Source organism: Hemitrygon akajei, chromosome 6, assembly GCF_048418815.1.
Source record: "Hemitrygon akajei chromosome 6, sHemAka1.3, whole genome shotgun sequence".
Taxonomy (NCBI): Eukaryota; Metazoa; Chordata; class Chondrichthyes; order Myliobatiformes; family Dasyatidae; genus Hemitrygon; species Hemitrygon akajei.
Window position 1 is genome coordinate 171799935 of NC_133129.1, and position 135665 is coordinate 171935599.

The following is a 135665-nucleotide window of genomic DNA, read 5'->3' on the forward strand; positions in this document are numbered from 1 at the left end:
CTTTCTTATGTATGTTATCTGCATCCTGTGCTGTGTAAGACTGTCTGTATTGTGTTTTGCACCTTGTCCCCGGAAGAACACTAGTTTGTTTGGCTGTATTCATGTATGGTTCAATAACGATTAAATTTGAACTAATAAACCAATTCTGAAAAAACAATTTATGTTATATGAAATTTCCATGGTAAACTGGTTTATGAAATACCAGATCAGCAGAATTGAGAATAAGGGCAAATATTTTCAATGGATTATTTGGTTGAAGCATCTCACCAATTTAATTAATATAAAGAAAATGGAATCCACAGCCTTCCATGGCTCATCTTCAAGTGAGCTACAAATTACTTTGATAATACCTTGGGAAGAATGGATTGAGGAGGCGTTGGAATGTAAGAAAGCCAAATACCAGGAGCGGGTAGAGCAGTGCCAGAGACTGGTGGAGGGCACGATGTGAGCCTATAGAGGTGGGATGTAGAGATTTTGCTGGCTGCTCGCTCTGCAGAACCTACTCTCTCCCTGGCATAATGGGGCTGCAAAGAAAAGATCCATTAGGGCCTTCGCAGAGTTTCCAGATGGCTGTGGATCAAGAGGTGTGACACAAGCCCAGCACCAATCAACCCTGGCCAGCGGGGTGTCTGACGTTAAAAGATCCAAAACACTCCAAGACAAGTTCGGGCATCTTCCCTGATGAAGATGGCAGAGTTTGTTATCAAAACGTTGGTTAAATTCGATAGCTGTACACTGCTGGAAATGTGACAAGAGAATATTCAAGAATTATATGACAATATATGCTACTGCAACAGATAATACAAGTGGTCCATGATACATCACCTTTTACATATTTTCACTGTAGCACCACTCATTCTTCAAGACAGGTGTCCTCAATTTATGAAGCTTTTTCCCCTATTATAAACAATCCTTCACATGTGGGGGCATGGAATAATCATACAGCTGTTAATAGTTATCAGTAATATTAATTATAATAAACAAGCACAAATTCCAACCTATTTATAGTCAAGATTGTTTAATGTCATTTACAGTACACAAGTATAAAGAATCAGAATCAGATTTAATGTCACCGGCATATGTCATGAAATTTGTTGTCTTTGCAGCACCTGTACACAATAATAGAGAAATAAAATTATGAATTACAGTAACACACACAAAATGCTGGTGGAACACAGCAGGCCAGGCAGCATCTATAGGGAGAAGCGCTGTCAACGTTTCGGGCTGAGAGCCTTCGTCACATTTTGTGTGTGTTGTTTGAATTTCCAGCATCTGCAGATTTCCTTGTGTTTGCTCTATGAATTACAGTGTGTGTGTGTGTGTATTTTTTAAATATATAGTGAAAAACTAAAAACAAAAGTAGTGAGGTAGTGTTCATGGGTTCAATGACCATTTAGAAATTGGATGGCAGAGGGAAGAAGCTGTTCCTGAATCATTGAGTGTGCCCGCAATCTTCTGTATCTCCTGCCTGATGGAAACAATAAGAATCGGGCATGTCCCAGGTGATGGGATCCTTAATGATGGGCGCCACCTTTTTAAGACATCACTCTTTGAAGATGTCCTGGATACGATGGAGGCTAGTCACATGATGGAGCTGACTGAGTTTACAACTTTCTACAGTTTACTTTGATTCTATGCATCAGCTCCCTCCATACCAGACGATGATGCAGCCAGTTAGAATGCTCTCCACAGTACATTTGTTGAAATTTTCGAATGTTTTTGGTGACATACTAAATCTCCTCAAACTACTAATTGTAGCCTCCATGCCCCCAGGTTGGGCCCCCATTCGCCTAGGGTGCTCAGCTTACACATACAAGATAGCATAACAATTCTCCATTGGTTATTTTCTCCCTTATCGGTAGTCATAACCCAAACATACCAGACACAGAAACCCATTACAGCGTTACAGAGAAGCCATTTCATTATAACAATACAGAGAAGCCATTCTGTTAGCCTGAACAGTTAATACCACTGTTACTGGGACTGAGAGTCCTGCCTAATGAAATAGAGCCAAGTCATGCATTCTTTGTAGCTGTATCAATATGTTGGGCCCAGAATAGATTCTTGGAGATATTGACACCCAGGAACTTGAAATTGCTCACTCTTTCCACTTCTGACCCCTCCATGAGGACTGGTGTGTTTTCCCTCATTTTACCCTTTCTGAAGTCCACAATCAGTTCTTTGGTTTTACTGATGTTGAGTGCAAGGTTGTTGCTGCAACACCACTCAATTAGCTGATGTATTTCACTCCTGTATGCCCTCTCGTCACCATCTAAAATTCTGCCAACAGTAGTTGTGCTGTCAGCAAATTTATAGGTGGCATCTGAGCTGTGCCATGCCACACAGTCGTGGGTGTCGAGAGAGTAGAGCAGTGGCCAAAGGACAATTCCCTGAGATGCGCTAGTGTTGATCGTCAGCGAGGTGGAGATGTTTTTTCCGATCCGCACAAACTGGTCGGCTGGTTAAGAAGTTGAGGGTCCAGTTGCAGAGGGAGAATGGTGTAATTGTTACTCTGTATCTGGCAGCACAAAAAGATAAAGAACACAATAATAAAAAACATATCAAATATAAATACATAAAATAGCTTAGATACAAAGATTGTATTTTCATAAATTGATGCTGATCACAGGAGTGACATGATAAAGTAGTGGTGTTGTAAGAGACTCCAGTCCATCTTCAGTAATACTATATATGATTAGCTGCAGTTGAAATCAGAGATGCATTTGGGTCAGCCACACTACTTACATGCAACGATATGAATTCGGTGCAGGTGTTGTCTGCACAGACTCTCAGAACTGCTCAATTATTCAATAAATTCACTGATCTTATTGCAACCTCAGTTCTGCATTCCTGTAACCTTACACCTCCCTAATTATCAAAAGGCAGCTTCAAAGAAGATTTTGCTTCACCTGCTTTCGGGGAAGTGAGTTCTGAGGACCAGCAATCCACTGAGATAAAAGAAATCACTTCACCTCTATACTTAAGGGATGAGCTCTTGGCAGTGAACCCTATTTGAGATTCTCAAAGAGGATGTATCCAAGTCAAGTCATTGAGATTATTGTCATATGCAGACATACAGTGAGGTACAGGTACAAGGAAAAATTTGCTTGCAGCAGCCTCACAGGCACATAGGTACAGACAACACACAGAATATATACATAAATTATACATACCTGTCAAGAACACCAGAATCTTGTACGTTTCGCCTGGTAAGAGCTCTTGGTAAGTACAGGGTTTTACTGAACGCTGGAAATGTCTCAGAGGGACGTGTGCACTAATTACGGTTCGATTCCGTATTTTCTCAATTTCTTGCATAATGCAGGCACTGCGCTGCACTGTTAGGTTGTACTAAAGTTGCCACAGTATCCTTTCAAAACGTTGTTATTCTTTTCTGGATGCTGTCCTCAACCAATTCTAGACTGGTTAGCTCATTGCTTTGTTGTGGTTATAATCATAAAACACAGGCTACCATGTATAGAACTTGAGGTTTTGGAGAGAGAACATATGATAAGAATGTAATTCAGTCACAGTCTTTTCAAAATTATTGCCTGCCTCTAGGTCATGCCTGATTATTTTCAAGCAAGCAAGTTTATAGTGTTCATCCTTCTTACTTGCACACAAGCAGGCTTTGTGCTTCAAATTTCAACTTTACATTATCATCAAATTGATTTATTTTTCATAAGTGTGTTATCTGTTTAGGGAAATAATTTCTCTGTAAAACCTGCCACTTGATTAACCCTCAGAATCAAACATCGCCACAATTGATGAAACCTTTTCTTCTGCATTGAAATGCCTTCACCACTGGAAAAATTTTAGATTGGATTTTAATCAGAAAATCAAACTCTCAAAGACCATTTTTATTACATTCTATTATCTATCTTCAGCTCATTCTTAACATCTCTCTTAGTCTTAACAATCAATTCACATTCTTAAAAGTTTGTTTTTGCTTCTAAAATTCCATCAGCTCCTAAAACCTTTACACAGTCAATTTTATAACAAGTTCAATGCATTAGCTTAAGTTCAAGTTTATTGTCATTTAAACATATACAGGTGAACAACACAATACATATAACTGAAAGCAATATTACCACAACACATAGTAATATTACTACAAACAAATTAACAAATGATAAAATCTATTGCAGAAGATTGACATTTGGCATAAGGTGTATTTATGAAACAAGTTAAAAAGTAAATAGTATAATGCTACTGGAAACACACACAAAATGCTGAAGAAATTCAGTAGGTCAGCAGCAGCTATGGAAATGAATAAAGAGTCAAAGTTCAAAGTAAAATTTATTATAAGAGTACATACATTACATGTTACCACATACAATCCTGAGGTTCTTTTTCTACAGGCATACTTAGCAAATCTATATAACTGTGAACAGGATCTGTAAACATCAGGAACTGTAAACAAACTGTGCAAATGCAGATAATAAATGATTTGGACTGAGACTGGAAATGAAGGGGGAAGACAACAGAATAAAAAGGTGGGGGAAGGGAAGGAGGATAGCTAGATGGTGATAGGTGAAGCCAAGTGAGTAGGAAAGGGCTGGAGAAGAAGGAATCTGATAGAGGAGTGTGGACCACAGGAGAAAGGGGAATGGGGGGTGGGGGGAAACGAGGTGATAAGCAGATGAGAAATCAAAATTCAGGCCATCAGGTTGGAGGCTGCCCAAACAGAATATAAGGTGTTGCTCCTCCACCTTGAGGGTGGTCTCACCTTGGCACAAGAGGAGGTAATGTCCCACATGACAGAATGGGAAGAGGAATCTGATTTTAAATGTTTGGCCACCGGGAATTTCTGCTTTTGGCAGATGGATCGGAAGTGCTTGTCAAAGCAGTCCCCCAATTTATGATGGGTCTCACCAAAGTAGAGATGAAGGAAGTTGCAGAGGATGATTTGTTGGATGCAGAGTCTGATAGGATGGTAGGTAAGAGTATGAGGAACTTTTGTCACCATTAAGGTGGTGGGAAGATGGAGTGAGTGTGGATATTTGGGAAATGAAGGAGATTTGGGTGAGGGCAGCATTAATCGAGAAAGAAGGGAAACCCCATTCTTTGAAGAAGGAGGACATCTCTGATCTCCACGAAAGGAAGACTGCATCCTGGGAACAGATGTAGTGGAGACAAAGGAACTGAGAAAAAGGAATAGCATTTTTACAGGAGGCGGGGTTGGACGAGGTATAGTCAAGATAATCATGGGAATTAGTAGGTTCATAAAAGATGTCGGTCTACCGTTTGTCTCCAGAGATAGAACAGATCGAGAAAAGGGAGCGAGGTGTCATAAATGGACCAAGTGAATTTAAGTGAATTTAAGGCAGCATGGAAGTTTGAGGCAAAGTTGATTAAATTGACGAGTTCAGCATGGGTGCACGAAGCATCGTCAATGAGGCGGAGGAAGAGTTGGGGAGCATTACTGGTGAAGGCTCGGAACATGGAGTATTCTACACAGCCAATGAAGAAGGAGGCATAGCCTGGGCCCATGGCTACACCTTGAGTTTGGAGAAATTGGGAGGAGCCAAGGAAAAATTGTTGAGAGTGAGGACCAATTTTGGTTCTGCCAGATGGAGGAGGGGAACTGGTTAGTTCTTTATTAAGAAAAAAACTGAGAGCTATGAGGCCTTCGTGATGGAGAACAAACTGTATAGGGATTGAACATCCATGGTGAAAATGAGGTGGTCAGGGGCAGGGAATTGAAAGTTACTGAGGAGATCGAGAGTACGAGAAGTGTCATGGATGTAGGTGGGAAGGGATTGAACCCAGGGGGATAGAATGGAATCAAGGTATGAGGACACAAGTTCAGTGAAACAGGAACAGGCAGGAGACAATAGGCCTACCCAGACAGTCAGGTTTATGGATCTTGTGTAGGAGGTAGAAGCAAGTAGTGTGGGGTAAGGGAACTATGAGTTTGGTGGCAGTTTTCCAGAGTTGATGAGGTCATTGATGGTTTTGGAGACAGTTTTCTGATGGTCCAGAGTGGGGTTTTCTTCAAGGGGTAGGTATGAGGAGGTGACTTAAGAATTGCCGCCTGGCCTCAGCTATGTAGAGGTCAGTCCGCCACATTACAACAGCACCCCTTTTGTGTGTGTGTGGGAATGCTACTGATGCTTCTTAAGTGATGAGACCTGGGTGGCAGGAGGGAGTTCAGTAGTCTCACGGCCTGGGGGAAGAAGCTGTTTCCCATTCATGTGTCATGTACATTATATCTGATAATAAAATGACTGTATTTCTATCTGTCTGTGACCATAAGAATCTATTAAAGTCATGAATTTGCTTGAACCAACATTGATGAATTGTGGACCAGAAACACAAGAGATTCTTTTGGTACATTGGCCTTTATAAATCAAAATCAAAGTATTGAGTATAAGAATTGGAATGTAATGGTGAGGTTGTATAAGACATTGGTGAGACCGAATTTGGAGTATTGTTTGCAGTTTTGGTCACCTAATTACAGGAAGTATATTAATAATGTTGAAAGAGTGCAGAGAAGGTTTACAAGGATGTTGCCAGGACTTGAGAAACTGAGTTACAGAGAAAGGTTGAATAGGTTAGGACTTTATTCCCTGGAGCATAGGAGAATGAGGGGTGATTTGATAGAGGTGTATAAAATTACGTTGGGTATAGATAGAGTGAATGCAAGCAGGCTTTTTCCACTGAGGCCAGGGGAAAAAAAAACAGAGGTCATAAGTTAAGGGTGAAGGGGGAAAGTTTAAAGGGAACATGGGGGCGGGCTTCTTCACGCAGAGAGTGGTGGGAGTGTGGAATGAGCTGCCAGATGAAGTGGTGAATGCGGGCTCAACTTTAACATTTAAGAAAATGTTGGACAGGTATATGAATGAGAGGGGTTTGGAGGGATATGGCCCAGGTGCGGGTCAGTGGGACTAGGCAGAAAAATGGTTCGGCACAGCCAAGAAGGGCCAAAAGGCCTGTTTCTGTGCTGCAATATTCTGTGGTTCTTCAGATGCGAGAAATCCAGAGCAACATACACAAAATGCTAGAGAAATTAAGCAAGTCAAACAGTGTCTATGGAAGGGACTAAACAGTCGAGGTTTTGAGCCAAGACCCTTCTCCAATTCCTCCAGTATTTTGCGTGTGTTGAACTGTGGACCAGGATATGCTGATGTATTTTGTTGTATATGTTTGATGGCAACATAACCTCAATGACTTATATCACAAGCATATGACATTTAACAATCCAGTGGATAAAAGCATTACCTAGTGGATACTGAACCACATTGGAGATTTTTGTGAGAACTTCTGAATCTCTGAGCTATGGAAGTTTTGATGCAAACACGAAGGGAAACTTCACTCAGAGGCTCATGAGAGTGTGAAATGAGCTGCCAATTCAAGTGGTGCATGCGAGCTCAATTTCAACATTCAAGAGAAGTTTGGATAGGTACATGGATGGGAGGGTTATAGGGGGCTATGGTCCCCGAGCAGGTCAATGCGAGTAGTCAGTTTCAATGATTTGCATGGCCTAGATGGGCCAAAGGGCTTGTTTCTGTGCTGTACTTTTCTATGCCTCTATGACTTATCCATAAGAGGAAAAAATGTGTGTAAGAAATTCAAATGCTGAAGTAAAAATCTATTTGGCTCTCTGCTTGTGTCACATGAATGACAATTTCAATAGATAGGGAATTAACAGAACTGATTCTGTGGCATCAGGAACCGATGGACAAATGGTTCATTGACAAAAATTCTATTATAAGGGTCTGTTACACAGTTTTGGTTTTCCTATTCATTACTTATTTGGCATGTCATGGAAATATTAGGATTAGGGAGGTTCATTTATATGTAGCTTACAGAATAGTTTGTCATTATCTTAAACCTATACATTTTTCTAAGCAATGCAAAAGAAAAATATTATAATTTAGCATACTATGAATTATTTAACATCTGAAGAAAACATACTTGAAATGACTTCCTTCAAATTATCTTGGGAATAATATTAAATTACATTCAAAAATCAATGAGAGATTGGCATGGTTTTATTAAGCGCAATGCAATCTGGGGCAAATCATATTTCTGACATATTGTTATTCTGTTCGTTTTTTTTTTGCAGTCACTTTGGCCCATATGCGATGAACTAATTTCTTAGATCTTGTTTTATTAACCCCCAAAAATGAATTACAACAAATAATTAAACATTATCCAAAACCTATTAAATTGTGCACATACAAAGACTCTTAAAAAAAATGTCCACATTTATAAAGCACTTTAAAGGGAGGTATTGACTTGATACAAGGAAACTTGGAGTTGTTGTGGAAAAGGAGAGTAAAGAAATTTTAAGTTCTTGATTTCAGTATGCAATTTGGTGGGAGAGCAATAATAGAAAAAGACAAGCACACCTTCACAGAAGAACGCGATAGTTTGTAATAGAACCTTACATAATTCATGAGTTTACCAAAAGGTTTCCCTGCTTACAACATACAACCCCAAGATTTATTTTCCAGCAGATTTATTCAGCAAATCTACGGAACTAACTGCAAACAGGATCAATGAAAGAGCAAGAGCATAGAAGACAACAAACTGCAAATGCAAATATAAAAGCAACCCTGGTGATCTGTTGATTTGCTTTTCTCCTATCACTGTGAGAAAAGTCCTGATTTGTCTTGAAATATATTGGGGGAAAAAAATCGGTTAAGACCGTGAATGTCAGTTCAAAACAGTGATATTTAGCAAGTATGGAATTAACTATATTCGGATATCAGACAAGCATAAGATTGTGGACACATACAATGTCCCATCACAACCTCCCCACTCAATTAGAAAATAGATTTTGATATACCATTGTACAATTCATGAAGAATATTTTTAACACCTCTGGCTTTGGAACCAGCTGCAAAGTAAGGTAGTCATCTTCTGGGAAAAGAAAAGCATGAATAGCAAAAGGTGGAAGAGAAAAAAAAATCATCAAGCCAACTTTGTATACAAGACATTAAAGCAAAATATTTCTTGTTTGTAATAATGTCAGTGTGTGTATGCATCAAATAAAAACCTTAGCTGAATTGGCAGCAACCCATTTTTCTAAATTGTTTGATGTAATCCCTTATAAATCTGCTGATGCCAAATGTTGTATGTGTGGAATGTTTTTTTCTAAAAAGGCCAGCTGATTGATATCACTTCGCAGTTTGCTGAAGCTGGCTGTGTGCAAATTAGTGCTATTTTCCTATATTTCAACAGTGAGAATACTTCAAAACTCATTCATTACATGTAAGAATTTTGGAATGTTCTTAAAGAAATACGAGAAGTGCCATATAATTGCAAGTCTTTCTTTCTCTAAATATGGACAATCAAGATCACCAATATCTCAGCCCTGGCAACCCAAAAAGCAACTGGATCTGGAATTGAATTCTTTTCCACATGTACAGGTTTAAAGCTGCAAGAACCTTCCAGCCATTGGGGTGTAATTCTCATTAGTATATAAATATACATAAAATCTACATATCAAATTTAAGACAATATTCACAACAACTGAGTTAGTTTCATACTATATGTTAAATGTTAGTATAGCTATAATTTGCTCGAGATCAAGATAATGATGAAAAGTGGAGACTCTTTGCATGTAGCTCCAATGGGAATCATCAAATATTCCCATTTTTGGATACAAAAGCAGAAATCCACAGTCACAGCCATCCTCAGTACTTCAGTAAGCAAATCTAGTGATGTCGGAGGACCCTGGATGGCAGACTCAGGCCACGAGCACAGTTCGCCTTTGAAGAAAATGAAAGGGGGAATGACACACTGGCTTACAGTTATGTCTGAAATGCAGAGGCCTTTCAACTATCCTGCTGGCAAATACAGGCTCTGGAAAATAAAAGTGAAGACCTGACATCAAGATTGCAGTACCAAAGGGACATCCGGCAATGCTATGTACTTTGCTTCACAGAAACATGGCTCATTTTCACCCAATGGCTTCACCATTGACCCCAAAGACAGGACAGTCAAGTCTTTTAAAGGCAGGCGAGGTGGAGGATGCTTTATGATTAAAGCATCATGGTACACAGATGTGGCAGCTCAGTCTCAATCATGCGTACACAACCCGGATCATCAAGCAGTCAAATGTCCATTTTATCTGCCAAGGAGTTTCTTGCCATCACCTCAGTAGCAGCATACATTCAGCGTCAGGCTGGCACTGAAATAGCTGAGCACTGTGATCAGTAGTCATGAGACAGCTCACCTGCATGCCTTTCCTATCATTGTGGGGGATTTCAATCAGGCCAGCTTGAGAAAGGTTCTGAAAAACCACCACCAACACATCACCTGTGGAACCAGAGGAGCCAACACACCTGACCACTGTCATATCATCATCAAGAACACTTACTATGCCATCCCATGCTCACACTTTGGAAAGTCCTGGCTGCATATAGGCTACTGCTAATGTATAGTCAGAGGCTAAAGACCACAGCACCGTTGGTGAGGACCAAGAAGTTATGGTCAAGGGAGGTGGAGAAACACTTTCTGGACTGCTTTGACCAGTGGACTGGACAATACTCAGGAACTGATCTTTGAATCTGGATAAATAGATCACTGTTGTCACTGACTTCATCAAGATCTGTGTAAATGAATGTGTAACTTCAAGAACAGACCAGCCATGCTCAAACCAAAAGCCATGGAGGATCCAGGAGATTTGTCATCTTCTGATGGTTAGATCTGTGGCATTCCAGTGATCCAGCGCTATACAAATCCAGCTATGACCTATGGAAGGCTAAGAACAAAAAAAGCAATTCCAATTGAAGCTAGAGACAGAATCAGATGCACATCAGTTCTGGTAGGGTTTACATACCATTGCTTCCTCTAAGAGGAAGCCAAACATCATTAATGGCTATGATGCTTTACTCCCAGATGAGCTCAACTCCTTTTATGCACCTTTGAAAGGCTGTCCAGAAACACAGCAGAGGCTTGATCCAAACACAGAGCAGCAGGGACAATTTAGCGGTGATTAAAAACTTTAATAATAAACTGCAAAATAACAAGCCACAACGGGCCACAAGACAAGAGAGAACAGGTACTTAACACAAGAAGGCCACAAGGTAACTGTGGCCAGGAACAACTCGTGCATATGAGTGAACAAGAATTGTGGATGAAAGCTGGGTTTAAATGGGCTGCAGGTGACTCCTAATAGCTGGGTGGAGACTGGGAGGATCCTGCATATGCAGATCTGACAAAGGGAGAATAAAACTAAAACTATCTAAATCCCTGCAGCATCTGGTAACACTGTGATCTGTCTGCAAGGCCAATGTCAGAACATCTTTCAAAAGTGCAAAGCCTTGTCGGTGTTCCTGTTGGGCATTGAAAGCCTGTGTTAACCAATTGGTAGGAGGGTTCAAGACATTCAGTCTCTCAATGCTGCAGTAGCAGGATCCCACCTGCTTCAAAAGGACAACAATTATTCCACTGCCCAAGAAGAGTAGGGTGAGCTTCCTCAATGACTACTGCCTAGTTGCACTCACATACACTGCAAAGAAATGCGTTGAGAAGTTGGTCATGGCCAGAATTAACTCCTGCCTAAGCCAGGACCTGTGAAGGAATTAAAGGGGTTAAAGAGTAACTTTGATGTTCCTGACACACCAGAGGATGCAGCGTTAATTATACACTGTTTTCTGAACATGCTAGACATTGTTCATGAAATTACAAGACCAAGGTTTAAATAAAGAACCGCCCGATGAGACAAAGTCCTTACGCAGGTTCTTAGAAGTAAACGGGAACTATCCATGCTAAGAAGGTTCTTAGAACAATGATTCGCTAAATGACCTTATAGGTACCTTATGTTACTGTTGCTGGGCAAGTAAAGAAGAAATTGCATAATCGTTTAACAAGCGTACGCGACTACATGTGTATAAAAGAGCCATGCTGGTACAAGTAATTGGAGACCCCTATGCAGATTCCAAGAGAGTGCTGAAGGAAGGTTCTCCCTAGTAGCGAGCTACTAATAAAAAAGCTGTTGCTCTATCTTCCGTAGTACTGTGTGTTCTTGCATCGGGTAACAGATAATAATTAGAAGTAAGGTTTATCACCTGGACCCATTGCAATTTGCCTCTTGGTACAATAGGTCTAAAGCGGAAGCAGTCTCACTGGCTCTCCACTTGGCCTCGGATCACCTGGACAATAGTAATACCTACATCAGGCTGCTATTTGATGCTTACAGCTCAGTGTTCAATACTATCATATCCTCATTTCAAATCAACAAGTTCCAAATCCTGGGACTCTGTATATCTCCCTGAAACTGTATCCTTGACTGCCTCACCAAGAGACCGCAGTCAATGTGGATCAGAAATAACATCTCCCCCTTGCAGTCAATCAACACTAGTGCACCTCAAGGATGTATGCTTAGTCCACTGCTCTGCTCTCCCTACACCCAAGACTGTGTGGCTAGGGATAGTTCAAATGCCACCTATGAATTTGCTGATGACACAACTATTGTTGGCAGGATTTCAGATGGTGACAAGGAGGCATACAGGAGCTAGATAGATCAACTGGTTACATTATGTTGCAACAATAACCTTTCACTCAAAGTCACTAAGACCAAGGAATTGATTGTGGACTTCAGGAAGGGAAAGTCAAATGAATACACTCCATTATCAAAAAATCAGCAGTGGAAAGGGTGAGCAGTTTCACGTTCCTGTGTGTCGGTGTCTCTGAAGGTCTATCCTGGGTCAAGAAAACACAACAGGGTATATATTTCATTAGGAGTTTGAGGAGACTTGATATGTCACCAAAACTTCTTGTAAATCTCTACAGGTGTACCATGGAGAGCATTATATGGAGGAGCCACTGCAGAGGATTGGAAAAAGCTGCAGAAAGTTGTAAATTCAGCCAGCTGCATCATGGCCACTAGCCTCCCCATCATCAAGGACAGGTGATGCCTCAAGAAGGCGGCATCAATCATTAAGGACCCCACCACCCAGCATATGCTCTCTTCTCATTGCTACAATTGAGGAGGTACAGGAGTCTGCAGACACACACTCAACATTTCAGGAACAGCTTCTTCCTCTCTACCATCAAATTTCTGAATTGGCATTGAATCCATGAACACTACTATTTTGTTTTTGCTCTCTCTTTTCATTACTTAATTTAATTTGATTTAGATATTTATTACTATATAAATTTTTGTACGAGGCGTGATTGATAAGTTTGTGGCCTAAGATAGAAGGAGTCAATTTTAGAAAACCTAGCACATTTATTTTTCAACATCGTCCCCTCCTACATTTACACACTTAGTCCAGCAGTCGTGGAGCATACGGATCTTGGACCTCCAGAAAGCGTCCACAGTAGGGGTGATTGATAAGTTTGTGGCCTAAGGTAGAAGGGGATGAGTTATTAACTTCAAACTTTCTGCATAATCACTCAAAGAGTTGACATGCATGTGCATGTAACAAGAGCTGTATGACTCATCTCCTTCTACCTTAGGCCACGAACTGATCAATCACCCCTCATAAAAAATCTATAAATTATAGTAACTAGGTACAACATGGGAGATGTTTTTCTGTACTGCTGAAACTTATTTATCTTGTAAATAACTCAAAATTAGTACTTAAGTTATTCTCCGATCATAATGATAGAGATCTAGAAGGCTAGCAGGAAGGAGCTTAAGAATGAAATTAGGAGAGCCAGAAGGGGCCATGAGAAGGTCTTGACAGGCAGGATTAAGGAAAACCCCAAGGCATTCTACAAGTACGTGAAGAGCAAGAGGATAAGACGTGACAGAATAGGACCAAAAGAGTGTGACAGTGGAAAAGTGTGTATGGAACTGAAGGAGGTAGCAGAGGTACTTAATAAGTACTTAAGGATCTTGGCAATTGTAGGGATGACTTACAGCAGACCGAAAAGCTTGAGCAAATAGATATTAAGAAAGAGGATGTGCTGGAGCTTTTGGAAAGCATCAAGTTGGACAAGTCACTGGGACCAGGTGAGATGTACCCCAGGCTACAATGGGAGGCAAGGGAGGAGATTGCTGAGCCTCTGGTGATGATTTTTGCATCATCAATGGGGACGGGAGAGGTTCCGGAGGATTGGAGGGTTGCAGATGTTGTTTCCTTATTCAAGAAAGGGAGTAGAGATAGCCCAGGAAATTATAGACCAGTGAGTCTTACTTCAGTAGTTGGTAAATTGATGGAAAAGATCCTGAGAGGCAGGATTTATGAACATTTGGAGAGGCATAATATGAGTAGGAATAATCAGCATGGCTTTGTGAAAGGCAGGTCATGCCTTACAAGCCTGATTGAATTCTTTGAGGATGTGACTAAACACGTCGATGAAGGTAGAGCAGTAGATGTAGTGTATATGGATTTCAGCAAGGCATTTGATAAGGTACCCCATGCAAGGTTTATTGAGAAAGTAAGGAGACATGGGATCCAAGGGGACCTTGTTTTGTGGATCCAGAACTGGCTTGCCCACAGAAAGCAAAGAGTGGTTGTAGACGGGTCATATTCTGCACGGAGGTTGGTCACCAATGGTGTGCCTCAAGGATATGTTCTGGGACTCCTTCTCTTTGTGATTTTTATAAATGACCTGGATGAGGAAGTGGAGGGATGGGTTAGTAAATCTGCTGATGACACAAAGGTTGGGGGTGTTGTGGGCAGTGAGAGGTTCCAGCGGGACATTGATAGGATGCAAAACTAGGCTGAGAACTGGCAGTTGGAGTTCAACCCAGATAAGTGTGAAGTGGCTCATTTTGGTAGGTCAAATATGATGACAGAATATAGTATTAATGGTAAGACTCTTGGCAGTGTGGAGGATCAGAGAGATCTTGGGGTCTGAGTCCATAGGACACTCAAAGCTGCTATGCAGGTTGACTCTGTGGTTAAGAAGGCATATGGTGTCATCAAACATGGGATTGAGATTAGGAGCCGAGAGGTGATGTTGCAGCTATGTAGGACCCTGGTCAGACCCCACTTGGAGTACTGTGCTCATTTCTGGTCATCTCACTACAGGAAGGATGTGGAAACCATAGAAAGGGTGCAGAGGAGATTTACAAGGATGTTGCCTGGATTGGGGAGCATGCCTTTTGAGAATAGATTGAGTGAACTCGGCCTTTTCTCCTTGGAGCGATGGAGGATGAGAAGTGACCTGATAGAGGTGTAGAAGATGATGAGAGGCATTGATCATGTTGATAGAGGCTCTTTCCAGGGCTGAAATGGCTAACATGAGAGGACACAGTTTTAAGGTGCTTGGAAGTAGGTAATGATTTGGGGTAAGTTTTTTATGCAGAGAGTGGTGAGTGCATGGAATGGGCTGCCAGCGATGGTGGTGGAGGCAGAAACGATAGGGTCTTTTAAGAGACTCCTGGATAGGCACATGGAGCTTAGAACAATAGAGGGCTATACGTAACCCTAGGTAATTTCTAAATGTTCTGCACAACCGAAGGGCCTGTATTGTGCTGTAGGGTTTCTAATCAAATCTTTCTGATCTTGGCAATCCATTTGCAACTGTTTTGTCACTATATGAGAAGACATCATCAGGGCATTCTTCACTTGTAGTGTGTACTCCAAGTGCTTTGCCTTTATGTACTTATCAATTAATTGATTGGTCATCATTATGGAAACTAATTTGTGACATAGGGAAGGGGTCTCATCGCTGAATGTTTGCGTGGTGAACTCTGTGCGTTGTCTGGAATTTCTGTCTGCATTGACTTATAAATGGGTTTGAGGTCTACATGTCTGTTTATAAAACTGCTTGTAGAAAACCGTGCTTCTATGAATTCTCTATCACGTCGCCTGTTTGCTCGTGCCATGACTTTCGCTGATGCCCAGTCGAATTTATGCCCCTCTCAAGCTTCATGGATAGAGACTAGGGAGAGTTGGTCATGCCACTTAACAGCCAGTCGATGTTCATGGATCCTTGTGGATAGTTTTCTCCCAGATTGGCCCATGTAATATTTGCTGCAGTCCCCACATTGGATTTTGAAGACCACATGGATGTTGTCCAATAGCTTGGTTTTACCTTTCAAATGCCAGTCAACTCCCCTTTGATTTATTTTTGCTATTAACCTACCATAGGGATAATTTACAGTGGCTATTTACCCTTACCAATAGATCTTTGGGATGTGACAGTGAATTGAAGCATCTGGAAGAAACCAACGCTATCATGGAAAAAATATCCAAACTCCACATAGAAATCAACCAAAGACAAGTTTAAACCATCTATTGCAGGAGTTCCCAACCTGGGGTCCAGGGACCCAATGCTTAATGTCTATGGCATTAACTAGGGTGGGAACCCTTGATCTGTGGGATGTTTTTGTGAGTCTCTTTCCACAAACATCCACCCTCAGATTTGCACTTAAAAACACAAAATTGACATGATGTTAAGTTTTGACATGTTGGCATTCTTCCCTTTCATTCTCAATCCGAGCTAGTTTACTTTTATTTCCTCCCTTCAAGGAACATTGGCACACTTTCTTGCCCCTCAGGTGATGTAAATTCTCATTTCCTCTTCATCTTCACACTGGCAACCTTCTTCCCTCCCTTGCCAATACAATTCTCATTTCCTAGTTTGTGTTTCCAAGTGTGGGTAGCTACTGCAAACCAGAATTAGTTTATTATCACTGACATATATAGTGAAATTTGTTGCTTTGTGTCAGAAGAACAGTGAAAAATATAAAAATAAATATGTCACAAAAATAAATAAATAAACAAATAAACAACAAGAGATTCTGCAGTTGCTTGAAATCCAGAGCAACACGCACAAAATGCTGGAAGAACTCAGCAGGTCAGGCAGTATCTATGGAAATGAATAGAGTCAATATTTTGGGCCAAGACCTTTCATCAGGACTGGAATGGAAGGTGGAAGAAGCCAGGAAAAGGTGGATGGGGAAGGGGGGGGGGGAAAGAATAGCAAGATAATGTTTCATGAGTTCAGAAATCTACTGACAGAGGGAAAAAAGCTGTTTCCAAAATGTTGAGTCCGAGTCTTCAGGCTCCTGTACCTCCTCCTCGAAGGTATGTCCCAAATGGTGCAGGACATTAATGATGGATGCTACCTTCTTGAACCATTGCCTTTTGAAGATGTCCTTCATGGTGAGGAGGGTTTTGCCTAAGATGAAGCTAGCTGAGTCCACAACCCTCAGCAGTCTCTTGTGATCCTACAGATTAGAACTTCCATAACAGATGGTGATGTTCATACAGTATCATACTTACACTAAACACTTGCAGAAACTAGTCCCTTACTGTGCGTAAGAATTCTAACATTTGGAATGAAAATTCCAAAATTAACTGGGAGCCCAAAAATGGAAAAGAAGAAGAGCTCACATTTCTGTAACAGTGCAAGCTCTTCTGAGTTTGGCCTTAAAATTGATTTTCAGGTGGAGTTAAAGAAGTCAATCAGCATCCACCTCACTTTAGTCTGGAAATGCTGGGTGCTGACACTTCATTCTCAAAAATAGGTGGATTTCCCAAATAATGTTCTTTAAGCAAAAAAGTAATAAAATGATTAAGCCCCCTGACCAAAAAGCAGTAAATTATAATTAAAATCAAAACTAGCGTCCAAGAGCAAATGCAGGAAAAAGATGTGTTTTGTTTGGCCCATTGTAGGCTTTTAATGGGCAAAACACAAAGCAGTGTGAGGTTAGTCCAAAGGAAAAATTGGGGTCATGACCTTTCAAACTGTGTGCTGCGGTATGTTCCAAAGAGAGAGCGCAACCAACAATAGCGAGATCAGTTATGGCCATCAATCTTCTGATTGTTATTAAGTATTTGAGAGCCTGTCAGTGTCCACATTGAACAGATAGAGATATAAAACAATATTCTTTACCAATATTTACAGATGTCAACATCCAATGTGGTTTTCTTGTGTATATTGGATAATGGATGCAATAAGTGAATTAAAAGGCAGTTATCCACCTTAGAGGATCATAGGGCACGGAGAATTCAAGCCAGAACTGTTAATAATTATCTAAGCCTGGGGGTTAAAATTACAGTCTTCCATTTAATTTATGTTCACCTGTTAACATTCATAGCAGATGCTGGTTTGAGATACCTAAATATCGTTCCTATTATTGCAGCTGTTTGCTTCTTTAATGCAATTCTTTATTATTTATTGGTCGCTTATTGTTGCGACCACCTATCTCTCGCTGTTACAGATAAGGTTTCTGTGGGGTGGTGGCCTACTGCTCGATGCTACCAGTTAGATGTCTGTGAGTGACCGCCTATCACTCGATGTTGCCGGTTAAGATGTCCGTGTGTGATGGCCTATCTCCCTTGCTGCTCTGCCTCTGCATTCGAGTGGTCTCCCTCTCTCTTGAGGCTGCTAGAGGATTTATGGATTGGACTGGGTTCTTTTTTGGTTTTATGTCTTTTGTATTCTGTGTTTTCACCAGTTATTTCTGGTTGCCATCTGAGCAATGTAATTTTGGCACGATTTGTAATTTTTTTTTGAATGGGAATGGGGCTTGATGTTGTTCTTTGAACAACTTCCATGGTTGTCTTTGTTTTGTGGCTATCTGGAGAAGACAGATCTCAGAGTTGTATACTGCATACATACTTTGATAATAAATGAAACTTTTGAACCTCGAAGATACTGCGCAGAACAGCCCCTTCCTGCCTTTTGAGCCATGCCACCCCAGCAACTCCCAACGTAACCCTAGCCAAAACACAGGAAAATTTACAATGAATAATTAACCTACCACTGCCACATCTTTGGACTGTGGGTGGAAACCAGAGCACCTGGAGGGAATAGGCAGCAGCAGGAATTGAGCCCAGACTGCTGGTATCTCAAAGCGTTATGCTAACCATTGCATTACTGTGTCACCCCTCCCTATTATGTCACTATCACATGAAAACTGAGGGAATGATTTTAAATTAAGTGTGTTGTTGGTTTGGATCTCCTTGGCTCTTCTGTAAATAAAACAGCTAATGGGATTCTGAGCCATAATGATGCATCAAGTCGCGGTAGCCTGAGTCAGCTCAGCTTACGCCAGCCATAATCTTTGCTCCTTTAAACTGAGCCTGTGAACCAGATGAGTAGATGGAGAGTAATAATGTTAGCTTTTACTTGTTGTTCATTAATACCTGAGAGATTCTCAGTGTATGCAGAACCAACGTTTGTCAAAGCAGACTGCACATGGTGTTTGAAGAATACAAGGAAGAGAAAACAGTCATAGATCCTGATGGCTAATAGCAAACAAGAAAGTGAAACCACATGAAAGGAGGGTCAACTTGTCTGCAAGGCATCTACTGTCAGTCTTGACACATGCAGTCTAAATTCACACATGCATGGTTCTTCAGGTGGAATGTTGAGACTATCACCCAGCATGAATCACTGCCCTAGAGCAAGGAGCAGAGAAAACAATATGATCCAAACAGCAAAGTACATTTTTATCAACTGACCAGGCCTGTTTTATACTCTCCCCTACCCCCAAGTTCTCTCAGATACAATTCTAATCGCAATTACAATAATGTCAAGGATAAACTTTATACTCGCCATATACATTTACATGTATTAGGAATTTGCTATGGTGTGTTGGCACCACATGCACAAAAAACAACATTCAACAATTATAAAGACAAAAGTATTTCATAAAAGTAAGATAGAGGGCATGGAATAAACTGTGCATAAATATCTAAATACCAGCATGTATTTACAATGTAAACAGCATTATAAAAAGTGGTTCAAACAGTTTACACTGCAGTGACTGGGATAACAGATAGATATCACTGTTTAAAAAAATTAATAAACTAAAGACTGCAGGTGTATGATGACAAATGTTGCGGCACATTAGTTGATCAGTCTGTCATGGAGCAAAGGGCTGCAGATTTTCCATGTAGTAAATCCCTGATTTCAGCTTGGGTTACCTTGGAGAAGGTGCTTCCATTAAGACAGAAAACTTGGGCAGATTTTCATGCTGTAATGCAATTTTTAAATTCAATGAGAGTGGTCAGGAAGCATTAATTTTCTTTGCCCAGTTAGAGCAAATGCATCAAAAAGCTGATGTAGAAGAAAATGCAGGTTAAATATCAAATCAAATCAAATTAATTAACATTCAAACCATACATGGATACAGTCAAACATCCCTCTGGGGCCTAGGTGCATAACATACATAAAAATAGCAAGAGAAAAAAAAACACACACACACATATTGTTACGATGGAGAACACATGTACAGTCCAAGACCCTGAGTGACATGCAAATTGATGGTACAGCTCCTAGTAATTCAGCCTGTCATTCCACCAGTCGAACACTGGAGGGCAGCATTGACAGGAGAGGCCATTCCCCAACCGAGTATAGGTGCCACACTCCACAGCCTCTGATGTCTCCTCACCTGGACTGCAGCAGCAGGCAAGCCCACAGCTTGAGACCTAGTTCTTACTACTACTGAGGCGACTCTGCTGCCACGTCGCCTGTCTACCCACCGAACATGGGGAACAGACCCATGGCATTTTACATTATCAATGTCCAACAGGGTTTGCAGGCGCAAGAGAAACATCCAAGATAGTGTCATGGTTACACTGCATGCTGCTTTCATGCACCAGCTAACGCCTTTAAGTAGCAGGTAGCAACACTACACTCAGGTCAGCTCCTCTGAAACCTCTCCAGCCCACTCATCGGTTTCTCCTTCTCCAGTCCCAACTGCTGACTTCTCATTCTTCAGCCTGACTGCCAGTTCCCCCTTCTCCAACCCAACCACCAGCTTTCCCTTCTCTGATCCTACCACCAGCTTCTCTTTCTCCAACCCAACCACTGGCTTCTCCTTCTCCGACCCATCCGTCAACTCCTTTGACACCATAGTCGGCTGCTCCAAATAACAAGCAGATCACTGATGCAGTAGATTTGTTGGAACCGTAGTTCTTGGAGTCTTACAATAATAACAAATACGTTTAAAAAAGAAAAATTGTCAAAACTAGAAGCAGCCATCCTTTTTATATTTAAATATAAAACTCACTGTTTTAAAATTAATTTGTTAGAAAATAGCTAAAGGTATTTTTCCTTTAATGGTCTTAATATTTTGACAAAGTACTTGGCTTATAAATATTGAGTTGGGGATTTGAGTTCTTGCTGAAATTAATACTTGAGATCACCTCCACTCATTTTCAGATTTTGGCCAAGTTACTGTAGTGGATCATTGCCCAACAGCAAAGTGTCCATCTCTGGAGAAGAACAATCCAGCGAAGTATTACCAGCTTCACTCAACAAACCTTCAATCTGCCTACCACACAAACATTTTTTTTTGCAGAGAACATGTTATCTGATTGGCAAGTGCAGATGAAATGATCTTTAAAAAAATGTGCTCTAAAAATGTATTTTCAATTTATATACAACATACTTAATGCAGCAAAAGCCAGAAGTTATGGGAGTTCCAATTCAAACAAATCATTCCTCTCTCTTTGTAGTTTATCCATCACAGGCGGTCTTTTTCAAATCATCTGTCAGATATTTCCCCACAAGCCATTGGAATGAGTGTGCCATTATTTGGCTAACTTCTGATCACATATTTTCTCTGATTTCTGATGCACATAGGCCTGGCATGGCCATGCAAAAGGAAAAAAGTTGTCTACCAGTCCTTTGATTGCACACAGTTAATATCAATAAATTCACTACATACTTCCAAAGAGGGAAAATATAAATAGCTGGAAAATGTTGCTCTGTACAAACTACATTCCATTTCCCACAGAGTGTAAGAAAGTGGTTATTTAAAGAAAAAGATTAGCTTTATTTCTCATATGTACATCGAAATACGTGAAATGTATTTGTGTCAATGACTAACACAATCTGAGGATGTGCGTGGGGCACCCTGCAAGTATCACAATGCTTCCAGCGCCAACATCACATGCTCACTAGCTGACTAACCCTAACCCACACATTTTTTGGAATGTGTGATGAAACCAAAGCACCCAGAGGAAAGCCCACAAGGAGAACATACAAAGTCCTTTCAGACAGCAATAGGAATTGATCCACAATCTTACAACTGGTGCTGTAATAATGTTATGATAACCACTTCAGTACCATGTCACCTTTTTAAAAAAAGTGAAGATGTGTCAGGTTTAAGGATTGCAGGTTTGCCCACAAAATAATACCAATAATCTGTTGTATTCCACAGGATTTATTTCAAAATGTTTACTTTGTTTGTGTCAAACTGTTCATTCAGATTTTGGGGGATTATTATGTTCATCTTTATAAAGTAATCTGGAGAAGCAGGTTATTTGTCCAGTTTTATCTCATTTAAAATTAGTCGGAGACTGCTGCTCTCTGATCAGTCAGACTTAACAATACTTTAAAACCTGAATGGTCTGAGAAAGAGAGAATGGTCTGAGACAAGCATGACCATAAATAAGATCCTCTTGTTTGGTGCTTCCTAACACTACTTGCTTTACAACCTGTTTCATACGTGCCTGTGACACATGTTAAGTCTTTGACATCTCCAAAGTAGACTACCCACTTTTGATCAGCCAACAGCTTATTGCAATGTTCTGCACACCACAACTAAAATATATATGGTTTTTGCATAACCTTATTCCCTCTGATTATTTTGGCTTCATTTTCATCAGTGGTGGAATTTAATCCACATCCTTGTCCATACAGAATCTTAAAGTCTTCACTAATTTTTTATTTTCCTTTCCCATACTCTTCGGTCCTCTGCTTCATGCCTTTTTGCATTGCCCTTCTCCTCGCCTCACCATTGTTGGCAGAACTATTAATTTCTTTGGCCAAATTGGAACATTCTGCACTTTACTGTTTCATTCTCCATCTCCCCTTGGAAAACCATATCTAATCTTATCTTTTCAAACAGACTTTAAGTCACCTCTTCTGGCCTGTTCTAACTAGAGGCTTATTTATATTATACCTGTCTTATTATCTACTTTCTTCTTTTGTTTTAATTAATCTCTTAGGGTACCAGGAGACATACTTTATTTCACGACAAATGTACCACGTAACTAAAAGCTCTAGCTGTTATAGCTGGACTGCACGGGAATACTCAATCTATCAAATCAAATTATTAAATAGATCAGATTATTTTTCATTAATGCAATAGCATTTATTCAATTAAAAATACCCTTTTAAAATACTATTATAAATGGAAATTGTATTTGTTTTCTGATAAGGAACCTCTGTAAGTGATATCAGTATTTGTAAAGATTTTGTGGTGATAACATTGCCTGTGTATATAATTAAATTCTGCCACCATCTGGTAGTGTTCTGAAATGCAGAACAAATAGATTTAAAACACAGGAGATTCTGCAGATCATAAACACGAGAAAGTCTCCAGATGCTGGAAATCCAAAGCAACACACACAAAATGCTGGAGGAACTCAGCGGGTCAGGTGGAAAATTATAAACAGCTGATGTTTCAGGGTAAGACCCTTCTTCAGAACTGAAAGGGAACGGGGAGGATGCCGGGATTAAAAAAAGGTGGGAAGAGAGGTGAGAGGCTCGCTGGAAGGTGATAAGTGAAGCCAGATGGATGGGAAAGGTAAAGGGCTGGAGAAGGAATCTGATAGGAGGGAGAGAGGACCATACGAGAAAGGGAAGGAGGAAGGGACCCAAGGAGAAGTGATGGGCAGGTAAGAAGAGGTGAAAGCCCAGAGTGGGGAATAGTAAAAGAGAGGAGGGGGGAGTGTAATTTTCTTACTGGAAAGAGAAACAGATATTCATGCCATCAATTGTAACTACCTGGACAGAATGTAAGGTGTTGCTCCTCCAACCTGACCATGGCCTCATCATGACAGAAAAGGAGGCTATGGACCAACATGTCAGAACAGCAATGGGAATGGCAATTAAAATGTTTGGCCACTGGAAAATACCATTGCTGGAAATCCAGAGTAATACACACAAAATGCTGGAGGAACTTGACGGGTCAAGCAGCATGAATGGAAAGATCAAGAAAGGACTTGATGAAGAGTCTCCTCTTCATTCCTTTCCATAGATACTGCCTGACCTGCTGAGTTCCTCCAGCATTTTGTGTGTGCTACTCAAGATTTAAATAATCCGTTGTAAAAGTAACCTTCTAAAGTTATCTTTGAAATATACTTGTAGTAGGTATGTCTGCACCGTTTGACAGCGCACCAGAAAAATTTCAAATCCACTGCAAACACAATGATTGTGAGGGAAGGGAGTAGGAGGGCAGGGTTGACAGGTGTGAGGGGGGAGCTGGGAAGCGAGGGGAAGTGTGTGATGGAGGATTAGCAATTGTGTTCAGTTCCGTTCACTTCATTATAGGAAGGATGTGAAACCTTTAGAGAGTGGGCAGAGGAGATTGCCAGGATGTTGTCTGGATTAGAAAGCCTGTCTTATGAAAATAGGTTGAATGAGCTAGAGCTTTGCTCTTTGTAGAGGAAGAGGATGAGAGGTGACTTGATAGAGGTGTACAAGATGTTAAGAGGCATAAATTGAGTGGTCAGCCAGAGACTCTTTCCCAGGGTGGAAATAGCTAATAACAGGGGATAACTTTAAGGTGTTGGGAAGGAAGTATAGGGGGAATGTTAGAGGTAGTTTTTCACACAGAGTGGTGGGTTCCTGGTACACGCTGACAGAATGACGATAGAGACAGATACATTAGGGATGTTTAAGAAACTTTTAGAAAGGCAATGAAAAAAAATGAAGGACTATGTGGGAGTGCTCTTGAAGTAGCTTAAAGGGCCAGCACAACATCATGGGCTGAAGGGCCCGTAGTGTGCTGTACTGTTCTATGTGCAGAAACAAAGTGAGCTGGCAAGTGGTTACTAAAGGCCTTATCCTTGTCGTATGGTTCACCAACAGACATTCAGCTTACTTCTCTCAGAACTAGGACACACACAGTGATTGTCACAATCAGATGTTGGGTGATCAGTTGCCTTTTGTAGGAAGATCTGCAGATGCTCGAAATAAAAAACAAAAATAAAAAGTGCTGAAAATATCCAGCAGATCAGCTCATATCTGTAAGAGGAGAAACAGGGTTAAGGTTCCAAGTCAGAGATGCTTCGACAGGCACGGTAGTGTAGGGTTAGTTTAACACTATTACCACCAGCAATCCAGGTTCAGATCCTACCGTTGTCTATAAGTTTGTATGTTCTCCCCAAGACTGTGAGGGTTTCCTCCTGGTGCTCCTCTTTCCTCCTACATGCCAAAGGGTTAGTAGGTTAATTGTTCACATGAGTGTAATCTGTGGAGTGGGCTTGTTGAGCTGGAAGGGTCTGATACTATGCAGTATCTCTAAACAAAATAAAGAACAAAAAGGAGACAAAAGCTTGTAAAAGGAGTTTGGAAGAAAGATCAACACACAAAATGCTGGAGAAACTTAGTAGGTTAGGCAGCATCTAAGGAGGATAATGAAAAATCAATGTTTCAGGTAAACCCTTCATCAGAGTTTGTTCAAGGTGTAAGAGCAAAATTAGGCCATTTTGGCACATCGAGTCTGCTTCATCATTTCACTGTGGCTGATCCATCTCCCTCTCAGCCCCAATCTCCTGCATTCTTCCCATATCTCTTCATGCCCTGACTAATCAAGAATCTATCAATCTCTGCCTTACATATACCCAATGACTTGGCCTCCACAGCCACCTGTGTCAATGAATTCCACAGATTCACCACTCTCTGGCAAAAGAAATTCCTTCTCATCTCCATTCTAAAAGGACTCCCCTCTATTGTGAGGCTCTGTCCTCTGGTTTTAGACTCTCCCCCATAGGAAACATCCTCTCCACATCTATTGAGGCCTTTCAACTTTCAATAGGTCTCAATGAGAACTCCCCCTCATTCTCCTGAATTCCAGTGAGGACAGGCCCAGAGCCGTCAAGTGGTCCTCATATGATAAGCTTTCAATCCTGAAATCATTTTTGTAAAACTCTTTGAACCCTCTCCAATGTCAGCACATCCTTTCTTAGTTAAAGAGCCCAAAACTGCTCACAATGCTCCAAATGAGGCCTAACCAATGCCGTATAAAGCCTCAACATTACATCCTTGCTTTTAAATTCTAATCCTCCTGAAATGAATGTTAACATTTCATTTGCCTTCCTCACCACTGACTCAAGCTGCACATTAACCTTCAGGGAATCCTGCATGAGAACTCCCAAGTCCCTTTGCACCTCCGATTTTTTAATTTTCTCTCCATTTAGAAAATAATTTATGCTTTTATTTCTTTTACTAAAGTGCACAGCCATACACTTCCCAACACTGTATTTTATCTGCCACTTCTTTTCCCCATTCTCCTAATCTGTCTAAGTCCTTCCGTGGCCTCCCTGCTTCCTCAGCACTACCTGCTTCTCCATCTATCTTCCTATCATCCGCAAACTTGGCCATAAAGCCATCAATTCTGTCATCCAAATCATTGACATATAACATAAAAAGAAGTAATGTTTCTTCTATAGGCGCTGCCTGACATGCAGAGTCCTCCTAGCATTGTGATTGTGTTGATCCAGATTTGTGTGTGGAGGAGGGGTTAGGATAAAATTGGAGTGACCATGGATTTTTGCTGTACACGAGGTTATCTGATCATTATATGGATGGGAGCAATTACATAGACAAATGAATGTGGACTAAGGATTGTGTGAGTTGTGAAAGTCAGAGCAGTGGGTCATGCACAGCAGGACAGGCTGGGCATATCCTCCACTTCCAGAGAGGCAAAAGAGGAAGAAACCAAAAGAATGGGGGAAAAAACAAGTTGGGTTAATAGGCAATCAAGGAGTCAAGTTGCAGAGTTAAATATACAGTCCAGAAAGAGTTAACATGACCAAATGTGGCATGAGGAGCAGTTCCTCAAGTTGTATTGGGCCTCAGTGTGACAAATACAGGATGCAATAGGCTGAGAGCTCAGTATTGGAGTGCAATGGAGAATTAAAGTGGCGAACAATGGAAACTCAGTTCTTCCTGCCAAATGAATCCACAGAGCAATCACCCTATCTGTGCCTGGTTGCTTCAGCATAGAGGAGACCACATTCTGAACACCAAATGCACAACACTAGAGTGGAGGAAACGCCACTTTAATTCCCTGACTGTGAGCGTCTTCTCTCATATTTTCAGTTCTAACAAAGGGTTGTGAATCTGAAACATTGACCCTCTTTCTCTTCCCACAAATTTAGACTGACCTACTTATAATCAGCCAAAATGTATTATTACATTTATTTCCACCATTACATTAACAGGCAGAATTAACTCAGGTTCACCTCAGTCCTGGTTTTCAATAATTATGGTGTACCATTCTCAATAAACACATGACAATCTTAGAATCAGCCCAAAATCCAGGTGTGTTTTTTATATAATTCAAAGGGAATGCTCGACCATCAATGTGAAATTGATGTGGAACTAAGTAAAGGTACAAGTTTCTGGGATAATTATGATGTTGCTTCATTACTTTTTCGTTGCTCCTTCAGGATCAAAGTTATCCACTCTGGTTTTGGAGACTGATGGTTGAAGAGTAATAACTGTTGGAAAAAGGCATAGAAGCACTATCATCTCCAGGTGCCCCGATAAGTGGCACACTACCTTGGAACTTTCTACCCAACATCAAAGATTACCTTCACCATAAGATTACAGTGGCTCATGGGGGACACACAGCAAAACTTTCTCAAGTACTGTGAAGAATAACAATAACATTCTGTGCTTCAATGCCTTTTTCCTTCTGGATGGTAAATGTCACAGGTTTGAAGGTACTGTTAGCAAAGATAGAACATATTACAGAAAATGTCTGCTCATGGTGAAGTGAATGATGCTTTGGATAGTTGGTGGGCTGCTTTGTCCCAAATGGTGTTGGGCATCTTAAATGATGTTGGAGCTGCAGTCCTTCGCAAATGGAGAATATTCCATCACATCCTGCTGAGACCTTGTTAAAAAAAACTTTGGGTATCATGTGATAACCAGCTTCCACAGAATAACCAGTTTCTGACCTGCCTGTTCAGCCATCATATTTATGAGGCTGCTCCAGTTGAGATTCTGGTCAAAGGTGACTCCCAGGATGTTTGAAGTTAAGGAGCTCAGCAAAAGTAATATGTTCAAATATCACAGGTAGGTGATTAGAATATTCAAGAAGGCAGCCAATCATCAGCCTTGCTGGGCAAGTAAGAATGGATGATGATTATAAACATACATTTCCTTCTATGCATTGAGAACAAATAAAACAAAATAATTTGGCATTCTCATCATCCAAGATCTGTCTTGATGTTTGTTTTTAATTTTGCAAAATTCTCCAAAGGTGAAAAGGATTTTGTATTGTGCTGATAATAAAATAGTAGTGTCCACAGCTTTACCAGCAAGATGAACATAATGATTACAAGACATAAAGAAAACCTACAAATTCTGTTTCCTTCCTTATATTTGTTCTCCACCTTGATTTGTTTTTTTCTGTAAATATGAACAAATTTCATTTCTCTTAGAGATACAGCCAAACAAGCCCATGCCGCCCAATTCAAAGTTCAATGTACATTTATTATCAAAGTATGTATACATTATACAATCTTGAGATTTGTCTCCTGACAGGCAGTCACAAAATAAGAAACACAAAAGAACCCAGTTAAAGAAACAAACACCCATTGTGTGTAGAGAGAAAAAACAAATCTTGTAAGCAATAAAAGTAAGCAAATAGCATTTAGAACAATTACACCCTTATAAAACAATTAACCTACTAACTAGTTACGTCTTTGGAATGTGGGAGGAAACTGGAGCACCTGAAGGAAGGGTCATGGGGAGAATGTACAAACTCAGTGGTGGAATAGAACCCTGCTCCCTGGCACTGCAATAGAGTTATACTAACTGCTAATTGTCACCCAATTTGTGGATATTTATCTCTGAGCAGCAAGCCCATTTCTTCAGCAAGGTCATTTAGTCTTAGAAAATTAAATCTACCTGTAAGAAAACATTATGCAAAATTACCATCTGAGAAGGAAAATGGAATAAATTATTTGACATTTCGTACTGAATGTAATTAGTTTTCTCTGGCAGTAGATAATAGATGGTGGTCAAAGGAGTTTTGAGGATAATGTAGAGCTAAAGATTTACATAATTTGAGAGTCCATGAAATGCTATGCACACTCCTCCACTGAGAGTTCTTACATTGTCACTGTTGTGGAAAAGGAATAAATTCAGCCAACTTTCCTACTTGCAGTTTTTTTTAAAAATCGCCTTCAGTATATAGACGTTGTTGCCAAGGCTTGGTTCATGATCCATCCCTTGTTGCCACTGAAATGTACAGGTAGTTGGGAGCCAACTACATTGTTGAGTCTGAAGTACCAGAGACAGCAGATGTCCTGGTGGGATTCAGACTCAGGACTTTGAATCAAAGAACCAGTAACTTTACCACTACTCCATTGTCATCCTATTACTGTTCAATATTATAGTTTCAATATTTGCATATTGACCAAACATATTAGATTCAAATTCAGATTCCTTTATCACCTGCACATCAAAAACATATAGTGAAAGGCATTGTTTCCGTTAACAACCAACACCCCTAACAAAGCGCTGGGGGCAGCCTGCAAGTGTCACCACACATTCTGGTGCCCACAATATTCAACACAACACTGAACAATAACAGCAACAGAACAAAACAAGACAACAGCACAACAAGCCTCTCCCCCCTCCCCTCCCCCCCCCCACAACCCCACACACAGTTATGCCTCCAAATCCAGGACATCCAACATACACACTGCCAAGACATGCAAGTAAAGCAAAGTGTCTTCTGAGCAAAATAGTGACCTATTAATATACTGCATTACATTGTGGTATAGAGATAAGTCCAGGAAGTCTGAAATGCTTTATTTGCAAGCTGGGGAAATTCCAAATTATAGTTTATCAAATGCTTGCTGTGCAGCTACTAAGGAAGCACTTCAGCTTTTCACTGCCACTCTATAAGGTATTCAGGGTGATTTAAGGAGCTGTATAATTGGAGATATTGTATTCCTAAATGTGACTCTAGTGTCTGTGCAAATGTATGTGTAAACAGAAATTGCTGGCCAGCTAAGTGGTGGTGAGAAGTCAGTATTATCACCATTAACCTGTGCTGGTAGTGGAAGCAATGTTACCCTGCTGTATTGTACAGGAGGAATAGTAAAGTCAATAGTGTGAATCTAGATGAGGCCATCTCTAAGGGATCTTGGAACAACATTAATATTTATTGTCTGTATTTCTCTGCCTGCAAGCTGCCTTTACAGGCTGTGCATTATTTTATCATCAACTGAAAATTGAACTGATTAATTTTTAATCTTTGGAAAAATTGAATTGCATGTGTTCACATTTGTATCATTTTGGAAGTCAATATTAGCTCTACTGATGTAACTTGAATAATCTCAAATATACCAGAGATTTCTGCTGCACTTGCTTATCACCTGGTACATATCATTTTCAGATAACACTGGATAAATGAGCGATAACTGCAATTCGGGGGTGCATTCTATTGATGGAATAGAACTGCATTTATAGATTTGAATAAGTCAACATCAGATACCTTGGAACAGCCAAGTACTGTGCAGGCAGCTGAGCAATGCAATTGTTTGGACTGCTTCCTGATTCAAATTCTATAATTTAATTTAGGTTCATGCTGTAACTCACAAAGAGTTCCATCTTATTATTAGTTCCTTTCTTCCCTTTAACTCTTTCCTTTGTTTAACATAATTTCCTTCTCTCTTCCCTATTCCATCATCCTGCCATCAATCAGTAACCACACTGACATGGCTTAAACATATTTCACTTAACGACAAAGATTGCAAGTTTTCTGAAGTATTTCATTTAGCAATTACACATATCCTGAGCCAATCAATGTAAATTATGAAGCCCAGTACTGGTCGTCATGCACTTGCGACAATCTGTACCATTCAGTTATTTTGGAGATGCCAGCAGAGCAGATTCAGTAGCATCAGCAGGTGGGTTGTAAATATTCAGATCAGGTTCATTTATTTATCACACATACATCAAAACATACAGTGAAATGCGTCGTTTGCATTTACAGCCAACACAAACAAAGGCTGGAGGCAGCCCACAAGTGTCACCACACATTCCGGCACCAATATAGCATGCCCACTATGCTTGACAGAACACAGAACACAACCAGCAACTAAGCAAACCCTTTTCCTCCCTCCCACCCACATCTTTGAACAGAGGCATGTTTCAGTCACACATACCTCACTGAGCAAGACGATACACACTATGTTGCATATCAGGGTCTCATCCCAAATCATCATGCTGATAAAGGGTCTTGGCCCGAAACATCAACTGTTTATTCCTCTCCATTGATGCTGCCTGACCCACTGAGTTCTTCCAGCATTTTGTATGTATTTCTCTGGATGTCAAGCATCTACAGAATCTCTTGTGTTTATGATTTGCCACTCAGAATAAGATGCTTATCTCATTTTGGTGTCATCTGCAAACATGATGAATTTGCATTAAGCTTTTGCAGATATATGTTGATAAATATTGGGTCAATAACTCATCCCAAACAAGTTTGTTGTATGAAATGGTATTAAGGCAACTTAATTTAATTATTAATGTGAATCCATCAAACACATGTAAACCAATTGGCTTGAAATCAATAAAGTGTTTCATGACCCAACGGCAAAAGAATGAACTTCTGGGTCCTTTGCTTTAATTATTTCCTTTTAGATTTATTTATCCCAAATATTTTATTTTAATTGTGCATTAATGCAACTCTGTTTGATGCTTCTTCTTTTAGATACCTCAGCTATGGCCACTACCATCTCAAAGAACGAGAACAGCAGATACCTGAGAACACCACCACTTAGAAATCCTCCTCCAAGTCACTCACCATCCTGACTTGGAAACATATCACTGTCCCTTCATGGTCACCGGGTCAAAATCATGGAATTCCATCCCTAACAGCACTGTGGGTGTACCTACACCTCAGGGACTACAGCAGTTCAAGAAGGTAGCTCATCACCACTTTCTCAAGTGCAACTAGGGATGACCAATAAATGCTGACTTAGCTGGTGATGCCCATAACCTGTCCATGAATAAATAAGAAAAATCGATATTCATCTTAGTGACTTTACAATTCTTCATGCATCCAGCAACCTAATTCCAAAGCAAGTACGGGATAGTTGTGGCTTTACTAACGTCTGTGGGGCAGCATGGTAGTGTAGTGGTTAGCACAACAATTTACAGTACCACTGACCCGGGCTCCATTCCTGGCATTGTCTATAAGGAAGTTTTATGTTCTCCTCATGGAATGAGTGAGTTTGCTTGGACAATCTAAAGACATACTGGTTAGTAGGTTAATTGGTCATTATGAATTGTCCTGTAATTAGGTTAGGGTTGTTGGGAGGTGTGGCTCAAAGGACCAGAAGGGCTTTAAATAAAATGAAGCTGTTCAAGATGGCTTGGCCACAAATGTTGCAGTCTAATTTCTCATTCCATTACTTTACCAGCTGCTTGTCCAATTTAAACCTAACACACCACAATCTCAATGTCCTGTTAGAGACAGGAGGGAGTTTCAAACCCTACATCTAATATATCGAAACTGCATTTCTTCAATTTTGTTGGCTTGACAATTTTTGTCACCTCAATGTTCTCATAATTTCATAGAAAATTGTGTTAACGTAATAAATATTCCTGTTTCTCACCTATGAATCAATGGCTTGGTAGCTTCAACTTCCACTTATCTCCTAGTTTAAAATTAGCAGTCAGCCCCAATAACTTCACTTAAGCCCAAACTGTATATTGGAAGTTGCACTTGCTGGGTTGAGGTGGGAAAGTAGTTCATTGCTTTGCTTCTTCACTGGGAGACATCAAAATCTACCTCTTTAATCTCACTTTTGATTACTTCACACAATTCCTCTAATTCCCATTTGTTTTCCCCCTACCCCCACTAAACTTAGTGAAGCATTTGAGAATGTTTTACCTTGTTGAAAATGTCTAAGGAACACACACAAAATGCTGGAGGAATTCAGCATTTCAGACAGCATCTATGGAAAGGAATAAAGAGCCATATTTCAGGCCGAGACCTTTCATCAGGAAGGACTGTATTGGATTTTGATGTTTTTGATCCAAGGTTCTTTCGGAAGTCAAATGATTGCTTCACAAACATTTTAATAAGTGTTAAGAAAACAAAGGAATTGTAAATGGACTGTAGCAGGAATCTAAACAAAGAAGAGAGGACAGGAAAAGATGCCAGGACAATATGCTCAGCCCTTCTTATACCACAGATAAAAGACATTCCATTCAAATTTGTAGATAAGAGTTAACCAATCAGATAGACCCTATTCAAATAATGCAATAACAAATAAGCTTACAGAATCATACAAAGAATTGTAGCCATTAAGGAGCACACTGAACAATTGCACATACCTACTGTGACCTCTAGGAAGCATACTATGTAGTTATATGTATATAGCTATTTTTATAAAATAAAAACAGGCAAAAATTGTTAAACTGCAAAGAAAATTACATTTTTACAATCTATTCCAACAAGGAAGAGGAGAGTGGATCATGAGAGAAGGAGAAGGAGGAGTGACATCCAGAGGAAAGCGAGAAGAAGAGAAAAGAGGGGAGCTAGAACAGGGAGTGGAAGAGAAGAGAAGGGGGAAGAGGAGAAAATTTACCAGAAGTTAGAGAAATCAATGATCGTGCTGTCAGATTGGAGATGAGCCATTAGGTATACAGGTATGTGGTGCTGCTCCTCCAACCTCAGAGTGGGCTCATCATAGTAGTAGAGGAGGGTGTAGACTCACATGTCAGAATGGGAACGGGGATTGGAATTAAAATTCCAATTGTTGTGGATGGAGCAAAGATGCTCTGCAAAGTGGTCCCCCAATCTATTTTGGGTCTCACTGCTGTAGAGGAGGCCATATTGAGAGCTCTGCCATCAGAAGATGAGCCCAACAGACTCGGAGACAAAGTGTTGTCTCATCTGGAAGGACTATCTGGGGCCCTGAATGAAGGTGAGGGAGAAGATAAATGGGCAAGTGTAGTACTTCTTCTGCTTACAGGGATGTGACAGGATGGACATCAGTGGGAAAGGACAAATGGACAAGGGAATCACAAAGAGAGCAAACACATTTTGGCCCAACTAAGTGACTTAAAAAGATATAAAAAGACAAATTACAATTTAACTGAGTAACAAATTATATATTTCTATGAAATACAGAACAGATTAAAACACTGCCAATGCCTTTACAGTACTGTAAAACTGTGTTCCTAATAGTTATCAAAGAAAGAATTCATGCAATGTACACCCCAATGTATAGAGTGTCCAGGGAGGGGGTGGCACCTCTGGTGAAAGGAGCTAATCATGTGCATTCTAGGGCAGTTCACTCACCTTTGGTCCCCGCTGGACACTCAGCTCTCACCTGTGGCACCAAATACCTGTTTGTATGTGACAGTGGCCACACCCTGGTATACTGCTTTGCCAGGGAGGCTAAACGAGGTGAGGGTAGCCAGTGAGCCTCATACCCCAGAAAGATAGGACCATGCCTGTCCTAGCAAGTGGGTGGATGAGATCAACAATGAGATCCATCGACCAAGATGGTAGTTCTGCAATGCTTTGTGGAGAGCAAAGGTCATGATAAGGCACAGAAGAAGTCATGGTTATCCTCTGCAACCAGGGAAGACCGCAATTTGTGATGAGCCTGAGTTTAAAGATCGGGAGAGGGGAACTGTCCCAGTGTAGTGGCTTTTCCACTTTAAACACTCTTTTCGCACAGGTTTCACTGTCATTGTTGAATGACAGAAAATCAACACACTGCTGTTTAGATGGACTGCCATCATACAATGCTTTTGATGATTACATCCTTCAAATCTTCATTTTCATTCTAACATTCAAGATGATACCTTCAAATTCCTTATAGTTCCTAAATTGTTGAAGTAGTGAAATCATTTTCACTCTTAACTGTTTCTATCATCTCCAAGCCTGAAAGCTTGAAACCTCAAAATTGTCCTACTGCTTATTTCTTGCCAACCATCAGTGACAAAATTCACTGTCTTTTAAACACAAGTACACACAACTGAGGCTATTTAAAAACTGTTTGCTGTAAGCACTATGTAGTGCCTAATGCCTACACAGGTTCACACAATGGACACTATTTAGAAATTGTTCAGCAACATCCTCCTGTTCCAATTAGGCAGCATTGTGTCTCAATTAAACAAAGGGAATCCTGGCTATTTTCTCAACTAGTTTGTTCTTTAAGAGTTGTCCAAAATAAGTGGCTGCCCAATTAATTAATGGACCAATTAACCAGAAGCCATTGTATTTGAATTCAAATTAAAGAGAATGTTCAAAGATTTCTAAATGCCTCTAGAAGATGCTGTTTACACTAATCAATAGCCACAAACATAGCTCTGAAAACCTAATAGTTGAAGTGTTGGAATTTGGTTGGACTCAGATCTGGAAAACAAGAAGAAAATCTTTGCATGTGGTTCCTGCCCTTAATACATATCGTTAGTGGTGCTTCCTCTCAACGTGTGAACAGCTACTGGTCTTTCTGACACACTTCCCGCTTGGCTCACAAGAGATTCTGCAGATGCAGGAAATCCAGAGCAGCATGCGTAAAATGCTGGAAGAACTCAGCAGAGCAGGGTAGCATCTATGGAGGGAAATAAGCTGTTGATTTTTTCAACCCAAAGCACTGAGCAGAACTGAAATATTCCTTTTGATTTTGTGTTTTTCACTTGGTTTTTTTTTTGTTCCTGTTTGTGCATGGGGTGAAGGTTGATGTTTTTTTCTTTGAATGTGTTCCCTGGTTCTTCTTTGTTTCGTGGCTGTCTGTGGAGAAGAAGAATCTCAGGGTTGAATACTGCATACATACTTTGATAATAAATGTACTTTGACTGGTTGTTCCCTCCACAGATGGTGCTTGACCTGCTGAGTTCCTCCAGCATTTTGTGTGTGTTGTTTCCATCTTGGCAGATTTACCTCCCTTTGCCTGCCTAGACTCCATATGCCTTAATGCTTCTAGTTGGTAAAAGTTACTCAACTACAATTATTAATTGATCTCGTAAATTCTGTGTTTTTGGAAAGAGTTAAAATCTTTGATTGCTTTTTACAATTGTTAATATTCCCAGATATTCCTATTTTAGGGAGCAGAGAAAACCAGCTTTATGTTTAGCAATGTCAACTGTTAATTCTTTTCCATATATTTGACCTACAGAGTTCTTCCTGCATTTGGAATTTTTGTTCCACTGGATTTCCAGCATCTGCAGAATTCCTTGTGTTGATGTTATCTGCTTCATCACCTGATATTTAAAGAGAAAATTAATTTGTACTGAACTGAAGGTTTAAGTAAAGAAAGGCATTCATTGTTATTGCTCCTTCTACAGCACCAGGATACCCAATGCCTGTACAAACAGTGATATATTTTTGCATTGTAAGTTTAAATTCCCATTAAAGGAGCTGCACCATATGTTCTGAATTATATTGAGAGATAAAAGTTAAATAACAAGGACTGGTTACATAAATTTTACTTGTAATCCTTTGAGTATAGAAGATTAGGAAAAGAGGCAACTAAAAATAATAAAAGTTTTAACAGTGTACAAAAAGAAAAACATTTTATTTTGGTGAGTAGATAATCTTATAAGGAAAAGGGGGCCACTGAAGAGTGAAATAAGGAAGTAATTTTTTTACGCAGGGGATCATATAAATTTGTAACTTTCTCTTCAGGATTCAACAGCTTGGTCAGTGATGCCTCTACCAAGCCACGCATGATAGTTGATGTTGAATTCTCTATCCAGAGTATATACTACACCTTTGAACAGAGAATATAGAACAGTACTAGCCTTTTGGCCCAGCATGTTGTACTGATACACAGTATATAAACATACTCAGAATCAGATTCAGGTTTTATGTGGTGTGAAATTTGTTGTTGTGCAGCAGTAGAATAGTGCAATACATAAAAATACAAATTATTATCATTAGGAATATGTATAAATAATTAAATAAATAGTGCAAAAAGAGAGCAAAAGCAGTGAGCATCACACACAAAACGCTGGAGGAATTCAGCAGGTTAGGCAGCATCCATGGAAATAAATAAACAGTCGATGTTTCAGACCAAAACCCCTCATCAGGTCTGGAAAGGAAGGGGGAAGAAGCCAGAATAAAAAGATGGGGAGAGCAGAAGGAGTACAATCTAGAAGATGATAGGTGAAGCCAGGTAGGTGGGGGAAGGGGAGGGAGTAAGAAGCAAGGAGATCAGCGGAAAAGGTAAAGGGCTGCAGAAGAAGGAATCTGACAGGAGAGGAGACTGGATCTTGGGAGAGAGTAGTAAAGAAGGAGAGGAAACCAGGAGGTGATAGCTAGATTGGGAGAAAAGAAGAGGTAAGAATGAGGAATTGAAGAAGGGGGGGGGGGGGGGAATTACCAAAACTTGGAGAAGTCAATGTTCATGCCATCAGGTTGGAGGCTACCCAGACAGAATATGTGTTGCTCTTCCAACCACAGAGTGGCTTCACAGTGAAGTATTTTTCCATGATCTATGATCAATCCAACCCTTCCCTCCTACAGAGCCCATAATCCTCCATTTTTCTTACATCCATGTGCCAATCTAAGAGTCTTTGAAATGTCCCTATAGTATCAATATCTACGACCACCCCTGGCAGTTAGTTCCAGACCTCCACTACTCTTCTGCTGCCCCATCCTCAGGCTGTGTTGGTCATTGATGCATATGATACATTTCACTGTATTTTCAATATACGTGTGAAAAGTAAAGCGGATCTTTTCTTTATCTACAAAGCAATGATGACCACTTAATGCTTAAAAAATACGAGATTTTGGGAAGACCCCATAATGTTAATCTGTACATAATGCACCGAAGGACACTCGGAAGTATTAAAGAATCGAGTGTCCAAAGAGTCCTAAAGAAAGCACAGGTAGATAAGATGGTTCATAAATCATGTGGGATACTTGTCTTCATTAACATAAGAGATTTTGCAGATGCTAGAAATCCAGAATAACACACAGAAACTGCAGGAGGAACTCAGTAGGTTATGCAGCATCTAGGAAAAGGCACAAAGAGTCGACATTTCAGATCAAGACCTTTCATCATACTTGCCTTCATTAACCAGGCACTGAATATAATAACAGAGATTATCATGCAAAATATAAAATGTTAAGGAGTGCTGAGTAATGCTGGTAGCTGCACTGTGAGAAAGGTGTGTGATTGCACTGGAGAGAGTGCAGAGGAGATTCACAAGGATGTTGCTGGGAATGGAGCATATTTAGCTATCAGGAGAGAATGGATTTGTTGGCTTTGGAAGCTGAGCAGGGACCTGATAGAGTTATACATAATTAAAAGGGACATGGAAAGGGTAGAGAGTGAGAAACCTTTCCCTTTAGCAGAAGTTTTGAGAAAACAGAGGATATAGGTGTAATGGTAGGGATTTTAAAGGGAATTTGAGGATTTTTAAAACTTTCAGCAAAAATCTGGAATATATTGTCTGAGGGAATAGTGAAGGCCTGCAGTCTCACTATTTCCTACGAAGTACTTAGATAAACCCTTGAAATCCTGTGGCATAGAATATTACTATTGGGTGACTGTGAATATATACAGGACTGATAAGACTCAGTGGGATGAAGGGCCTGTTTCCATTCGGTATAATTATTTCGCTTAATTCTACAGCTACTAGAAGACCCTGTCACGCTACGCATGCTTGTCATCCCAAGTGCTAACATCGCTCTTTCAGAGTTAATTAGTATAGAACCGAATGAAAGTTAAAATTGATATCCAGGAGTCGGTTTTTGGTTGCATAAATATTGTCCATTAAACTTTACAATGAACGAATCCAGATCTGTTTAAAGTTAGCTATATTCTCAATTAATATCTATTTTATCTGTGAAAATTGCACTGCCGTGATTATGGTTTATTCACTTCTATTAAAATACTCAGCTGATTGATACTTGAGTAATACTTTCAATCCTTTTTGAATCGTTTAATTATAGATTATCATTCTCTTTTCTTCAAACATATAAGGGGTTTGATAAGTGCTCCTTCTTTATTTCAATTCAGAAAATTGTTTCCCATTCTCTTTGTGATGCCTGTATACATAAGGTGTTAACCAAAACGATAGCAAAATAAACGTATCACATCTGCTTTTCTAATGACTTAAACAGGCTACTTTGAACAAGATTCTTCTAACAGCATAGCGCCATCCTTTTGTTTCAATTTCAATTTGGCGCCGAAGATAGCAAGTTCACAAAACGCTAATACTTTAGTTTTAAAATGCTGCCGTCTGTTCTACATCCAATATTTTCTCTTAGGAAAACGATGTTTTCCGGACATTCATCTGCCATGGAAGTGATTTGTCAGCATTCACCAGTAACATGTTACTTGAGCAATCTCGAATGAAAATGTTGGAACATATAACCGTCCGAAACGATACGTGAGGAAGTCATTGTAGCAGGTATCGATACAAGTAAAACAAATCTGCAATTAATATTTAAAATAAATACACACACCACAAAGTGTAAATGACAAGTAATTGCAAACGGGAGATGTTGCAGCTAACATGATTTTTAAACTGCAGGCTATTTTTGCGCGCTCTTTCCCCCGCCAATTTTACATTCCTGTCTGAAAGTTGTCTACGCTTTGGGATTGGGCAGAGAGAGTTATTGCACGTATTATGATTGGCTGAGAAGTTTTGGAAGGGGAGGGGCCATACCGGGGCGGGATTCCATCAATGGCAGCGGCGGTACAAAGAACAAATTTTCACTTTTCTCCTGGGCTGCAAATGAAGGAAGCTAAGCAATTTACTGATTTTTTTTCATTCTTGAAGAGGGAAAACATCTTACAGGTCTGTGTAATGAGAAAAGAAGTTATAACCGTTCAATGGAACTACTTCAAGTAATTTTGTTATCCCACACGCCAGTGAGTGATTAAATGGAAAAGACTCTTCGGGTAAGGTTTTTGTAAAATTAAAAGAAACCTCAACTTTGCTTAATGTTTTGGGGTAAGGTGTTTATTAAGAGGTAAATTGTTTTCTCTGCGTATATGGAAGACGTTAAATACCGGTGCAAACACCGATTGTTGATATGATCTCAATGAGGGATCTGTTGTGGCGCCGAAAATCAACGCTGCAGCTTTGATCGATACAGCTGCTGTTTCAATTTAAAAGATTGTCAAACACGATTATATTAGCAACTAAACTCTTAAGCAATGAGGGGAGAGAGGCGTGAAGTGAGTTGCTGGGGGGGGGTTAGGGGACAATACGTCAGACTGAGCAACCTGTTAACTACTTGGGGACGAGAAACTGGCGGGTTACTGGAGGGCGAGGGGTGTGAAGTTAGCTGACGTTGGCACAGGTTCCACAGATTAGCAGCGTTATATTTACTCGCAGTGGGTGATGGCTATACCCTGCATTCGGGGACAGTCCGAGCTATTATATTCTCGTCCTATATTCAAAGAAGAAACAATGTCAGGACGATCTCATCCCCGCGTAGCGTCCTCTTGCCCACTTCCAGCAGAGATTTCTCATTCACTGGGGACACGGTGCTCTTGGAGGCGGACTGGGTGCTTCTGCTTTAGTTCTCATTTTTCTCAATACTTAGAGATACGAAGAAGGTTTTGTTTCCCCCAAACCTTTTTGCGCATCTTTTTCCCTCGCCATAGCACCAAATGTCCCCCTACTTCCCTTTCCCAACAGAGTTAGACTCTCCTCTCTCCCAATCTTACTCTAGGGGTCAGATCCCGCCCCTCCAACGCTTCCTCCTGGGTTAGAACTTCCTCTATCCGCGTCTGATCTTCAGGGGTCACAACTGCCCTATACTTCTTCCCCCAGGGTCAGGCTCACTTAGATCTTCCTTCCGCACCTCCAGCCTCCATTACTCCCCGCCCCCTCCACTTGACAAGTCAGACCTTGACCCCGTCCCCACCTCCCTCAGTTATTTACCCCAGTCCCGCCCCTCTGCCCCTAGCTCCGCCCCTGTACCCCAAACCCCGCCCATCTGCTCACAAGAGCCGCCCCTCTTGCCCTCACGCCCCTCCCCGAGCCCGCGGGATCCGGATTCAAACCCCGTTCTGCGCGGGCTCGTGTCCTCGAATGCCCAGTGGGAAAACCCGAAAACCGCCGCTTGCTCTGACATATCGACGCCTGACATTGTTTAGCCTTCTGTAATCGAGGAAAAATAAACAACAACTACCTCCGCGACCTGGGACGGGCCAGAGGTGGGCGCCTCACCGACAATCAACCTTCCCTTACCTCTGCCTCTCTCTCTCTCTGCGTTTTATAGATCACTAAGAGAACCTACAGGTCGATCTGTTGTTCCTTGCAGTTAAATTCTACTCAGGCTGTTTAACTCCGCCGCCGTAAAACCTTCTGACAACCGCGCGCGGGATCTTTTCGTTTACGCGCCAATTTCAAAAAGCCGCATTCTTTCCCTCCCTTCCTCTAGGAGCCAACCGAACTTGCTGGTTGACGCGAAGTCCCGGCTCCTCCTCTCGCTGATAGGCCGGGACCGCCTACTGTTTGGGCCGTATCTCCGGGTAACGGAGCTCCGATTGGCCCCGCCGGCTGCCTGTCAGTTGAGGAACTTGTCCGCCAGTGAGGAGATGCTCGCTGGGCTTTCGCGTTAGGGCTTTGATATCGATGTCTAGACATCTTCATGTGCTCTTCTCCTTCCGTATTTTGTTGCATAAATACATTTAGCTTTTAAAGGTTGATCCCCTAGTTGATCAACAACAGCCACACTAACTGATGCAATCCATTGCTGTTTCTTGGAGCTTGATGTGCGTGATTTTAACTGGAAGATTTTCCAACAGTCTAGAGTATTTCAAAAGTACCCAACTGTAAAAAGCTTTGGGCGTACTGAAGTCTTCTCAAGAACTATTTTTATCCTCGTATATGTTATGCATTCTTTGAAAATATCTGTTGTTTTTTCTTAGTTATGTAATTTTATTGTTCCACTTATTTGTTATTATTTAAACCCACTATTTTGTTTTGAAATAGATATAGTTCATATCCATGCTCTACATAATAGGAGTTTGCTTTCCCAATTCTATGTCCATTTTTGATTTTCAGGTAAGCAAGAAGACAAGCTTTTGTTTAAAGGTGAAAACATGAGTGAAAGCTTGAATAGGGCTGACAGAAATGGAAAATCTGAAGCTGATATAGATGTTAACCGAAAGGTGGGTTTCTCTATATTGGCTTATTTCCTAGTTACAAAGACTTATGATATTGTGGGGACTTCTTTCACTTCAGGTACCTTCTGACACAGAGCTGATGATCTGATGAGGCAAGGGTTACAGTGCCAGATGGAAGAACTGCTGATGTCTTTCTGTCTCTGATCTTAGCTGGTCAGACAAGAACAAGGTTGAATCTGGGGGGCAGGGAAGCATAGTGGTGTGAAGCAAGAGGTGCTGCTGCCTCAAAGCACCAATAACTCCAGTTCAATTTTACCTCTTATTCTATCTTTGTTGAGTTTGCACATTCTCTCTGTGATACAGTGGAGCTTCGTCTAGATCCACTGGTTTTACTTACTACTGTAAATTGCCCCTAGGTGCAGGTGAATGGGGTGAATCGCAGAGAAGTTGAAAGGATAGTAAAATGGGAGTGGTGCAGTGTTCCCTCTAATGTGTACACGTACACACATCTTTTGCTACTAGCACACAAAGGAATTTAAACACAAAAGGTTGTAACCTTCAACTACATTGGCATATTAAGTATATTTCATGATTGTACACAGTCATATTTCCTTTTTTTGGTTTCTGACATGGACAGTGTTGACAATGTGGAATTTGCAATGATTTGTCTTGCAGATTTTAGAAATGGCTTATTTTACTGTTTTTATTGAAGAAATTATTCCGTGCACAGATGTTGTTGTCACTGGGCAAAAAAATTGCACAGTACAAGGTTTCTGTGCACACTGGTCATAAATTAGAGGGAACATTGGTGTAAAAGGTGTAAATGTGTCCTTGATAGTGAACACAGACTTTGTGTACTTACTCTTCTGCTTCGTGATCAATGACTCTAATAAAGATTCAAGGGTGAACATGCCGTGTGTTTGGTTTTCTTTTTTAAAAAGTGCTGTCTTCAAAGCTGTAACAAAACTTTAACTCTTCTTTAAAAACCTTTTACACCAATGTTCCCTCTAATTTATGACCAGTGTGCACAGAAACAGTGTGCAATTTTTTTTGCCCAGTGACAACAACATCTGTGCACGGAATAATTTCTTCAATAAAAACAGTAAAATAAGCCATTTCTAAAATCTGCAAGACAAATCATTGCAAATTCCACATTGTCAGTTAAGTATGATGGGCTGAAATTGATGCAATGTTTGGAAACAACAAATGTTTCTGTATTTTGTCTTTTTTTTTCTCTTTCAAAATAGGAAAATAAGTTTTTAGAACCGCATAAAAAAACAACAAAAACACCATTGAAGCAGCAATCCTCTACCTCACATTCAGTATTAGGAGCAATCAGGTCAGAATTGAATACCATGACAACTCCAACAAAACTTCAGGACACCACTGTTGGAGAGCCATGGACTCCTACTGCGAATCTGAAAATGTTAATCAGTGCTGCTAGTCCAGAGATCAGGAACAGAGAAAAGAAGAGGGAATTGCTTGTGGATGAAGACCATACTTCCGAGGCAGTTGAGAATTTACAGGTACCATAACTTCAAAAATTCAAAAAAACAGAAATTATCAACATCTCTTAATGTGAAGAAAGTAAGGCAAATGTATTGTGAATTTCAGAATCAATTATCTGGGGAAGAATTTCATCCGAGTCGTAAAGAGAAGAGTCTGGGTTTGTTGTGCTACAGATTCTTGGCACGGTATCCTGACTATCCAAATCCTGCAGTGAACAATGATATTTGCTTGGATGAAGTAGCAGCAGAGCTGAGTGAGTTCACACACATTATAAAATGCAAATATGTAGCAAGGAGATAGAGTATGATGTTGGAGGGGGGGAGTGTTTTGATTAGAAAAAAATCTTTGAAATATTGCCCAAAGTTGATGATCTCTAGAGATAATTAAATTATGAAATTCTATGCCTTTGGTGTTTACACATAGTTTATTGGAGAATTAACTCCATGAACGTACTATTTTATCCAAATTTCTTACCTTTTCCACACAATTAATTTCAATTAAGTATAGTAATAGAGGGGATTGTGCATCTTTGTAAAAATATTGACAAATACAAGTTCAGATGCAGAGGAGAAAATTAAGTTAAACTATAAGAGTATAATTTATGAAACAACTTATTTTTAATGCAACACACACAAAATGCTGGGAACTCAGCAGGTCAGGCAGCATCCACAGAAATGAACAAACAGCCGATGTTTCAGGCTGAGACACTTCTTCATTAGAATGATTAAAATACTGTTTAAATCATCTGGAAATGATATACAGGTACCTATTCTACTAATGGAAATTTGTGTCTCCCTGCAATAGATGTTGAACGTCGACGTATCTATGATATTGTGAATGTTCTAGAAAGCTTACATATGGTGAGTCGCCTTGCCAAGAATCGATATACGTGGCATGGCCGTCATAATCTCACTCACACACTAGGAACATTGAAAAATGTTGGTGAAGATCAAAAATATGCAGAACAAATGTTGCACATTAAGAAGAAAGGATTTGAACTGCATGAGACATATGTAAAAGAGCCACTACGTGAACAAAATTCTGCTAACAAAGGTGAAGTGAAGCCCAAGGAGATGTACTTTGTGGAACTCCCTGGAATGGAATTTCGAGCAGGTATTTATGTCTTCAGGTTTATTGATCTTATTTTAATGCACAAACAGCATTACCTCTGCTATTGCAGAACCCATTGAAATTGTGTATTGCCTCGATTTTCTGTGCCAGTCTTGTAGAGTAACTTACATTCTACAAAAATAAAATGCTTTATTTATATAATACAGAGTAGCCCCTTCAAGCCACACCACCCCAACAACCTCCGGACAACCTGATTAATCCTAGCCAAATCACAGGTCAATTTCCAACCTACCTGGTACGTCTTTGGACTGTGAGTGAGATTATGACGGCCATGCCATTTGTACCGGTTCTTGGCAAGATGACTCCCTCACTCCACAGGGAGGACGTACAGAGTCTCCGTACATAACAGCACCAGAATTGAATTCTGAACTCTTGAACACCCCGAGATGTGACAATGTTGCACTAACCATTACACTACTGTGACACCCCAATACAGCAGCGTTAAATGCTGTAACAAACCAAAGCCATTGGTCCCTTCTTTCCATTGTTCTGGAAACAAGTTACATTCCTACAGTTGCTGTCTCTTTTCAGATATATATTTGGTAATCTTTCTTTGCCATATGTGAATTGGTCATTCCTTAATTTCATACTGGTTTAGACCATAAGACAGAAGAGCAGAATTATGCTCATCATGTCTGCTCCACCAGCATTCCATCATGGCTGATTAATTATCTCTCAACCCCATTCTCCTGCCTTCTTCCCATAACCTTTGATGCCCTCACTAATCAAGAACCTATCAACCTCCACTTTAAAAATACCCAATACTTGGCCACCACAGCTGTCTGCGGCAATGAATTCCACAGATTCAGTACCATCTGACCAAAGAAATTCCTCCTCATCTGTTCTAAAGGCACTTACTTCTATTCTGAGGTTGTGCCCTCTCATTCTAGATTCATCTACCCCCCCCCCCCCCCCCCCACTGTAGGAAACACCTTTTCCACATCTGCTCCATCAAGGCTTTTATGTGGCATCGTTAGCAATATTTCAAATGAAGATTATTTTTATACTTCTAATGAAGAGTTATGTTGGAGTTTCCACTAGCAAGGGAGTGAGTAACCATAGAACACATAGTTTAAGATGATTGGGCAAAAGAGAGATAAGAATTTTTGTAATATAACGAACTGGATCTGGAATGCTTTCCTGAGATGATGGGAAAACCTGATGCAACAGTAATGTTCAAAAGTGTATTAGATAGAGCAAGGTTACAAAGAGCAGCAGTAATTGGATAACTCTCATAGACACAGTGCCCTTCACTCTTGTCTGATGATACTTTGCATTATAATTAAATTAGATACCAGTCAATTGGGATACACCAAAACCAGTACATTTTGGCCCAATTAAGTGGCTGCCCCAAAGTTTCATGGAAATAATTACAAAGATATAAAAAAGACAAACTATCATTAAACTGAGTAACATTATGTACTTAAAATGCAATACAGAACAAATTAGAAAACTACCAATATGGTATTATAAAACTATCAGTTCCATAGCTATCAATGAAGGAATTCATCCAGTGTACCTGTAAGCTGCTTCATTCTTTTGATTGACTGTGAAATGACCTAGTGTAGATATTGGACTGCCTTCCTACAATACTTCTGACAATTGATTCCTACAAATTGTCATTTTCATTGCAACATTCAAGGTTATTGTTGATGTCTTCAAATTTCTCATAGTTCCTAACTTGCTGAAGTAGTGAAATTGTTTCATTTTTATAATTTTCTGGCATCTTCAAGACTGAAAACTTGAAACTGCAGTGAGCCAAACAGTTCTGAATTGTCGTACTGCTTATTTCTCACTAACAATCAGTAACAAAATTCACTGCTTTTTGGAGATAAACACACACAACTGATGATGTTTAAAAACTTTGCTCGAAAAGTGGGATAGTGTCTAATGACCATACAAGTGCATGTGTCCCAATTAACCAGCATTATGTTCCAAATAAGCAGCTGCCCCAATTAACTGATGGCCCAATTAATTGGAGTCCACTGTATATGAAGAGCTTTATGATATAGTATCAATGATTAGAAACATTTCTGGTTGGTTACTGTGATTCAGAAATAAAGCAGCAAATCATATTTGTAGAATAATAGACATTTATTTGAATTAAGTTCTTATCAATTTTGCAATTAAGATATAATTTCTTCATCTACAGCCTCAGTGAATGGGCGGAAGGATAAATCCCTGAGAGTAATGAGTCAGAAATTTGTCATGTTATTCCTGGTATCAAAGCCACGAGTGGTTAGCCTTGACACTGCTGCTAAAATCCTAATTGGTGATGACCAGAAGGTGGATTTGGATCATAGCAAATTTAAGAGTAAGTGTATTAATGATTTGATAGAATATCTAATCACAATAACAAATGATCGAATGCTAACTATACAGTCCTATTTAAAAGTATAAATTCTTCACTTTTTATTTCCATGTTTAAAATTACAGGAAATATGTAGAACCAAAACAGATAACTCAGTCTTAACTATTTCATACTGGTATATATCTCTCATATACCTCCTCCTCTGTTAGCTAACAGCAAAGCCTTTAATACGTACTTACCTGATTTTCTTTTCAATGCAAGACCTGAAACCACATGTATAATTATGAGTATTGTATGTCATTATGATTATTGGGCTACTGATTTTTGATTATTGATCTATGTGATGGTTGTTACTTTTTAAAGTTACTGGATGAGAGAAAAATGTATGGCGTTTGAGAGAAGATAAGTCCAAGTGGAGTTTATTCTCATTTGCAAAAATGCATGTATGCAGAGGTGCAATGAAAAACTTACAGCATCATCAGAAGCACTTAGTGTCTAATACACAACATAACAAGAAAAACATAAATGAAATAAATTATATACAATTTTTATAAGAAAGAACACAATTGGAATAAAAAAGCAAAGTCCAGTGCAAAGTGGTCATAATATTGCTAAACTAGTGTTAGGGTTTTGCTGGTTCGTTCAAGAACTGAATGCTTGAACAGAAGCAGATATTCTTGAATTTGGTTGTGTGGGACTTCAAGCTTCTAGGGATCTTTGATGATAGATGTTGCCTTCTTGAGGCATTGCCTTCTATAGAAACTACCAATGATGAGGGATATGTCTGTGATGTATTGGGATAAGTTCACTACTCTGTAGCTTCCTGTGCATTTGAATTGCCATACAGATGCAAACAGACTGGATACTTCCAATAGTTCTTCTGTAGAAGTTTTGTAGATTGTTCAATGACAAGCCAAACCTAGGTGGCACAGTAGCGTAGCACAGTCATAGACTGGGGTTCACTTCTTGCAAGAAGTTGTATGTTCTCCCCGTGACTGTGTGGGTTTCCTTCGGGTGTTCCGGTTTCTTCCCACATTCTAAAGACATAGGGTTAGGGTTAGCAAGTTATGGGAGTGCCACGTTCAAACTGTTGGCCATTGACGCAAAACATTGCATTTCATTGTGTATTTTGATGCTACATGTGACAAATAAAGCTAATCTCTTTAACTCCTAAGAAAATAAAGATCCTGATGCACTTTCCCTATTAGAATTTATTTGAATTTGTTTAAATCTTAGATCCATCCCACAACATGGAGTAAAAATCTTTGTGTTATGACTCTGTTGCTATGTACAGACATGTAAATTTAAAAGTGCAATGAGTTGCAGAAAGAAGCTGTACCGTAGCCTGTTGGTCCTGGTTTTAATGCTACAGTAGGGTCTGCCAGATGAAAGCAGCTGAAACAGGTTGTGGTTGGGGCAACTGGTGTCCCCAATGATCTTCCAGGCCTTCTTTCTGGACCTGCTACTACAAATGTCCTCAATGGAGGAAAGTTCACATCCACAAATATGCTGGGCTGGCATACCACTCTTTGCAGTGCCCAGTGATCAAGGTTGGTGCTGTTCCCATACCAGGTGGCGATACAGCCAGTCAGTATGCTCTCAGTTGTGCCCCTGTAGAAGATCTTGAGGATTTGGGTGCCCATGCTAAACTCCTTCAGTCACCTGAAATGGAAGAGACGCTGTTGTGCTTTGTTTTCCTCAAAGCCAGTGTGTACAGTCCAGGTGAGATCATCAGTGATGTGTATACTGAGGAACTTGAAACTACTCACCCTCTCAACTGATTGCATCAAGGAGAGATAATCTGATATGCTAATTTCCAGGAATTTAAAGCGACTCTCCACTGAGAATTCCCCCCAGTGAAGACTGGGACATGTTCACCCACCTTCCCATTCCATAAGACCATAAGATTTAGGAGCAGAAGTAGGCCATTCGGCCCATCGAGTCTGCTCCACCATTCAATCATGGGCTGATCCACTTCATCCAGTCAACCCACTCCCCTGCTTTCGCTGCATACCCTTTGATGCCCTGGCTAATCAAGAATCTATCTATCTCTGCCTTAAATACACCCAGTGACTTGGCCTCCACAGCCGCTTGTGGCAACAAATTCCACAGATTTACCACTGTCTGACTAAAGTAATTTCTCAGCATCTCAGTTCCAAAAGGACGTCCTTCAGTCCTGAAGTCGTGCCCTTTTGTCCTAGAATCCTATGGCATGGGAAATAACTTTGCCATATCTAATCTGTTCAGGCCTTTCTCCCTCCTCATTCTCCTGAACTCCAGGGAATACAGCCTAAGAACTGCCAGACGTTCCTCATACGGTAACCCTCTCATTCCTGGAATCATTCTCGTGAATCTTCTCTGAACCCTCTCCAATGTCAGTATATCCTTTCTAAAATAAGGAGCCCAAAACCGCACACAGTTCTCCAAGTGTGGTCTCATGAGTGCCTTATAGAGCCTCAACATCATATCCTGGCTCTTGTATTCTATACCTCTAGAAATGAATGCCAACATTGCATTCGCCTTCTTCACAACCCACTCAACCTGCAGGTTAACCTTTAGGGTTTCTTGCACAAGGACTCCCAAGTCTCTTTGTATCTCTGCATTTTGAATTCTCTCCCCTGCCTGTTTATTTCTTTCACCAAAGTGCATGACATTACACTTTACAACATTATATTTCATTTGCCACTTCTTTGTCCATTCCCCTAAATTATCTAAGTCTCTCTGCAGGATCTCTGTTTCCTCAACACTACCTGCTCCTCTACCTATCTTTGTATCGTCGGCAAATTTAGCCACAAATCCCTTAATACCGTAGTCCAGATCATTGACATACATTCCTGGGGTCAACAATAATTTCTTTAGTTTTGCTGATTTTGAGCAAGAGCTTGTTTTTCGTGGCTCCTCTCAACCAGGTGACCGATCTTGCTCCAGTAATCAGACTCATTGGCACCTATGATTTGTCCAACACCAGTAGTGTTATCAGCAAACCTGAAGACAGCTTTGGAGCTGTGCTTAGCTGCACAGTCATGTTAGTTTAGAGAGTAAAACAGGCAACTCAGCACACAGCATTGAGGTACCCCTGATGTGATGGTCAGTAAGATTCACTGAATGAGGTTTACCAATAAGTTTCAGTATTCAGTTGCACAGGGAGGTACAGAGGCTCAGGTATTGAAGCTTGATGATGAGTTTAGATGAGATGATAGTGTTGAATGCAAAGCTGTAGTCGATGAGCAACGGCCTGATGTACAAGTTTCTGTTTTCCTGATGGTCCAGAGCAGAGTGAAGAGCTAGAGAAATTGCATCTTCTGTTGACTAGTTGTGAGAAAAGGCAAATTGGAGTAAGTGCAGGTCATCTCGAAAACAGGAGTTGATTGACATCATAACCAACCTTTCAAAGCACTTTGTTAATATTGATTGATGTAAATGCCACTGATGGTAATCATTGAAGCAGATCACCGTGCTCAAAGCATATGAATATTTTTTTGCAAATCAGTATTTTCCTTGGCATAGGTCCACCTTCATAACCAATGGAATATCAGCCACTGTTTACTGACATGGTTTTTAAAATGAGACCATGTCAGCTTTCCAAGTACCACACTTTCATCCCCAAGGCCTTGCAATGCATTAATGCTGCTTAACTGATTGCTTTTTTCCCCATTCATTGTTTGAATTGATTTGTTTGTTTGTTCTGTTGAATCTGATTTAAACTAATTCACCACATACTTTATATTTAACAACACCACATTGTTGCTCACCACAATGTGAGATAAATCGTTAACTTATTGTTTTGTTTTTTTAGACCAAATCACAATGACAGAGTGTATATACTTCATAGACCAGAAACCATGATTATCTATTCAATGCTTTGTGATCACATCTCTTATTAATGTGTGTTGGTCTTTGTTGGTGTTTGTTCTAAGATCTTTGAAATAAACTCTTACTTAATATGGGGAGGTAACTATTGAATTCTTTGTATCAGTTAGGTGCTGTGGATAAAAGCAATAAATATAATTAATATCAGGATTACATCCTTGAAACATTTAGGAATTTTTGAAAATAACAGTTTCACCATGTGACAATGTCTTTACCTCACAGCTAAAATAAGGCGACTCTACGATATAGCCAATGTTCTCACCAGCCTTGAACTTATAAAGAAAGTGCACGTAACGGAGGTGAGAGGACGGAAGCCAGCTTTTAAATGGATAGGACCAGAGGCATTTCCGGATGTAAATGGTACACAATTATTTTGATTTTAAAAATGTATTTTTCTTGTTCTTAAAATTTTAGATAATTTCTGAGTAAGAGTTGATTTCACAATTAAGGAATGCGCCTTTGATTAAAAATGAAACTGTTGTCTTTGCAGATGTGAAGCCTATTACACTGACTACCTCAATTGTAAATAATACTCCATCACCTAAGATTTCAAAAGAAACACTTGTCAAAAATCTTTTCCCTGCCTCTACCACCAAGCAAAGTTTCACTCGACATGCATCTTTAAACCACTTGATGCCAAACATTGGGAACGATCAGAGGAGAATCAGCTCTGCACCAAGTAGCCCAGTTGGGAAAGCATGTGGTATATATTTCTACTAATTTTAATTTGTAACTGTACAGCAACTTATTTTTAAATTCCTAAAATTACATTAAGTCAGCAATTTTGTTACTACCTGCTCTACTTCTTTGCTAAAAATCATTACAGTGGTTTCCAGTTAACTGTAACTCTGCGATTATTTTGGCCCAATTAAGCAGCTGTCCCAATTAGCCAAAGTTTCATGGAAATAGTTAAAAAGTTATTTTTTAAAAAAAGGCAAACTACTGTTTCACCGAGCAACAAATTACATATTTAAATAAAATTCAGAACAAATTAGAACACTATCAATACTACCACAGTACTATAAAACTATATATTAGTTCTGCAGGGACACAAGCAAGGGCCTGATCAACCCTTGCTGGGTCACCTGGGTGAGAGTGTCTGATGTTGAAAGACCCAAAATACCCAATGACTCCAGGTTACATCACTGGTGATGTGCTCTAGCACATCCTAGGATGTATCTCAGCACCTAATTGTTATTGAGAGAAGAATTCATCCAATAAATGGTGCATCTTCTATATATGGATGTCAAGATTTCTGAGGACCTAACCTAGTTCCAACATATCAATGTAGTTATAAAGAAGGCAAGACAGTGGCTATACTTCATTTGGAGTTTGAAGACATTCGGCATGTCAATGAATACCTCAAAAACTTCTATAGATGTACCATTCTGACAAGTTTCATCGCTGTCTGGTATGGGTGTTCTGGGGGGTGGGGGGGGGGGGCTACTGTACAAGACCAAAAGAAGCGGCAGAGGGTTGTAAATTTATTCGGCTCCATCCTGGCTACTAGCCTACAAAGTACCCAGGACATCTTCAGGGAGCAGTGTCTCAGAAATGCTGTGTCCATTATTAAGGACCTCCAGCACCCAGGGCATGCCCTTTTCTCACTGTTACCATCAGTTAAGAGATACAGAAGCCTGAAGGCACACACCCAACAATTCAGGAACAGCTTCTTCCCCTCTGCCATCCTAAATGGACATTGAACCTTTGGACACTATCGCACTTTTTTGAATACAGAGTATTTCTGTCTTTTGCATATTTTTAATCTATTCAATATACAAATACGGTAATTGATTTACTTATTTTTATTTGTATTTATTTACTTATTTATTTCTCTCTTCTATATGACGTATTGCATTGAAATGCTGCCGCTAAGTTAACAAATTTCATGTCACATGCCGGTGATAATAAACCTGATTCTGATTCTGAGCTTTCTTTTGATTGACTGTAAATGAACAAAATCAGTGCTGACACCTAATACAGATAATAGACTACTTTCATACAGTGCTTTTGAAGATTACATCCTCTAACTCCTCATTTTCATTGTAACATTCAAGATGATACCTTCAAATTCTTCTTAGTTCCTAACTTGCTGAAGTAGTGAAATCATTTCATTTTCACTCCCAGCCATTTCTGGTATCTCCAAGCCTGAAACTGCAGTGAGCAAAACAGTTCAGAATTGCTTACTGCTTAATCAGTGAAAAAATCACTGCTTTTTAAAGATAAACGCATGCAAGTGATGCTATTTAAAAACTGTTTGCTTTAAGCACGGTATAGCGTTTAATGGCCACATGTGACTGACATTCATTAGAAAGTTGTCAATAGATCTGTGCCAATTAAGTGGCATAGTATCCCAAATAAATCCCCGCTATTTTCTCGATTAGTTTTTGTTCTTTTAAGAGTTGTCTCAAATAAGCAGCTGCCCTAATTAACCAATAGCCCAATTAACCAGAATCCACTATGTTTTAGAATGACTAACAAAGACCAAAATTAAAAGCAGATAATTTCATGAAAAGGCCTGCACCTCAATCACTTGTTAGCTGGTACTATATTTGTTTCTTTTTTTTTTTGTATACTGACAATTGTTTTGATGATTCCACCTTGGTTTGCTTTTATGAAAATAGTGGAGGTAAATGTGGATAGAAGATTCTTGTTTCAGGTTTTTTGTACTTTTTGAGAAAACCATTTTAGCAGTTCAAATCATTTTTTTGCAATTCAATTAATGGAGAGACGTCCATGAGAAATAACAGGACAGGTTTATCTTTCCATGTCTGAAGTCAATTACTGAGCAAAAATATTGGTTACTGATATTCAGATGCGTATTACTTTTTCAAGCATCGGTATTTTACTGTTATGCAATGTTAATGGTGTTTTCTTTAACAGCATGGAAGAATAATTTATTTTGGCAGCAGCCTTTCTGGTGCTGTAATGGGTCACTTTCTTGTTACATAAAATATAATTCCGACAACAAGTTTATTGCTTATTGCAATGGTACTGTACTTTAATAGAATTTACAGAATGTTGAAGATTTTATTTCCCTTCCATAAAGGTGATTGGGATAAACCTGGATTATATCCCAGTAAAATGGACCAACTTGCAACAATCTGTAAACTTCAGTTGGAGGCACAATCCAAGTAAGTGTCAAAAATTCATTCAATATCTCCCAAATAGATTTTGAAATTTTACATAGAAATAACATTTTGCTCCATTGTAAATATCTTAAAATTAATGTGTAATCAAATTTGATTTAAAATTTGGACATTTTACAAACACTAAATCAATGTGTTTTTAACTTAGTCTACAAGAATAATTGGAACAATATATTCATTGTCACTGAAGGTGGTATTTATTTGGTAGTATACAAAATGAAATATGGTCACTTTTTTAAACTGTTCTGAATTAAGTTTTTTATTTTTCATTCCCCTCAGGAAGAATGACAGTAAACTCACAACCTCGCCATCAGAAACCTCTTCCTCACAAGAGCGCTCAAAACTTGATAAGTTCCCTGGACTTGTAGAACAAACTCAACGTACTGGAGTTAATTCGGTACTCCCTCAGGTTAAATCCACATTTCAGCCTCTTGGAGTCTATCCTTTGGTTCACAGACAGTATTCCTCTGTTTTACCAGTGGTGTTACCTCAATGCCACTCTGGTGGATCTTATACAATTTATTTGCAACCTGCACAACCAAGGAACCTGACTGCACCCTCTTCTGGCTCCGCAGTACCATCTATATCCCTTGCCACTGAGAAACACATTTCGAGTCCAAATAATTCAAAGTCAAGAATCCACGCCAGTAAAAGGACTGCTGAGATGTATGCTGATGCATCAGGTACAGGTTACAAGGACCAAAGTAGAAAAGTGGCCAAATGTGATACTCTCCCTGACCAGTGTCTGAAACAGCCTTCCAAGCATGACCTTAGTGAAGTTTGGAATTCCAAAAATTTCAAGGAAGCAGTCAAGAAAGAGAGCCAGCCAGAGAAGGAAACTGTTTCATTGAGGGTAAATTAGTGCAAGTCTCATAAATATCATTGTCTCTAATGGTATATAATCAGAAAATACAGGGTTACTCAGAAGGTCAGATGCTAAAGAGAGAAATAGGATTAATGGTCAGGTCAATGACTCTTGATCAGAATTAGAAAAAAAATGAGAAAACAAGCTTGAATTAAGTTGCAGAGGGAGCACAATGTAAGCCATAAAGGGAATGCCTGTGATCAGCTGAAGACCAAGGTTGTTCAGTTGACACAATTACTTTCAACATTTCTCAGTCCACAGATTTTTCCTGACCTCCTGAGAATGCCCAATGTTTACTGTTTATATTTCAAACGTCCAGCACCTGATGTTTTTTTTTCCTGCTGTTCAACAATTCTAATGTACTGTTGTGGCGTCCTGGAGCTATTGAAAGTAATGTTAATCATTTAACTGGTGATTGATTTTGTAGATAGTATTAAGGCATGCAAAATAGTCTCAAAATATACTGGGTTTCCTGATTGTTTTATGTTACTAGTTGCAAACATGCCTAAGTGAACCTTGGCAAACTCCATGTTAACATGATAGTTTGCCAAGGTTTGTGAATAATAGCAATTTTGGTGTGGTGTCACAACTATTATTCATAAGGTCACTGCAACAGAGACCAGTGATTTTGTTTTTCTTCTTACTCTCTTCCCACCTCCTCCATGATTATGAACCAGAGAAATTCATTTAGCTATTAATTTTTCTATTGGAAATAATCAACTAATGCATTTTAATGGCTGAAACCATCCTTCAAATAAGAACTAGTTTCCATGGTCTTTTAATTTAATTTGTTTTAGTCTGTTACTGTTAAACCCAGTCTGATTTGATAAGATAACAACTTCCTTCTGCCTACCATGAAGCAAAGATACACTGTTTGTGAGTAGTAGTGTTGATTGTCTCAGTGGTGTTATTTTGAAGGGTTGAGCTGTTTCTATGAGCTGGAGCTGTTTTCCATGATACTGCATTCCAGATAAAGGGGCTAGATTGAATCATCAGTAGAAAGGTTGCCTGCACTCTGGTTAAATCCATCCTTTACCCCTAAGACACAATTTCATTATTCCAGCGACTTATTTCCTTCCTACTTATTAAATCTCCGTGCTTGGCAGAGTGAATCCTTTAAATGCAGACTGTAGAAGACAAAGACTGCAGGTGTCAGTAGTTAGAGAATTAAATTGCCACACATACATAAACCTTGCTCTCCAGAAACTGGGTGATACCAGAAAATAGTATCATATTCCTACAATTGTGCGATGGTTTTATTTTACAACAAATGTATCTTAGATTGATTGCAAAGCCAGAATCTTGGATTGCTTTTTTTGCAGATTCCTATCATATTAAATTACGTTTGATATGTTATTACTCAATTTGATCTCTCCAGACAAAATTACTCTATAGAAGTTGAACTAACCTGTGTAATATTAGTTATACAGTGCAGAAGCAGGCTCTTGAACCTACCAATTCTTTAAAAATTTGTGGTCACTTTATTTGGTACACTTGTCCACCTGTTCATTAATGCAAATATCTAATCAGTCAATCATGTAGCAGCAACTCATAAAAGCACGTAGATGTAGTCAAGAGACATGGTTATGAATGGGTATAGCTGCAAGGCAACAGAGGTTTGAGATCAGAGTTTTCCTTCTAGATGAGCTGCCAACAACGACTGACAAGCCCCATCTGCCCAAAGTGACCCACCTTTGCCTCTTCTGTCAATAGAAAGGTTCCACTGAGCTTAGTAGCTAAGCAATGCGTGGAGGCCTGGACGTGGACTTGGTTGTCAGAGGCACACACCATTGGGAGCATTTAATAGGTAGTGAGAACTCATCTCCACTCCCACCCCCACCCCCACCTTGCTATAATATAACAACCTTCAGGAACCCATCACTGGACAAGGCATACCTAATAAAGTGGCTACTAAGTGTATATTCTTCCAATTCCTACATCCCCACCCCCCAAGCTCCTTGACATTTACCCTAAGCCTATGCTTCTAGTTTCAAAGGCTAATTGGCAAGTTGGCTTGATGATGAACACAGAGGGTTTTGTTGAGGGTTGTTTTTATGATTGGAAGCCTATGATCATAGGTATATGGGTGTAAGTAGTGGAACCTTTGTGTTTATTATTTACATAAATGATTTGGATACGATTGTAGGAGGTATGATTAGGTTCACGTTTGAAATGAAAATTGCCGAGGAAGAGACTTGAATGACAGGAAGATGTTGATCATTTGGTAAAAATGAGAGCAATAACAGATGAAATGTAATTCTAGTAAGTGCAAGATGATACAACTTGGGTATTTGGGATGATGCAATGAGTGGTCGGCCCCTATTCCTATACTGAAGAATAAATGGACCTTGGTCCAGCATCAAGGATTCCTAAACACACGTAAATAAGGCAATGAAGAGGGCTTGCAGAACACTGAAAACTGGAGAGGGTCTCAGATGCTGCCTGACCTACTGAGTTTTTTGTGTGGTTTACTCACAGAATACTGGCCTTCATTAGCCAGGACATAGATTATAAGAGCAAAAAAGTATTGTATAGTTACTTGTACCACACCTAGCGTTCAGTGTCCATTTCTGGTCACAGAGAGGGTGTGTTTGTACTGGAGAAAGTGCAGAGGGGTTCAAGAAGTTGCCTGGAATGAAACCTCAAACAAGAGAAAATCTGAAGATGCTGGAAATCCGAGCAACACACCAAGTGCTCGAGGAACTCAGCAGGCCAGGCATGAAATGAAACCTGTCAGTTTTGAGGAGAAACTGGATTGGCTGCTTTTTATATTTCTAGAATGGAGGAGACTGAAGGGGGACTTGGTAAGGCGTACAATATTGTGAGGGCCATAGATTTTTCACAATGACAGCTGTTAAAAACTGGAGGGCATGATTTGAGTAAAAGAAAATAACCCAGATGGGATCTGAGGACAAATTATTTTTCAGCAGAGGATAGTAGGAATCTGAAATGCAGTACCTGAATGAGGAGTTGAAGTGGGCTTTCTTAAGATTTAAGAAAGATCTAAAAGAGCACTTGAATTGGCTACAAACCAAGAACAGGTAAATAGGCTTAGTATATATGGGCAATTAATGGTCGGCATGGACATGGTTGGCTAAAGGATCTGTTTCTGTGTTGTTTAACACTCAACCCTGATGCCTATATTCTGCATTTAATCTACTTGCTCAGTTTATAATTTTGGTTGTGATTGGATTTATACAAAAATTGTTACAGGTGACTTTTACAAATTACTCAGAAGTTTGTATAATAACCTAACAGGTGCATTATTGACAAATGATCAGTTCATGTCCTTCTGTTATGTAGTGCAGTAAAAGTAGATGTTTGTCTCAAAGAATACTTCATTCTGAGATCAACAGCCTAACAAATGAGCCTCATTGGGAGCAGACTGCTAAAGTGCTAGAAAATTTGTTAGAAGTCTGTCTTTGAAATATCTTTTAAAGAACATGATGTGTAAAGATCCTGTTTTTTTGACTATATACATTTGTCACGTCCTATGTATACATGTCAAAGAAACTATGAAGTTTTGTTTTATTTCAGATTATGCTAAGTTTATATTTTGAAGTTGTCTTTGATATTTAAATTTAGCTTGCCTCCTTATGCAATTGGCACTTTGAGATGATCAATACTCTTAATATTTATTTGTCATGCTGCATGAATCTTCTTATCTGAAATGATCGGTGGAAATACTTGTACTGAAGAATGGTCCAATTTAAAATGGCATTAGTGCCTGTTATACAGCACTGTTTATGATATATTTCATAACCAAGTACATTAGCAACCTGTTAACCAACCGACAGTCATGTTAATTCTCCTTCCTGTTCCTCCTCTGAACTATCAGACCACTATAATGACTTCCAATGTAAGTTTGGGAAACAAAACAAAATCACCTTAAAGAAATGAATTCGGTAATTTTAGGTAACTTGCTTTCTCTGTTTATATTTAAACTGGTATGCTCTGAAAATGAGAAAAATTATCATTTTTCTTGAAGGGCCAATCACCAAATAAAGATCAGCTTTTTGAGGTTCATCAAGCAAGGCTGAAGGCCCGTAGAGCCTTGATGACAACTCGGCCTTCCCCTAGGGCCCTACATCTTGACCCAGAGTTCATCAACGCCCCTGAAGATAAGAGTCTTGGTTCAGAGAAACTAGAACACAGTGTTGAATGTTTTCTTGAGAATGAAGAGAAGTGTGGGATTGTTTTGTCAGAAGGACAAGCTGCCATGGTCAAAAATGTTCCAGTGGCATTTGCATTTCCTGCCCATCTTTGTTCAGTCCCTGAGGTAAGATCTGAGTTTTATAAACTGATAAATATGATTAACAAAACTAGCCATGAGCCTGAAGCTGAAATCACTTTTCCACTTCTCAGATTAGTTCTAGCATCAAAAGAATCCGTTCCTTTCCACACGGTTTGAATTTTCATTGGTCATGATTGTCATAGTTTATTTTGTTTTATTTGCCTTAGACTTTAATGCCATCAGGATATCTCATCCCATTGCCACAGCAATCATCTTGTAGTAACTCAAGTGATAGATCTCCTGAAATGAAAGACAATTCCGTGTCCTCGCCTGAGCAACAGCTTTATCATTCGCCATTATCAGGTAGCCACAGAAAATCACAGTTCTTAAATCTGCTGTAACTTAATGTTCCTTTGTCAGAAAAGCTCCTGTGGCCATCTTCCTAACTTTCAAATTTCATCTAAATTATGAGATCCTGAATGCATTTTACCTTTCAGGTCTCATAATTCTATCAGATTTTTTTTGTTTCAGATCTTTCCTGTTTTGATTATCATCTTTCACTAAAACCGGTTTAAATTTTACTTCACAATTTCTCTTCACTTGAACAGCTGCTTTGTGCCAATTCTTTGATACTCTGTCTGAAGACAAATATGCATGGTATTGTGCAGAAGTTGCTGATTCCAGCAATTTTGATATCTTTCAGATAAAATTATGTTACATGGACTAAGGGGAAAGTATTAGTTGCATTCTATTACTGCTGCTTATGCAATTTTTGTCATTATTTGGTTAAAGTCTTGAATACTTAACAATGGTTTTTTTAAAAAAGTATTTATTCTAGCGTTGTCAATAAGCATTTAAAATGCTCTTATTCTCCCCCCTTAGGCATTACACCAATGACAACTTCGGATTTTTCCCCTGCCAATTTACCTGCCACTCACATCACCCCTTTGAAATTGCCTTGTCCAATGGCTGTTCCATCTTCAGTTGCCTCCCTTCCTGTTGTGAGCCAAGCCAACGCATCATCTTTCACTTCTTCAAGTCATCATTTTCCTAGTCACAGTCCCAGCCCAGGAATTCTGAATTTCACACTGCAGAATCTTGGTTTAATCAATCCAGGAATGCAGTTTTCGGTGAATCAAGGACCTTCAATGACAACTGCTTCCCCAGAACAAGCTGGTTCTCTCACAGCGCACACAAATCTTCAACATGGAAAGATGATCTTTGTTAAGCCAGTATCTCCTCATCACCAGTCTGTAGCACTGATCGGTCTACCACAGGTGAGTTGCTGTTCAAATGCTCAAAGCCACAGCTAACATTTAAAGTTTCTTTTGATTCAAGTAGTAGCATGCCTAAACACTAACATCTTAAAGAATTCAATATTGAAATAACATTTTATTGGTAAATAATTCTTCAATTTATTATCTGATCTAACTTGATTGTCAGCATTGGTAATATTTCTCAATTGTGTGATTCAGAAAGGGGTTTGGAATGGAATCTGAAATTCCTGTTACTAGTCTTTTGGGAATGTTTGCATGTAAGACATAAGACTTCCATCAGTTCTTAACACCGGGCCTTGTTCCTTATTCAAGTAGCTTATTCATAATTGGAATTAGGCCCCAGTGTGAAGAATGGCTAGTTCATACCAGCTTTCACAGAACTGAACACAGTACAATAACAAATCCAGAACATATTTCCTACCCCTTCCCCTCTTTTGGATGAAAGTGAGCATACTTCTGTGAGCCCTGATAAATAGACTCAAAAGTTCACAACAGCATTCTAACTGCTCCTTCACTCTTGGTGGTCACGGACCAGAGATTCCCAAGAATCAAGACTTAAAGAATCAGTGCAGATATTGTATTTTATTCAACGATATTTTCCTCTGTAAATTTGGTAATCTCTTCCTGTGAAAGAGCTTGGATTAGAGTGTCTGCTTTGGGGGTTTGGTGTCCAATATTGGAACATTGTGGCAAGTTAGTTGGGAACTGACTGACTAAGTTGGGCTCTGATTTTGGGAATGCAGCTTGGGAGAGGAAACGGACGTTGGTTTGCTTCCCATGAATTTGGAAGATTTTGTGGAAACAGTTTTGGAGGGCTCATTCTAATACCTTGAGGTGCCTGCTTTAATTATCCAGGTCTTAGAAGCATATACAAAAGTAATTCACTTTTGCTCATTTCCTAGCTCAAACCAAGACCTAACACTATGCTTGCTGACTCTTTGTCATCTACATTCCTCTGTAACCTCTTTCTCTTCTGTAACTGAGTTATTTCAATATCTGGCTCACAAGTACCTAAGGTTAAATATTCCTCCACTGGCAGTTGTGCTTCCAAGGCCTGGAATTCTGGTATCTTGCACTTTTTTCCTCTTTTCAGACGTGAATCATATTTTGAATAATCCTTTAATTAACTGCACAAATATCTCCTAATGTGGGCTGGCTTCTTTTTTTTTGTTTGTTAACACTTTTTGAAAAGGGCTTTGTATGTTTTTGTTACACGTAACGTGCAATATTAATGGTAGTAGGTTCACTTCTAACAGCTGGCTCTCAAGATGTGAGAAGTTGGGACTAAACAATCTGTTCAGCTTATTCAAAATACACTGTACAAGTCTTGCTGAAGAAAATAGTTGAATCTTGAGAAAGTAATACAAAATGTTCAATTCTCAGTTTTCAAAAATGAGTCAGTTTATTAGTATTGTTTTCAAAGTGTGAAACTTGTACTTGGTAATATAAATGCCAGAGATTCTGCCTCTGAGTTTTAAATTAATTTTATTTTGAGTAGATGCAGCATCCCAAAGGTATATTCTGTTTCGATGAAATGAGTTTGACATTTCCTCAGTGATATTGATTATCAGTTTGAAATTTGCATGTTTATCAACATGCATACATAAAAGTACTGCAAATTTCTGATCTATTCTTGAGAATGCATGTTTGTTTTATTAAATACCAAAAAAACTGCGATGTCAGATTTTATTTTAAAAGGTATCCTTAGTTAAGACAATATACCAGCTTGGTAGATTTCTGTGCATCAGCTCCATTTAAAACATTGTCAAATATGTTTTAATAGAGAGGCAGTTGTAATTTAATTTATTTATTTGGAGGTGCTGCACAGAACAGACCCTTCTGGCTCAATGAGCCGTACAGCAGAACAACCTACCTATTTAACCCTGGCCTAATCAGAGGACAATTTACAATGACAAATTAACCAACTAACTAGTGTGTTTTTGGAACGTGGGTGGAAACCGGAGCATTTGGAAGAATCTCCCACGTTCATGGGGAGGAATGCACAAACTCCTTATAGACAGCATCCGAACTGAACTCTGATGCCCCAAGCTGTAATAGCATTGTGCTACCTTCTATTCTACTGTGGCGCTAATAAAGCAATTCTAAGCTGTTTTATGAAACAATTAAAACTTAACAGTCAACTCTCTCTTAATTCTACAGCCCAATATGCCAGCTACAGCTGAGGATGCTCAGTCTATCAGTAGGGAGAATTTCTTCCGTACGCCAGGACGTCCATCATCTTCCATCCTGTCATCAGTATCTACTGTTATGTCCAACGGCAATGGCAATTGTCCTCAAGGAACTGTGCACCTTCCTCAACGAAAGCTCAAAGTCTGCACTGAAGAATTTCAATGACTTTGAAATGGTCTGTTTATTATAAAAATTAATGCATTACTAGGCTAAGAACAAATCTCAGTCGATTCTAAATGTGTAACACGTAATTTGCGTTAAGTGCATTTTTTGTTAACTGGCAGTGCATATTGCTCTAAAGAATTGTATTTGAAAAGTTTACATTGTACCAATGTGACTGTTAACAATAGACAAGAGTTAACTAAACCATGATCTTCTGCCTCAGCAGAATAAAACCAGTATGAAATCATATTCATAGAAAGTAATGTGTTTAAACATAGCAAAAATTACAAGTAATATTCACTTTGCACACAAGACATGAAACATATTGGGATGAATTCTATCCTACCTAGAAGTTGGTTTATTATGTTGGTGTATGAGTGGTATAACCATTTGCACACTTGAACTTGTGGATTCCATGAATATCTTCCAAAGGGAATAACATACTTGTCATAGATGAATATGTAGTATTGAATCTCCTCCTCCATTGAGAACACTAGCTGGTAATAGTTACTTCACAACTTGGTCTGTTGGAAATCAAGATGAAACTAAACATCCGATTGGAGGTGGAAAATGGTATGGCTATACTTGACAAACATGATAATCCATTGGAAAAAAAATACAAGTACTGTAACTTGTACATAATGCTATATTTATATTACATTAAAGCATTAATTTTAAATGGAATTTAATTTCAAATTGGTATACTTATTCAATTGTCTCTTGTAAAACCAGCCTGCACAGGTACTGTGAACTGTAGAAAGTCGTAGGTTTGTTATGATTTTTTTTGGCGCTATTAATAATTAAATCTTAAAAATGTGGAAAGTGATCTTTGTGTTAGTTCAATCAAGATTCTGTCTTAATTATTTCAATTTTATTTATATTCTTCTGCTGTTCTCTACTGTGACTGGTTCAAAAATAAATCTGTACTTTTTTTAATAACTTCTACACAACAAGTTGTTCTTACTGGTTGCCTAATTAATAAGCAAAGCTATGTGGCAAATATTTACCTTTCTTGAGACTACAGTTCAATGTGACTATTATCACATGGCAAATTGAAACTCAAAGCAAACCTGAGTTTTTAAAGAATTGATTCAATAACTCAATATGATAGTAAATAGAGCTAAATTCATTTATAAGTCATCCTTCATATTGCAAGCTCACTCATTATCTAGAAAGGTTCTTGTAGTTTCTTTCTCACATAGAAATCACAAATAGACATTCCCTCTGAATGCAGCAGAATTATTAAGGGATTGGACAAGATAGAGGCAGGAAATATGTTCCAGATGCTGGGAGAGTCCAGTACCAGAGGGCATGGTTTGAGAATAAGGGGTAGGTCATTTAGGACAGAGTTAAGGAAAAACTTCTCCCAGAGAGTTGTGGGGGTCTAGAATGCACTGCCTTGGAAGGTAGTGGAGGCCAATTCTCTGGATGCTTTCAAGAAGGAGCTAGGTAGGTATCTTATGGATAGGGGAATCAAGGGGTATGGGGACAAGGCAGGAACCGGGTATTGATAGTAGATGATCAGCCATGATCTCAGAATGGCGGTGCAGGCTCAAAGGGCCGAATGGTCTACTTCTGCACCTATTGTCTAATTGATCAAGCCCTGTTTTCGAGAATAGACAGGGTAACAAATTTACAGGTTCTTAACTCCAACTGCATGAGCTATAACTTGTATATATACTGCATGACCTAATATCCTCTGCACCTTTTCTATAGTTTCCACATTCTTCCTGTAGTGAGGTGATCACAACTGAGCACAGTACTCCAAGTGGGGTCTGACCAAGGTCCTATATAGCTGCAACGTTACCTCAGCTCCTAAGCTCAAACCCATGGTTGATGAAGACCAATGCACCATATGCCTTCTTAACCACAGAGTCAAACTGCGCAGCAGCTTTGAGTGTCTTATGGACTAGGACCCCAAGATCCCTCTGATCCTTCACACTGCCAAGAGTCTTAACATTATTATATTCTACCATCATATTTGACCTACCAAAATGAGCCACCTCACACTTATTTGGGTTGAACTCCATCTGCCACTTCTCAGCCCAGTTTTGAATCCTATCAATGTTCCAATATAACCTCTGACAGCCCTCCCCACTATCCACAATGCCCCCAACCTTTGTTTCATCAGTATATTTACTAACCGACCCCTCCACTTCCTCATCCAGGTCATTTATAAGAATCACAATGAGTAGGGGTCCCAGAACAGATTCCTGAGGCACTTCACTGGTCACCAACCTCCATGCAGAATATGACCTATATACAACCACTCTGCCTTCTGTGGGCAAGCCAATTCTGGATATATATATATCTAGTGATGATTGCATTTTTAAAAATTGATCATTTGAAGTATTTCATAGGAGAGGCCAGGACCACACTGGAGCTAGTTAGCTTACAGGGGCTGAAAAATCTTGTTTAGAAATTATGGATTTAGAGTAGTTGCTAGAAAGGGAAGAAAATAGTTTACTTTTCAGTTCATACAAAGATCAGGACATTGAGAATTTCTTGTCCATGAACAGAGTAGCTTATGCCATTGAAGAAGGCTGTTGAAAGTCTGGAAGTGGAGAGGGTCAATTACTTTAAGTTCCTTGAAATATCAAAGGGTCCGTCCTGGGACCAGCATGTAAGTGTCATTACAAGGAAGACACAACAGCAGCTCTACTTAGAACTTTGTGTAGATTTGGCATGTCATCTAAAACTGACAAACTTATATAGATGCGCAGAGTATCAAAATAGGTCTCATCACAATCTGGTATAGAAACGCTAAAGCTCAGGAACAGAAAAGTCTGCAGAACGAGGTGGATGCAGCACAGTTCATCACCGCCAAAGCCTTTCCCCACCGAGCGCATCTGCAAGGAGCACTACCACAAGAAAGTAGCATTCATCTTCAAGGACCGCTACCATCCAGGCCACGCTCTCTTCTCTCTGCTGCCATTGGGAAGGAGGTAAAGGAGACTTAGGTCCCACGCCACCAGGTTCAGGAACAGTTATTACCTTGCAATCATCACGTTCCTGAACCATGTGGATAACTTCGCTCACCTCAATTCTGAACTGATTCAAGGACTTGTTCTCAGGATTATTTTTCCTTTTATTTGTACAATATGTCTTCTTTTGCACATTACTTGCTGGTCAACCTTTGTTTATGTAAAAGATTTTCATAAATCTTATTCAATTTCTTTATTTTCATGGAAATGCTTGCAAGAGGATGAATCTCAATATAGTATATGGTTACATGTAAATACTTTGATAATAACTTCATTTCAAAGGTTCATTTTATTGTCTAAGTATGCATGTATGATATAACTGATACTTTACTACAGATAGCCATTAAGTACAGAAAGACGATGAAAGAAAAAACATCAACTCCCTCCAACCAGCATGAAAAAGAAAAACAAAATTTGCAGACCCCAAAATTCCTCCCTTGCCCGCTGCAAAAAAACAGCCACAATAACAATCAATAGTCCCCTACACATAACAATCCCTGACACCCTCACTCGCAGAAAAGAACAGGGACAGTAGCACCAAACCCCCAACCAACCCCACTACACACAAAATTTAACAGATCACAGACCCACCAATCATCCACAAGAAATATAACACTGAAAAACTGAAGGAAACCAATATAAAATACAGTCCAATAATCAGATAAGTCTCAGAATATAGGAAATGACTTATCCTCTGCATATGAGAGCAGCCGCACAAACTTGGTTCTTCTGTAAAGAGTGGCCTCCAACCTAGAGCTGAATGTACCTACACAGCTGCTGACTGTCTCTGTTGAGAGCCATTGCTGACCCCCTCTGTATTCACCTCAATGCTTCAGTCTTCCTCACCACTTTGAGATGGAGTCATTTACGACCCCGTGCCTCGTTTCTGTATTTTCCATGAGTCAGCTTGTGTTCTTGGACCTCCTCACCATCCATCCCCCCCACCCCCCGCCCCAATCTCTGATCTCCACGAGGCAGCTCTCCGGACACAGCACAGCACAGGATCCTTCGATTGAGTTCCAAACTGTACATCACATTCTCCAACAGTTTCCGTGATACAAGCAAGACAAAAAGAACATGCAGAAGGCATAGGAAATGAAACAATTGGAAAGATTTATAGCTGGAAGATGTCACCTGTTTGCTGGCGCCATCTTGACTGGAAGGTCAGAGCCTTTGACCTTGACTGATTTGGAGTCATACTTTGGCCAGATTAGCAAGGATGGAATACTTCCTTCTCTGAAGGATGACAGCATTTCAGATCAGATTTTGATACTGGGTGATGATACTGCAAGCATATTTTTAAATCTGTGTGCACTGTGAATCTGGTGAGATTCAAATTTGTGTCTCCGGATCAATAGTGCAGGCATCTGGAACACGTCCAATAAACTGAACAGAACAATACAGAAATGGGCCTCTTAGCTCATGGAATCAATGCTAAGTATTAAGCATATTATATTTATAGTAAGCACTCATTTATACTAATCCCATTTTATTCACCATGTTCCAATTAACTTCCCCAAATTCTACCATCCTCCTGTGCACCACGGGCAAATTACATTGGCCAGCCTACCCAATAACTTGCATTTCTCTGAGATGTGGGAGCAAACCAGAGCAGATAGAGAAAATCCATTTAGTCAGAAGGGAACATGCAATTTCCATGTAGACAGCATCGGAGATCGGGATTGACCCTGGCTTTCTGGAACTATGGGGAAGTAGCTCTACTAACTGCATCACTATGCACACCTTGTGACAGCTGAAGCTATTCTGAATGAGTAAGAAAGGAATACCTCAGGTTGCAGTATCTAACAGCGTCATGGTGTTACATGTTAATCTCTCCCAGCTTGTCCCATTTAACTAAGAAGTATAAAATGAGATACAACTCTCAAACATGTTGATTGATTAAGAGCATTTAACTAAAAGAAAAATTTCCTGGAAGCCAAATGATTCATTGCTCTGGTAAACGACTTTGGGAAATAAAACTACCCTTGAAATAAAAGGCATGGTGTTCACTGGCTAAAGACACAACTTGAAAGCAACAGAAGGAACTTAATCTATTTTCTGGTGGATTCGAACACCTGTTTGATACTAATATGTCATTACTGGTGTAATACAATTGCTCAATTAGATATTAAGTGATTCTTTGACCCAAAGAACCCATGGATTCATTTCGATCAAATGAACTGAAAACACAACTATGTGATTTTGCTGCCCTACCAGAAGCCATTTTCTTAGGTAAAACTAAAGAATATCAAAAGTGTATAGAGAAGTTTATACAACAGTCTCTTGTGTCATATATTAGTTCTTTATCTTTGCATTCCAGTTAACTGTTTAAAAATATTATATCTATGGTGCTTCACTAGAACATTCAGACTGATGAGATGTACTTTATAATAAGAGCATGATTTCAAAGTAACTTTATTAACTAAGTATGAACACAGTATGTCACCATACAGATTCATTTTCTTGCAGGCATTCACAGTAGAAGAAAGAAATACAGTACAATCAATGAAAAAAAACTTCACACAAGGAAAGACTGATAAGCAGGCAATGTGCAAAAGAAGACAAGCCTCAAATTAAAAATAAATAAATAAGTAACACAGAAAGGTTGAATTGTAGAGTCCTTGAAAGTGACTCTATTGGCCGTGTTCAATAATCAGTTCACTGTTGTGGTGAGAGGAGTTCTCCAGACTGGTTCAGGAGCCTGATGGTTGATGACTGATTTTGGTTCTGATTATTTTTTTCTTCAGATTTGGAAAAAGCTTAATATTTTTTGTATTTTTATTCTGTACCAACTTTCAGCTTATCTAAGGCAACACTAAATTGAGATAATTAAAAACAGCAATTACCCACTTGTTTAGACTTTATCTTTGTTTCTTCTTCTACAAAACATTTATTTTCTTTTTATTTAATTGCCCCATGTCAGCTCACAATTTCACATAAGCCTTTTTCACCAGTGATACAACTCTATTGATGGATAAATGGGATTCTTCAGCTGTCTACATGAGTGTTCTGAAAGACACATGCAGTATCCTCATAAAAATACATGAATTAAAATGGAAATTCTGCATAGATTCCATTTACTGCCTGCACTTAACCATATGAGTGAAAGAAACGCTGTCAGGCCTGCACAGGTAGGCATTTCCCAGTCCCAGCCAGCTAACAGGATCACTTGCCACTTGTTTCCAACACATCACCTGCAGCCTATTTAAACCCAGCTCTCATTCACACCCTTTGAACCAGTTGCTCCCAGGCTTGCCTCAAGTTGTCTTTGTTACCTGTTGTGATTACTTTCTGGACTCTCTTGTTTTCTGGCCCTTGTGGCTGGTTATTTTATGGTCTATTAGTAAAGTATTGCTTATTGCTAAATCGCCTCTTCTGCTCTGTTTTTGGGTCAAACCTCCTCTACAGTTCCTGATGCCTAAGGCTCCTGGCCCGCTTTCCTGATGGTGGCAGTGAGAAAAGTGACAGTGCTGTTTTACTCCATGAATCTATTTTTTAAAAATTGATGGTTAATTGTTATTCTTAAAATTTTTAGCTGATTAACTGTATATAAATTTTCCCAGGTGCCATGGTAGGATTTGAATTTGTGTCTCTGGATTACCAGCCTGGTAACTTAACCTCTGTATCATCACCATCTCTGTATATCCTCCAATGTATAGTTTAACCAATAATTTGAACCATTAGAAGATCACTTTCTCTGGACAAATCATGTTAGATCAAACCATTCTAAAACCTAAAATAGATTTAACAATGTCCCTCAGCACTTCCCAAGAGAAATAAAAGACCTTGTAAATCACTTTCCAAAAATAACCATGCACTCACCCTGTGCCTATTCTTGTTTGTGGGTCATTTCTACCCTTTACTTGGTTCATTTATAATTTCTGATGCATGGATTCATCCTGGGCTTTGTCAGTGGCTGTTTTAAGTCACAAATTAGTCACGTCACAAGTTGGCTGACCAAGAGACCTCCCAGTCAGTCGGAGTGAAGATATTTAAAGTGGCCCTTGAAGCCTTTGTGAGAAACGCCAGACAATCCAATTACTTCAGCAGTGCTTACAAGAACTGCACCTGATTCAGAGTCAGGTAAGATAAAACAATATTGGGTCATTTTCTTCAGAATCAATTGTAACGATTAATTTGATCTGAACTATTTTTATCTGCAATAATACATTTATAGCCATCAAAATATATTTCTATGTCATACAATGTGCTTGAATAAGTCTTAAAAAGAAATATCTTTCAAAAGTACCTTTTATAGACAATGATGGAATATAAAATTAATAAATGGATCTAGTTATTGTTGGAAGGACTAAAATAGGAGCCAAGTGCACATGGGATGTCTACAGATATAACTTGTAAGAATAAAAGATAAAGGAGAGGAAAAAAGTCTAAAAAGTTACCTAAGACGGCTTTGCCATTTGACAAATCAGAGTTAATTGAATCTTAGACTTAAATGCACTTTCCAAAAGACTTGGGGAGTATGGACTATTCAAGATTTATGGGGAACACTTAAATGCTGCAATTTCTAACATCATTCCATTTTAGTCTTGAATCCCTTCTTTGAGCTAAGCTCCAGAGCTTTCCAAAATGGAGTATTCCTAAGATTCACAACCCTCAGAAAGAAGAATCTTCTCTTTATCCATCTGAAGTAGTGATCCCTTAGCCTGAAACTAAACTCTCTAATTCTAGGTTTCCCCACAAGAGGAAACATTCTCTCAGCACCAACCCTATTAAGCAACCCACTATCTTGAATAATTGAGGGAATATCACTTCTCATCCTTTGGAAATTCAAAGAGTAACCTTTCCCCTTCAAATAATCCTTTCATCCCGCAAATTCACCTAGGGACTATTTGAACTGCTTCCAGCACATGAATACATCTCCTTAAATAAGGAGGCTGAAACTCTATGTCGTATTTGAGATGTGTTCTCACCAATCACTGGATTTAACACTTCCATATGTTTTCCATTTCCCTTACAAAAAATGCCAATAAATATACTGGTATGTTCGATAAGTAAAATTACACCTGTGTAAAATGCTTATTTTTCATCACTGCTGGTGGATTTGTGCAATTTTATGAGCTTCCATATTGGACTTTGTGGGAAGCAATAGACTTATTAGACAAACATGGTAAATCATGTTATCAGAGTAAATAGAGTTACAAAATTTGTATTTCTTTTTATTGACTTAAAAATTACAAAGCAAAGGCTTGAGTCTTCGGTGGAAGGTGCAGATGCTTTTTTGCTGCTGGGGGTGGGGTGGGGGGTTGTTGCTTTACTGTTGCTTATGTGTGGGAGGGGGAGCTGGGGGGACTTTGGGGTTATTTAACTGTCATTCATTCTTTGGGGCACATCTGTTTTTGTGGATGTGAAAACGAATTTCAGGATGTATATTGTATATGTTTCTCTGACATTAAATGTACCTATTGAAACCTATTAAATATAGTTTAAACTCAAGTAAATTGAAGTCCCAGAGGGAGGGTAGTTGGAGGGAAAGGGGGATAAAACAACAACTTGTACTTAGACATGATTAACGCAGTGATTTTTATGGTGCTTTATGAAAAGTGAAGCTTCTGTTGTGAAATAAGAACTCCAGTAGTAAATATGAGATGCAAAACACAGAAGAGAGGGAATTTCTTTAGTCAGATGGTGGTGAATCTGTGGAATTCATTGCCACAGATGGCTGTGGAGGCCAAGTCACTGAGTATATTTAAAGTGGAGGTTGACAGGTTCTTAATTAGCAACGACATTAAAGGTTATAGGGAGGAAGGCAGGAGAATAGGGTTGAGAAGGATAACATATCAGCCATGATGGAATGGCAGAGTAACTCGATGGGCCAAATGGCCTAATTCTGCTCTTGTATGTTATATTCTAATTTCCCAGTAAGGTCAAAGTATTATGTGTGGATTTTCTTTTAAATGTTAATTGAGGAACAACTATTGGCCAAAACAAAGATAACTTCCCTTCTCTCAGAACAGTGCCATGGAACCTTTTACATCTAATTAAAGGGGGAAAATGGATCTTAGTTTAATATTTCATCTGAAAGATGCCTTCCTGAGGGAACAGCTGTAATTCAGTACCGCAAATTTCAGATTGCTGTTGGAATTGGTTTATGTACCAAGATACAGTCAAAACTTGTCTTGCATGCTTTTAATACAGATCAAACTCCTTATAGACGGCACATTTCGAAGTTCAATTCCGGCACCATTATAAGGAGTTTGTACATTCTCCCTGTGACCTCGTGAGTTTCCTGCAGGTTCTTCATTTTCCTTCCACAATCTCATTGCCTCCGTGCCCCACATTGATTGGTTGAACAACCCGCAGCTTCTTTGAAGTATCGATTTAGCTTTGTTCCTCTTTAAAGTTAAGAAGTCAAAGGATTACATAACATTATTTTTGATTTATATTGACAGTAATCTGTCAGCGCAGGGATTTCGTTGCCCATCTGTTCAATTTCATCTGGCCTGTAACTTTACAACCATAGATCACGGCAAAGTGTTACTAAAACACTGTTGCATACCCTCAGAGTAACACGAGTCAAGCCACTAACTATAAGAGGTGAGGTCAAGGGGTTATTAAAGCACCCAAGATAGCATTAAAATCAGTAAAAACAATTTTTGGGAATTTAGACTTTAACCACCAAGGTGGAATTTAACATTGAAGATTTACATTTCTAATGCATTAAATTTTAATTCTGATTCAGATTTACTTAACACACGTACTGTACATGGAAACATACAACACACCCAAGGATGTGCTGGGGGCAGCCCACAGTTGTCTCCACACATGCCAGGCATCCGATCATGCTTGGCAGAACAACACAGAACACAATGAAACAGACAAAGCAACAACAGCAAAACAAGCTGTAGGTTGAATGGTCCTGTAAACTGTCCATTGATTAGGCTAGGTTAAAACAGGAGTTGCAGGGCGGCACTGATCGAAAGGCCTATTCCACACTGTATCTCAATACATAAATAAAACGAACCTCAGGGTAGTATATGGAGACATTAAAGTCAAAGAAAACTACAGCATATAAACAGGCCCTTCAGCCCATCTAGTCCATGCCAAACCATTTAAACTGCCTATTCCCATCGACCTGCACCCAGACCATAGCCCTCCATACCTTTCCCACCCATGTACCTAAACAAACTTCTTTTGAACATTGAAGTTGAAATCGTATCTACCACTTGCGCTGGCAGCTCATTCCACACTCTCACCACCCTCTGAGTAAAGAAGTTTCCCCTCATGTTGCCCTTAAACATTTCACCTTTCACCCTTAACCCATGACCTCTCGTTGCAGCCTCACCCAACATCAGTGGAAAAAGCCTGTTCGCATTTATCCAAGCAATACCCCTCATAATTTTGTATTAAAGTACTTTGATAATAAATTTACTTCAAACTTTGAACTTTAACCCTCCTTTTAGGCAGTTGTTTCAAACTTTGAAATGTATCTGGAAATACATCACTGCGTCTCTGACGCATTTGGTCAGATACTTAAATAGGCAAATGGGATTGGTGTAATTGGTTAAAATGGTTGGCATGGGTATGGTGGGCCTGGTTATGTGTTTACAGCTCTATGACTCAATGAAGACCCAAGCCAGCAATTAAAAAACAATATATTATTCATCTTTGCTTTATTAGCAGCGTGCAGTCAGATGGCAAAACCTAATGCGTAACATTATATGTGTGTGCGCTATCTGTGTTTAGTATTCAGGGAAAGTTCTTGAATTCTCACTTGCCTACCAGTTTTTTTTTTGAAGTCCACGCTTAGCACCTTGAATAAATCAGGAACTGTGGTCATTTCTGGAACACAGCCAAATGGAAAAGTAAACTTACAGAAGAACTGTCCGGGACATTAAAGAGCCGCAATTAAATTTGAGAAGGCCAAATTATAAATAGGGTATGGGACATATTTTTATAGTATGAAGTATTTATAATGGGAGAATAAGAGTCATCGCCGCTATTCATTATCCTTTGCTTGCCAATTGTTAATAATGTGCTTGATCATATATAATCATATTTTCATTTCATTGAGTCGAAGATTGTTGTTTTACACTTATTTTGTTAAGCTATCAGGATCCAGCATTGTCTTGTGGAAAATGTATCTGATTTGATATTTTTGCTATGAAATTTACACTCCCAATGGTTATAGGCACTTCACCCCTCTTTTCTGGAAAGTGCATTTGTCACATAATCATACAATTACCTCAGCTGTAACGTGCTTTTGGCCAAATCTTGCTGAAACGCATGCTGTTTTAGTTCATAAACAGTGGTTGCTGGGTGATGGATTGGACTGGACTGGACTGGACTACTTGTGAAAATGTAACTGAGATGATGCCTTGAATCCATTCAGCTGTTCATGATGTTTTGGACTTGTATTGTGTATCAGGCTGGTGCAGCTTTCTGTACCCCTTTCTTAGCCTCAAGAAATGATCACCTCCTTGTATGCAATCTTACACTTCTCTCATTTTAGGGTATTGATAGTAAGTGCCACTGTCACGTTTAATTTTGTTTTGTGTCCTCTCCGTTAAATTCGTTAAAATTGGAAATCACGAAATGGAGGGTATCCACCCCTCAGCAGAACTTGTTGTCTTTGGTGTAAACTATCGCTCTCCAGTATTTGCGGAGTTGTAGCAGTTAGGGCGACACTTTACACCACCAGCAATCAAAGATCAGGTTTCAATTCCCACTGCTGGCCATAAGGAACTTGTACATTCTCCCCATGACCGTGTGGGTTTCTTCTGGGTGCCCCTGTTTCCTTCCATGTTCCAAAGACTAACTTAGGATTAGGGCTTTTAAGCTGTGAGCAGGCTAAGTTGGGTCTGGAAGCATGGCAACACTTACGGGCTGCCCCCAGCACATCTTCGGACCGTATAGGTCATTGATGCAAATGACACATTTCACTCCAAGTTTCGATATTTTGAGGTACATATGACGATAAATATATTCTAAACAACCCAAACACAGAATTTTGTGATTTACTTATGTTACATGGATCTTGTGTTAAAGTAACTTATGTTACTGAGATTTATCTTGATAATTAGAGAAGGACAAAGTTTTCTTCTGATCAAGAATAATAATTGATGGTGAACATTTGTAAGCTCTTAATTGATATCTCTGCCACAGCCTACTTGATGGGGAGATCCAGAATTTAGACCCAGCAGTGATGAAGGAATGGCAATCTGTTTTCCGATCTGAAAGCTAGGCGATTTGGAACCAGCAGTCAGCGGTGTTCCCATGCACTGAGGCAGCAGTTCTGTCAAAACCACCTTCTGCTAAATGCAGTGTGCGTCTGGATTATACGCTAATGTCTGCTGATGGTCAAGGGGGTTCATTTTCAGCCTGCGAGATGTACTGGCAACCAAGAGTGTTTCAGAATCATATTTATTATCACTGATGTGTCTCATGAAATTTGCTGTTATGCGGCAGCAGTACAGTGCAATACGTTCCAATTATTATAAGTTACAATAAGAAATATAAAAATGAGTTCATTGTCCATTCAGAAAGTTGACAGCAGAGGGGAAGAAGCCGTTCCTAAACCGTTGAGTGTGTGTCCTCAGGATTCTGTGCCTCCTCTCTGATGGTAGCAAAGAGAAGAGGGCATGTCCTGTGTGGTGATAATCCTTAAAAATGGATGTCACCTTCTAGAGCAGGGGTCCCCAGCCTTTTTATGCCATGGACCAAAACCACTAAGCAAGGGGTCTGTGGACCCCAGGTTGGGAACTCTTGTTCTAGAGGCATTACCTGGTGATGGTGTCCTTGGTAATGGGGAGGCAAGTCCCCATGATGGAGCTGGCTGAGTTTACAAGTCTCTACAGCTTTTTCCATCCCTGTGCATTGGAGCCCTCTGCACCAGACGGTGATTCCACCAGACAGAGTGTAGGCCTCCGTTAGTCTCAATAGACCATGGATTTGTGCCTTGGAAAGTTTCCAGGGCATAAGGTGTTTTTTTTTTAAATGGAAGACCAGCATTTGCCCATGCTGCAAGTCTCTCCTCTCCACACCACAGATGTTGTCCAAGGGAAGGGCACTAGGACAGTCAGAATGCTCTCCATGGTACATGTGTAAAAAATTTACTGATCTTTGGTAACATAGGGAATAATAAGCAGCAAAGGGAAAAATTCAATTAAAAGGGTTTTTAAGAAGAAAGTGAATGCTTGTTAAATAGATGCTGATAGCAAAATATTGTTTGACAGTAGTGAAGCTGTTAGCATAACATCATTACAGTGCCAACGACCCAGGTTTGACTCTGCTATTGTCTGTGAGGAGTTTATACATTCTCCCTGTCACCATGTGGATCTCCTCCAGCTGCTCCGATTTCCTCGCACATTCTAAAGACACACACATATTAGTAGGGTAATTTGTCACATAGGTGCAATAGTGCAGCACAGGCTCGTGAAACAGCATATTATTGTGATGTGTCTCATTTTAAAAAAAAGTATAAATACGCTTATGTTTACAATCTAAGAATGGAAGTCTAAGAATAAACATTTCTTAAAAGTCACTAGCAAAATGAATGGAAAATTCTACCAGTGAGGACACAGCTTGTCAGAGCACCAGTGACAACATCAGTATGATTCACCCCAAACTTAAAAGCAATTTACTTTGGTGCCAAGCTTGGGTCAGAGGTTGCAATATCTCACTGCTGCATTGATGTAGCACCAACTGTAACAACACAAAATGTCCCCAGACGGTTCACAGGAAGACTTCCAAACAAAATTTAGCATTGAACTCCATAAAGAGATGCAAGGGCTGATAAGCAAACGCTTTGTTAAAAAAATGAGACAAAGATCTAGATTTTTGAAGGAGTTGAGGGTAGATATAGGACCAATAGAAAATGATGCTGGAGATATTGTAATGAGAGACGCAGAGTTGACAGAGGAACTGAATGCGTATTTTGCATCAGTCTTCACAGTGGAAGACATGTGCAGTATACCGGACATTCTAGAGTATTAGGGAAGTGAAGTATGTGCAGTGAAAATTAAGAGGGAGAAGGTGCTCACAAGCTTAATGGTCTGAGGGTGGATACATCTCCTGAAGCTGATGGAATGCACCCTTGGGTTCTGAAGGAAGTAGCTAGAGAGATTCAAGAGTCGATAGATTCTGGCATTGTACCAGATGACGAGAAAATTGCAAATGTTACTCCGCTATTTAAGAAGGGTGGAAGGCAGCAGAAGGGAAACTATAGACCCGTTAGCATGACATCAGTGATTGGGAAATTGTTGGAATCGATTGTTAGGGATGAGATTACGGAGTACCTGGAGGCACATGACAAGATAGGCCAAAGCCAACATGGTTCCCTGAAAAGAAAATCCTGCCTGACTAACCTACTGCAGTTCTCTGAGGAAATTACAAGCAGGGTAGACAAAGGAGATGCAGTAGACGTGGTGTACTTGGATTTTCAGAAGGCCTTTGACAAGGCGCTGCACATGAGGCTGCTTAGCAAGATAAGAGCCCATGGAATTACAGGAAAGTTACTAGCGTGGGTGGAGCATTGGCTGATTGGCAGAAAACAGAGTGGGAATAAAGGGATCCTATTCTGTCTGGCTGCCGGTTACCAGTGGAGTTCCACAGGGGTCGGTGTTGGGACCGCCGCTTTTTACGATGTATGTCAATGATTTGGACTATGGGATTAATGGATTTGTGGCTATATTTGCCAATGATACAAAGATAGGTGGAGGAGCAGGTAGTGTTGAGGAAACAGAGAGCCTGCAGAGAGACTTAAATAGTTTAGTGGAATGGGCAAAGAAGTGTCAAATGAAATATAATGTTGGAAAGTGTATGGTCATGCACTTTGGCGGAAGAAATAAACGGGCAAACTGTTATTTAGATGGGGAGAGAATTCAAAATGCAGAGATGCAAAGGGACTTGGGAGTCCTTGTGCCGGATACCCTAAAAGTTCACCTCCAGGTTGAGTCGGTGGTGAAGAAGGCAAATGCAATGTTGGCATTCATTTCTAGAGGTACAGAATACAAGAGCAGGGATATGATGTTGATGCTCTATAAGGCACTCGTGAGACCACACTTCGAGTATTGTGTGTGGTTTTGGGCTCCTTATTTTAGAAAGGATATACTGACATTGAAGAGGGTTCAGAGAAGATTTACGAGAATGATTCCAGGAATGTATGAAGAACGTCTGGCAGCTCCTGGGCTGTATTCCCTGGAGTTCAGGAGAACGGGGGGGGGGGGGGGGGGGGGGAATCTCATAGAAACATTCCGAATGTTAAAAGGCCCGAACGGATTAGATATGGCAAAGCTATTTCCCGTGGTAGGGGAGTCTAGGACAAGAAGGCACAGCTTCAGGATTGAAGGATGTCCATTTAGAACAGAGATGTGGAGAAATTACTTTAGTCAGAGGGTGGTAAATCTGTGGAATTTGTTGCCACAAGTGGCTGTGGACACTAAGTCATTGGGTGCACTTAAGGCAGAGATAGATAGGTTCTTGATTAGCCAGGGCATCAAAGGGTACGGAGATCAAAGGGCAGGGCAGTGGGGATGACTGGAAGAATTGGATCAGCCCACGATGGAATGGCGGAGCAGACTTGATAGACCAAATAGCCTACTTCTGCTCCTATAGCTTATGGTCTTATGAGTAATAATGAGTTTTAGGGAAGGCATTCTTAGTCAAAAACAGTTGTCACTGGAGTGCAATTAAACTGTTGATCAAGAAGCTAGAACTGGAAATGTACAGCTCTTCATTGTGCTGTAAGCAGGGAGCGGGGCCAAGAAATGATTGCAAATATGTTGTGAGAATTTTGAAAATTTGTTGCAAAGCCAAGTACTCTTTTGTGGGACTTGTGCATTTGATCTGACCAGCCATTAATCGAGAGATGCCAACACTCAGAAGAGATATTAAACCAAGTCTCCCTAATGGAACAAAAGCATTCTTCCAGGATGTCCCATCCAAAATTAAATTTCTCATTCCTCAGCCAATATCACAATGTCATCATCATATTGAAAAGTGTAAACAGTTGACATTTCGAGCTGAAGCCCTTCAGCAGGATCAAAACGTTGGCTGTTTACTGTTTTCCATAGATGCTGCCTGGCCTGCTGAGTTCCTCCAGCATTTTGCGTGTGCTGCTTTGGATCTCCAGCATCTGCAGATTTTCTCGTTTGTTATCATTATATTGCTGTTTGAGGGAACTTCTCTATGCAGGAATTAGTGATGACATTTTTCACAGTGGCTACTCTTCTGAAGTACTTATCTGATTATAAATGAGTTTGGAATTATTTATTTATTACATAAATTGCATTGTTTCAGATCCTTGGCTCATGTTCTTTTTCTTATCATTTCTCATATGATTAAGTAGTCAAATAGAAGTTGGCATTAATGCTATTTACTTTTTCTCCCTGGCTCAGTTGCTGCTCTGCAGAACCAACCCAACTGATGCGAGTTCAAGTTTAATTATCCTTCAACCATGAATACAACCCAACAAAACAGCATTACTCCAGAGCCAAGGTGCAAATCACAGTGCCAACAGTCATACACAGCACAAGGCAAATATAAGATATCAGTAAGATACAGCCCCACAAAAAAAAACTAGTCCGAGTCCCTGACTCCATGAATGTTGGAGCAGTCTGCAGTAACAGGTATGTGTAGATAGGAAACACATTTTCACACAAGTAATCAGACTTGAATATAACACACCAATTTTGCACCTTCCCTAAAATCATCTAAAATTTGCAATCTGATCTCTCCACATCAGTAGATTTTTTTTTCTCTCACTTTAAGTCATAAACTCATACTGCACAGAAATAGGACCTTAAGCCCACCAGAGTTCAAAATAAATTTATTATCAATGTACCTATATGTCATCATATTTTACCCTGAAATTCATTTTCCTGCAAGCATTCAAAGTGGAACAAAGAAGTACAATAGAATCAATAAAAACTACACGCAAGAGACTGACAAACAACCAGTGTGCAAAAGATGACAAATTGAGCAAGTATGAAAATTAAACACAGAAATGTGCAAAAGTTTTAGATACATATTGCGGGAGCAAAGGATGTTGGGAATGACGAGGGTGGAGTGTGGCAGGGGGAGTGTGGGACAGGTGGCAGAGAAGGAATGCCAGGGCCAAAAGGAGGGGGGAGGGATGTAGTGCAGGTGCAGGCAGACCCAAACTTGAGACACCAGGCAAGGTCATTTGATTCCAAGCAATTGGTTTATTGACCATTACAGAATGTCCCTCTGGTGCTTCCTGCTCCCTCCCCTCTTCCTTCCCCTTTTCCCAACCATAATTTCCCTTTCCCTGCCCCCCTTCCCACTCTCAGTCCACAATAAAGACCCATATCAGAATCAAGTTTATCATCACTCACATGTCATGAAATTTGTTTATTTTTTGTGGCAGCAGTACAGTGCAACACATAAAATTACTACAGTACTGTGCAGTAGGCACCTTAGCTATATATGTGCCCAAGATTTCTGCACAATGCAGCAAATAAATAATACTGAGAATATAAATTGTAGAACCAAATCTGCACTAACCATCAACCACCTATTTACACTAGCTCCATTTTATTCTCCCAACTCGAAAACAAAAGTCATTTCTCTGTTACAAATGAAACGAAAGCCATCAGATCTTCTGCACAATTTTTAATCTGGTATAAAATGTTCTTGGAAATGGCTGGCGAGCTTCCAGAACAATCATTTTTAAGGTAAAGTCAGTTTGTTTGGAAAAACAGCAGAAACTCATTCCCTGCATCAGTGCAGTGTTCTGTGACACTTGGAGAAGCTGTTTTATATTCACTGGTGTTTGCGGTGGTTGAGAGTGGCACTCTTCCCTCTGAGTCAGAGGTTGGGGATTTATGTCCAGCTTCTGAGAATGTATCCTGTAATCTAAACTGACACTTTGGGTAAATTTTCCAGCCTCTTTCCAAACACTCAAGGGCACTTAAGGAAAGTTCAGCTCTTTATCCTGTGTAAGCCGCTGCTTTGATGCTAGCCTTTGGAATTCTTTCAGTCTCTCTAGACAGAGGGTGGTGAATCTGTGGAATTCATTGACACAGGCAGCTGTGGAGGACAAGTCATTGAAACAGGCGTTCTTAGATTCTTGATCAGTAAAGGCATCAATGGTAACAGGGAGAAGGCAAGAATGGGGTCGCAAGGGATAATAAGTCAGCCATGATGGAATGGCAGAGCAGACTCAATCAGTCAAATTATCTAATTATGCTCCCACATCTTACAGTCTCTGACCTTCCAGTTCTACTTTTTGAATATATCTTTGGGAGAAGCTCACATCTCTGACCATGTTTTAATTTGCTCTTCCTACTTTATTTTTGCATCTTGAGAGATGAAAAATGCAAGATGCTAAAACTGAGGTCCAGATTACGAATTTTGTACAAAGGGTACCTAATTAATCTAGAGCTCTGGATAATACTGAAAGTGGATAATTCTCTCACTCCTGAAGTTAAGACACAAGACATAAGAGCCGAACTAGAGCATTTGTACATTCAATCATGGCTGATTTATTATCCCCTTTAATATCATTCTCCTGCCTTCTCCACATAACCTTAATTATGAAGGGTCTCAGCATGAAATGTCAACTGTCCTCTTTTCCATTAAAGCTTCCTGGCTTTCTGAGTTCTTCCAGCTTTGTGTGTGTGTTGCTTGGATTTCCAACATCCAGCAGATTTTCCCTTGTTTGAGATTCTGCAGATGCTGGAAATCCAGAGAAACTCACACAAAATGCTGGAGGAACTCAGCAGATCAGACAGCATTAATGCAGAAGAATAAACTGACTTGAACGGTCTTCAGCTCAATACGTCAACTATTTATTCCTCTCTGTAGACACTTCCTGACCTGCTGAGTTTCTCCAGCATTTTGCTTTTTGTTTTGCTCCAGATTCCAACATCTGCAGTCGCTTGTGTCAAACTGTGTGCTTGCCTGCCCCATCAGGAAGATGAGTGTGAGCATGAGCGTCACACTGGCCTTGAGCTACTTCAGAACTCACAAAACTAGAGTAGAAGCAGGTCACCCTCGATTCTGAGGGACCGCCTCAGAAGAAGTAAAACGTTCAATAGTTTTTTTTTAAAAAAAACTGTGGATTATCTCACTCATCTCAACTCTGGAATGATTCCACAACCTATAGATTCACTTTCAAGGATTCTACAACTCATTCTCAGCATTAATTAATCTATCCAAACTTATTTATTTATTTACTTTTATGTACTTGCACATACTGTCTCCTCTTGCACGTTGGATGTTTGTCAGTCTCTGTGCGTAATGTTTCATTGATTCTGTTGGTTTTTTTTTGTTCTACTGTGATTGCTTGCAAGAAAATTAATCTCAGGGTAGTATATGTATTATGTAGAAATGTACTTTGATAACAACTTTACGTTGAACTTTGAAAAGAAAGCTGTGAAGATAATCAGATGCCTGGTGCTACAACAAGCTGAAGGTTAGAGCACTGCTAACCCCAACTGTGAGTGAAACAATTGCACACTCCACTCTCACATAATGGAAGGAGTGACTCATTTCTATATAATGGTAACATAATCAGTGTCACTTCTGGAGTAGCCTTTTGAGGCAGAGTAATTTCAGGCAAAATAAAACATCATTACCGCAGTGTCATTGGGGCTTTTGACCCAGCTATTCCTGGATCCTTATCAAAGCATTCCAGCTAGCCCCCTTTCTTCATTCACTGATACCACACCAGAATTAGCTGTGATGTTCGAGCCAATCAGTCCAGGCTGCCAGTCATTGCTATCTTATCGCGTGAGGAATTGATTTATTTTTTTTCTCTCACTGAAAGAGAACAACAGCTGGGCCCTGAAAATAAAACTTCCCCACAGGCTCATGGGTTGTTACAGTAAAAATTCAAACCCATCGTGTCAATTTCCAGATACTTGTTCAAAACATCTGCCTATAAAGTATACGTAAGCAAAATATAGAAGTTGCTGGAAATCTGAACTATGAAAAGGAAATGGTGTCAGAAGAGCACGACAGCACAGAAGCAGGCCTCTGGCACATCGAATCCATGCTGACCTGTTATTCTGCCTAGTCCCATCGACCATAGCCCTCCATCCATGTACTTCTCCCAACTTCTCTTAAATGTTAGAATCAGACCCACATTCACCACTTCCGCTGGAGGCTCGTTTCACACTTGCACTTCCCTTTGAGAAAAGAAAGGCCCCCTCAGGTTCAGCTTAAATATTTCACCCTTCACCTGTGACCTCTAGTTCTAGTCTCATTCAACCTCAGTGGAAAAAGCCTGCTTGCGTTAATCCTATCTATACCCATGATAATTTTGTATACCTCTGTTAAATCTCCCCTCATTCTCCAACACTCCAGACAATAAGCTCCTAACCTTATTCACCCTTTCCCTATGTTAAACTCTTGTGCAGATGCCGGGTATCCAGAGAAAAACACACAAAATGCGAGAGGAACTTAGCAGGTCAGGCAGCATCTATGGAGAGTAATAAACAGTTGGTGTTCTTTATCTACCTCCCAGCTTCTTACTTCATCCTCCTTACCTATCACCTGCAAGCTTGTACTTCTTCCTCTCCCTCCACCTTCTTAATCTGACTTCTGTCGCCTTCCTTTCCAGCCACGATGAAGGGTCTTGGCTGAAAATGTTGATTGATCTTTTTCCCCTCTGTAGATGCTGCCTGATCTGCTGAATTCCTCCAGCATTTTGTGTGTGTTGCTCCAGAAAATGTTGAAGGCACCAGCTGTGGAAAGATAATCAGAAATAATATTTAGATTGACCACTTCAGAGGAAAATAGTAGGAGCTTTTTTCATCAAGTGAGCAGTCTGTGTATGAAATGAGCTCCTAGAGGCTGTGGGTCATATGCAGGTAAGTGGGACGAGCTTAGTCAGTGTGGACTAGTTGGGCTGAAGGACAGGCTGCTATTCTGTATGACTCTGTAACACTCACCCAACAGGCTGGTATATGTCTAGGGGAAAAGGAGATCCAGCCACACACCAACCCACCTCCTGTACACGCAGGTGCTGTGGGAATCAAGTTTATGCCTCGCGCACGCACACAGTATCAAATTCACACCAGATACCGTTATGAAATACACTTTAAAGAGTTTACTAAAACTAAAAGAGTACTAGGCAATACAATATATATGAAAGAAAAGAAAAAGCAAAAGGTGCCAACTTATCAAAGTTCAGTCAGTTTAGTGCACATCGTTGGAGCTCAACCATCGAACCATTCGACCCCTCGTCACTTTCCTCCGACCTCCACGTCCTCGCACCTGGGACCACCCGGGTGGTCGACCGAGCAGTGCAGCGCACGTCCACCTTCCTCGGCGTCTTCTTCCTGACTCCCTTGAAAACCCGCGAAAACCCCCCAAGCTCTCAGCCTCACAAGACAAAATAACATTCCCCATTGGTTAACAAATGAATACAATCCCCATATCAGCAAGTCTAAAGCTAAACAACTGTGAGAGAAACACTTATCAGACGAAGAAGCATTCTTACTCTGAACAAACCAAAGAAGCCATTTTGAGTAACATACACAGGACATTGTACAACTCTATGACAGATCTGTAGCTGGAATTAATAATGTGAGAATATTTTTGTTGATCCTTCTATTCAAGGTTCCACACGAGCCTGCTTAACAAGCTATGAACCCACAGTATTACAGGGAAGATTCTAGCTTGGTTAAAGCAGTGGCTAATCGGCAGGAGGCAAAGAGTGGGAATAAAGGGACCCTTTTCTGGTTGTCTGCCAGTGACTAATGGTGTTCCACAGGGGTCTGTGTTGGGACTCACTCTTTTTACATTACATGTCAAGAATTCAGAAGATGAAATTGATGGCTTTGCTGCAAAGTTTGCAGACAATATGAAGATAGGTTGAGGGGCAGGTAGTTTAGAGGAAGTAGCGAGGTTACAGAAGGGCTTAGATAAAGAGAATGGGCAAAAAATGGCAAATGAAAGTCAGTTACAGGAAGTGCATGGACTTGCACTTTGGTGGAAGAAATGGAAAGGTTGTCTATTTTCTAAATGGAGAGAAAGTACAAAAAAACGGAGGTGCAAATGGACTTGGGAGTCCCTGTACAGAATTCCTTAAAGGTTAATTTGCAGGTTGAGTCTGTGGTGAGGAAGGCAAATGCAATGGTAACATCCATTTCAAGAGGACTGGATTATAAAAGCGAGGATGTAATGTTGAGACTTTATAAAGCGCAGGTGAGGCCTCACTTGGAGTATTGTGAACGGTTTTGAGCCCCTTAGAAAGGATGTGCTGACACTGGAGAGGGTTCAAAGGAGGTTCATGAAAATGATTTCAGGATTAAATGGTTTGTCATATGAAGAGTGTTTGATGGCTCTGGGCCTGAATTCACTAGAATTCAGAAAAATGAGGGGTGACCTCATTGAAACCTATTGAATGGTGAAAGGCCTTGGTAGAGTGGATGTGCAGAGGATGTTTCCAGTGCTAGGAGAGTCTAAGACCAGAGGACACAGCCTCAGAATAGAGGAGTGTCCTGTTAGGACAGAGATCCAGGCCTTTGAGCAGTGCCCAGCAACACTCAATTTAACACAAGCCCAATCACAGGACAATTTACAATGACCAATTAACCTACCAACCACAGTCTTTGGACTGTAGGAGGAAACCAGCACACCCAAGAAAACCCATGAGGTCACGGCGAGAATATATAAACTCCTTACAAACAGTGGCGGGAATTGAACCCAGGTCGATGGCACTGTAAAACATGCTAACCACTAAACTAGTGTACCATCTCTGTCTGGGAGATTCTAACTGACTGAATAAGCAGCAGGATTTTGAGATGGTTCATTTTTTAAAAAGGTGTTCAAATTGCTATTATCTGGAACAATTTACTGTTAAACTTAGATGGTGAATACAAAAGGGCTTATTTTAAATTAGATCTGTAAGCTGTTTTTCACATTTCTGGAAAGATTCCCCTGATTGTACTTTAATGGAGAGAACTCTTGAGGCAGGTTATAAAATATTCATTGGTTTATTTCTGCGAGTCCTAACTAATCTTGTTCTCCTGAACAAGTTATCTCATTTGTCCTCCCCCATTAATAAAGATCACAGTTATGCTAAGCAATGGTGTGAATTCCAATGATGGATTCTAAAACGGAAAGCTATTGTGAGAATCAATCTGCTCTGACAAAGCATGGCAGCAAGCTGATAATGAAGTTTCGGATTGTATCTGTTTGACAGCCTGTCATTTTATGGCATTCAATGACCAGGAGATATAAAACAAACAAAAAAAAGAGGATGGAGGGAGAACGTTTTGGTAACATTGGCATTTTAAACTGTGGCAATAGGTAAAGTAGTTGTTGTGCGATGCCTCGAGTGGAGCATGAGGTTCACCCGTTCAGTTATTCCCTTTACAGCGACCTCCCACGAGGGGTGATTGATAAGTTCATGGCCTAAGGTAAAAGGAGTCAATTTTAGAAAACCTAGCATACTTATTTTTCAACTTAGTCCAGTGGTCGTGGAGCATACGGATCTTGGACCTCCAGAGAGTGTCCACTGCAGGAGTGATTGATAGGTTCGTGGCCTAAGGTAGAAGGAGTGAGTTCTACAGCTTTCGTTACATGCACATACAGTTCAACTTTTTGAGTGATTATGCAGAAAGTTTGAAGTTAATAACTCATCTCCTTCTACCTTAGGCCACGAACTTATCAATCACCCCTGCTGTGGACACTCTCTGGAGGTCCAAGATCCGTATGCTCCATGACCACTGGATTGTGTGTGTAAATGTAGGAGGGGACTATGTTGAAAAATAAATGTGCTAGGTTTTCGAAAATTAACTCTTTCTACCTGAGGCCACGGACGTATCAATCACCTCTCGTATGTGTGACTTTATTTAACGTGGGGAGGCTGAGTAAGAGGCAGCAACCCCACAGTCTTTAAAGACTGACGGAGTCTTTGACTGTGGCATGGAATGCAAGACAACTGGGGACCCCTCACTGCCATTGTGATACGTCATCGTCTTCTGCCAGCTCCACCATTGAGGCCTTGGTTGGAGCGCTCTTTGTCTGGAACCTCCCCCTTGACCTTAACTCCATGGATGACCCCACCGGTATCTAAGCTCAAGACGGCATCACAAAACTCTCCACCACGACAAGGTGATGATTCTCAGAAGATGTTAAATAACGTTGAAGGAATTGAACCATACAAGTAGTAGCCAGGGCAGGTTTTAGCCGAGATTCTGATGTTCCATTTTGCAGCATAATATGTTACAAGCTAATACAAATAAATTCTATTTGGATACAAAAATTATGAACACTCAACACAATAACTGTTACTGGATCCTAATCGCAAGAATAATTACATTATTATCTGTAAAATACAGCTTGTTGCAATCGGTGTATTACATCAAGTAGAATGCAATTTTTCTCTTTATGTGCAATTAGTGGATTTTAGTTCTCAAGGCAAGCTAGACAATACCGTGAAGAAACAGCAAATACACTGTAACCTGAGGTTAGAAAACAAACTACGGGAGGAACTTACTGGGCAGGTAGCATCAGTGGAGATAGAAGGATGGTCCACATTTGGGGTTGAGACCCCGCATCAGGACTGGACAATACTCTGATTTAAGGTTATGTTTCTGCTTGTATTATTTTTTTCAGCTAAACTGAAACTGTGTTTAACCTGCCCAGATCTTTGAATCTTTCAAGACTTGCTCATTCTAACCTTTGCAAACCTGTCCCTCTGTCTGCATTCACTGTCATACCCAATCCTGCTCAGCCATCAGCTTTGTGCTTGCATTAGCACCTGGTCCAGTTTAAAAACCACAGCTTTCACATTTTTAGCTTCATTTTTGAATTGTTTTATGGATTTTCCCCTTATTCTTCCTCTACACTTCTGGGTGAATTTTAGAAAAAAAACTCCAGCACCGGCATCAAGACCATTGAAGTTCAAAGTAAATTTATTATCAAAATGTCACCATTAACTACCCTGAGATTCACTTTCTTGCAGGCATTCACAGGAAAAATGAAGTACAATAGAATCAATAAAAAAACTACACACAAAGACTGACGAAACAACCAATATGGAAAGGACAAACTATGCAAGTACCAAAAAAAACTAACAATAGTAAATAGAAGATCGATTCACAGTTAAATAAATAATACTGAGAACGTGAGTTACAGAGGCCTTGAAAGTGAGTCCATCGGTTGTGGAATTAGTTCAGTGATGGATGAGTAAGGTTATTCCCTCTGGTTCAAGAGCCTGATGGTTGAGGGGTGATAACTTTTTCTGAACCTTAGGCTCCTGTACCTCCTTCTCAACGGCAGCAGCAAGAAGAGAGCTTGATGTGGATAGTGGATGCTTTCATTTGCCTGAGCCCAGAGCTCCGGGATTGACTCCGAAAACTCAGTCCACTCTTTTTTGGACACTTTCCAAATGTGTTTCTCTGAAATAGAACTTGTTCGAGCATAAAAACATAGAAAACCTACAGCACAATACAGGCCCTTAGGTCCACAAAGCTGTGCCGAACATGTCCTCACCTGAGAAATTACCTAGGGTTACCCATAGCCCTCTGTTTTTCTGAGCTCCATGTACCTATCCAGGAGTGTCCGCCTCCACCACCGTCACCGGCAGCCCATTCCATGCACTCATCACTCTCTGCGTAAAAAAAACTTACCCCGACATCTCCTCTGTACCTACTTCCAAGCACCTTAAAACTGTGCCCTCTCATGTTAGCCATTTCTGCCCTGGGAAAAAACCTCTGATTTTCCACACGATCAATGCCTCTCATCACCTTGTACACCTCTATCAGGTCACCTCTCATCCTCCATCGCTCCAAGGGCAAAAAGGCTGAGTTCACTCAACTTATTCTCATAAGGCATGCTCCCCAATCCAGGCAACATCCTTGTAAATCTCCTCTGCACCCTTTCTATGGTTTCCACATGCTTCCTGTAGTGAGGCGACCAGAACTGAGCACAGTACTCCAAGTGGGGTCTGACCAGGGTCCTATATAGCTGCAACATTACCTCTTGGCTCTTAAACTCAGTCCCACGGTTGATGAAGGCAATGGATCAGTACAGCACAGGAACATGCCCTACGGTTCACAACGTTAGGCCAAACCAAGTGAAGTAGTAATCAAATAGCCAACTAGACTAATCCCTTCTGCCTACATGTCCTGAAACATCGACTGTTCATTTCCATAGACGCTGCCTGACCTGCTGAGCTCCTCCAGTGTTCTGTGTGTGTTACTGTCCATATTCTTCCATTTCCCTCACATTCATGCGCCTGTCTAAACGTTTCTTAAAAATCCCTAATGGTTCTGCCTCTACCACCACTCCAGACACCCACCACTCTGTGTATAAAAAAGATGCCCCCCCACATGTCCTTTGAACTTACCCCCTCATCCAGTTCCTGGTATAACTAAGCATCAAATTTTAACTCTTCTATGAGTCATTAATTTAAATATTAATTCAAGTTGATGCAATTTGAAAGCAACTGTTGTCACTGGTAACTTCAAGTCAGCTCCTTACACTTGATTCTGTGCAGTGAAGCTACAGGTACAAACAACCGACGGTATTAAATTCTATTTACTTTTTATGACCACAGTAAAATTCCTTTCAGCCTTCAAGTTAAGTTCCATCAATTTCAACCACTCTTCATAAATCCCACAGAGATTCCATCCCAAATTTAGTTTTTGTTCTAATTTTTATACCTGTTTCCTCGCTGAAGATGGTGGATAGTGATTCAAAAGCATTTCCCTGCGCGGGTCAATAACACTGGGGTATAACTTGCATCAATCCTCCTGTGTCCAACATTTTAAGAACAATTTCTTCCTATCTGCCATCATACTTCTGAATGGACTATGAACCCATGAATCTTTTGAACTTTTTTTTCCAGAATCAGGTTTTATTATCACTGATGCAGGTCGTGAAATCTGCTGTTTTACAGCAGCGAGACATAAAATATGCTTTAAATTATAACAAGAAATAAATATAAATAATAAATAAGCTGCACAAATTGAGAGCAAAAATAAACAAGAAAATCTGCAGATGCTGGGAAACCGAAACAACACACAGAAAATGCTGGAGGAGCTCAGCAGGCCAGGCGGTGTCAAAGGAAATGAATAAATAGTCGAAGTTTCAGCCCAGGACCCTTCTTCAGGACTGGAAAGGGAGAGGGAAGAAGACGGAATGAAAAGGTGGGGAGGCGAAGGAGCAAAGCTAGAAGGTGATAGCTGAAGCCAGGTAGGTAGGAAAGGTAAAGGGCTGGAGCGGAAGGAATCTGATAGGAGAGGAGAATGGGCCATTGGAGAAAGGGAAGGAGGACGTGCACCGGGGGGAGGTGATAGGCATGTGAGGAGTTAAGTGGTCAGAGTGGATAATAGAAGAAGAGGAGAGGGCGAGGGAATTTTTTTTAAACCAGAAAGAGAGATCTATATTCATGCCATCCGATTGGAGGACAGTCAGACCCAGGTTGGGTTGTTTCTCCAACCCGAGGGTGGTCTCATCATGGCACAAGAGGAGGCCACGGACTGGCATGTCGGAACAGGAATGGCAACGGGAATTAAAATGCTTGGCTACTTTGAAGTTCCGCTTTTGGCAGATGGAGCGGAAGTGCTCGACAAAGCGGCCCTCCCAATTTACGATGGGTCTCAGCAACGTGGAGGAGTCCGCAATAGACACAATAGACGATCACAACAGATTCGCAGGTGAAGTGTTGCCTCACCTGGAAGGACTGTTTGGGGCCCTGATTGGAACTGGGAGGGAGGAGGTGAATGGGCAGGTAGTGTTCATGCGTCCATTGCCCGTTCAGAAACCTGATGGTGGAAGGGAAGAAGCTGTTCCTCAAACATTAAATGTGGCTTTTTAGGCACACTGTACCCCCTCCCCCGATGAGAAGGGGGAAAGTCCTGGATGGCGAGGGTCTTTAATGATGGATGCAGCCTGTTTAAGATGATGAGAGGCATTGATTGTGTGGATAGTCAGAGGCTTTTCCCCCAGGGCTGAAATGGTTGCCACAAGAGGACACAGGTTTAAGGTGCTGGGGAGTAGGATACAGAAGAGATGTCAGGGGTAAGTTTTTTACTCAGAGAGTGGTGAGAGCGTGGAATGGGTTGCCAGCAATGGTGGAGGAGGCGGATACGATAGGGTCTTTTAAGAGACTTTTGGATAGGTACATTGAGCTTAGAAAAATAGAGGGCTATAGGTAAGCCTAGTAATTTCTAAGGTAGGGACATGTTCGGCATAACTTTGTGGGCCAAAGGGCCTGTATTGTGCTGTAGGTTTTCTATGTCTCTAAGTTTGAGGCATCATCTTTTGAAGATGCCCTCAATGGTGGCAAACTAGTGCCCATGACGAAGCTGACCACGTTTACAATCCTCTGCAGCTTTTTCCAATTCTGTCAGTGGTCCCTCCGTACCATTTGGTGAGGCAGCCAGTTAGAGTGCTCTCAATGGTACAGTCACTTCCAACACTAACTTAACAGTAATTTTTAATGCATTGCACTCTATTGCTGCCTTAAAAGAACAGATTTCTTGATATATATCAGTAGTAATGAACTTCTGATTATGTTTGTGTTTTTTTCTCTCCTCTAGTTTCTTGCCTCCCTTATATTCTGGTGCAATGCCTCAGTGGGGTGGTGGAGCCAAGTGTGCTGCCTGTGACAAGACGGTCTACCATGCAGAGGAAATACAGTGCAACAACCGAAGCTTCCACAAAACCTGCTTCGTTTGCAGTAAGTACACGCTAGCAGTTCTCCCCCACCCCTCCCGAAACAAAGAACCCTGGAGCAAAAATTAAACAAACCCTGCAGCAGATGCCGACGTGTAACCAGCTTTCTGCTTTCCAAGGAATTGGGATCCGCCATTACTCTGGTTTCCTCCCAAGTACCAAAAGACACACGGGTCGGTAGATGAATTGGTCACACGAGTGTAAGTTACATGGGGGCCTGTTGGATCAGAAACCACACTGTACCTTGAAATAAATGAAATAAAATAATTCCTGAAACACCAGTACTAACTTAAAACATCTCACTGAAGGGGTGGCATAGTGGTTAGCACAATGGTTTATGGTACAGATGACCAGGGTTCAATTCCCGTCATTGCCTGCAAGGAGTTTGTATGTTCTCCCCGTTCCTCGTGGGTTTCCTTAGGATGCCTGGCTTCCTCCCACAGTCCAAAGATGTACCAGTTGATAGCTGAATTGGTCATTATAAACTTGTCCTGAGCTAAGCTAGTATTAAATTGGGGGGCAGGTGGGGAACAAAAAAAAACATTGCTGGACAGTGTGGCTCAGAGTGCCAGGAGGGTCTGTTTCATGCTGTATCTCTAAATAAAGAGAAATTAAAAATTAGAAATTCTTTATGACATGACTACATTTTCTTAATGTATCATCTTCATCAGCACAGTTGGACTATCAATTAAGACCATGCTGGTCAGATGTCATCTTGTTTAAAACTGAAAGTCAAATCATATTTTTCCACCAGCATATGCATTAAGTGATTTTTGTGTGCGAGCAGATTATGCATATACTTCAAGGCCTGTCTGATTTTTTTATTCCTATTTATGATTTCCAACAAGAAATTGCTCCAATATGCTCCCCCAATGCCTGGCAGATTAGTAAATTAGTAGATTTACTTAGATTTGAAGGGAGTGGAGTTTAAGCTAGGTAATTATTTACAAGTAAATGATGCTAGTGTGATCACTCAAATTGAGCATGATGTTCTCTCAAAGGATTATCCGCTTCATGTGGCTCAGCATCAAATTGAAGATCCCAAAAAATATCATTTCTGTTGGATAGGAATGAGTCATAGAGCATTACATCACAGAAATAGGCCGTTTGGCCAATCTAGTCCATACTGAACTACTGTTTTGCCTAAGCTTATCTACCTGCACCTGGATCATAGACCTCCACACCCCTCCCATCCACATACCTATCCAAACCTGTTAAATGTTGCACTAGAACCTGTGCCCACCACTTTTGCTGGCTGCTCAATCAACACTTTCATCACCCCCTGAGTGAAGAAGATGTCCCTGAGGATCACCTTAAATATTTCATCTTTCACTCTTAACCTATGGTCTCTAGTTCTAGTCTCATCTAACCTCAGTGGAAAAAGACTGTTGGCATTTACCCTATCAATACCCCTCATAATTTTGTATACCTCCATCAAATGTCCCCTCATTCTCCTGTGCTCCAGTAAATACACTTCTAATCTATTCAACCTTTCTCTATGACTCAGATCCTCCAGTCCCAGCTCCATCCTGTAATTTTTCTCTGTGCTCTTTCCATCTTATTGATACCTTTCCTGTATTGTAGGTGACCAGAACTGCACACAATACTCCAAACTGAGCCTCATCCATTTCTTACACACTTCAACATAATATTCTGACTCTTGTCAATACTCTGATTTATGAAAGCCAATGTGCCAAAAGCTTTATTTGCAACCTTGTTACCTCTGACACCTCTTTCAAGGAGTAAGGGATCTTCATTTCCAGATCCCTCTGCTCTACCACACTCCTCTGTACCACACCAGTTGTGCTTGATCTTTTGAGGGAAATGTGATTTGAAAGTACCATTGGTACCTAGCATTTCACATTAGGGTTTGCCAACCTCAGTGGAGCAACAGGTACAATCTTTCAACGCTCATAGTTCATAGTAAATTTATTATCTAAGTATGTAGACATCACCTTATACTACTCAGAGATTCATTTTCTTGCAGGCATTCACAGTAGAACAAAGAAATACAATCGAATCAATGAACAACTCCACACAAAGACCAATAAAGACCCACTTGTGCAAAAGAAAACAAACAGCAAATACAAAAATAAATAAAATATACAAACAGACATGGAAGCAATAAATAAGAGAAAAAACAGATAAATAGGAGGTCAATTAATTAAGCAAGTGAATAAATAAGTAGACAAATAATTAAGTAAGATAAATTGATAAACAAATAGATTTAATAAATGAAAAATAATAAAAATAGATGTAATAAATGGAATAAATAAATAGATTTAATAAATGGATAGACAGATAGATAAATAGCCAATAAATACATAAACAATGCTGAGAACATAAGGTGCATTGTCCTTGTAAACAACAACCAGTACTATATTTTACTCACTCACTCTGCCATAGAAGGAAAATACTCAGTCCTTTAGATCCAAGTCAGCTTCCCACAGACTAATCTCATCCTCCTTTTTCTCCCTTAGTTTACCCAAAGTCTAATTTATCAATAATTACCCAATTACCCAATTAACCAACTAGCACATCCTCCGAATGTTCAAGGAAATCAGAGCAACTGGCAGAAACTCTTTTGGTCTCTGATAAATGTGTGTTGAACTTCTGCGCACTTTGAGCACCGGCTACAAGAAACGAACTTCCCAGAGGCGTAGCGAGCCTAATAATAGTTCACAATAGTCACATAATTAATTCAAATCTTTCCCAAATGATTCTGATCTTGGAGCATGTACTAAAGTAACAAGAAAGGTCGCAAGCTGAGAAACTGCTCAGAGTACAAAATGAAAGGGCTTCAATGTCTCGGGAGCTGATAGCTATAATTTAACTTTGCTTCAAAAGGTGGTCACCTTATTGCAAAATTACCCACATGCTCTCTTGTATACAGTGCTAAGACCATCATTTCTGTCAGCTGTCAAAGGGTTGTCCATGAACCTGTGCCCTGGATAACACAAGAGATTCTGCAGAGGCCAGAAATCCAGATAAACACACAGAAAATGCTGCAGGAACTCAGCAAGTCAGGCAGCATCTACGGAGAGGAAAAAAAAAGTCAATGTTTCCAGCCGAGACCCTTCATCGGAACTGACTCCTCAGGGTTCTGAAAGGGGTGGCTGAAGAGATTGTGGAGACGTTAGTAATGATCCTTCAAAAATCAACAGATTCTGGCATGGTTCCAAAGGACTGGAATATTGAAAATGTAACTCCCCCTCCCACTTTCAAATCACTTACTATCTCTTCTTCCAGGTAGTCCTGACGAAGGGTCTTGGCCTGAAACATCGACTGTGCTTCTCCCTATAGATGCTTCCTGGCCTGCTGCGTTCCACCAGCATTTTGTGTGTGTTGCTTGAATTTCCAGCATCTGCAGATTTCCTCGTGTTTGTGAACTTATATACGTAGATTGATTGCATGTCCATTAGGCGACATGAGGTACAGTAATGTCTGTACAGAAGGTGACTGACAGGAAGTGATAAAGTACTGGTGGCTGGGGTGTGAAGGGTGTGTTCATGAGTGGTGGTGTTGATCATCCTTACCGCTTGAGGAAAGTAACTGCTTTTGTGTATACCTTTCTGTGTATATGCAAACTGGACTTCTCATTCTGGCCCTTTGCTAGTTATTAGCACACGAGATTCTGCGGATGCTGGAAATCAAGAGTAACACAGCAAAATGCTGGAGGAACTCATTCTGCAGTAGCTTTTGTTTCATTTCTCTCTCTTCCCTTTCTAGTGACCTGCAGAAAAGCCCTGGACAGCACCACCATGGCTGCCCATGAAGCGGAAATTTACTGTAAGTCCTGCTATGGCAAGAAGTATGGACCCAAGGGGTATGGCTATGGTCAAGGTGCGGGAACGCTCAGCTCCGAAGCTGGTGAGAGCCAACCCAGTCAACATGTGGAGTAAGTGTTAAAACTATTTGTGAATATTGGGTGAATGCACTGTTTCTTGTTCCCATCGCTGATCAAATTTGCAGGGATGCATTGCCACAAAGAACAGGGGATATTGAACAGTTCAACATAATTCAGTTGTGAAAATCCTTCAGCTGCAGGCTCAAACAATTGTACATATATACATTTATGTCACATTCATTGTGACCATTGAGTCGTAGCGTCCTATTGAGCAAAAGCCCTTCAGCCCATCCAGTCTATGCTGACCTATCTACACCTGTACATATCCCTCCAAACCCCTCTGATCCACCTACCTATCCAAACCTTTCTTGTACTGTATGATACAATTGAACCCGTATCTACCACTTCTGCAGGCAGCTTGTTCCACACTTGCAACAACCTCCAACTGAAGAAGATTCCCTCAAATTCATCTCGAATATTTCACCTTTCACCCTATGCCTACAATCTCTAGTTCTAGACTCACCTAACCTGAAGGAAAAAAGCCCTGTATGCATTCACCCTATCTAACTTTTTATAACTCATAACCCCTCATAACTCTTTATACCTTTAAAAAGATCTCCCCTCATTCTCTGGCACTCCACAGAATAAAGTCCTAACCTTTTTAATCTTTCCCTATAACTCAGAACTGTGGTCCCCTATAACTTAGAATTGTGCTTATCATGGAAATCTCAATTCATTATTCATCCAATTTAATTTATTGTAATTAAATATCTAAGCCTCAGACTGTGCTGGTATATTCCCTACAAGTCCTGAAGTCCCTGAAAAGGTGACCACAGAGGGAGAGGCTGGTGAAGAGGGCATTTGGGATGCTTGACTTCATCAGCTGTGGCATAAAATGTTCAGATTAATTTATTTATTATATTTACATCGAAACATGCAGTGAAATGCATCATTTGCATTAATACCAACAGAATTGAAGGATGATTTATGAGAAACATGATGGGGAACTTCTTCACTTTGAGGGTCGTGAGGATGTGGAATGAGCTACCAGTGCAAGGGGTGCATGCAAGCTCGGTTTCAACGTTTAAGAAAAGTTTGTTAGATACCTGGATGGGAGGGGTATGAAGGCTATGTTCCAGGTTCAGATCAATGGGACTAGGTAGTTTAAATGGTCTGGCATGGACTGGAATGGTGAAAGGGCTGTTTCTGTGCTGTACTTTTTTACGACCCTATGAGTCTATGAGCTAGGGACAGCCTGCCAGCAGTGTCGCATGGTCTGATTCCAACATAGCATGCCCACAATGTTTGCGGAACAACAGCAACAGAACAATACCAACGAAACAATCCCTTTTCCTATCTCCCATCTACCCAGACAAACTACACGAACCCTACTCCATAAAGCAGTAAACCTCCTTTTGGGGAGGGTGAGAGGAAGTTGGCCCGAAAAAAGTGAAGGAAGCAAGAAAGGAAATCACTCACCAGCCCCTGACCAATTAATTCCCTGTTTCATGGTCAGATGACACATATGAACTAAACAGCTCCACCTCTATGGTGTGTTACAGCCAAATCAAGTGTCTTCTGTTAGACAAGTGGTTTGCTATTGTCACACATACCACGGTACAGGAGAAAAACATTGTTTTGCATGCTATCCATACAGATAATTCCATCACATCAGTACATTGAGGTAGAACAACGGAAAACATAACAGAATGCCAAACAGTGTTAACAGTTATGGAGAGAGTGCATTGCAGGCAGAAAATAAGGTGCCATAAAGAGGTGGACTGTGAGGTCAAGAGTCTATTTTATTGAATAAAGATGAAGGATTAACTTTATTTTTCTCAGGTGTAGTGAAAAATCGAAACGTACAGTGAAGTGCATCATTTGCGTCAACAGCCAACACAGTCCGAGGATTGTGCTGGGGGAAGCCTGCAAGTGTCACCATGCTTCTGGCACCAATACAGCATAGCTTCAACTCAGTAACCCTAACTGGACATGTGGAAGGACACCAGAGCGCCTGGATGAAACCCATGTGGCCACGGGGAGAACTCCTTACAGACAGTGGTGGGAATTGAACACCAATTGGTAACTGCTGGTACTGAAGAGCGTTATGCTAATCGCTGCCTTACTGTGTTCAATAATCCCTTAATAGTTGCGTAGGAACCGTCCTTGAACCTGGTGGTATATGGCTTCAGGCTTTTTGTATCTTCTGCTCAATGCGCTAGGGGAGAAGAGGGAATGTCTGGAGTAGATAGGGTCTTTGATTATGCTGGCTACTTTACCAAGACAGTGAGAAATGTCGACAGAGTCCATGGAGAAGAAGCTGATTTCTGTGATGTGCTAAATTGTGTTTGGGCATTGCCACTGAACATGTTTAACCAGGGGTGAAGGTCACTGCCCAGTATTATATATATATAATACTTGTATGTCCATAAAGTGACGCTAGATACAGGAGTGTCTGTACGTAAGGTGACTGTGACAAGAGGTGATAAAATAGAGATGGTGGGTTAGTGGGGGGAGGTGCTGGTCAGCCTTGCTGCTTGGGAAAGAAACTGTTTTTAGAGTCTGGTGGTCCTGGTGTGGATGCTGTGTAGCCTTCGCCCTGAAAGAGGTGGGACAAAAAGTCCACGAGTAGGGTGGTTGGGTTCCTTCATGATATTGTTGGCCATTTTCTGGCATCTTTCTGTCTATATGTATTCTGAGTAGAGTTACTGATAAGTATGAGTGGTCAAACACATTGTGTTGGAATACTGTTAAAATTACATCAAAATGGCCAAGTTCTCAAAAGGTCGTTAACACAAATGATGCATTTCATTGTAAGTTCCGATGTCCACGTGATAAATACATGAATCCGAGTCTGGTTTGTGGGGTAACTTCGCAGGCTAGAGTGCCTTGACAGGCAAACTCAGCCAGAAGTCCATCTTGTGATCACTGTCCACAAAGCCTCCATCCCTTTTCTGAGCGTGGAAGTAAAGGTACCACGCCACTGACGGAAGCTTGTGTAGCAACCGCAATTCAAGCGATTGTGAGGTTTGCTCCGGTGACGGAGCCAATTCTGAAGAAATGTTTTCAAGATGTTTTGGAGTGAATTAAGCAAGCAGGCATTTGCCCTGAAATTGTTGGTGTGTTTAAAGGGACACTGTTTTCTCACCCCATCCATGCAATAGTTACACCTTACAGGTGAATACAGACTGCAGGACGGATGAGTTACTTACCCTTGTTGTTTAGATAAGGAAGTCAAATCCACAAAGTCACAGAGTCATAGAAACAGCCATCTAGTCCATTCCAAACTATTACTCTGCCTAGTCCTATTGACCTGCACCTGGCCCATAGCCCTCCATACCCCTCCCATTCACGTACTTATCCAAATTCCCCTTAAATGTTGAAATTAAATCCGTATCCATCACTTCTGCAAACTCCTGTAATAGATCTCTGCCTGTACATTTATGGAATCAGGATCTTTGCTCCCTAACCAAGGGAATTCTGAAGCTATCTCTATCACCACAAATATAAAAACACAGATAGACGAAGACGCTTTCTGCTTTCCAGCAGAGAGGGAAAGATTTTATTGATCTTAGCATTTCCAAGTTAAATTTATGGGAAATGAATTTATTTTGTAAAGAATATAGGACATTTTAAAAACACTTTATGGAAGATATTTATTCTATTCAAAATAATTTGTGTGCAACTATTGAGTTAGACATTGTAAAATATCTTGCATACACTCAAATTAAGGAAACTCTGTCCACTGCCTTCAGTTTAATAGCCCCTTTTTATTGTGCCTGTTGCATTTAAGATCAAGATTAGGTTTATATATCACATGTGCATCAAAACATCAGAATCAGAATTAGGCTCAATATCGGGGGCATATGTTGCAACATTTGTTGTTTTAAAAATCTATAAATTATAATAAGAAATATATTTTTAAAATTAAATCAAATAAACATTGCAAAAAGAGAACAAAAAATATTGAGGTAGTATGCATGGGTTCATTGTCCATTCAGAAATTTGACAGCAGAGGGGAAGAAGCTGTTTCTAAAATGTTGAATGTGTGTCTTCAGGCTCCTATGCCTCCTCTTTGATGGTAGCAATGAGAAGAGGGCACGTACTGGGTGATAGGAGTCCTTAATGATAGATGCTGCCTTCTTGAGGCATCACTGGAGAGGGTAGTGCCCATGATGGAGCTGCTTGAGTTTGCAGCTTTTCCCAATCCTGTGCAGTTACCGCTCCATTCCAGACAGTTAGAATGCTCACCATGGTGCATCTCCAGAAATTTGCAAGAGTCCTTGGTGTCAGACCATGTCTCCTCAAACTCTGAATGAAATATAGCCATTGTCGTGCATTCTTTGTAATTGGATCAATATGTTGGGCCCCGGAAAGACCTTCAGAGATTTTGACACCCAGGAACTTGAAACTGCTCACCCTTTCCACTGCAGATCCCTCGATAAGCCTGGTGTATGTTCCCTCGACATCCCCTTCCTGAAGTCCACAATCAATTCCTTAGTGATACAGCTGTTGAGTGCAAGGTTGTTCTTGTGACACCACTCAACCAGCTGATTTATCTCTCTCCTTGTCACCATCTGAAACTCTGCCAACAAAAGGCTGTCAATGGCAAATTTATAGACGGTGTTTGAGTTATGCAGTCATGGGGATAGAGAGAATAGAGCAGTGGGCTAAGCAGTAATATATTCCAGTGTTGATTGTCAGTGAGGAGGAGATGTTATTTCTGATCTGCACTGACTGTGGTCTCCAATGAGGAAGTCAAGGATTCAGCTGCAGAGGGAGGTACAGAGGCCCAGGTTTTGGACCTTGTTGATTAGAATTGAGGAAATGATGATGTTGAAAGCTGAGCTCAATAACTCAATAAGCAGCAGACTGACGTAGGTATTGCGGTTGTCCAGGTGATCGAAGGCCAAGTGGAGAGCCGGTGAGATTGCGTCTGCTGTAGATCTGTTTTGGCAATAGGTAAATTTCAGTGGGTCCAGGACATTGCTTAGGCAGGAGTTAATTCTGGCCATGACTAAACTCACAAAGCACTTCATCATCATAGACGTGAGTGCAACTGGGCAATAGTTGAGACAATTCACCTGCTTTTCTTAGCCACTGGCATGATTGACACCTTTTTGAAGCTGGTGGGAACCTCTGACTCCAGCAGTCAGAGATTGAAGATGTCCTTGAACATTTCCACCAGCTGGCTGGCACAGGTTTCCAGTGCTCTACCAAGTACACCATCAGGGCCTGACATCTTGCGAGGTTCACCCTCCTGAGAGATATTCTGATGTCGGGCTCCGAGACAGAGATCATAGGGTCATCAGATGCTGTGGAGATTCGCACAGGGGTAGTTTTATTCTCCTTTCAATGCATGCATAAAAGGTGTTGAGCTCACCTGGGAGCACCACAGTCATTCATGATGTTAGTTTCGGCCTTGTAGGAGGTAATGGCCTGCAAACCCTGCCAGAGCTGACATGACATCCAACTTCAATCCAAATTGTTTTTTCACTCTTAAAGTAGCCTTACATAGCTGGACTTCTTGTATAGTTTTGGATCACTGGTCTTGAATGACACAGATCTAGCCCTCAGATCACCTGGTTCATCCATGGATTTTGGTTTAGGTATGTCTGGAATATTCTTGAAGACACACACTCAGTCTCAGAAAGCACATGGAGTGAAATGTCTCATTTGCATGAAATCAAATCAGCTTGGATTGTGCTGGGCAGACCACAGGAGTCACCACACTTCCAACTTCAAAATAGCTTGCCCGCATCTCACTAATCCTTACCTGTATGTCTTTGGGATACACTGTTTGACAAACTTTTACCCCATGTGTTCAACACATACAAACTTCTGGAGGAACTCAGCAGGTCAGGCAGCATCTATGGGGAGATATAAAGTGTCAACATTTTGGATTGACACCCTTCAGCCCAATGAGTTTAACCTCTCTTTATTTCCCCTTCCAAGGGTCAAACCTCATCAGTCTCCAAATCCCAGCTCCTCTAAGTTTGCCCACAAGTTTGGTGGTGCCGACAAGTGTCCAAGATGTAATCAGTCGGTGTACGCTGCTGAGAAGGTGATTGGAGGAGGGAAGGTATGAAAAAAGTTATTATTTTGTATTTTGTATGTTATTATTATTGTGATCTTTATCTTATTGTGTTTTTTGTGTTCTGCATCAGATCCAAAATAACAAAAGTTTTGTTCTCCTTTACCCTTGTGTGCTAGAGAATACATTAAACAATTTTGAATCTTCAATCTTTATGCTTAAGCAAAAGAAAACCAGAAACAGATTAGCTGATATGTTTAAATATTAAAAGAATTATCTGATTATCATCGCACAAGAAGTCATTCTGCCCACTGTAGCCATTCTGGCTCTTTATCCCAATTAGTCCTTTTGCCTCTTTCCCTATAGCCTACAAATTGTTTAAGACCGTAAGGTATAGGAGCAGAATTAAGCCATTTGGCCCACTGATCGTGCTCCGATTCCCTTTTGAAATGTGTGATTGACAGACAGTCAGAGATTTTAAAAGGGAATTGGATAATGGATACTGCATGTAGTCCTTGTGCTGCCTCAGTGTGTGTACACAGCATTCCAGAGCTTATTGATCTGCTTATGGCAGCCTCAACATCTTAAACACAAGAGATTCTACAGATGTCGGAGACCTTGAGCAGCGCACACAAAGTGCTGGAGCTACACAGCAAATCAGGCAGGTCAGCAACGTTAAATTATTATTTCAGAGGACCTGGCCTGGGCCCAGCATGTAAAGTGCAATTATGAAGAAAGTGCAGCAGTGCCCCTCCTTACTTATGAGTTTGCAAAAATTCTGTATTGCATCTAAAACTTCAGAATCAGAATCAGAATCAGGTTTATTATCACCGGCATGTGACGTGAATTTTTTTAATTTAGCAACAGCAGTTCAATGCAATATATAATCTAGCAGAGAAAAAAACAATAATAAATAAAATAAAAACTAATAATAAAGTAAATCAATTACGTATATTGAATAGATTTTTTTTTTAAATGTGCAAAAACAGAAATGCTGTATATTTTTAAAAAGTTAGGTAGTGTCCAAAGCTTTGATGTCCATTTAGGAATCAGATGGCAGAGGGGAAGAAGCTGTTCCTGAATCGCTGAGTGTGTGCCTTCAGGCTTCTGTATCTCCTACCTGATGGTAACAGTGAGGAAAGGGCATCTCACTGGGTGCTGGAGGTCCTTAATAATGGACATTGGCTTTCTGAGACACCACTCCCTAAAGATGTTCTAGGTACTTTGTAGGCTAGTGCCCAAGATGGAGCTGACTAGATTTACAACCTTCTGCAGCTTCTTTCAGTCCTGTGCAGTAGCCCCTCTGCAGCCTGTCAGAATGCTCTCCATGATACAACTATAGAAGTTTTTGAGTGTATTTGTTGACATGCCGAATCTCTTCAAACTCCTAATAAAGTATAGCCATTGTCTTGCCTTCTTCATGACTACATCAATATTTTGGGATCAGGTTAGATCATCAGAGATCTTGACACCCAGGAACTTGAAGCTGCTCACTCTCTCCACTTCTGATCCCTCTATAAGGATTGGTATATGTTCCTTCGTCTTACCCTTACCCTTTTTGGCAAACTTGTATAGATGCGTAGTGCAGAGTATATTGACTGGTTGCATCACAGCTTGGTATGAAAAATACCAATACCCTTGAGTGGAAAATTCTATAAAAAGTAGTGGATAGGTCCCAGTCCATTATGGCTAAAGCCCTCCCCACCATTAAGTACATTTACACGAAATGCTGTCATAGAAAAGCAGCATCTATCATTAGAGACCCCCACCGCGCAAGATATGCTCTCTTCTCACTGCTGCCATCAGGAAGAAGGTACAAGAGCCTCAGAACTCACACCTCCAGGTTCAGAAACAGTTACTACCCCTCAACCATCAGACTTTTAAACCAAAGGATGATAACTTCTCTCAACTTCACTTGCCCCATCATTGAAATGTTCCCACAATCTATGGACTCACTTTCAAGGACTCTTCATCATGTATGCTTGATCTCTATTGCTTATTTATTTATTATTCTTATTTCTTTCCTTTTTGTATTTGCACAGTTTGTTGTCTTTTGCACACTGGTTGTTTATCTGCCCTGTTGGGTGTGGTCTGAGTATCACTGAATGAATCTCAGGGTTGTATAATCAATGGTTCAATTTAATATAAGAGAAGGTGTACACTACATGGTGACATGTATGTACTCTGATAATAGATTTACTTTGCACTTTGGATTTACTTTACACTTGATATTTTGGGCTGAGTCCCTTCCTTGGGACTGAGAAGGAAGTGGGAAGAAGCTAGAATAAGAAGGTGTGTGTGGGGGTGGGGGGAGCAGAAGCTGGCAGATGATAAATGAAACCAGATGAGGGGCAAGGTAGGTGGGAGGGTGGGAGATGGAGAAAAAAGCTGGGAAGTGATCAGTGGAAGAGGAAGGAATCTGATAGGAAAGGATAGTGTACCTTTCTGTTTTGCTCCGATGAGATTAGACCAGGAGTTCCCAACCTCTTTTTACGCCATTAACCAAGGGGTCCGTGGAGATGAGGTTGGGAACCCCTGGGTTAGACTTTAGATTTATACATCAAATTCAGCGTCGGTAAGCAATGAAGCAGATCTTGATTCATTCAGGATTGACTGCAGCCATGTGACTGTGCCAAGATATTTTATATACCAGCACGCCAATGGGAAACTAATGTTGTGGCCTCTATCGTGGTCATGGGGAGAACGTATAAACCTCTTACAGACAGAGGTGGGAAGTGAACCCCAATCTCTGATTGCTGGCACAGTAAACCAGTTACACTAACCACTACCACAGGAAATAGAAAAGGCATGTCAAATGGGCAATGTTATGATAGTCATGGGAGATTTTAATATGCAGGTAGATGAGGAGAATCAGGTTGGTAATGGATCGCAAGAGAGTGAGGTTGTTGAATGCCTACAAGGAGGCTTTTTAGAACAGTTTGTCATTGAGCCTACTAGGGGATCAGCTATCCTGGATTGGGTGTTATGTAATAAACCAGAGCTGATTAGGGAGCTTAAGGTAAAGGAATCCTTCGGAGACAGTGATCACAATATGATCGAGTTCAACTTGAAATTTGATAGGGAGAAAGGAAAGTCTGCTGTAGCAGTATTTCAGTGCAGTAAAGGAAATTACAGTGGTATGAGAGAGGAGTTGGCCAAAGTAAACTGGAAGGAGATACTGGTAGAGATGACAGCAGAGTTTCTGGGAAAAATGAGGAAGGTGCAGGACAGATGTATTCCAAAGACAAAAGAAATACTCAAATGGCAGAAAGAGTACAACAGTAGCTAACAAGGGAAGTCAAAGCTATTGTAAAAGGAAAAGAAGGGCATATAACAAAGCAAAAATTAGTGGGAAGGTGGAGGATTGGGAAACTTTTAAAAACCTACAGAAATCAACTAAAAGAATCATTAGGAGAGAAAAAATGAAATATGAAAGCAAGCTAGCAAACAATATAAAGGTGGATAGAAGAATCTTTTTCAAGTATATAAAAAATAAGGGAGATGAGAGTGAATATAGGACCACTAGAAAATGAGGCCGGAGAAATAATAATGGGGGGGGGGGGGGTGCGAGGTGGTGGCAGAGGAATTAAATGAGTATTTTGCATCAGTCTTCATTGTGGAAAACACTAGCAGTGTGCCAGGTATTGAAGAGTTGGAGGGAAGAGAAGTGAGTACAGTTACTATTACAAAGGAGAAAATGTTCAAAAAGCTGAAAGACCAGATGAACTGCCCCCTAGGGTTCTGAAAGAGGTAGCAGTAGAGATTGTGGAAGCTTTAGTAATAATCTTTCAAGAATCATTGGACTCTGGCATGGTTCTGGAGGACTGGAAAATGGCAAATGTCTCTCCAGTCTTTTAGGAAGGAGAGTGGCAGCAGAAAGGAAATGGCAATTCCGGACTAAACTTGAATCAATGAAGGATGCTCTACAGTTGTGGCAGGGCTTAAATACTATCACCTCTTATAGAGTTAAGTCGAGCGACATAGGTGACAACAGCGCTTCGCTTCCAGATGAATTTACTGACTTCTATGCTCACTTTGACTGTCAAAACATGGAGGAACTATCATATACTCCCACAGCTCCCAATGATCCTGGGATTTCAGTCTCTGAGGCTGATGTGCAAGCAGCCTTCATGAGCATGAAGCCATGAAAAGCATCTGGTCCAGACAGGGTGCTTGTCCACGTACTAAAGTACTGAAGACCTGTTCTTATCAACTGGCTGGAGACATTGAGATCTTTAACATTGTGCTTCGGTAATCTGAGGTACCCACCTACTTCAAGCAGGTTTCAATTACACTGGTGCCTAAGAAGAGCGTGGTGTCCTGTCTCAATGACTATTGTCCAGTTGCACTTACATCCACAGTGAAGAAGAGTTTTGAGAGGTTGGTGATGAAACACATCAACTTCTGCCTGAGAAGCGACACACATCTGCTCTAATTTGCCTAGCGGAACAGAAGATCCACAGTAGATGCAATTTCATTGGTTTTTCACTCAACTCTGGATCATCTGGACAGCAAAGGTACATACATCAGGACGCTTTTTATTGATTACAGCTCGGTATTCAATACTATCATCCCTCAAAACAAACCAGTAATTTGTAAGACCTCGGCCTCAATACCTTCTTGTACAATTGGTTCCTCGATTTCCTTACTTGCAGACCCCAGTCAGTTCAGATTGGGCAATAACAGCTCTTCCACGATCTCCACCAGCACAGGTGCATCCACAAGGCTGTGTGCTAAGCCCCTGCTTAATGCTTACGACTGTGCGGCTAAGCCCAGCTCCAATGCCATATTCGAATTTGCTGATGGCACCACTGTTGTCGGCTGAATCAAAAGTGGTGATGAATCAGCATATAGGAGAAGATTGAAAATCTGGTGTCATAACAACAATCTCTTACCAAATGTCGGCAGGACCAAGGAGCTGATTAGTGACTCCAGGAGGAGGAAACCAAAAGTCCATGAGCCAATCCTCATCAGATGATCTGAGGCAGAGAGGGTCAGCAACTTTAAATTCCTTTGTGCTATTATTTCCGAGGACCTGTACTGGGCTGAGCAGGGTTGTATATGGTGACATATATGTACTAATATAATAAATTCATTTTAAACTTTGAAGTAAGATTGTACATGGCTTGGAAGAAAACACAGGTGGTTCCATTACCACATATGGGATTGCTTGTAAACAGATTGAATAATGATGGGCAATAGCACTTATGTTTTGTTTGAAAGTTTGAAATATATACCCAAGATATTAGAGTGTATGATAAAGGTGTGTTTTATTTGACATCAGAATCATGTTTATTATCACTGATACATGTCACTTTGCAGCAGCAGTACAGTGTAATACATTAAAAAAGTACTAAATTACAATAAGAAATATAAAAAATAAATAATGCAGGAAGAGAGCATGATAGCAAGGTACTGTACATGGATTCATGGACCATCTGGAAACCTGCTGATAGAGAGGAAGAAATTGTTCCTAAAACATTGAGCATGGGTCTTCAGTCTTCTATATCCCTCCCTGATGGTAGTGATAAGAGGGCATGTCCTGGATGGTGAGGGTATTTAATGAGGGATGCCCCCTTCTTGAGGCATCGTCCTTTGAAGGTGTCCTTGATGGTGAGCAGGCTAGTGCCCGTGATGGATTTGGCCTTTTCTCAGCCTGTGTATTGGAGGCTCCAAACTAGGTGGCAATGCAACTGGTAAGGAGATTCTCTGTGGCATATCTGTAGAAACATGCAAGTCTTTAGTGAGATAGATTCTGGCAAATTTCTACAGATATACTTTTATGAGCTAAATTAACTTCATTTCATTCCTCATAAAATGAGAAGTCAGTTGTCCTGAGAGAGATCATAAATGAATCACGTACCACTGTAATTTTTCATTCAAAAGTCGATATAATCAGCATTATTACTGAGTGTAATAAGAAAGGTAAATTCTGCTTTTTCACTGGAACCTTGCACTTTAATTAAGTTTTATTCACTGTGAATTTCACTTAGTCTGTAAATTAAATTGCTATGCAACTCCAGCAAGATAAACTGTAAATTGAATTCCCAGTTGCCGTGGAGATAGTATTGTTCTGGTGTGCCTGCCAGTGACAAGGCCAACAGGACACATCACTTCAGTTAGACTTTGTCTTCGTATCTACAATAGCAGGAGCTGATATGTCTGGTTGATCAAGAGATTCTGTGGATGCTCAAAATCCAGAGCAACTCCCACAAAATGCTGGAAAAACTCAGCAGGTCAGGCAGCGCCTATGGAGAGGAGTAAACAGTCAACGTTTCCAGCTGAAACCCTTCATCGGGACAGGAAAGGCAGAGGGCAGAATCCAGAATAGGAAGGTGGGGGGGGGAGGGAATGAATATGAGTTGGCAGATGATAGATGAGACCAGGTGAGGGGGAAGGTGGGGAAAGGGAGTTGAGTCAGAAGCTGGGAGGTGATAGGTGGAAGAGGTAAAGGGCTGAAGAAGAAGGAATCTGATAGGAGAGGGCAGTGGACTATGGAAGAAAGAGGAGGAAGAGGGTCACCTGAGGGAGATGATGGGTAGGTGAGGAGAAGAGAAGGGGTGGCAGAGGAACCAGAATGGGGAATGGAAGAAAGAGAGAAGGAGGAAGGGGCAGAAATTACTGGAAGTAAGAGAAATCAATGTCCATGCTGCCTACTCTCTAACCTGGACCATATTGCATTCAATCATTGGCTCTGTGCTTGTTTCGCTACCCTGACCAATGTTGCTTTTAAAATTCTCAACCTTCTTTTCACATTCTTCAAAGCTTCATCGATCCCTGCCTCTAAGCCCGTACTGCATAATTTGCCATCCTTGTAGCCCTGTTCCTGTCCCTTCTGTCCGCTCCCCACAAGGTACTGGTCCTTGCTGCAGAGTTGCCTACAGTCCCAGGAGATCCCCAGCCCAGTTCCTTGAAAGGAGTGGCCGCTGACATCATTAAGGATCTCCATCACTCAGGAGCTGCCCTCTTCTCATTGCTACCATCAGGGAGGAGGCAGAGGAGCCTCAGGACACACACTCAATGATTCAGGATCAGCTTCTTTCCCTCTGCCATCCGATTTCTGAAAGGATATTGAACCCATGAACACTACCTCACTACTTTTTCAATTTTTATTTTTGCACTACTGACTTAATTTAACTGAGACAACAAAGTTCACAAGGTGGCCGATGATATTAAGTCTGAGTGGGGGCTGCATGCGGAGACCAGGAGGATGGATGAAGAGGCTGCAGCTGAGGACTCAAGATAGGACAATTTGGTGCTGTCACCCGGTCGTGGGACTGTACAGAACCTGACTGGATCTTCGGGGTCCAGTTTCATGTCATATCAATCAGTGATAATAAACATGATGCTGATTGAAGCGCAGATCCAGATCACATCCAGCTTTTGACTAGATGTAGTGCATTGATTTGGATGGGTCTGTCACCATAAGACAGGCACTATACTCGTGGGTACAGCTCACTTCCTGTAGAGCACTGAGGTGCTATACTGAAGGGTACATGCCAGTCATTGTGGCGTACAGCACAGGTGGGCACAGGTCTATTACTATTACACCGGGCTGCAGTACTGAACGGTGTACGTCCATTACTATCGCCGGAGTGAGTGAAGGACCTGGGAGTAGGCAGGAGCTTTTAACTGTATGTTCCAATGAAGCAAACAAGAAACATGACTAATTTTGACGATCTGAAAGTATAACAGAAATCAGTAACTTTAAGTATATTTGCAGCAATTACTTGGGGACCTTCTAGTTACTTTGAAAGATTTGCACCATAAGTTTATATCAGAATCAGGTTTAATATCACCAGCATACGTCATGAAATTTGTTGTTATGCCGATTTAATTTAACTATTTTATATATATTCAGAATGGACATTGGACTCATGATGTCATGGCTTCTTTTTACTGCTTATTTAAGTTAACTACAGTTAAATGAAATAAGTAGTGCAAAAAAGGTAGTGAGGTAGTGTTCATGGGTTCATGAACCGTTCAGAAATCGGATGTCAGAGGGGAAGAAGCTGTTCCTGAATCACTGAGTGTGTGCCTTCAGGCTCCTGTACCTCCTCCCTGATGGTAGCAATGAAATGAGGGCATGTCCTGGGTGCCAGGGGTCCTTAATGGCGTCTGCCGCGTTTCTGAGGCGCCGCTCCCTGGCGATGGATTGGACACTGCGGGAGCTCGTGCCCAGAATGGGGCTGACTGAGTTCACAACTTTCTGCAGCTTCTTTCGATCTTGTGCAGTGCCCCCTACCCCATAGGTGAAACACTTACTACTGTTTACTCAATCCATGATCCATCATTTTGGTTAAATTTTGGAACCTTCAATCCACCACAGGCCTGGCATAAGACTTGCTTCCGCTGTGCGCTCTGCGGCAAAAGCCTGGAATCCACCAATGTCACAGACAAAGATGGAGAAATCTATTGTAAAGGTAAGGCCAAGCAAGTATCGGTTGCTGCTTGTAATGGAGGGGAACCGTTGTGTTGGGACTGCTGTACATGGCAGTGTCAATTGTATACAGAGCCGCTCGTTGCACGTTCACTTTCCTGAGCACTGCATGGCTGAGCTGGTAATCAAAATTCAAGATGGTTTAATGTCATTTCTAATACACAAATGTAAAGGAGAACAAAATAATTGTTACTCAATCTGATGCAGCACCAAAAAAAACCACAAAATGTAAAGAACACGATAATAATTTTAAAAAATGCAATAAATAAATAAATACATAAGATAGTTTATACACATTGATTGTACATGTGTGATGCTAGCTACAGGAGTGTCTGTACATAAGATGACTCTGAAGGGAAGTGATCAGGTAGTGGTGGTTGGGGGCTGCAGTGAGGTGAGTTACTAGTTGGAGGTGTTGATCAGCCTTGCTGTTTGGGAAAGTAACTGTTTTTGAATCTGGGGGTTCTGGTGTGGATGCTACGTAGCCTCCTCCCTGATGGGGGTAAGACCACAGTCCATAAGTTGGGTGGACGGGATCCTTCATGATGTTACTGGCCCTTATCTGGCACATTTCTGTATATATGTCCTTGACGGTGGGTAGGTTGGTGGCAGTGATGGATTGGGCAGCTTGGACTACCAGCTGTAGAGCTCTACTGTCCTGATAGTCAAGGTGGCAGTCAGTAGAAGTCAGATAATCTACTGTCCGACCATTGTATAATATACTGCCCCAATGGTTCAGTATTCGGTTCACCAGGCAATGTTTGGAGTTCCTCTTGTCCACATACAGTGGACTTGGCACTTGTATGCTCTGTCCACTTACCACTCCCCATCTCCTCTTTACACTGGCCGTCTCCCCCACTCTACCTTCAGTCCTGATGCAGGGTTTGAACCCAAAATGTTGACAATTGCTTCCCCTGTCCCTCCCCCAACACAGACGATGCGCGGTTCCTCCAGCTTCTAATTCCAGCGTCTGCATTCTCTTGTGTAAAATCCACACTAACTTCCCTAGTTCCAAGGAAAATTTATTATAATACTGCCGAACATCTTAAGAAAAGTGTATTACCAATTAACCCACACATCACCTAGCCACAGGTACAGTATACGTATACAATCAGTCTATGTATATGAAAGTTACTTGTACATTGTTCTATACATTTTAAAAGATTGCTTTTATATTTACATTTATTGTGTACTTTTGTGTTTTTTTATTGTGTTCTTTATGCAAATGTACTACTTAATGCATAGTAGTTTAATGCTGCGTCAGATCCAGAGTAATAACCATTTTGCCCTCCTTTACACTCGCCTACTGAAGATTGACAATAAACAGTCTTGAATCCTGAAGAGAAATTACAAACCAGGAAACCTGTTGGTCTGGCACTACCAAAGTCCCAATATAACGAGATCTTGGAATTCTATTGTAGTTGAATGACTCAGAATTAGAGCTATTGGTCCTGGAATGTACTGATGGAGAGCCCCATTGTTAGTAATGTTTTTCAGATAAATGCTTTTGGACTGATATAGCTTCCATTCAATTCAGGTGACTGTGAGAAGTCTTCTTGCTTTCATTTGCAGCCAGAACAGGGAATTCATCGCCACATTTCTCCCTCTTAATAACCCTTCCAGAAATAGCTCAACTAATCAATCACCTTGCTGTTGTTGGAGAGATTATGCTGAGAGTAAAATGGCAAATGCATTTATCCCTATCTATCCAGTGTCTGCAATTCAAAGCAAATCATGTGCAGGTGACGGGAGTCAGACCTTTCTTGGAAATGTGGTTAAAGCACATTACCTGCATGTGCAAGTGATTTCTACATTTCAACACAAGATATCTGCAGAGTAACAGTTATGTCACATGCATTGAAAATGTTAACCCACAACCCGGGCTAAAGTGGATATCTGTGGCATGGCACAGGAGGAGCCCGCTGGCGCAGTGACAAGTGGAGCAGTCGACCGTCAAATCTGTACCAGCTCTTACTAAAGACAATTCAATTACTTCTGCCTGTTCTTCTTCAGGTTCAGCTTCCTGCTTAAAGACAGAATTTGAACACTTCCCTTATCTAATTTCCTTAGAAGGCCGTAGCTAATTTTGGGTCCATCCTCTTATCAGACACCAAGTTTTAGATCCTAACTTCCCACAGCATCTTTTTCTTAATTTTGCATTGTCTGGGTCTCTCACCAACAACTTCTGAATGGGGTTTGACTTTTCAGTAACTGGGAAGCAGTTTGCATTTTGTCTAAACCCTTCATAATTTGAATGACTTCTCAAATATCGAACATACTAGAACATCACACAGCTCACAATGTTGTGCCAACCTTTGAACCTACTCTAAGATCAATGCAACCCTTCCCTCCCACATAGCCCTCCATTTCTTCTCACAGACTGTCGAACAGATAGAGTCTCTTAAATGTCCCTAATGTATCTACCCCTCAGCCTGCTTTTCACTGAGGAGGACGATCCTGTATTCTCCAATCTATCCTTACGCTGGCTATCCCTCAGCTCTGGCAAGACTCCAGTAAACCTCGAATCATCAGCCGACCATTAAAATTCCTGGTAAATCAGTAAAGATTCCTGATAAAGTCAGCATTACAACCCACCAGTCCGGCTTCAGACTGTTTTCCGAGATCCAAGAGAAATGATGACAGCTGAATGCAGAACTTTAAAGCCTTCCCTTTTCCCAATAATCCAGCCATATCAGCCGTACAATTATTCCGCCAACTTATTATGATTATACAATACACTAAAACGTTGTCGAATGTTTGAATCATTCAGTGATGAGTCTAGGGAGGGGGAGCACCTCTGGTGAAGTGGCTTGTCATGTCCGTTCCGGGACAGCGCACTCACCTTTGGTCCCCACTGGACACTTATCAGTGGCTCCAAGTCGCTGTTTGCATGCGGCAGTGGCCACAACCCGGTACATCACTTCGACCAGTGTGCTAAAACAGATGAGGGTAGCCAGATGTCTTCATACTCCGGTGAGGTAGGGACACGCCTGTCCTCGCCTGTGAAGCCAGTTCCGCTGGGCTGAGTAGTTAAGGTCTACGGTGAGATCCGATGGTGAGGAAGGCAGCTCTGCAATGCTCCATGGAGAGGGAGGGGCATGACAAGGCGCAGGAGACATTGTGGCCATCTACGGCAAGCAAGGAAGACCCCAGTTTGTGACGTTTGTTTGTACTGCTGGACCCGGACTTCTGAGGTCAACAGAGTGGAACTGCTCTAGTGCAATGGTTTTTCTGCTCTCCTGCACAGATTTCCTGTCATCGTTGGACACGACAGACGATCACCAGCACCTCCAGCGACAAGAAGCACACTGACTGGGTCTAACTTGTGTTGTATTACAGACTGTAGCCAATAACCTGATGGTAAATGTGGGTTTTTTTTCAGTTTTAGTGGAAGAGAATACAGACAACCATACAATATCCATTGTAGAAAGCTATCACATTCCATCTAATTCAGAAGCAAAGAGTTATTGAGAGAGACGGCACAGAAATAAGCCCTTCAGGCCATCGAGTCCATGCTAACCATCAAACACCTATTCACAATAATCCCACATTTATCCCATTTTTAAAAATTCTCTCTAACTCCCTGCAGGTTCTTCCAGTCATCTGCACAGTTAACATCATGCACAGCATTCAGTTAAACTACCAGGATGTACATCCTTGTGCAATGGGAAGAAACTGGAGCACACAGAGGGAAGCTGTTGTGTTTTGTAACTTCAAAACATTAAACTAATTCAAGGGGAGACACGGGAGTCTGAAAAGCCGGTCTAACTTCGAGTTCACTCCAAGCGAGGCATGCCCATATCACATGGTAGTGTGACGACGTATGCAATTCACATAATTGTACATACAACCTGTCATTAAGTATTTAAGCGAACTAGAGTGCTTAATCAACCAATATATATGCAAGATTACTCAAATCTTTCTTCAACAGAACCCACACAGTTACAGAGAGGACATATGAACTCCACACAGATAGATTATGGTTGAACCTGGGTACCTGGTGCTGTGAGACCGCAGTCCTAGCAGCTGTGCCGATGTGCCACTCAAATCATTGTTATTTCTTTTTCCATTTGCAGCTTGTTACGCAAGGAACTTTGGACCAAAAGGAGTTGGCCATGGACAATGTGCTGTGGCATTACCCACTGCAGATTAAGAAGCATCTTCTCATGGTGGATATGCTTTCATCCTTTAGTACGTACCCAGTTCCCTCACAACCACTGAGCTATTACTTACAGCCACTCCCTCAGATCATTGTAACGCTGGATAAACATATGTAATGTGCCTATATTTCCTTAATATTTTAATTTTCCAAACATCAGCTATGTTTGCCATCATTTCAACACAGATTGTCCTGGATGGAAAGAAAGCTACAAACAATATGTACCAGGCAAGCAGTAGCCAGATCTATTTTTAGAAGCACTGTTGTAACCCAGTGATAAATTATTTAGAGGGTTCTTTTGACACCGAATGGAATTGAGTGTTGTATGATAAAATGCCTCACCAAGCTCATTCTGTTACCGTTGCAAGCCTGTTGAAGTACCTATTAATCAATGCTCTGTAGCCTTAAATAAAGAGTTATTGGCATCTAAAAGAATTGGTGATCAGGACACTGATTATTTGACACAGCAACTCATCCACTTTTCCTGAGGATTCATTCTCTCTGCAGGGTTTTTGGACAAATAAGCATTTGATGGCTTTGGGATCAGAGTTGGACCCCATATCTAAGGAAGGGTGTGCCGGCATTGGAGTGTGTCCAGTGGAGGTTCACAAAAATGACTCAGGGTATGAAAGGGTTAACAAATGAGGAGCGTTTGATGGCTCTGAGCCTGTACTCGCTGGAGTTTAGAAGAATCGGGGGGTAAATCTCATTGAAATCTATCTAATATTGAAAGGCCTAGATCAGGGGTTCCCAACCTGGGGTCCATGGCCCCTCAGTTAATGGTAGGGGTCCATGGCATAAAAAAGGTTGGGAACCCCAAGTCTAGATATAGTAGATGAAGAGAGGATGTTTCCAATAGTGGGGAATTTTAGAACCAGAGGGCATAGCCTCGGAATACAAGGACATTCCTTTAAAACAGAGATGAGGAGGAACCTCTTTAGCCAGTTTATCTGTGGAAATCACTGCCACAGGTGGTGGTGGAGGCCAGGTCATTAAGTATATTTAAAATGGAAGTTGATAGGTTCTTGATTAGTAAGGGAAGGCGGGGTAATGGGTTGAGATGGAAAATAAATTAGCCATTATTAAATGGCTTGATAGGCCAAATAGCCTAATTCTACTTTTATGTGTCATGATCTTCTGGATTAGCAATCCAAGTTGGGAAAGGAATCTTTGGGATGTAAGTGAATGCATATTTTTGGGGAAGATTTGGGAAGGTGGGGCAGCATTTGTGATTGGGGACAGGGGAGGAACTTGTCTGGGCCTGGGTGGGAGAGGCTGTGGTTGGTGATGCAAAGCTGGGCATCCAGGGTTGGGACTGAGCCAAGATTGGGAAGATCAGAGAGGATATGTTTTGGCAGCAGGTGGGTGGTGAGTTGAAAGAAGTAAATAAATATCAGAAGCAGGGATAGCACATCTGGTTACTCGTGCCTACTGCTCAGTAAGGTCAAGGCTGACCTTTCACCTCAGCATCACTTTCCTGAACAGACTCTTGTTTCTCTTAACATCCAACATCTGGTTAGAGTGTACTCAGTGACTGAATCATCTCAGCTCTCCTAAATAGGGAATTCCACCAATTCATCATAGGTGAAGACATTTCATCTTAACTCATTCTTAATTGCCTGACCCTTTATTCTGAGATTGAGTTCGGAGATCGAAGTGAGGTGCTATAACTGGCAAGTCCTGGGTCAATTCCCAAAGGTCAGCAAAGTCCAGAGGTCAAAGTCTGAAAGTCTAGACTTCTAGGTCATCATGTCCGGAGGCCACAGATTTATGAGTCAGTGCCAGGGATGGGAGTTGGAGGCCCAATATCTGCGAGGCTGAGAGTATGGGGCCAAGGCCCGGAAGCTGCTTGGCCTAGGGTTGGAGGGCTGTCTGTGTCTGTGGGTGGATGGGTGGGTGACATTTTGACATGTTGTTGTTGATTGAAAATTTGGCTGAGTAATGCCATAACAACAACCTCTCACTGAGTGTCAGAAAGCCCAAGGAGATGATTATCAAGAAGAGGAAACTGGAGGTCCATGGTCCAGTCCTCACTGGGGGAATCAGAGGTGGAGAGGGACAGCAACTTAAAATTCCTTGGTGTTATCACTTTAGAGGATCTGTCCTGGGCCCAGCTCATGAGTGCAATTTCTTAGAAGTTTGCAAAGATTCTGCATGTCATCTAAAACTTAGACCAACTTCTATAGATGTATTGTGGAGAGTATATTGACTAGCTGCATCATGGCCTGGTATGAAAACTCCAATGCCCTTCAATGGAAAAACCTATAAAAGTAGAGGATATGGCTCAGTCTATCACGACTAAAGCCCTCCCGCCCACCAATGAGCACACCTACACGGAGTGCTGTCACAGGAAAGGAGCATCAAGGACCCCACATGATCCAGGTCATGGTCTCTTCTCATTGCTACCATCAGGAAGAAGATACAAGAGCCTTAAGACCCACACCACCAGGTTCAGGAACAGTTATTACCCCTCAACCAGGTTTATAAACTGGAGGGTATATCTTCACTCAACTTCACTTGTCTCATCACTGAACTGTTCCCACTGAACAGTTTCATCAGTTTCTCAGTTTCATCGACTCTTCATCTCACCTTCTCACTATTCATCACTTATTTATTATTATTATTTCCCATTTTCTCTTTCTTTTTTCATTTGCATAATTTGTTGCTTTTTTTTTGCAAACTGGTCGACGTCCATCCTGCTGGGTGCGGACTTTCAATAATTCTACAGTGTTTCTTGTGCTTACTGTGATTGCCCGCAAGAAAATGAATCTCACAGTTCTGTATGGTGACATGTATGTACTTTGATAATAAATTTACTTTGATCTTTGTTCTGTTGCTGTTGTTGCTTGTGTTGTTCTGCTGAACATTGTGGACGTGTTACGTTGTCGCTGGAATGTGTGGCAACCTTGTGGCGGCCCCGAGCTCATCCTCAGACTGTTTTGGTTGTTTATACAAATGACACATTTCACTTTGTTTTGGTATATCTGTGACAAATAAATGAATGTGAATCTGAATCTGGTTCTTGGTTCCAGGCATCCCAGCCAGTCGATACACTATCCCTGCATGTACCCTGTCGAGCCCAACAACAAACTTGCCTGTTTGTGTAAGATCATCCCATTACTCTTCCTGGCCCAACTTACTTAATCTCTTCTCATAGACTTGACCTCCATGGCTGGAATCGAACTAGAGATCCCTCTGTCATGAGTAGATGCTTCCTGGGTAAGGAGAGGTGACCTGTGCTCTATATTCCAGGCCTGTGCTTCTCTCAACCACTCGCTCCCAGAAGACGAAGAGCCGATTACTGAATGTCAGTGCAGGTCCGGCCGTGTGGATGTGCTGGCTGCTGTGAGGCTGTAGGAGTCACCTGTCATGTAGGAATTCGGTTCACAGCAATTTCTGAATGGTTGAGTCAAGCCCCCTGGTTCAGCTGCTTGTTACTATTGGTTGCCGTATGTTTTTATTTAAATATATTGCAGATGGTCGCTATGGCTGCGTAGTGACTCGCACGTCATTACAGCTCAGGGCTTTATAGTTCAATTCTGACACCATCAGTAAGGCGTTTGTGCGTTTTCCCCGTGAACGCGTGGGTTTCTTCCGACTGCTGATATGACCATCTGCCACCTGCCTCCGTGGCTTCACGTGACCCTGATCAGGGGGCTGAGCAGGTGCTACAACTTGCCCAAGGCAGACCTGCAGGTTAGTGGAGGGAAGTAGCACCTTATACCTCCTTTGGAGGAGATGTACCTCCAATCTGCCACCCACTAAATAAGTGGCTGAATTTAATAACTGCACATGTTCCTGTGATGAATACAAAGCCATTGCTCTGTGGCATAGATTGTTGTGAAATATACTGTTCTCTGAGCAACTTCAATCTTTACCACTAACTGTTTATCCCAAGGCAGTGCCATCACGATTGCAGTTGTCCAAACTGAGAAAGCAACCTCTCAGCACAATCCTCATTGATTTGAATTGACACAAACGACACATTTCACTGTATGTTCTGATGTAGATGTGACAAATTAAGATGACTGCTGGACAATGCTGTATACAGACAGGACACCCAGAATTTATAAGGAAATTGGATGTTGCTTACAAGGTACTCCTTTTCCCATGTAGTTCAGTCACCTTATGGCACATACCAATGTGGAGACCTTAGAGCAATCTGTCCTGTAGTCACTAAGGTGTGAGGTTTTGTGACCTTGTCACTGAATTCAGTTTCAGCAATCCTGTCAGCAGAAACTTCGAGGATTTGCCAGGAGAAACGCTTCCAGAGTGGCAGATCACGTGACTGCTGTCATTACCACCATCGCCACGAATTACAATCAGGTTTATTATCCTGACTTATGCCGTGAGTTTTGTTGTTTTGTGGCAGCAGTACGGCGCAAGATGTAAAACCACTATAAGTTACAAAACATAAATAGATTACCATGCAAAGGAGGAATAGTGGGGTGGTGTTCACGAGTTCATGGTCCATTCAGAAATCTGATGGTGGTGTGGAAGAAGCTGTTCCTAAAAAAAAAAAAATGAATGTTTGTCTTCAGGCTCCAGTACCTCCTCCCCGGTGGTAATAATGAGAAGCAGACATGCCCCAGGTGGTTAGGGTCCTTAATGATGAATCCCACCTTCTTGAGGAACCTTGTTTCAAAGATGTCCTTGATGGTGGGGAGTGGGGACGGTTGTGCCCATGATGGAGTTGGCAGAGTTTACAACCCTCTGCTGCCTCTTTTAATCCTGGGCATTGGAGCCTCCAAACCAGAAGGTGACTCAACCAGTCAGAATGATCTGCACTGTATATCTGTAGAATTTTGTTAGACTTTGGAGATCTTTGAGATATCGTTAAATCTCCTCAAACCCCTCTGGTGTGCCTTCTTTGTGATTGTATCAATATGTTAGACCCAAGATAGATCCTGTGAAAAGGTGATGGCCAGGAGCTTAAAGCTGTTCACCCTTTCCACCACTAAATCCTCAATATGGACTAGTGTGTGTTCCCTCGACTTCCCCTCCCTGAAGTCCAGTCATTTCCTTGGTTTTACTGATGTTGAGTGCAAGGTCATTGTTGAGACACCACTCAACCAGCTTATCTATCTTGCTCTTGTAAACCTCCAGAAGGAAATGCTTAGAAGGATAGGTACAAAACACGGGTAAATGGACATCTCCTTAAGAAGGATCTCAGCCTGAAACATTGACTGTTTACTCATTTCCATAGATGCTGCCTGACCTGCTGAGTTCCTCCAGTGTTTTGTGTGCGTTGCTCTGGATTTCCAGCATCTGTAGTGTTTCTCGTATTTATCAAAATAGACATCTTGGTTGGCATGGATAAGATGGGCCAAAGACCTGTCTCCATGCTGTAAGACTTTGACTAGCTGCCCCTTATTTCTTTTGCATAATGTTGGAAGGTTAAGTTCCTTTACCCAGGGAGTGGTGAATCTGTGGAATTTTTTGCCACAGGCAGCTGTGAAGGCCAAGTCTTTATGTATATTTAAGCCAGAGGTTGATAGAGCCTTGATTGGTCAGGGCATGAAGGGATATGGGGGGACGCCAGGAGATTGGGGTTGAGAGGAAAAATGGATCAGCCATGATGAAATGGCGGAGTGGACTTATTGGGCCAAATGGCCTAATTCTGCTCCTACATCTTATGGTCTCATGGTCTTTTGTATAGTCCCTGTGGCCTACTACTGTTCTAAAGTATCATGTTCATAAAAGTGTGTGAAGAGTGATGTAAACTGCAACTACATGACATCTCAAGCTGATGTGGAATGCACAACATTAGGACGGAAAAAATATAATGTTACATTCAGGCTACTGCAAGAGGCAGATTCAAGTATCTGGCATCTTTAACAAACAAGGCATGTTGGCTTTCTGTGCTATTAGCTAGCAGTATGGCTTTCTACAATCTCTGCACATAATATTTACTGTAACTGTCCTCAGGACATTGATCTAAAGGATATCTAAAGACCTTTGTGGTCAGGATCATCACTTTAAGTTAAAAGTTGTTCTTTTAAAATTAACCATAGAAAAATATTTTGGGCCACAATGATTCTTTTGATAGTATTCAGTGATTGATTTTGAGTGGATTATTGACAAAGCATTCACTATATTAACATCAGATTCTCAACAACACCAAGACTGATAGCATTCAAACCAGTGAGAAAAACAAACAACACATTGTTTCCATTTGCACTAGAGATGCCACTGACCTCAACAAAATAATGATCTACTACTTTGTGCCTTTCAGTCTAGACCTCTTCTCTTGTATTTTTGTTTAGATATCCTCGTATGAGCTGTTCTCAGATATTTTTACACCATGGTGTACTGTACTAAATACACTTCTTCAAACAGTCCGTCCCTTAAATTTCTCTCCAGCTGCTTGTTGGGGTAGCAGCACCTCATATTCATTTGGGTAGCCTCCAACCCAAAGGCATGAACGTCGACTTAGAGTCATAGTCATAGAGTCATCAAACACTACGAATGGCCTATCTAGTCTGTGCTGAACTCTTAATCTCCCTAGTCCCATTGACCTTAGCCTTCCATATCACGCCCATCCATATACCTATCCAAATTTCCCTTAAGTGTTGAAATCAAATTTAGCATTTTGTGTTTGTTGCTTCAGGCTTTGGTTCAGTTCTCTACAAGTCGTCTGCTAGGCAAGGCATGTTATTTTATATTAAATAGTAAAACTCTGATAGCCCGATACCCTTGGTGAATGCAGAGCAGCAGATTTTCCACATTATTGTATATGAACCCCATCACCCCAACACACTTCAAGTTTACATTTTCTTTTAAATGTTACACAGTAGTAGTTGTGTTGGTTGTTAAAGCAAATGGCACTTTTCATTCTGTGATTCAATGCACATAAATAAATTAATCTTAATCTAGTGCAGTATAATAAATTTCCCACTGAACCCATTGTTTAAAAGTAATGTTGAAAACCTGTCCCCAAAGAATTTATGGGGAAGTCACAGGAAATTGGTGGATTTCTGGACTGGCTGCAGTGATGCTTGGCGTTGTGAACTTCAGCTCAGAATGCACGTTGTGATTTTCTTCTCTTTCTGCACACTGGGTGCTTGGACGGCTTTCTTCTGTTTTTAATGGGTTCTATTGGGGCACTTTGTTTCGTAGCTGCCTGTAAGGAGACAAATCTCAAGGGTTGGATAAAAGTACACACACTTTGCCCTTTGAGCCCAGTGTGTATACTGGGTTCAATGGTGAACTTAAAGGGTTTGTCCTACTGGGAACACAACAAGTTGAATCGGGTGAGCCTGCTACCAAACCATAGAGATTTCTGAAAAATTTAATACCAGATTAGTGATATTGGATGGAATACACTTCAACATAGGCCCAGCAACATAACATTTGAATTGAGATCAAAGTTCAAAGTAAATTTATTACGAAAGTACGTATATGTCACCATGCACTACCCTGAAATTCATTTTCTTGCGGGCATTTGCAGTAGAACAAAGTAACACAGTACAATAGAACAAGTTTGATTTTTTTTATTATTCCTAATTCTGTGCTGGCCTTGCTTCTCATCTCTTCACCAGCACCGAGCCTCCCTCTCCTTTGTTAACTACAGGCACCTGACACTTGGATGTGATGATAACGCATGCTTTAGTATGACTATCACACACACATGCTTCAAGTTGACCGGGTCAGCGCAGTACCATGGCAACAATCTCCAATGAGTGAACTCCTGGGACTCTTTCTTATAATCTGTGTTCCAGAGATAGAAACTGTGTCGGTGTTGACTGGCTGCAGGAACAGCAGTGTTATAAATCTGAACTCTTCCTGCACTTGTTCTTCAATTATTGTACTGCAGGCAGAAAGCACAATCCAACGAGTACAATTACAGTATTCAAAACTGTATCTTCATCTCTCATTGTGTATCACCATCAGCTCCATTGATAAAAATGTTACTTTGCACTTGATGGCAATTATCAACAAAACAAGCACTATTTTTGAAAAAATAAACCAACCTGCAATACTAGTCTTAATTTAAAAAAAAAAACACATTTATCATTTCATTTTCCTCCTTGTTGATGACCATCTTTGTGGAACTTGAAATAAGTGAGTGGGGGAGGCAGCCTAAAAATTGGATCAAGAAGCCTCCTTTTTGTTTGGCATCAATCAAGCAAATGATCGATTTTACTTGGGCCAGATTGGACTATTATTTTCAGTCAATCAAAAAACAGGATTGAACTCTTCTGTGGGTGACCCATGCCAACATGCCTGACCTGTGTCCAGCAACTAAAATCAGTGTTCGTTAAAACTCGTGTCCACTCTTACCAACAAAAATTGCAACTTGAAGGTGCAATCTAAACTTGTCAAGGAACAAGTTTTAATAAAATTATGAGAACGGTACTATTTAAAAGGAGAATCTGCAGGTACTGAGAATTCTAACTGGGCATCCCTTAAGGTCACTCATGCTCCTACAATTCACAAAATGTGCTTAAATTACCAGGAGTTCTTCCTCCTGAGGCCAGGCCTAGGTATCCACCACTTCCCAAACGGCTGCACCTCTCGGTCAGCAGGTTGGTAGACACAAAACTGGAAATTAGAGCAGGTTTTGCCCACTTGGCAGATAGGATCATTAACCATGGTTGGCAGCTCATTTAGGGGAAGGAAAACTCAGATCACAAACCTCCGCTGCCTTGTGGCTGTAACAACTCACGGGGAGGGCTTCGGGGGTAAACCCCCTGGATAAAGCTGGAGCTGGAGTCTCCAAGGCAGTCCTGCATTGAGTTCAACACTGACTAGCAACTCCTGCAATGCTATTGGTGCCAAACTATCTCGGTCCCTGCCATTTCTATTGATTCATCAGCTGCGTGGGGAGGGGGAGCCCATTGCAGGGGCAACAGCTTGCTCTCCATGTTGTAATGGCCTGGTTGGCATTGAGACTGCACCTTGCAACATTGACAATATAATGTCTTGCAACTTCAAAACATTAAAATAATTCAAAGGAAAACACAGGAGTGCAGGAATGTGGATCTAACTTAGTGTTTACTTCAGGCGAGGCGTGCATGTATCACTTCATAGTGTGATGACGTATGCAATTAATGTATTTATACATATAACCCATAATGAATTATTTAAACAAACAAGAATGCTTAATCAAACAATATATATTCAAGATTACTCAAATATTATTGTAATATTCAATATACAGCAGACACAATTCAGGAGACGAAACTCCATCTCATGGCATTGACATGACATGGGAAGCAGAGGTTACCGATTATAAGCCATTATGTATGATTAACATAGACGGGTTAAGCAGTTGGGACTGATCAGCTGTGGTAGTCAGCTCACCTAGGAGATGCTTCTGGCTGCAGAAGAGATTCTTGGATCTCACTAGACAACTACTGCCAGCAATAAGGTGGACAGCCCCAAGTCAGAAGGTGCTGTTCACCTCATTGGGTGCTTGAGGATGGGGCATTATCTGAACTTCAGACTAAAGACACTGCATCAGGCAAGACAACACAATGAAAGAGACCAACTCTAATACCAGCACGTTGCAACATTTGGACAATAATGACTGGCCTCGCTGTTAACCTTCAAGACATCAGCTATGTCAGGAAGACAGCTGTAATAAATGAGAAGCTCAAGAGACTTCATGGAAACATAGCTGTCCTCCAGGATGCACATCTGGCTGACTCGGACACACTAGGGGAGAAATACTACACCTTTTTCATCGAAGGGTAGGGCCCTGATGAGCCCAGAGAGCCTGGAGCAGGCTTTGCAGTGAGGAACACAGTGTTGAAACCAGGCAACAATGGATGTGAGCAACTTCATACTCCTAGCTTCAACACCATTGATGGTTCATTTACTCTTGCAGTGTGTACACTCCACACTGTGCTCCACATCTGAGGGAAAGGATGAGTTTTTTGGGAACCTTGCAGCCACCATCAGGAAAGCCATCAGCAAGGAACATCTTGTTTTCCTGGGTGACTTCAGTGCCAGAGTGGGCGCAGATCGTGACTCATGGCCCGACTGCCTTGGTCACTTTAGTGTGGGCAAGATGAATGAGAGCAGTGATTGCTGGAGGCCTGCCTCTGTCATAATCTATGTATCAGTAACTCATACTTCCACACCACATTTCAACACAAGGCTTCCCGGAGACACCTTTATTGCAGACACTGGCTCCAGCTGGACTTGACCCTGGTCAGGCGCTCTATCCTCAGCAGTGTGCTTTACACACATTCCTACTATCGTGCGGACTGTGGCACAGACCACTCACTGGTGTGCTGCAAGATCAGAGTGCAGTCACAGAATTTCCACCGCGCTAAACAAAAAGGGAACCCTTGCATTAATGTCAGCAAGATGTCTCACCCAGAGCATTCTGCGGAGTCCTTCGAGAAAGAACTGAACACGCAGCAGCTTGAAAACTCTGTCACAGAGAAATGGGAACTTTGTCGCAATACCATCTACAGCACAGCCTTAGACACCTTTGGGAAGAAGATCTTGAAAACAAATGACTGGTTTGAAGTCAAATCCAATGAGTTGACCCCCGTTAATGAAACCAAGTGTGCTGCCCTACCTGAGTATAAGTGTTTGCCAATTGAGAGGACCTGACAGGCAATATTAGGGGTAGATATTCTCAGATCAAATTGGCTCCTTTCAGATCCATCAATGGGGAAGTATTCACAGATGGGGGCAAACAAATGGAGAGATGGGTAGTACATTACTTTGACCTCTACTCCGGAGTCAACACTGTCACCACCTTGGCCTTGGACTCCATTGAGTGCCTGCTGACAATGGAAGAACTGGATGCAGAGCAGACCCTAGAGGAGCTCAGCTAAGCCATTGGCAGCTTGGCCTTAGGGAAGGCACTGGGTAACGATGGGATTCCCTCATTTCTGATCGTGGCTACCCTTCTGCACCCGCTGCATGAAGTGCTCTGTCAGTGCCGGCAGGAAGGATCTGTACCGTGGGGTATGAGGGACACCAAGATCATTACCTTCTACAAAAACAAAGGTGAGAGAAGTGACTGTAACAACAACAGGGGTGACTCCCTTGTGAACATTGTTGGCAAAGTCTTTACCTGAGTCTTCTTGGTCTGCCTACAGGAGTCGTCTACCCAGAGTCATAGAATGGTTTCCGTGCTGAAAGGTCAACTGTGGACATGACTTTCTCTCTCTGTTGACTCAAGGAGAAGGGCAGAGAACATAAGAAGCCTCTCTATGTTGTATTTATTAATCTCACAAAGGCTTTTGACTCAGTCAGCAGAGATGGGCTCTTGTAGATCCTCTCTAAGGGACGTTGCCCACCAACATTACAGAGCATGATCAACTCCTTCCACAACAGCATGAAAGGCACTGAGCACTAAAATGGCAGCTCTTTGGAGCCCGTTGACATTTGCAGCAGCATCAAGCAAGGCTGTGTTCTCACCCCAAATCTCCTTGGGGCCTTTTAATTTGCCCTTCTCCTGAGGCACACATTCAGCACTGCAACACACTAGATCAGATGGCAGGCTTTTTAACTTCACCCGCCTAAGAGCCAAAATCAAACTGTGCAAGGCTATGATCACAGACATGCTGTTTGCTGTGATGCAACAGTCACAACCCACACTCCGCAGCTCCTCCAGAGCTTAATGGACGCTCTTCCCAGGCCTGCAAGGAATTTGGTCTGACTATCAGCCTGAAAAAGACAAATGCCTTGGGACAAGACGTGGAGTTGCCACCAGTCATTACCATTGATAGCTATAAAATAGATGTTGTTCATCAGTTTCATCAGTTTCATCAACGACATCCTCCCCTTGGATGCAGAAATCGACAAGCGCATCAGGAAGGCCTCAACAACTCTTGCCTGCTTCACCACACGAGTTTGGGAGAACTCCAGACTTTCAGTCAAAACAAAAAGGCATTTCACAGCACTTGTGTCAGCGAGACATAGACATGTACACTAAGCTGGAGAAAAGGCTCAACATTTTCCATCTTGGGCATCTCCTGGAGAGACAGAGTACTGAATGCTACAGTTCTCTCTCGTGCTGGCCTCCCAAGCATGTACAGGTGTCCCCACTTTACAAAGGTAGAGCGTTCCTATGAAATCTTTCTCAAGCCGAAATGGCGTAAAGCGAAGAACCATTCATTAATGTGGGAAAAATTTTTGTAAAAGCAAAAATCCTCTTTGTATTGCGAAAACCGGTTGCTAATATAGGTCTTTTGTAAAAGCGAAGTGGTGTAAAGCAAACATTCGTAAAGTGGGGGACATCTGTATACCCTGCTCAGGTAGCTGACTGGGCCACGTCTGCCATGGACAGGATGGCCTCATCCCAAAAGACATCCTCCATGGTGAACAAAAAAAGAATGCTGGAGGAAATCGGCAGGACAGGCAGCAACTATAGAAAAGAACAACCAACCTGGCCTGCTGAGCTCTTCCAGCATTTTGTGTGTGTTGCTTGGATTTCCAGCATCTGCAGATTTTCCCTTGCCTGTGGTCCCCTATGGTGAGCTGGCTTTGGGCAAGAGAACTGCTGGCTGCCCACAACTGCGCTACAGGAGATGTCTGCAAGAGGGACATGAAGGCATTGGATATCACCATTGAGACCTGGGAGTAACTTACAGCCAAATGCACCAGATGGAGAAGCACCCTGAAACAACACCTTACCCTAGGTGAAGTAAAATTCCTGAGAGCAACAGAAGACAAACAAGCCCATAGCAAGGAATGCTGCATCTCCAGTAGAGCTGAGACCACTTATAGAAACGACCTTTTCAACAGAGACTGTTACTCTCACATTGGTCTCTTCGACCACAGACAATACTGCACCGAGTAGACAGATAGGACGCAACATCTATGGCTGACCTTGACCAACAGAGGGCCAAGGAGCTTCCTCCTGAATTTAACTACTCATATACTCATTCAGTGATTACTGCAGTGGCATCCATTCTGCTAGCAATGAGATGTGAGGCCATGACAGGCCACATTGGGTGACTCAGTGCCCACAATACAGAAGACCCACCCTTCTGTAAAAGGTCTTCAGAGATGCTGCATCTTACCTGTTATCCCTCTGATAATACGGTTTGGAGCTTCAGCTATGATCTAATAAACTGCTCCTTCTATCAATGTGAAGGTCACATTAACTTTCAACACCTTTACCAGATCTTCTGATTCCCTGCTCTTTGTTGTATTAAAAGGTTCATCCAGGCACAGCATGCATGGGGATTAAGTTGAGAAAATCTTCAGATGCTTGAAATCCAAGCAACACACAAAAAATGCTGGAAGAACTCAGGACATCAGGCAGCATCTATGGAAAAGAGTAAACAGTTGACGCTTCAGGCCAAGACCCTTTATCAAGACTAGAAAAACTTTTGAAGGGTCTTGGTCTGAAATGTCAACTGTTTACTCTTTTCCATAGATGCTGCCTGATCTTCTGAGTTCCTCCAGCATTTTATGCATGGAGATTATTTCAGTTAGTTTGACTTCATTGATAACTAATTTGCAGTATTTTTGGGCAGTAGAATTTGTTAGAATATACACTCAGTGACCATTTTATTTGGTACACCTGTTCACCTGCTCGATAATGCAAATATCTAATCAGCCAATCAAGTGCAGCAACTCAATGCATAAAAGCATGCAGAATTGGACATGGTCTGATGTTTTCAGACCAAACATCAGAATGGGGAAGAAATGTAATCTATGAGACTTTGAGCATGATAATTATTTTGTTCTCCTTACAGGAAATGACATTAAATGAGCTTGAATCTTGAAATGATTGTTGGTGCCAGATGGAGTGGTTTGAGTATTGCAGAAACTGCTGATCTCCTGGGATTTTCACGCACTGAAGTCTCTAGAGTTTACGGAGAATGGCAAGAGAAACAAAAAGCGTCCAGTGAATGGCAGTTTTGTGGTGTTGTTAATGAGAGAGGTTGGAGGAGAATGGCCAGACTGGTTCAAGCTCACAGGAAGCCAACAGTAACTCAAATAACCACACATTACAACAGAGCTGTGCAGAATTGCATCTCTGAACAGACACAAGACTTTGAAATAAATGGCTACAGCAGCAGAAGAGCACAAACATAGAGAAATACTCATTGGCCTTTTTATTATGTACCTCCTGATCCTAATAAAGTGGCCACTGAGTGTAGAATACTACAGAAAAGTTCCAGCCCTTCAGCCCACAATGTTGTACTGATCTTTTACCTTATTCCAAAATTAATTGAATGCTTCCTTACCTCATAGCCCTCTATTTTTCCTCTAATTTATGTGCCTAGCTAAGTCTCTTAAATCTCCCTAAAGTATCTGTCTCTACCATTGTCCTTGGCAGTGTGTTCCATACACCCACTAATCTCTGTGTTTTAAAAAAAAGCTTACCATTGACACTGCCCCCCATGTACTTTCTTTCAATCATCTTAAAATTATTGTATTAGCTATTTTGCCCTGTAATTGCTGGATTCCATGAAAGCTGGTATTAATTGTACTCTCATGCTCATAAGGGATCTGAGTAAAGTCCTAGCCCTTCTCACAGGAAACATTTCCAGTTCTGCAGAGTGCAGGTGGTGCACAATTTCAAGTTCAATGCCGTATTAACTGGCAACATCATCAATCATATGGTTACCAGACTGTTGGATATTTTCAGTGGCCATAGGATTGAATCCTGTGGAACAAGGGCTGCTCTCTATCTTCCTGCCTCTCAAACATTTTTGGCTCCTACTACAGCTTAATGAACAAAAGCCACACAAGTGAAGAACCCTAATGAAAAATACCAATCTTCTTTTCAAAGCAAGGTTGCATTGGCTCCACGAATCTGGTCCTGCAGTTCACAGTATCAGAGTGTAGAGGTTTCTTCACAGTGGGAAGCACAGTCAACTGAAGTTAGCAGGTCGTTCCAAAGAAAGATAGCAAGGATACTCAGAAGCTGAGGGCCATGTTCAAAGGCAAGAATAGGAGATGGCCATACAGGATCCCCATCCTGCAGCTGAGTAGATGGGATAAAAGACTCTTTGACAAAGAGATGCTTCTCACAGGAGCAAACTGGGGCTTTTTTTTCTTAGGAGTGGAGAGACTCCTTGATAGAGGTGGATAAAATTATAAGAGGCATAGATAGTATGGACAGCCAGTGCCTTTTCCCCAGGGCAGCAATGGCTAATACCAGCATAGAAAAGCTTAGGGGGATGTCAGAGGTAGTTTTTTGTTTACACAGGGAGTGGCAAGTGCCTGGAATAGCCTACCGAGCAAGCTGGTTGAATCTGATACATTCGGGATACTTAACGGGCTCTTGGATGAATGAATGAAATTTGGAGTGTTACGGGCTGTACGGGAGGGAGAGATTGGATTGATCACTGAGCACATTTATACAGTATATGTTGACAGATAATGGCTGAAGGGCCTACACTGTGCTATACTGTTCTGTTTTCAAAAGTAGGTTGCAAGACAATAGGCAGAACAAGTGGCCCTCTCTGCACCTTGACTGCTGCTACCTACACAGTGCATCAACAATCAGGAGGGGGTAGTGGGGAAAATTAATGATCAATTATTGTGATCAACTAATTATGCAGTTACTGAAAATGGGAAGCAAATATTTTCCGTGGCCTGTGCAATATCCAATTAAGCGACGGAGACAACTGCGTGTCTTAGTCAACACAGATGGATCATGAAGTGAATGGCGCGAAGGCTGCCTAAACATTATCCAAGGGTTGTAGATACTGGTCCTGGTCAACAAAACTCTTGAAGCAAGATCAGTTTCACACACCTGGGCTATTATAAACATGGCATCAAATAATCAAATCTAAAGATGTTACAGTACAAGTGCATCAGGATATTCATGTTTCCTGACAGCTTGTCTTTGTTAGACCTTATTTGCCTATCTGACCCATATCTGCATCCAGATACAGGGTACAAATAAAGACTAAATACTTGGCTGCACCTAAACCTCATTAATTATCTGCAACTTGTGTTGCTGAGTTAATGATGGGGACTATTTCAGATTTGAGGCTTCATTTTCATTGCTTCCAGCTCATAATAACCTACACCTTCTGGCAGCATGTTTGCTCGCATTAGATTCTTGATTCCTGTCAAGACAGGGGAAAAATACATTGGAGTATAACTCATTATTTAGCTCTGCCAGCTCCAAGTACTGATTCATGCTCTAAGCTCATCCGCTTTGTTCATGATGCTTCTTGCATTAAGATAGACAGATCTCAAAAGATCGGTCTGAGCGTATCCCTTCTCTATCACCTGCCCATCCTCCCTCTCACACTGTCTCCAAGCTTTCTCTATTTGTGAGCCAACCACCCTTTCCTCTGTCTCTTCAGTTCAGTTCCCAACCCCCGGCAATTCTAGTTTAAACTCTACCCAAGAGCCTTATCAAACCTTCCTCCTTGCCAAACCTCCCCCTCAGATTCACGTGCAACCCGTCCTTTTTGTACAGGTCATGCCTGCCCCAAAAGAGGTCCCAAAGATCCAGAAATCTGAGTCTCTGCCCCCTGCTCCAATCCCTCAGCCATGCATTTATCCTCCACCTCATTCTATTCCTATATTCACTGTCATGTGGCACAGGCAGTAATCCCAAGAATACTACCTTTGAGGTCCTGCTTCTCAACTTCCTTTCTATCTCCCTGTAGTCTGTTTTCAAGACCTCCTCCCTCTTCCTACCTATGTCATTGGTACCAATATGTACCACGACCTCTGGCTGTTCACCTTCCTACTTCAGGATATCGTGGACGTGATCAGAAACATCCTGGACCCTGGCACCTGGGAGGCAAACTACCATCTGTGTTTCTTTCCTACGTACACAGAATCACCTGTCTGACCACCCAAGTATAGAGTCCCCTATTACTGCTGCCTTCTTTCTTTCCCTACCTTTCAGAGCCACAGGGCCGGACTCTGTGCCAGAGGTGCGGCCACTGTTGCTTCCCCCAGGTAGGCTGTCCCCCCCCCCCACCCCCAGCAGTACTCAAACAGGTGTACTTATTGTTAAGGGGGACAGCCACAGGGGTACTCTCTAGTATGACTCTTGTCCTTCCCTCTCCTGACTGTTAACCATTTACCAGTCTCCCGAGGCCCTGGTGTGACTACTTGCCTATAGCTCCTCTCTATCACCTCCTCACTTTCCCTGACCAGACGAAGATCATCGAGCTGCATCTCCAGTTCCCTAAACCAGTCCCTAAGGAGCTGCAGCTCGACGCACCTGGTGCTGATGTGGCTGTCTGGGAGGCTCCCAGACTTCCCACATCTAACAACCAGTACAGAGCACCAGCCGCACAGACATACTTCCTGTTTCTGTTCCTCAATTTCAATGAATTATGGACCTGTATTCCCAGATCCCTTTGTTCTACTGCATTCCTCAGTGCCCTACCATTCCCTGTGTAAGAGCTACCTTGGTTGGTCCTACCGAAGTGCATTTTTCAGGTTGGAGAGGATGTGTCCAATAGTGGGAGTGTCTGGGACAGCAGTGCACAGCCTCATAATAGGACACCTCTTTAGAATGGAGATGAGGAGGATTGGGCACTACAGTAGCATAGAGGTTAGCGCGGCACTATTAGAGCTTGGGGGGTTGGAGTTTAGAGTTCAATTCCAATGCTATCTCAGATTCAGATTATTGTAATTTAGAAACCGCAAATGCAATGCAGTTAAAAAATGAGACAACTTTCCTCCAGAATGATATCACAAAAGCATATGACAAAACAAACTACACCAGAAAATCCACATAATGTTTGGCAATCCCCAATCCAGAGTCTGGAGAGGCTGCTGCTTATTAATATCGTGCTACCGTCCTAACGCGTTCCCTGGAAAGGGGCTCCAAATCCACCAGACATACAAGACCAAAAACTAAAGCTACAAGAACTGTACAAAATCACATAGTTACAACATATAGTTACAACAGTGCAAACAATAGCATAATTGATTTTAAAAAAACCATGGGCACAGTAAAAATAGTCCAAAGATGTTAAAGGACTATAAGTTTAAAAGAAATCACCACACAGTTTCCACAAGTCCCCAGGGTCCCGACAGACTCGCCATCCCACGCCGGCAGCAGAAGGGAACACCCCCGCTATGGACTTCCACGGCGCCGCCCGACTCAGCCTTGCAGACACAACACACAACGAAAGTGACCTGACCGCAGCGGACTCCGAGCCGACGACCATCCCCTCCGGCACAGCTTCTCCGAGCACCATCCTCTGCTGAGCGTATTAAGACGGCCCCGCCAACGCGACCCCGAGGACTGGGGGCCTGTTCTTCCCAGCAGAGTCCTGGACCTCACAGCAGCAGCAGCAACGAAGAAGGTCTTCCTGGAGATGTTCCCGATGTTCCTCCGTGCTCCCACGTCCGTTTTCAATCAATTATGATTGTGCATGGCACCCCACTTCACAAATAACAGATAATTAGCTTTGGAGTGGCCGCTGCAAGCTGCATCGCACCACCATCTTGGATTTAAACGATATCTGTCAGGATGTTCTCCATGTGAGACTGCATGGGTTTCCTTTGGGTGTTCAGATTTCCTCCCAGAGTCCAAATATGTACTGTTTGGAAAGATGGTGGTGTGCTCGGACTTGGCGGCCACTCTGGGTCCAAACAAAGGTGTATTTATACATGTTGTACATCTTTTTTTACGATCGCAGGTCACTGAGAACATTAAGTACTGTAGGACTATATCATCAGTGAGTTGCTCAATTGCAATAGAGCTGCACTTATTGTGTACCATTACGTCGCTGCCCAGACTTATCATTTACCATTGTGCCAAGATGGTGCATGGTCTAACAAATGGAGCAAGTGATTGTCATGGACGTTTTTGTGATCGCAAGTACCTGTTGTATTGTAGAGTACTTACTGCAAGTCCAGTTCACTGGTTCATTGGTGAGACTGACAGTGGAAGAGCTGCTTTGCCTTGGTTGTGGCGAGGTCTAGGCCCAAGCTGCAGACTCGCTTGCGGCAGCTGACCAGGAGAGAAGATGGTGTGGGAGCGCTTCTGTGGGATGTGTTGGAATCTGTACTTGGGTTAGGTGCTGCCCTCTACTGTTTGCATGGTGGAAGAAGAAACTGGACCAGGGCAACTTAACTATCAATCCTGGGCATGCCACTCAAGGACTTCGGTCTATACTTTTTTTTTCTTTATGACTGTATGTTCTTCTGCAATCATAACCATATGTGCCATGTGTAGTGTGCTGTGGATAAGGTGTTTTGCTCCTTGGCCCTGGAGAAACAGTTTTGTTTGGCGATATTCATGGACGGTTGAATAATAATTAAACTTGAACTTGGTTAGTAGGTTACCCGGTCATTGTAAATTGTCTTGTGATTGGGCTAGAGTTAAATAGCTGGGCTGCTAGGCTGTGCGCCACTTATGCCAGAAGAGCTTAGGTGTGCTGTATTTCTGAGTAAAAATAAGATAAATTTCTTGAGCTGGAGAGAAGTGAATCTATGGAAACCATTGCCACAGACAGCTGTAGAGGCCAAGTCGTTGGGTATATTTAAAGCCGAAGTTGATAGGTTCTTTGAGTAGTGAGGACATCAAAGCTTACAGGGAGAAGGCAAGAGAATGGAGTTAAGAGTGATAATAAATCAGCCATGATGGAATGGAGGAGCAGAGTTTATAGGCCGAATAGCCTAATTCTGCATCTATGTTATTGTCTTATAGTACAGGATGATTCGAAAAACATTTAATTCAGCTGTTCAAATTGGTGCAAATAAACTTCCAGTAATATATTGAAGAACGTAATCTTCTTCATCAAAGTTCAAAGTAAATTTATTATCAAAGTACATGTCACCATGCAGGCACACATCAACATTAATCCCTCCAAATTTGTCCATTTTGTGAGACCCTGATGTCTACAAATTGACTACATAACAAAGGAATTTATTGAGTGCAAAACACTAATTAATGTGAAAGCCTCGGGGTAAATACAAATATTCTCTCTCGTACAGCTGATGCCACAAAATCTGGATTGTGGAGCAGAAATGAAGATCAGCATTATTGGTGAACTGCTTGAGATTTATCCTTAGTCTCTAAGGGAATCCTCTAATGTGCTTCACTGTTTAATCATTTTCCAGTACTTGTTTAATGAGTGTGGATGTCTGTGGCTTGCGATGTATACAACTGTGGATAGTTGTCCAGGATTGAGGCCCAATTGAAAACATACTGGTGCAGAATTTCCATGATCCTTCAGTTTCGGAGGTACTGTTCCTTACAAGTTTCAGACTCTCCAGTAGCAGCTGGATTTATGCTTTAACAAAGATTAATTTGTTTTCACTTTAGGTAGTCTAGAAATGTGTGACAGATGCATGAGGCAAATGTGCCAATTATAAATTAAAAGCTTTATTCATTTCTTTGATTGCTTGTAAATGTCACATCACAGCTTTTAGAGTTAACTGTATTATCTGAGTAACTGAGCACTCTGTAAGAAATATCCGGGCAACATATATATGACAAAATAAATCAATACTGCAATGACTGACCTTTCACAAGTTGTGCTCTTCAATTTAATCAGAAACTGCATTTTTACTCATATTTTCTATGGTGTCTAACCAGAATGATAAACTGCACAGGCAAAGCGTTCGGCAATCTTCTGTCCAAAAGGGCTTCTGTATTTAGTCTCCTGAAAGTCTATTAAAACAAGCCATCATTTTGTAAACCTAATTATTTATCACCACTGCCAGAAAATTAAAGTTATGCTGTTCATTAATTCAAGGGCATTGACTTAATCTTTTTTTTTATGTAATTACAGTCCTACAACAGTGTAGCAGGTGTGATCTTGCTGCAGTTAAAAGCATAAGTAGATAATCTTCTATTGGCTTTTCTTGGTTCAGAAATAATTCTTTTCAACACCAGCGTGGATAACTTCACTCACCTCAGCACAGAACTGATTCCGCAAGTTATGGACTCACCTTCAAGGACTGTACAGCTCATGTTCTCAGTATTATTCATTTACTTATGTATTATTATTAACATTTACACTATTTGTCTTCTTTTGCACAGTGTTTGCTTGTCAGTCTTTGTATGTAGTTTTTCATTAATTCTATTTTATTTCTTTGTTCTACTATAAATGCCTGCAAGAAAACAAATCTATGGGTAGTATATGGAAATGTATACAGTATATACTTTGATAATAACTTTACTTTGACTTTGAAAACCTTCAACAACATCCTGAGATACATCACTAACCAGAAACTATTTAAGTCACTCACTAAACTACTGTAGGTAGCTACCACAACTGGTTAGAGTTCTTAATATTTCATTGGGTGAGTGTCTTGTCCATTTCACAAATCTCTTCTATCTCCAACAGGATAAAGACTATTCAAACATACATTTCTGAGATGAGTGTAGCTCCATCAACACTCACACAGTTTGATACCATCACGAACAAAACAGCTTGTTTGATTGGGATTCCATCCACTACCTTGTAGCTTCCCTTTCCTACTAGCATTGGTTCCAATACCATCTGCAAGGTACACCACAGCATCTTTGCTAAGACACTTCCTAAATATGGAACCTCTACTTCCCACAAGAAATCTAGTGCACGAGCTGCATTACAAGTAAGGTTCTCTCCTAGTCATGCAGTAACCTTATTTAGAAAGGTATCACTGATTTTTCATCACTATTGCATCTGAATCTTAACAGCATAATGTGGGTATCTCTGTTGTACGGAATACAACAGTTAAAGAAGGCAGCTCACAAACAGACATAGACATAAAATGGTCTTCCTGACAAAACACACATTCTACAATTTTATAAACCGACCACAGTTCATCTGCCCCTTCGAGAGCTACCAAACCCAAAGACTATTTAGAAATGCTTCAAAACTGGCACAAAGTTTTGTAATCAACCACAATCTATTTTAGTTACTACCATCTGAGAAATGGTACCACAGTATAAAAGCCAGGACCAACAGGATCCGGGACAGCTTCTTCCACCGGGCCATCAGACTGATTTGCATGCTGATTTGAGTGTATTTCTATGTTATATTGACTGCTCTATTTATTATAAATTACTAAGATTGCACATTTAGACAGAAACATAACGTAAAGACTTTTACTCCTCGTGT

General features: G+C 40.9%; 2 protein-coding genes across 4 annotated transcripts; both read left to right on the plus strand.

Annotated features, from left to right (window-relative positions):
* Window positions 1-39564: 39564 nt before the first annotated feature.
* On the plus strand, window positions 39565-63552 carry e2f8 (E2F transcription factor 8). Of its 2 annotated transcripts, none has more exons than XM_073049764.1 (14): window positions 39565-39731; window positions 41851-41957; window positions 43160-43438; window positions 43527-43674; window positions 44226-44534; window positions 46705-46866; window positions 50956-51093; window positions 51224-51436; window positions 53783-53867; window positions 54162-54735; window positions 58736-59026; window positions 59209-59344; window positions 59864-60258; window positions 62419-63552. In XM_073049764.1, the coding sequence occupies exons 2-14, from the start codon at window positions 41889-41891 to the stop codon at window positions 62611-62613; spliced, it is 2994 nt and encodes a 997-aa protein (XP_072905865.1). In that variant the 5' UTR covers window positions 39565-39731; window positions 41851-41888; the 3' UTR covers window positions 62614-63552. The 2 variants fall into 2 exon arrangements, with proteins under 2 accessions (XP_072905865.1, XP_072905866.1); XM_073049765.1 differs by lacking the exon at window positions 39565-39731 and adding an exon at window positions 40875-40997.
* A 5981-nt stretch (window positions 63553-69533) lies between these two features.
* Window positions 69534-114129, plus strand: csrp3 (cysteine and glycine-rich protein 3 (cardiac LIM protein)). 2 transcript variants are annotated; one of them, XM_073049767.1, is made up of 7 exons: window positions 69589-69677; window positions 87496-87586; window positions 91079-91218; window positions 94944-95112; window positions 101017-101143; window positions 109425-109518; window positions 113612-114129. In XM_073049767.1, the coding sequence occupies exons 3-7, from the start codon at window positions 91107-91109 to the stop codon at window positions 113686-113688; spliced, it is 579 nt and encodes a 192-aa protein (XP_072905868.1). In that variant the 5' UTR covers window positions 69589-69677; window positions 87496-87586; window positions 91079-91106; the 3' UTR covers window positions 113689-114129. The 2 variants fall into 2 exon arrangements, with proteins under 2 accessions (XP_072905867.1, XP_072905868.1); XM_073049766.1 differs by lacking the exon at window positions 87496-87586 and having other exon boundaries at window positions 69534-69677.
* Window positions 114130-135665: the final 21536 nt, after the last annotated feature.

What these genes read in the sequence shown, in the direction of transcription:
- e2f8 (XM_073049764.1), top strand. Translation starts at nt 41,889, where the DNA reads ATGAGTGAAAGCTTGAATAGGGCTGACAGAAATGGAAAATCTGAAGCT. An exon ending in TGGAATGGAATTTCGAGCAG is followed by an intron (nt 44,535 to 46,704) that starts GTATTTATGTCT and finishes CTTCATCTACAG; the next exon opens with CCTCAGTGAATGGGCGGAAG. An exon ending in TTATCATTCGCCATTATCAG is followed by an intron (nt 59,345 to 59,863) that starts GTAGCCACAGAA and finishes CTCCCCCCTTAG; the next exon opens with GCATTACACCAATGACAACT.
- csrp3 (XM_073049766.1), top strand. Translation starts at nt 91,107, where the DNA reads ATGCCTCAGTGGGGTGGTGGAGCCAAGTGTGCTGCCTGTGACAAGACG. An exon ending in CAACCCAGTCAACATGTGGA is followed by an intron (nt 95,113 to 101,016) that starts GTAAGTGTTAAA and finishes TCCCCTTCCAAG; the next exon opens with GGTCAAACCTCATCAGTCTC. An exon ending in AGGTGATTGGAGGAGGGAAG is followed by an intron (nt 101,144 to 109,424) that starts GTATGAAAAAAG and finishes AATCCACCACAG; the next exon opens with GCCTGGCATAAGACTTGCTT.